The following is a 121,330-nucleotide window of genomic DNA, read 5'->3' as shown; positions in this document are numbered from 1 at the left end:
TTCTCGTTCCTCTGATAGTCATGTGGCTGACTCCTTTTCACTACAACTAGGGTCAAATTTGAGGTCTTCCTTGGCTTTTATCTAAAAAACGGCCTCACTCTCTCTCTACCTGATTGGTGTGGCTCAGTGGTTGAGTGTCAACCTATGAACTAGGAGGTAGGTCATGGTTTGATTCCCAGTCAGGGCATATGCCCAGGTTGAAGGCTTGATCCCCAGTGTGTGGCGTGCAGGAGGCAGCTGATCTCTTCATGGGTATTTCTATCCCTTTCTCCCTCTGAAATTAATAAAAAAATCTTTAAATAAATAAAATACTGCCTCTCCTAGTTACTTTCACATCACCTCTTAAGTCTTCACAGTACTTTTCAGTATTTGAAATTATCTTTTTGTGGGTATAAACTTCTCTCTCGATTAGAATATGAGCTCCAGAAGAGTAGGGAACCTTGTCTGTTGTCCACTGTTCTACCCAGTGCCTAGAACAGTCTGAGGCACATGTTAGGGACTTGGTGAATATTGACCAAATGAATGAATCTGTTACAGTTGCAGATTTGAGAGTCATTAAGATGAAAGTGGATATGATTAAAATAAGGCTGTTTATAATAGTGGTTCTTTATCCCAGCTGTATACTGGAATTAGCAAGTTTTTTTATTTTTTTTCTTTATTTTTTTTTTCTTTATTGATTAAGGTGTCACATATTTGTTGTCCTCATCCCCCCATTCCCATCCCCCACCCCTCCCCACGGATGCCCCCACCCCCCTGTTGTCCTTAACCATTGGTTAGGCTTGTATGCATGAACACAAGTCCTTTGGTTGATCTCTCCCCGCTACCCCCACCCTCCCGACCCTCCCTCTGAGGCCCTACAGTCCAATCGATGCCTCCTTGTTTCTGGGTCTGTTCTTGTTCATCAGTCTATGTTCATCATTTCCCCTAGATGAGTGAGATCATGTGTTACTAGAAATATACTTATAAGAACCGAATGTGTGACGAGCAATAATAGTTATGCTGACAGGCAAATGAATCAGTCTGTAGTAAGTTTCTTTCTGGACCAACAGTTCTTTTGAGACCCAATTTCAATGTCCACCAGTTCCTTATGTGTACATGTTGGCACTGACTTTTTAGCTCTGGATGGTGGATAAATGGTGGTAATGCAGGTCCAACTCCCTCTGGTTTGGTCTCGCCTGGACCCAGGGGCGCGGCTTCACCCGGACTAAGGGGCACGCGGCCTCACCCGGACCTGGGACCCAGCATCACCCGGGCCCCGGGGCACGCACGGCCTCACCCGGTCCTGGGATCCAGCCTCACTCGGGCCCAGGGGCGCGTGGCCTCACCCGGACCCAGGGGCGCGTGGCCTCACCCGGACCCAGGGGCGCGCAGCCTCACCCGGACCAGGGGCGCGCGGCCTCACCCAGACCAAGGGCGCGTGGCCTCACCCAGACCCAGGGGCACGTAGCCTTGCCCTGACCCAGGGTGGAATTAGCAAGTTTTTAAAGACAAGGATATCTGAGTTTCACTCCAAAACGATGAAGAAAATGATGAAGTCTGTGATCAAGTAAATGGTGGTTCCTAGATTTCAGATCTGATTCCAAAGTCTAGACTTTTTTTCTTTTTTCTTGAGGGTGGACATAATTGGTTGGGATTGGTGTGGCAGGTCCTACTGGCAAAGGGAAACTGAAGCCTCCGGTAAACAAGGAGGAACTAAAGCAGTTTGGAAGGATAAATAGGGCCTGCCAAAGAAATGGCCCTGAGCCGGGTAGAAAGTAGGCATAGGAGAAGAGAGAGCAGAGTGTGGTTGGTCTTGACTACAGCCTAATTATCTCCTCTGAGAGAGTGGTGGGGGATTGGGCAAGTAAATAAGAGGAAGTAGTCCAAGAGCCATGCTTACAGGATTTTCTCCTATTTTCCCTTCAGCAGTCCTTCCCCCACCCCGCTCTGGGGGCAGAAGCTTTACTCTAGCTTTGTTAGTAAGTTCTGGTTATAGACAAGGGCTTGGTTTAGGGAGGCAGGCCGGTCATCCAGAATAGCTTTGGTTCTGTCCTCCGTGTCCCTTCAACCCAGCGTGAGGAGACCTGTGTTTCAGTGAAGCCTCTGATGAAGGGAACAGCATAGGTAAAAAGTGGCATTCATTTATTCATCGAGGGTAAGTATAGACATTTTCTCAGGGGAGCCTGAGAAGCATCTTCATGGAAGTGAGGGCTAGGCCCAAAGAACGGACCTATTTGGAGGTTTTGGCAAGGATCTAAAGCTGTTTCCTGATTTTTGGTGTCCAAGGCCCTGTGGCCTGTGACTTTGGTTTTAGTGGTTTAGGGGAACAGGAGGTGAAGGCAGAGGTGAGGTAACGGGTAAACCTTTTCTGGGCCCTCAACTTCTCCTGTTGGTCTGATGAGGCACTGGACTTTGCAACAAACAAGGGGCTCAGCCGTGCAAGTCGAAAGTCTCGGATATTTAACTCTTCTAGCTTCTCATTCTCTTTTCTGAACCTTGTAGGCTCTGCCTTCTCCTTGGTCGGAGGTGACTCAGATACAAAGAGAACCTTGTTTTTCAGCTTGTGTTCGATCCAGGGATCAATTGAGGCCAAAATAGTGAGTGTTTCTTGTAGCTGCATTGAAATAAAGGCTCTGTGGCTGGCTCACTTCAGGCTAAGGCTAGGTGGGAGTGGAGGGGGTTACCCATGGGAGGGGGAGCTCTAGCCACAGGGCACTATGGCCCCAAGGAATGAGGTCAAGGGACAGTGTGTGAGGACTTATTCCCCTCTCCTCCCTCCTGACAAAGCAAGTAGTGAAGATAGATGGGAAAGGCTTGGAGGAGGGGTTAGAAGAGGAAGAGGAGAGTAGGAATGCCTTACACTCTTCTTTACAGACTGGCTGTTTTCTGTATCTAGCATGTCCAGGAGCAAGTGGAACACTTGTGGGCTGCGGATCCCCAGGACGCCCTGGTAGAGGCAGAAGGAGAGTGCCTAAGTAATCAGCCCCAGGAAGATTCCCTTGTCAATTCTAGTCCCCTTGTGATGGCTCTGTGGCCTGGAGAGTGGGAGATAATGACTTTCCAGCTGAGGTATCCCTTTCCTTGCCTTTTGGGGCCACTGCATTAGGTTCCATTGCACATTATTCACCAGGAAGAGTTCAGAAAGTTTCTCTAATATCTAATTCTCTTACATCCATCTTCTGTCCCTTATCCCTTAACCCACTGTCCTCTAATCCTGAAGAAAAGGTTACTCTGAACTCCTGGTAGGGCTGGAATCTATATATATAAAATCCTAATATGCAAATAGACAGAACAGTGGAACAACCAACAACCAGTCACTGTGATGTGCACTGACCACCAGGGGCAGCAGGTGGCAAAGCATGGCAGGATGGTGGAGCAGGTGAGTGGGGCTGCCAGACCTAGGCAGGGTGCTGGTTGCTATCATCGGGGTGAGCCTCTGGTGGTTACTGAAAATTCTTTGCTCCCGTGCACTGTGGCCCCACTCACACCCGGTGCCAGAGCCGCTGCTCGCACCTGCTGCCAGCGCCAGTCCTGATGGCTCAGGGCCGTCAGCGGGTGTGAGCTGTGGCTGCCGGCCCCGATCGCCCCTGAGGGCTTCTCCACCCCTCCCTGCTCCTGAAGGGCGATTGGGGCAGCAGCCACTGCTCACACCTGCTGACAGCACCGGCCCTGCTTGCACCCGCTGCTGGTGCTGGCCCCAGTTGCTCCACGCTGTGAGTGGGTGCAAGCAGGGCTGGTGCTGTCAGTGCGTGGGGTCAGCAGTGGCGGCGGCGGGAGTGGGGCTGCAGGCAGAAGGGTACAGGGGGCCGCGGCAGGAAGGGCCCGGCAGGGGCACAGAGGATGGGCCAAGACCCACCCTTGTTCCCACTGCAGCCTCACGGCCCACTGTTCCTTTCAAGGTGCACAAATTCGTGCACTGGGCCCCTAGTTGTAAAATAAACAAGTGAACAACCCGGAACTTTACAGCCTTTTTTCCCTTTCAGTAACTGCTCAGTTGCCTATTGCCCTTGCCATCAACACATCTGATCAAAGAAGCAAAACTGGCCTTACCAAAGAGATGACTGCTTCCTGGCGTGAAGCGGCTTGTGGGTTCATTAGTTGCCTGTGTAGAAGGGAGAAAGTGTGTTGTGGTTCAGTTAAGCAGGAAGGGAAGAAGGCTGATAGTTTCTTGTTATAGCCCAGAGTGAGTTGAGCATAAGGCTGATGAGTGATGCTAATTTCATTAATTTTTTCCTCTTGTTTCTTGGGTCAGAAGAGGCTGGGAGGGGAAAAGGAGATACTGAGGAGGTGCTGAGTGACAAATATATCTGTTCAGAACTTTACCTTTTACAAGTCCCATTCATGTCCTCATCTTAATTTGAGCTTTATAGCAAGCCTGAGTGGTAGGTATAATCCTACCACTTTTTATAGTAGAAGGAAAGTCCAGGGGTCAAAAAGTGACTTGGCCAGGGGCAACGGCAAGTGAGAGCTGAGAACTGGCAGCAAGTTCTTAGCTCTCTCTGCTCCTCTGCCCCATTCCCACCTCCTAGGATTTGGCCCTGGCAGCTCCCAGTCTAAGCCACTCACTCCTCCACCAAGTTCATCATCATGGGCTTCATCTTGAGCTCTTCCACAGTTTCTGCCACAGCCTGCCTCATAGCCTGAAGAGGGATTAAGATGGGACAAGAGAGAAGGAATGCTGGGGTGCACCCTTAAGTGCTTCACAAACCTTTGTTGAATGCTTAGTTTGTTGCATATACCTTCCCTGAGGGAAGGTCTGGTGGGGAAAGCAGACAGGTGAGTAGGCAGTTACATTACTGTGATAAGTGTTACAACTAAACTAAGGGTAGGGTGCACATAGGAAGGTCTCCTAACTTAGTCTGGGCACCAGGGAGATTTCCTGGAGGAGGTGATGCCTTAACTGAAACCTGAAGGGTGAGTGGGTGTTAACCAGGCAGAGGGCTGGGGAAGGGTGATTTTCTAGGTGTGGGTGCGGGGGAGGACATGTATAAAAGCCTGGAGGCAAGAGAGAGAGCACAGAGTGTTTAGAGAACAGAAAATAGTTCAGTTTATCAAGGTGACTACACTGTGACTCTTCAACATGGGACACTCTGAGTAGTTACACTGGGATCACAGGTATAAATCAGGGTAGGGTCATCCTAAGCATAGTTGGTGTGTGGTTCTGAGGAGTTGAGTGGTTGAGGTGAAGCTGGAGGCGTAAGCAGGCTGGGCGGTGAAGGACAGTAAACCATTCTGAGGGCAGTGGGGAGCTATTGAAAAGTTTTATGCACAGGTAAGGCACAACCTGATTTACATTTTAGGAAAATGTCTTTAGATAAAAGTTGTGTGACTAGTTTTGTATAAGCTGTTGTAAAGGTAAAAGCAATGGAACATTGGAGGGCAGAGCTGATGTTCTTTGTGGTGATTTGGGAAGGCTTCCCATAGGAGGTGGTGCTTAGCCTGGTCTTGAAGGAGCTGTCATATTTGAGTAGGCAGAAGGAGACAGGAGTTACTTACCAGTGTGACCTTGCAGAGGGGAGAGGGATGACTGGGGCATTTTGTCTGAGCAAAGGCAAGGTGGCTTGAAAATGGGCTGCATTAGGGAAATGGAGTGGGTTAGAGTGAATGTGATTCTTTGCGGGGCAGTGTGGTGGGAACCAAGACAGGGGAGGTCTGAGAAGGGAGAGAGACAGCTTTGGGCTGCCTGGGCTCTGGAGCTTTGGTCTCACGAGGAAGGGTTCATTGAATATCTTCCTCCTGAGTAGCTCAAATGTGAGTCCCTCCAGTTCCTGTGCCTGGATCTGTTCCAGCCCGATGGTCTTGAGCATCTGGGTGGCCTCAAAGCGGTGCTGAGGGCAGGGGTGGGGAGCCATGAAGGATAGACTCCCTCTCATCCATCCCCCAACCCTGTCCTAGTGCTGGAGAAGGAAGGGTACTAGGCAGCCCTAGACTCACCTCAAGGACACAAGAAGAGCACAGCTGGTCTAGGACGGCCCTGATGACCTCGGCTGAGTGTACACGCATAATCTTGACCAGCATCCTAAGTGTCTATGGGGGGTAGGCAGGGTGGGTGGGGTCCAAGAAGCATCTGGATGGCCAGGCCGACTTGAGGGCTGAGTCTAGAACTTGTGAGGAATAGGTGGGGCCCTGCCTCTTGAGTGTGCACATACATAAATGAATACAAATCAGATGTGCACAGACTCATGTATATGCCGGTCCACATGACCCCATACCCATGCATACACATTCACACACAGAGGACCTGCAGTACTCCCTGCTGAAGCTATTTTGCCCTGGGATGAGGATGACAGGGTCCAGACCCCCATGGAAGTCAGCACTAGCCTCTGTTTCCCCCGTCCTTCCCAGGGATCCAGCCTCCTGCCCCGCACACCTTCATCCTCTGGGACATGGACCCGTGGCATAGGCACTGCAGCAAGAAGTCTCGGGCTGTGTTGCTGCAGGGTCTCAGGAAACCCAAACACAGGGCTGCCTCCAAGGCTGCTTCATTCGGTGACTTCAGCATCAGCATCTGCAGCACAGATGCCAGCATCCCTTCATCCCCGATTTGAGTCCTCTGAGAGGAAGACAGGAGGTGAAATGGGCCGGGACTATGTTCTCAGCCAGGCTTTGTTAAGAGGGCAATTCTTTGCTGCTTCCAGACCATTCTCCCTAAAATGAATCTCATGTTATCAGATTATTTTATCCACTTCTTGTTTTTGCTGTCATCTACTTGCTCCTAGGTCACATCCTATCATTTCTCTATGACTTTATCTTCTGAATGGGTCAGTGTTACTCTCTTAACACTTCTGCTGTCTAATTCCCAGCATTTAAAAATATATACATGTCACTGATCCAGCTCCTCCCCTCCAATAACCTTGTACTCCACTCTATGTCAGCTACTAATTCCCACAAAGACTTTATCATTACTTATTACTACAATTTCTACACTTCACGGTTCCCATTCTGACCATCACCACCTATCTTTCCAGCTCACCTCTTGATGTTAACAGTTGGACTCCACAAGGACTAATCATCATTAAGCGCGATTTCATTGCTCCTCACCTTCATCCCTCTTTACGCAGCTTAAATTCTATGGTCCTGCTATAATTACTTCCTGCCTCAACTCCTTTACCTTATCTTGGTTCATGGTATTCGACTCTCTACTTGCTCTGTGCCTGTACTTCCTGGAGAAAGACACAGTCACAATGATTGATCTTGCTTTAGACGTTTGAACACAAACCTCATGTAGATTCCTAATGCTGCCTACTGATCACACTGCTTTTCTCCAGGCAATTCTCTTTCCCACCCTCTACTTCACACCCTTTCCTCTGGTACCTCTAACGCTTTCTTCCTCCATTTCCACTCAGCTAATGACCTTGCTTCCTACTTTACTGAGCAAGTACAAGTTCCAGAGATACCACCACTTTTATCCAACTTCCCACCTGTCCCCATAGTTTCTTCCTTTCCACTTGTACTGTAGACCAAACCACCTTATCTCCAGTCAGTCTGTCCATCTGTGTGTTAGAGATCTCATTTCTTCTCACCTACTCGAGAACATTGCCGCACAACTCTTCCCACTCTCTTCAAATTGACCAGTTTTCTAACTAATGAATTATTACCCCTCAGACTAGAAACATGTTATTTTTCTTTTTCTAGAATCCACCCCTGGTGCCACCTACAATCCTTTCCAGCAAAACTTGGAAAGTGGTCTGTTCTTGCTATACACAGGGGGGCAAAAGTAGGTTGTAACTGGTAGGTGGCTACGCCAGTGCTTCTATTCAGGAAACTCCACAGGACAATGCCTTCCCATCAAAATCAGGAGCTAGGTTACCTTCTCCCTGACCTAACCTCCAGCCAACACCATCAATTACCTTGCCCTACCTTGCCTCAATTACTGATCTCCTCCCAATCACCTTGTCTTTGGGGATAGCAGCCCAGAAGTTCAGAGCTACTCGTAGTCCCCTCAGAGTATCCATCCTTTGCTCCTCATTTGGCTCCTTCAACTGCTTGATGAGAGCCTGGATCACATCCTTATTCAGGCAACCTAGACAGGGAGGGTCCTGAGGTCAGGGCAGAGCCTCGGGTTGCTCCTCTCTGTCAGGATCCATTGGACACCACTGTGCCCTAAAGACATAAATTCCAAGTACTAGGTCCCAAGATGTTGCCCATCTTTCCAGGACACCAGAGCAGCTGGCTGAGCGCAAGCACAATTCCAATCTCCCTTTTCACTTCACCTCTCTCTCTCTGCCCAACAGTACCTAGGAGAGTTCCCAGACACTGCCCAGTGCTATGTTAGTACCGGCATATACTGCACTACCCTTCTGTCCTTACCCAGATGGGAGAGTGGCTGCGCTGCCTCACCTCTCTCAACTCCCCAGCCAGGGAGAGGATATACTTACCCAGGATGGCCAGGGTTCTATAGGCCTCATACTTCACTCTCTCTGGACCAGTTTCGACCTGATTTAAGAGGCAGGTGGTGGAAACAGGCTATAAGGTGATGGGATGTCAGAGCTTTAAGAATCTCAGCTTAATCTCATTTTATAAATGAGGAAACTGAGGCCTAGAGAGTGACCTGTCTGTACTCAAAACAGAGTACAGCCAGGAAGGTGCAATGGAAGGAACGCAACTTGGAGTAAGACTTGTTCAAATACCTATCTGGGATCTATGCGCCATGTGGCCTTGGGCAAGTCACTTGGCCTCTCCGAGTTTCCATTTTCTCATTAGGAAAATGCAGATACTACCACCTATTCCTAGTATTGTAAGATTTAAATAAGATTATGTAGAAGGATGCACGCTCTCCATAATAAATGGGCATATAAATATGAGGCATTGATTCAGTTAAGGGAGAGAATGAACTCAGTCTCAGTTCTTTCTTAGTTTTTCAGTTGAGTGTCTTCTTAGACAAAAGGACTCTTCAGATCCCACCTCCCCCATCCTTTTAGATCAAGCTGCCCTTTAAAGGGCATGAGCTGGCGTATGCTGCACCCTAGTGGCTCTCTTTGCTAGATCTGACCCACCATCCTTGTGGCCTTGTCTGTGCCCATGTCCTACACACCTCATGCCCTGCTCCCTCCTCTCCTGAACTCGGTGCAGCCCCAGACTTACCACCTGCAATAGTGCCTCTATGATAGACTCGTCACTGATGCCCAGACACCCCAGAGCCTGCAGGAAGAGGAGTAGAGGACAGGGAAGAGACCTTGGATACCACCCCAGGGGTTACCATTCTCTGTACACAACTGGATTTGGTTCTTGGAACAGCACCCAACCCCCACCTCAAGCATCTTTCTCCTCTTCAACTCAGCCAACTCCTACCTCCACCCTTGCAACTTCTCACCTGTGCTGCATAGTATTGCTCATCCTCTCTGGGAGATTTCAGGCTTTTTGTGAGTTCCTGCCCTTCCAAAGGAGCCAGTGGAAAGGAGGGAAGGAATAAATATAGCTGTAAAACTTCAAACTGAAAGAAGCTCATCCAATCCAATCCCTTTTCCTCCTTGTTCTCGATGATGGGATTGAGGGCTGAAGGACGGTGTGAGCTCAAGGTAAGGGCATCCACAGGAAGGGAGTCTCTCTATCCTCCCTCCCACCATGGTCCCTAACCTTTAATCTTTGCCACTTTAAGGGGTCCTCCATAGGGTGTAAAGTCTTGGGTTCCTTCGGATATTTTGTAGTCAACTTGATCATGGGGAGATGGACTTTTTGGATGGCACTTCCCTCTTTGAAGTGGTATCTGTGTGAGAGATGGCACAGACAGCCTTGGTCCCTGGTTCCCGCCCCACTTCACACATTTTCCTCTACTCCTGGTCCTCAGCCAGAGGACGACAGATGAGCCTCCTTCTACCCTGAGGTCTTCTCTGGGATCTGTAGGCCCACTTGCTCCACTCCCTGCCCCACCACACCCTTTCGTTCTCTCTCCTAGAAGGTGCACATGGTGTGGAGCAGAGCAGTCAATCACACCTAGGTTGATCTCTCATTTTCTGCAACATCTTCTGGGCCATCCGTTCCTGCTGATGATCATACAGGGTGTGCCAGTGTGTGTACAGCTCAGGCTTCTCGAAGTAGCAGTATGGTGCCGCGTTTGGCTTGGCTGGGTGCTGCCTCCAGCACTCTGGACTTGGGGGGAACTCTTCCTTTGGTGTCTGGGAGAACAGGGTGGATGGCAGAGCAGTTGCAGATTTAGTAAACAGCAATCAAATAACAGGATATTCAGTTAAACTTGGATTTCAGGTAATGAATGCTATATACTGAATATATGTATGTGTGTGTGTGCGCACGTGTGTGTGTGTGCGTGTGTGTGTGTGTGTGTGTGTGTATACTAGTACAGTGGTCGGCAAACCGCGGCTCGCGAGCCACATGCGGCTCTTTGGCCCCTTGAGTGTGGTGCTTCCACAAAATACCATGTGCGGGCGTGCACTACAGTGAGATTGAAACTTCGTGGCCCATGCGCAGAAGTCGGTTTTCTGCCTGGGCAAGTCTATTTTGAAGAAGTGGCGTTAGAACACTCAAGGGGCCAAAGAGCTGCATGTGGCTCGCGAGCCGCTGTTTGCCGACTACTGCACTAGTGTGTGTGTGTGTGTGTGTGTGTGTGTGTGTACACACACACAAGAGGCTCAGTGCATGAAATTTGTGCACTCAGGGGGTGTGGGGGGGGGCAGGTCCCTCATCCTGGACTGCGAGAGGGTGCAGGCCAGGCCGAGGAATCCTACTGGTGCACCATCGGTGCCGGGGAGGGATGCGGGAGGTTGGCCAGCCCGAGAGGGACTGCGGCCCATCTTGCTCGGTCCCAGTCAGCCGGACCCCAGCAGCAAGCTAACCTATCTGTCGGAGTGTCCCCCCACCCCGGGTGGTCAGTGCACGTCATAGCAAGTGGTTGAGTGGCCTTAGCATATCATTAGCATATTAAGCTTTGATTGGTTGAATGGCTGACTGGTTGACAGGACACTTAGCATATTAGGCTTTTATTATATAGGATATATACTGTGTATATTATGTGTGTGTGTGTGTATGTATATATATATATGTGTGTGTGTGTATATATCCTAATATATATATATATATATATATATATATATCCTAGTGTGTGTGTGTGTGTATGTATACATACACTATATACATACACTAGCTCTCTTCTGCTTGCCTCATCTGGCCGCCCCCCCCCCCCCCATCACTGCTTGTAGCTTGCACCCCGCCCTCCACTGCTTGTAGCTCTCTGCCACTAGTAGCTCACGCCCCGCCCAGCCCACCCCGAGAGCCGCTGCTCATTTGGTCGTTACGGTGTTAGGACCACTGGCTTTTTACACACACACACACACACACACACACACATTTCATTGTTTATGTGAAATTCAATTTAGTTGGGTGCTCTGTGTTTTATGAGGATCTCTGTATTAATTAATAAAAATGACTCATCATTCAGCACTGATTGCGTAGCCTAGGCCTTGCAGATGGCACCTCACAACAGTTCCATGAAGGGTGCTGGGCAAGGGTTGGTCTGTGACAGAGGAGGCTTCTGAGGCTCATAGAAGGAAAGTGATGTATCCAAGAATTACTAACAAATTCTTCTCTGCCCTCGTTACTCAGCCCAGCTCAGAGATGGGACCAGAGGAAGTTCTCAACCTTGGCTGCGTATTGGAATTATTCAAGGGAACTTTAACGTGCCCAAGGGAGAGTGCTAGGGTTCTGTGAACCGACTTTAAAGGGAAGGGACAGTCTGCTGCCCCTCCTACTTAACAAAGCTCCCAGGGTGGCAGAAGTTAGGGGTCTTACCTGGTGGCAGGACAAAGGGAGGTAAACAGGTACTGAGGCCTTTTTGAGTTCTGTGGGACAAATGAGACAGCAGTCACAAAGGTGGGTTAAGGAATCATCCATGCAGGCATTCATTTATTCAGCACTTAGTGAACAGGAGTACTCGGCACCAGGGAGGTAAATAAGGTCTCATTCCTGTCCTCAAGGGGCTCATGGTTTCCCGATACTTTGCTGCTCAAAATGTGGTCTGTGGAACAGCAGGATTGCCATAGCCCGGGAGTTTCTCAGAAATGCAGACTCTCAGGCTCCACCCCAGGCCTCACAAATCAGGATCTTCATTTTAACAAGACTTATATGTACTTTGAAGTTTGAGGAACTCTGGTCTAGCAGAGTGGTTCTCAACCTGGCTGCATATTGGAATTATTTGAGGTTTGGCCCTACATAGGACTAATAGAATCAGAACAGATTCTCTGAGGAAGGGGCCCAGGTATTAGAGGAAACTCCCCAGAGGATTCTAATGTGCAGCTAATGGTGGAAACCATTGGTCCTGGCCAGTGTTTTTCAAACTGGAGTGTGCATTAGAATCACCTGGAGAGTTTGTTCGAGCAATTCCCTAGAGCCGTGGTCGGCAAACTGCAGCTCGCAAGCCACATGCGGTTCTTTGGCCCCTTGAGTGTGGCTCTTCCACAAAATACCACAGCCTGGGCGAGTCTATTTTAGAATAAGTTTAAGTTTAAAAAATTTGGCTCTCAAAAGAAATTTCAATCGTTGTACTGTTGATATTTGGCTCTGGTGACTAATGAGTTTGCTGACCACTCGCCTAAGAGGATCGATTCAGCCTGAGAATTTGCATTTCTAATGAGATGCTGATACTGCTGGTCCTGGGACCACACTTTGAGAGCCACTGGACCAGCTGGTGAGACAGACTGTTATTAGTGATTAACAAAGGGAAACAAATGTGAAGACAGGTGATAGCACAGGTGGTACAGATGAGGGACCCTTAACCTGGCTCAGTACTAGTTTACCCAGAGACTCTGCACAAGCTGAGTCTTCAGTCCAAGTAGGAGTTAGCCAGTGATGGCGAACCTATGACACGCATATCAGCACTGACACGCGTAGCCATTTCTGATGACACGCGGCCGCATGCCGAGGATGAAACATTTACTGCTCCTGAGGATGAAACATTTGCGACTAGAGTCTTGGAGTTAGTTTTTTCCTCAAAGTGACACACTACCCGAGTGATGCTCAGTTTTTTGGTGAAGTTTGACACACCAAGCTCAAAAGGTTGCCCATCACTGAATCGTTAGCCAGATAGATAAAGGGAGGAGCATTAGGCTCGGGAACAACTTGTGCAAAGACCTGCAGGTGTGAGTGTTAGGTAGAGAGCCAGGGTGCAGGTGTGGGAGCAGACCCTGGGAAACAAAAGATGTCCCACTTTAGAAGACCCTGGAGACTTACCTTGCCAGCTGTGGGGAACCATCCAAGTGTCCATGGGCTTTCCCTGACCCACCCCATGGATTTGCTGAACTCACTCAGACCCTTGCCAGGGAGGGGAGCCAGGGGGCTTTCCTTTTCAGGCCCTTGCCCCTGATTCTGTTCCTCTCCATTCCAGCCTCACCTTTGGTCCTGTTTGGATATTCCAGCCATGGGTACTCGAACATTGACCTGGCGATTTCAAAGAAATCGACTGATTTTTCGTAGGCCATCTTTTTATTCTCCTGGTGGGGCCAGAGGGCAGGGTGGTGGTGGTAGAAGAATACAGGGCTTTTGGGGATGTGGAGACACAGCTCAGGGAGACCTGTCTTCTGCACAAAAGGAACTAGTGAGATGTCTGGGCTTCTGGAAATGGAAGTTTCCAAGTGCTGAGCAACCAGGTCTCCTAGGTAACTAGAATGCTCCAGTTCCATTCTTCAAAAAAAAAATTATTGATTGATTTTGAGAGAGAGAGAGAGAGAGAGAGAGAGAGAGAGAGAGAGAGAGAGGGAGAAAGAGAAACATCGATTTGTTGTTCCACTTACTAGTATTTATGCATTCATTGGTTGACTCTGGTATGTGCCCTGACTGGGGATTGAACCTGCAACCCTTGCACATCGGGACAATGCTCCAACCAAGTGAGCTACCCAGCCAGGGCTCTAGTTCCCTTCTTTAGCCCCAGCCCTGGCATCTACTGGCGTATGGATTGAGCTAGTCATTTTACCTCTGGGAACTTCAGTGTCCTCATCTAAAAAGCGGGAAAGTCATGTCTGTCTAGCTAACTAGAGGGGCTATGGTGAGGCATAAATTCAAAGAGATAGTCAAAGGGTTTGGTGAAGTGTCAAGCTCACATAAACCGGTGTTGGGAGCAGAGGTTCTTCTTGGGATTAGTCGTCAGGAAAATGGCAGGGAGCTTTTCAAAGCTCCCTCTTAAACACACACCTCCCTCCTTGGTAGCAAGAGACTGAACTAACTCTAGGCTAAGACCATTCATACCCCTACTTTTGCATATGCTGTTTTAAATCTTTTAAACTCTACTTAAATGTTATCATTAAAAAATATATAATATATATATATTGATTTCAGAGAGGAAGAGAGAGGGAGAGAGAGATAGAAACATCAATGCTGAGAGGACCATTGATGGGCTGCCTCCTGCATGCCCCACACTGGGGACCGAGTCCACAACCCAGGCATGTGCCTCCAACTGGAATTGAATCCGGGACCCTCAGTCTGCAGGCCGACGCTCTATCCACTGAGCCAAACCAGCTAGGGCTTAAATGTTATCTCTTAAAGTCTCTTTTCTCCCTGAGGCACCCTTCCTCACCCCATTTAGGTGTAATCCTTCCTACCCCACAATATGACCACAACCTTTTGTAGTGGTGCTTCCCTTCAAAGGGTTTGTCTTACGTTTTCTCTGTTCATGGGTCTTTTCATCTTCCTCACTAGACTGTAAGTACAGATTGTGGCTGGTAGCTCCTTCACCCCTCTATTCTGTTCTTGACCCCCACCCCCAATGCCTAGCACAGTGCTTGGCACACAGCAGGCAGCTCACTGTAGCAAGAGAATATGGGCCACTAAACCATCAGACTTGACATCTCTAGGTAACTGACATCTGATGTGCTGCACTGAGAAAGACAGCATCACTCTGGTAATTTGGCCAAAAATTAAACCTGAGTTTAATTAGGGGGAAACAATCAGGCAAATGCAAATGAAATATTCTACAAAAATCTTATCTGAGCTTCCCCAAAATATCAATGTTCTTAAAGACAGAGAAAGTCTGGTAAAGGACACTGAAAAGACATGGCAGCTAAATTCACTATGTGGACATAACTGTATCCTAGATTTAAAAAATAGCTGTAGGGGAGAAACCAAGATGGCGCCATAGGTTAAACACCTAACCCGCAGCCGGGCACAACAATTTCAAAAATACAACTAGAGGTCAGAACGGTCATCGTCCAGAACCACAGGAAAGCTGGCGGACTGAAATGCCCACAGCTGGGGAGAAGGAGAAGGCCACGGGGACAGTCGGGGGAGCCGCAAAAGCCTGAGGTATGGAGAAACGGACGGAGACACGAGCACGCGCGCCTGCGGGGAGGATGGAGCCGGAGAGGAAGGGGCGGCTGACGGCCTGGCCGGCGTTCACTGGCAGGAAGGAGATAAAGGCTCCGGATTGCGCTGAGCGCCGGCTCCGACTGCACTGAACCCCGCTCCGGGCGAAACCCTGGGAAGCCAGGCGCAGGCTGGGGGAATGAATCTGGGCTGTGGGGCGCAGGCACAGAGGAGCGGCGGAAGGCAGAGCTCCAGAGGCGCGCGCAGGAAAGGGCGCAAAGGACGGACTGTTGCCTGCGCCACTGAACTGCCCTAGCGGGAAGGAGACAAGGGCTCCGGACCGGGCTGAACCCCAGTTACGACTGCACTGAACCCCAGTTCCGGGCGAAACCCTGGGAAGCCAGGCACATGCTGGGGGAATGAATTTGGCCTGTGGGGCAGAGGCACAGAGGAGCGGCGGCTCCAGAGGCGCACACGGGAGGGCGCGCAGAGGAGGGACTGTTGCCTGCGCCACTGAACGGCCCTGCTGGGAAGGAGACAAAGGCGCCAGACTGCGCTGAGACCCAGTTCCAACTACATTGAAACCCAGTTCCAGGCAGCGGGCGAAACTCCAGGGCGCGTTTCTCTCAGAGGTGTTTGCAAGGAATACAGAGGGACACAGACACAGGAGCCTCATGTCTCCTGCACAGCAACTCTTCCTATATAGACAAAGAGGGTCCTCATGGACAATTGGCCTGGAGGACAATTCCTCCTAGTGACACCAACAACAATCAAGACTTAACTGTAGATACTCACTCAGTTTCGCAACTGCGCCGCCCCCGCAGGCCGCCCGGCCCGGGGCACTGGGGACGCCGCGGCGGCAGCGGCGCCCGGAGCCCGGCGGCCGCCCAGCGCCCATCCCCACCGCGAGGCCCCCGCGCGCCTGGTTCCGCGGGCCGCGCGCTCCGCACACCGGACGGAGGCCCGGGCGCCCTCTCCGTGCACCTCCCGGCGCCACTAGACCTCAGTAGAGTTGACTGAATTCAAGGGATTAAGAAGAACAAATTGGGGAATTCGAAAAAGATGACGGCGGAGGTGAAGGCTGATGTGTTGCCTCACATGGCAGTTTCGGAAATACAACTGGAACATGGACTAGTGAGGGTGGCGACTGCTGCTCGCGTCTCCCCAGACCGGGCGGCTGCTCCTCTCAGTCAGCACCGCAGCCGGGGCCATGGGCTCGTGGGCGCCGCAGCAGCTGCTGTGGCGGCGGCCGCGGACTCGGCGCAGCGGCTCTCTGTGAAGGAAGAGACCATCTTTCTGCAGGAGGGGCGCATCCGCGCCACCGACCTGGCCGAACTGCGCAGTGAGATCCTCGAGGCCCCGGAGGCTGCCAACACCGATTTGGAGGATTCTTAGGAGTTCTCATCTTACATTCAAGCCCTTTAAGCCATTTTGACAGAGGAGAATCAAGAAGGCGGCTAAGTTAAACAAAGGAACTGCGAACTCCACCGCGCACAGCAATTTCAGGGGCACGAATGGAGGACAGAGCCTCTGCCATCCAGAACTACAGGAGAGATGGCTGAATGGTAGATTTATAGCTAAGAGGGAAGAGGAAACCAGCGAAATCGGAGGGGATGAGGTGTGGAGGCGCGTGGGTATGGTTGGTGGCGGGGGAAAGGGGCTTTTGTTCCAAACCTAGGGGAGATTAGCTCTCCATCACACTGAAATCCAGCTTCTGGGGACCCGTGGGAGACCCAGATGCCTGCGGGGAGAGGCGGGACTCTTGCGGAGGTGCCAAGCGCCCCTGGGTCTGGGGGAGGCCGCGCTCCCCTGGGTCCGAGTGAGGCCAGGGGTCCATAGATCCAGGTGAGGCCTCGCGCATCTAGTCCCGGGTGAGCCCAAGTGGCCCTGGGTCTGGGAGAGGCCAAACATCCCTGGGTCCAGGTGAGACCATGTGTCCCTGGATCGGGTGAGGCCTCGTGAACCTAGGCCCGGGTGAGCCCAAGTGGCCCTGGGTCTGGGAGAGGCCAAGCGTCCCTGGGTCCGGGTGAGACCATGTGTCCCTGGATCCGGGTGAGGCCTCGTGCACCTAGGCCCGGGTGAGCCCAAGTGGCCCTGGGTCTGGGAGAGGCCAAGCATCCCTGTGTCCGGGTGAGACCATGTGTCCCTGGATCCAGATGAGGCCTCGTGCACCTAGGCCCGGGTGAGCCCAAGTGGCCCTGGGTCTGGGAGAGGCCAATCGTCCCTGGGTCCGGGTGAGACCATGTGTCCCTGGATCCGGGTGAGGCCTCGAGCACCTAGGCCCGGGTGAGGCCACGTGCCCCTGGGTCTGGAAAAGACCAAGCGCCCCTGGGTCCAGGTGAGACCATGTGTCCCTGGATCCGGGTGAGGCCTCGTGCACCTAGGCCCGGGTGAGCCCAAGTGGCCCTGGGTCTGGGAGAGGCCAAGCGTCCCTGGGTCCGGGTGAGACCATGCGTCCCTGGATCCGGATGAGGCCTCGTGCACCTAGGCCCGGGTGAGCCCAAGTGGCCCTGGGTCAGGGAGAGGCCAAGCGTCCCTGGGTCCGGGTGAGACCATGTGTCCCTGGATCCGGGTGAGGCCTCGTGCATCTAGGCCCGGGTGAGCCCAAGTGGCCCTGGGTCTGGGAGAGGCCAAGCGTCCCTGGGTCCGGGTGAGACCATGCGTCCCTGGATCCGGATGAGGCCTCGTGCACCTAGGCCCGGGTGAGCCCAAGTGGCCCTGGGTCTGGGAGAGGCCAAGTGTCCCTGGGTCCGGGTGAGACCATGCGTCCCTGGATCCAGGTGAGGCCTCGTGCACCTAGGCCCGGGTGAGCCCAAGTGGCCCTGGGTCTGGGAGAGGCCAAGCGTCCCTGTGTCCGGGTGAGACCATGTGTCCCTGGATCCGGTTGAGGCCTCGTGCACCTAGGCCCGGGTGAGCCCAAGTGGCCCTGGGTCTGGGAGAGGCCAAGCGTCCCTGGGTCCGGGTGAGACCATGTGTCCCTGGATCCAGATGAGGCCTCGTGCACCTAGGCCCGGGTGAGCCCAAGTGGCCCTGGGTCTGGGAGAGGCCAAGCGTCCCTGGGTCCGGGTGCGACCATGTGTCCCTGGATCCGGATGAGGCCTCGTGCACCTAGGTCCGGGTGAGCCCAAGTGGCCCTGGGTCTGGGAGAGGCCAAGCGTCCCTGGGTCCGGGTGCGACCATGTGTCCCTGGATCCAGATGAGGCCTCGTGCACCTAGGTCCGGGTGAGCCCAAGTGGCCCTGGGTCTGGGAGAGGCCAAGCGTCCCTGTGTCCGGGTGAGACCATGTGTCCCTGGATCCGGGTGAGGCCTCGTGCACCTAGGCCCGGGTGAGCCCAAGTGGCCCTGGGTCTGGGAGAGGCCAAGCGTCCCTGGGTCTGGGTGCGACCATGTGTCCCTGGACCCAGATGAGGCCTCGTGCACCTAGGTCCGGGGGAGCCCAAGTGGCCCTGGGTCTGGGAGAGGCCAAGCGTCCCTGGGTCCGGGTGCGACCATGTGTCCCTGGATCCAGATGAGGCCTCGTGCACCTAGGTCCGGGTGAGCCCAAGTGGCCCTGGGTCTGGGAGAGGCCAAGCGTCCCTGTGCCCGGGTGAGACCATGTGTCCCTGGATCCGGGTGAGGCCTCGTGCACCTAGGCCCGGGTGAGCCCAAGTGGCCCTGGGTCTGGGAGAGGCCAAGCGTCCCTGTGTCCGGGTGCGACCATGTGTCCCTGGATCCAGATGAGGCCTCGTGCACCTAGGTCCGGGTGAGCCCAAGTGGCCCTGGGTCTGGGAGAGGCCAAGTGTCCCTGGGTCCGGGTGCGACCATGTGTCCCTGGATCCAGATGAGGCCTCGTGCACCTAGGTCCGGGTGAGCCCAAGTGGCCCTGGGTCTGGGAGAGGCCAAGCGTCCCTGGGTCCGGGTGCGACCATGTGTCCCTGGATCCAGATGAGGCCTCGTGCACCTAGGCCCGGGTGAGCCCAAGTGGCCCTGGGTCTGGGAGAGGCCAAGTGTCCCTGGGTCCGGGTGAAGCCAGAGCCTGGGTCCGGGTGAGGCAGTGTGCCCCTGGATCCATCCGGGTGAGGCTGGGTCCCAGGCCCGGGTGAGACCACGCGCCCCTTGGGTATGGGTGAGGCCACGTGCCCCTTAGTCCGGGTGACGCCGTGCCCCTGGGTTCGGCCGAGACCAAACCAGAGGGAGTCGGACCTCCGTTACCGCCATTTGTCCACCATCCAGAGCTGGGGGGTCAGTGCTGACATGTACACATAAGGAACTACTGGACATTGAAATTGAGTCTCAAAAGAACTGTTGGTCCAGGGGGAAGCTCGCTACAGACTGATTCATTTGCCTGTCAGCATAACTATTATTGCTCGTCTCACATTCAGTGCTTATTAGTATATATCTAGTGACATATGATCTCGCTCATCTAGGGGAAATGATGAACAACATAGACTGAGGAACAAGAACAGAACCAGAAGCAAGGAGGCATCGATCGGACTATCGGGCCTCAGAGGGAGGATAGGGGAGGGTAGGGGGAGGGTGGGGGGGAGGGGGAGAGTTCAACCAAAGGACCTGTATGCATGCATATAAGCCTATCCAACGGTTAAGTTCAACAGGGGATTGGGGCATGCGTGGGGCGAGGGGTGGGATGGGAATGGGGGGATGAGGACAAATATGTGACACCTTAATCAATAAAGAAATTAAAAAAAAAAATAAAAATAAAAAATAAAAAATAGCTGTAAAAGACATTGGGACAATTGGGGGGCTTTGATCATGGCCTGTGGTTTAGAAAATAGTATTGTGTCGATGTTAGGTTTCCTGAGTGTGAAATATGTACTGAAACTTTTAGGGGTGAAGTGATATCACATCTGCAACTTACTCTCAAATTTGGAAAAAATGTATTATATCAACTATACACACACACACACACACACACACACACACGCATATAGACAAAGCAAATATGGTAAAATGTTACCATTCAAATCTAGATGAAGGTTAATGGGTGTATTCTTGCACATTTTTGTAGGTTTGAAGTTTTACAAATTAAGGATTGAAAAAAAAAGCATGGGCTTTGACATTAGACCTCATGAGTTTAAATGTCCCCCTCCCCTCCCTTTTTTATTTTATTTCTTTTACTTTGGGGCTTTGGGCAAGTTGTTTCCTTCTCTTACCAAGGATTTTCCCAACTGTAAACATGGTTAATAATACTGCCTCCCCCATAGGGTTGTGGGGATGAGGGATGATGAATGTAAGGGGCTGGCAACGCCCAGCACACAGTGAGTGCTCAGCTCCGCTCCCTATAATTACAAAGATTTATATTGTCAATATAGGTTCACATGAAGGGGCACATAGATGGGAGAGTTGGAGTACTCCCACCTCTTTACTTACTCCCTTTATTTGAAAGAGCTGAGGTGTTGGGATTGCCATTAAAATCTACTCCAGGAGCAGGAGTGTGTAGAGGAGCCCTCACTGGGGATGAGGAATAGAGTAGCCCAGGGTAGAAGGGGAAGGTCTGAGGAAATGGAGGTGCTGTGGCAGGGAGTGAAATAAATTCTTGGGGACTTGGGGGTGGGGATGTAGTGCCTCTAGTTTCCCCCTAGGGTAGATGAGCCACTAGTTACTTTACCTGCTCTGTCCTGCCCAGGCCCCTCCTCAGAGAGCTCATGCTCCCAGCCCTGCTCACTGAGCAAGGCCATCACCCCCAAATCTAGGGAGGACACCAGATGTGTGCGCCCCTGCGTGCTTAATGCTCATGAGGAAGGAGGGTCCCCGAGGAGGAAATCATGCCAGGAGCCAGCTTCGTAATTGTCTTGGAAATTTTAATAGAAAGCTGATTTCTCACTTTTGAGTGAGCCTATCCTAGTGAGGGGCCGAGATTGGAGCTCTGGCCGTGGGACATGACCACAGAAGCCCAGTTTGTCCCCTTCTTCGCCTCCAGAGGCATGCTGGCCAGAGGCACGCCGACTTCCTTCCTGATTGCAGAGCCATGCCTGAGCCGAGGCGCCTGCAGCTCAAAGGCCAGAGATTTTCTGTGCACAAGGCAGAGCCCCAGGAGCTCCTGGGGGCTTTGGTGGGAGGCTTTTATAACTGCCACTGCGTGGGGGGAAGCAGGGCCTCCCAGGAGGGTGGGAGCGGGGGTTGGGGAGAAGCAATAGGAAAGTTGTATAAGTTCTGGGTTCGAGGCGCCTTTCATCTTCTAGCTCATCTCCAAAGCGTTGATAATCTCCCGCACCCATCTCTTCTCTGGGTTGGCACACACCTGACGGTTCTTTCGGGTGATTAAGCTGCGGGAGAGGGGAGGAGAGGAGAGAGAGACGTGGTCAGCGCTGGGACAGCCAGTTTTAGGAAGGACACGGATTGAGGCACAAGAGGAGATGATGAAGGTACTGGGTGGGTCATTTTTGGAGCGCCGTAAGGTTTTATCTGTGGCTTTCCTTTCCTGTTGTTTCAAAAGGGCTCCAAGCCAGAAGCAGAGTTGTGTGCGTGGTAATTCTCACACACAGGTACGCCACCTGGAGAGCAAAGGGGATACAAGCCGGAGCAGCCCAGGGTTGAGCTGGGCAACCACTAGCCTTTCGTCAGCACTTCCTCTGTTTCGGACCCTGTGCTGGGGGCTCCGGATGCAGAGACACAGAGGCGTTCTCTGGGAACTGGGTCGTGGCTGAGCAAGAGGGAGACTGGAGGTGGTAAAACAAACCCGGGAGGGGCCTGGGCATTAGTATCTTTTCAAAGCTCCTCAGGTGATTAGAATGTCACCCAAGGTATGAGCTGTGAGGTAGAGGAAGGAGCTATAAATGTTGGACTGGATTAATTATACGAGATCCACTTACTCATTCCCTAACTATGTCCCTTGAAAGGGCCCTGAACAACATGAGTGGACCTACAGCAGTGGTCGGCAAACCGCGACTCGCGAGCCACATGCGGCTCTTTGGCCCCTTGAGTGTGGCTCTTCCACAAAAAAACCACGTGAGGGCGCGCACGTACAGTGCGATTGAAACTTCGTGGCCCATGCGCAGAAGTCGGTTTTCGGCCTGGGCGAGTCTAATATGGCAGAAGCCATATTCTGGGCTCTTGCACCTCCTAGTGTTTATTTTCTTATTTGGGGTGGTAAGAGAGCTTCAGACCCAGACCCCGCTCTTGTTAAGCTGGTTGTCATACAGGAAATCCTGCTGGCTTACCATCATCTGCTCTCCTCTGCCCCATTGGCCTGTGGCCAGGAAGTCAAAAGGTCAGGAAACCAACATCTGGGGTCAGGGTTGCTCAGGCCCCCATTTCCTCCTCCTCCCTGTAGAATGGGACACTGGAGAATAGCCCCTCCTCGCCAAGACTTCTCTCCCTCCCCCCATATTGGGGACCCTCCACTTGCCTGACTTCCCACCTACCTCTTTTCCTGCCCCGTCTCGTGGGAGCCTCCACCCTCACCTGTCCCTTGAGAATTACTCCAAGTTGCTGCCTTCCTTTTCTGTGTGCTCTCCCAAGTCTCTGGCCCTGGGTCTAGATCAGGCATCCTCAAACTACGGCCTGTGGGCCACATGCGGGTGTTTTTGCCGTTTTGTTTTTTTACTTCAAAATAAGATATGTGCAGTGTGCATAGGAATTTGTTCATAGTTTTTTTTAAACTATATTCCAGCCCTCCAACGGTCTGAGGGACAGTGAACTGGCCCCCTGTTTAAAAAGTTTGAGGACCCCTGATCTAGATAATGCATGTAAGACATTTGACACACAGTAGGCACTTCCTAGGTAGTAGGGATTATTAGATTTTTTTTTCAAATGTATTAGCTTGCAGATTTAAAGGAGAATCTCATTTTATTATTTCTCCACCAATCAATCAAGTTGTGTGTGTTTTTTACACAAGTGACTACAACTAGGACCCTGGCTTCTGACCTCTCCTTAGTTCCTCTGAGGTGGATTGGATAGGTTGTGAGATATGGGCAACTGTGAAGTTCTTAACTGGAAAGTGATGACCAAATTGATCTCCATGTAAGATCATTGCAGATGATGTTCAAGTAAAAGTCACCTCTGTAAAGATCGGAGACTAGCCTAGTGCATCAGAGTGCGGAAGATCCTCCTAGAACGCCCTGGCTGACCCTTTTCATGATAGCCGGGGAAGCTGAAGCTGGAGCTGGAGGAGCCATGGCTATTTGAACAGCTAAAGGATGGGCTGCAGTGGATGATGGGGCACCCTCTAGAGGGCTCCTGGGGGGATAGGTTCTGCACCCCTCTGGAGGGTTCCATGGGACTGAGACTCACACGACTGCTGGCATGGAGCACTTGCTGCTGGTATAGAAATACTCCTGGAGGTGGGCACGGGGCAGTGGGCGGGAGATGTAGGCAAAGCAGCAGGGTGTGGTGTCCGAGGCATCTGGGAGAAGGAAGGAAGAGACCCTTGTATTCATTGCCAGTGCACACTGGGTACTTTATATGATTTATCTTAAATAGGTTATTGTCCTCCTTTGGCTGAAACTGAGGCTCAGAGAGGTAAAGTCACTTTGCCATGGACGCACAGTGACAGAGTGGTATTCCAGCAGGGGACCGAGAGTGGTATTCCTCAGTCACCTAATCCTAGTGCCTAGCTTGTATCCTTCTCTCTGCACCATCACCCTCATGCCTTTGGCTCTCGGGACTTGCTGGGGCTCCTCCTGACTTGTGTTGGGACCTCTGCCCTTATCTTGTCCTCCTAGGATCCTCAGTGGGTTCAGAACTTGTTTTCTTTGAGACCTAGCGGGGGCTGGGGAGAGGCTCCCAAAACTCAGACTGGAGATGCATAGTGGACGGTAGGAGCCGTGGCTGAGGCATTGTAAGAAGGGCCATAACAGAGAAGGAGGAGTTTTTGTTGGTCAATTAATTCAGAACGACCCTGGGAAATGTCAGTTGCCATTTCCCAGCAGAGTAGGAGTGTTTAAGAGCCAAACAGAACTGAGTTTGAATACCAGAGTCCCCACTTCCTAGCTGTGTGAACCTGGCCAGTTACTTAACCTCTCTGGGCCTCCCCCTGTTTCCCCATCTGTAAGTCAGCTGCTGAAAGAATAGTTGTGAGCCCGGCCGGCGTGGGTGAGTGGTTGAGCATCAACCTGTGAACCAGGAGTTCATGGTTCGATTCCCGGTCAGGGCACATGCCTAGGTTGCGGGCTCAATTCCCAGTGTGGGGTGTACAGGAGGCAGCTGATCAATTATTCTCTCTCATCACTGATGTTTCTATCTCCCTCTCTCTTCCTCTCTGAAATCAATAAAAATATATTTTTAAAAAGAATAGTTGTATTAAGTAAGATAATATATGTAAAGCAATCAGCATAATACTTGACACATAGTAGGTATTTAATTAGCTTTCATTATTCTTTCTCAAGCCCCATTTTATCATATCTATGAAATGGGGGAAAATATGACTGTCTCAGGAAGGTTTTATTACGTGCTTATAAGTTTCTTAGAAACCTTGCTGGTGTTAGGCAGGCATGAGTCATATTTTTAGGTCAGCTTGAGCTGCCCCTGCCTACTAATACCCCCAGCGTCAGTCCACACTCAGTGAGTGCCTGCAAGCTTGGGGTGTAGACCCTGAAAACACAGAAGAGTTAATCAGAGGGTCCCTGCCATGAAGTGGCTCAGAGATCCATCAGGGGCCCCTGGGCATCAGAGAAAAGCAGTAAGTAAGCATGTAAATCATAGGGTCCAGGCAGTATAAATGCAAGGTCTGGGCTAGCCTGAGGGCTGACTCAGGTGGTCAGGACTGGGACTTACATGGGGAGGCCGATGCAGGAGCGCAGAAGGCGGCTGCGGCGAGGAGCACAGCGAAGGCAGCTGCGTGGACCTTCATGGCACCTGTGGGTAGAGGCTGTGGGAGATCCTGTGCTGTCTTAGGATCCTTTGCAGGGATTCTCTGCAGCTCGGGCTGGCCCTTTATAAGTCAGGCCAGTAGAGGGGGCGCCCGCAAGGGGAGTTTCCAAAATAGTAGCCAGGCATTGGCTGACATCATAAGTGAAATAGCATTGAACGGAAAAGAAAACTGAAATAGCCTCCAGACACTTGAGGCTGTCGGTTTCCCTCTCCTTCCCCGTTTCTCTCTTCCTCTCCTTCTCCCTAACCCTGTCCTTTCCCTTCTCCCCCGTCCCTCCCACTCCCCCTCTCTTCCTCTCCTCACCAACCTCAGATCCAAAGTGAGCGCATGGTTTCCCCTTTGCCCTCCAGCAGGGCTAGCACAAGCGCTGGGGATAGAAAAACCTCTTCCTCTGCTGGCATCCTCAGCTTCACCTTCCAGGGCTGGGTTCCCCAGAGGCCAGTCAGGAGGCTGCTTCCCTAAGGGCAGGAGGGGGGGCGGTTAGGACAGGGGTCCGAAACAACTGGGTGTTTATTTGGTTGCTTTCAAAGGGCTGTATCTTCTCTCTCATCCTCAGAAGGATGCTATTTGAGATATGAGATGTGTTATTGAGAAGGGGAGGGGTCCTCTGACATATAGTCCCCGAGGATGGTGATTGAGGCAGTGGATCAGAACTGGGCATTGGCGACCTTTTCATCAGATATGAGTTGGAGTGGGTAATGGCTGCAGGGTCACCTCCATTTACTGGTTGAGTGATCCTTAGGAAATTTGCTTAATGTCTTTAAGCTTACAAGCTTGTTGAGAGAGAGAGAGAGAGAGAGAGAGAGAGAGAGAGAGAGAGAGAGAGAGAGACCGTGATTATTAGCCCTTAACTGAAGGCTTAGTCTTTGCTAGTCACTATTCTAAGGGCTTCGCATGTGTTAACTCATTTACTATTATTATCCCCATGTTCCAGTTTTTCAGATGAGGATCAGTAAATGCTGGGATCCCATCTCATTTCTTTTTTAAAACAAATATTTTTATTGATTTCAGAGAGAAAGGGAGAGGGAGAGAGAGATAGAAACATCAGTGATGAAAGAGAATCTTTGATCAGCTGCCTCCTGCACACTCCACACTGGGGATGGAGTCTGCAACCCAGGCATGTGCCCTGACCAGGAGTGGAACCATGAACTCCTGGTTTATAGGTCGATGCTCAACCACAGAGCCATGCCGGCTGGGCCTCATCTCATTTCTAAGACAAAAAAGGCCAGAGACTATTTTTTGTCCCCACAGAAAGCTGCAAAGGGATTTAGGGATCATTTTGTTCATGTTCTTCCATTGCAGAGGAGGGAACGGAGGCCCAGAGCGTGGAAGTGACTTGCTAAAGAACACACAGCAAATGAATGATGAGATCAGACCCTGGGCACCTTAGCTCCCGCTTCAGTGCTCTAGCTGCCAAATACTGCTCGCCATGAAAAGGTTCACGTTGGGGACATCCTTGAACTGAACCCATGTGGTGGTCTTGATTAGAGCCAGGGTTCTAACCCATTCCAAAGAACTGGATACAGTAAATCGTTATCAATTCCTATTTGGATAATTCAGAATTAGTGACAAATTGGCCTGAGCTGGGCTGAAGTTGACCTCTGAATGATCTCAGCAAAAAGTGTCTATTGACAGTGACAAAAGCAAACAAATTCTAAAAAAATAAAAAATGTAACTTAGAAAAGAGTGTAATGTTATCCCAAGAACACTCTCTTGCTAGTTACTGTCACAGAGATAGTGGCGGCTGGGGTGACTGAATCACCCAGAAAGGGCAGACCTTGTGCTCTTCCTGCCTCACAGGCAGGATGGTTTCGAGTCTCAATTTGCAGAAGTGGGAACAGCCTCAGGTGTGGTCATTAGAGTCCTCAAGGTCACAGCTGTAAAGGTGCCTCTGATGACCAGGCATAAGCTCCTTCCACTGACTCACATCAGTCGGGCATTGAACAGTGATTATGTCCATTTTAGTTGCCAGGTACTATTCTAAGGTTGTCACAAGCAGTGGTCGGCAAACTCATTAGTCAACAGAGCCAAATATCAACAGTACAACGATTGAAATTTCTATTGAGAGCCAAATTTTTTAAACTTAAACTTCTAATGCCACTTCTTCAAAATAGACTCGCCCAGGCCGTGGTATTTTGTGGAAGAGCCACACTCAAGGGGCCAAAGAGCCACATGTGGCTCGAGAGCCGCCGTTTGCCGACCACTGGTTACAAGGCTCCTCTCATTCCTTCCTCATTAAGCAATTGACAGTAGAAACGCAATTTTGGAAGACATGGCCATCTCATTTAAAGAAGTAAATTGCAAACACTTCAGAAACATTCATCCATCCAAAGAATAATGTTCTGCTTATTTGTTTATTTTTTTAATTGATTTCAGAGAGGAAGGAAGAAGAGAGAGAGGGATAGAAACATCAATGATGAGAGGATCATTGATCAGCTGCCTCCTGCACACCCCACACTGGGGATTGAGCCCACAACCCGGTCATGTGCTCTCACTAGGAATGGAACCATGACCTCCTGGTTCATAGGTCTACCCTCAACCACGGAGCCATGCTGGCCAGGCATGCCTGTTTTAATTGTTTCCTTCACAAAACCCCCATAGTTCCCAAATACGTGGGCGGCTGTGTGGCACGCTAAGAGCAGGGGTTTTGGTGTTTCTCCCATTTACTAACCACGTGGCCGTGGGCAAGTTACTTAATCTCTCTGGCTTCAGTTTCCTCATTTATAAATCGGGGATAATAATAGTGACAACTCAGAGCTAATAAACACACTCCTGCTTGTAAGCTCCTAGTACAGTGCCTGATGCATGTTAAGTACTTAATAATATTAGCTATTATGATCATGTTATTATTGACAGTAAGAAAATGTCAGTCCCTTTAAGGATATTCTATACTTTAGGCTTTTCAGTAATCTAGATAAGACCCCAGTTAATAGTGATGAGTGACCTCTAATTTATTTTTAAGTGACCTTTATTTATGTATAATCGAATGGGTCAGTCGAGGCTTCGGGAGGTTAAGTGGCTTGCTTAAGGTCCCATAGCCTAAAGTGGTAGATGGAACTCAACATTGAACCCAAGTCTGGGTCCGTGGATTTTCTGTCACACTGCATTTTTTAAAGAGAAATCTTAAAAATTTCGCTGAGGTTCAGTTTTTCCATGTGAGCTCCATTCCTGTTTCCTTTCCTTGCTCTTAGTTTCTCTCTTTAAGGAAGAAAGGAAAGTTTTTTCTTGGGTACCAAATACGCTGAGTGGGAACACTAGCTGAGGAGGAGGTGAAGGAAGCAACGCACAGATGAACCAACATGATCCTTATCCGTGTGTGTGTGTGTGTGTGTGTGTGTGTGTGTGTGTGTGTGTGTAAGTGGTAGTGAGAATGGGGGTAAGGTAGGGTGGTGGGGTTGCTGAGCAGAAATAGGCAATGGGTACATACATCAGGAGTATTCTTCCTTTTTGGTGGTTCCAATGGATTGGGGGGGGCGGGCAGAGGAGGGAAAAGAACCTAATTGTAATCCTATTTCTGCCACTCACTTTCTCCTGTGCCAAATTCTCTGGCTCTAATGTACTGATTCCACGAGGAAGTCAAGGAGCCTGCGTAAATTTACCAGTGTGGTACCTGGTACAGGTCGGTGTTCAATGAATGACAACTATCGTCATAATTCGCCCAGCATTTTATGATCCTGAGAACTAGGGACCTGTCCAGCCAGTATGCTTGGTCTAGGTCACTCATTCATTTCTTAATCACTCCACTAAGTTTCTTTTTCTTCTTCTTTTTTTTAAAAAATATATTTTTATTTATTTCAGAGAGGAAGGAAGAGGGAGAGATAGAAACATCAATGATGAGTTTGATTGGCTGCCTCTTGCACGCCCCCCATTGGGGATCGAGCCCACAACCCAGGCATATGCCCTTGACCAAGATTGAACCTTCGACCCTTCAGTCCTCAGAGCAACGCTCTATCCACTGAGCCAAGCCGGCTAGGGCCACCAAGTTTCTTCCTCTGTAAGGGTAATGGAGTCCTTTAAGAATCTGATGAAAGTTGTGAATACTTTCCACAAATATGTGGACACAGACACAGACACAGGTATAATTTTGCATGTGAGAGATTCATAGACCCTGCGGGCTCATTGATGGGCTTCTCGAGTTCAGAGGTCCGGTTCTCACCCGCCTTCTTACCTCTTGCACCCCTTTTCCCAGCAGATTTCTCACTAAAGCCAGACGGCAAAGCAATTCCTCCAGCCTCGTGCAGCCCCGCCCCTGCTCTCCTGGCCCAGCCTTCCCTTTTCCTCTTCCATTCCCTCTTCCTAAGCTAAACTGGCTGCCTGCCCAGCCTCCCACGGTGACATCAGGAAACCAGAGCCAGCGGAGAAAGTGAAACCTCATTCCAGCTGGATTCCAAAGCTTTGCTTGGAACCGGAGTTCCCCCTATGACTGTGTGGGAGGAGCTTTGGCCTGTTGGCTATTAAAAAAAATAAATATATAGCCCAAAGCATGGAAAGTCCCTGCATCCTCTACAATCCCATCTGGGCCCCAAGAGAAAAAGGTCATTTCTTCCCAGTGGGCCCTCCCACCTCTGCACATCGGAGAATTGCTCCCAGTGTCCTTTCTTCACTATGGCTCACCAGTGTCAATATTTCTCACTTGAGCCAGTGATCGGCGGTCTCACCTTGTTTCTATGGGCCCTGCTTGGGTAGGTGCTCCGTTAGTGCTGCTGGAGGGTCTGCAGGAGGCAGCAGTGCGGAGGTGCAAGCCAAGCCGAGGCCTCCCAGTGGGCTCTGGGGACTCGCCCAGGTGGAGGCAAAATTCAAACCTCTATCCAGGACTCTGCCACCTGCCCTTGCCTTTGGGTCCTGCTCTGGCTTATTCTTTCTGTGTTAGTCTACTTGGTACCCCCCTCCCCTCCCCATCTCCTCATGTGCATTCACTAGGTTGGAGGTACTAACCATGGCAACTATTTTCATCCTTCCAACCACATGCAGGCTGGAGGGGTGCAGCTTAGCCCCCCCAGTCTTCTCACCTTCACCACACGGGACAGTGGCTGTGCACATCTGCTTGTTTTCTGTAGCTGGCGACCACACATGGCGTGTTTGTTGATGTGTTCACTGGGTTACCGGAGGGGCCCACCGCAAGGTGCCTTGGGGGGCGCTGGGCAGGCCTGGGAGCGAGGCCCAGGGGGAAGCATCAGTTCTTCCAAAGTTGCGGGGTGACAGATGATTTCAGGTCCTACTCCTTTCCTCCTGACCCTTCGGCGTCTGAGCTTCGTTTCTGTTCTCCTCTGCATGCTTGTCAGAAGGCCCGCCTTTCTCTGTGCGGACTCCCTTCCGCTGTCCCAGCCGCCGGGACAAAGCGTGTGAAGAGGGGCAGACGTGGGGTTGAAATCAGACAGATCACTGACCCTCTGTTTGTCTTTGGGCAGATTATTAACTATTCTGCACCTGGACTTCCTTTCTGGAAATGGGGCCACGGTGACTGTGCTCCTCGGACACCTCAGAGGATTAAATGGGCCGTCAGTAAACTACCCAGCACCCTTCCTGGTACAAGGAGATGCTGGGAAACAATTCCTTCCCTTCCTTCCCCGGATGTCCAGTCTCCAGCATGTCTTCCCTCCAGGTCGTCCCCCTCCCCGTGGAGGTGTCAGCTCAGCTCAGTGTTAAAAGACATGGGGGCGGGCGAGGGGGAGGCTGACAGTGACTTCGCATTAGCTGTTCGGCACCACGTTGGACACTCCAGGCACTGCTTCTCTTATTAGGAAGAAAACTCGTAGGAAATGGTGATGACTCAGGCCTGTCCTGAGCTCTTCCGCCCTCTGGGCAGCAAGCTTCAGAGACTTGGCCCCGTGTCCTGTCCTTCACTGTATTTCTCTGTCTCTGAGCCTGGCCGTGGAGTGAGACATGGTCCCTTCTTCCTCTCTTCCGGCTGTCCCTGCAGGCCGGCACACAGGCCCTTTTTCAAAGAGTTTCACAGACACCCCTGGCCCGGTAGCTAAGTTGGTCAGAGCATTGTTCCGGTATGCCAAGGTTGCGGGTTCGATCCCCAGTCAGGGCACATACAATAATCAACCAACGAATGCACAAATAAGTGGAAAACAAATCACTCTCTCTCCCCCTTCTTCTCTCTCTAAAATCAATCAATAAAAATTGAAAAGGTTTCACAGACAGGCTCACAAAGGAAGTGACAAGTTTCAGAATCACAGGATTCTTGTGGCTGTGCCCTGGATTCTGACCCTTTTCTGAGCTAGTCCTGGGAAACTCCTTGGCTTCCTGCCCATTGCATACATTCTTGGGGATGGGGTGCCCTAGGATTTTTGCTTCCCCTATGCTGGGTCCCCTACCCCCCTCCACCTGTCTCCCTCAGCATTTAGGCCTGCAGAGCATTTGGGAAGTCACCTTAGGGAATTTCCTCAAAATGGGGTTTGGAAATTCTATGCCTTAGTCATGTCTTCTTTTTAAAAAAATATATTTTTATTGATTTTCAGAGAGGAAGGGAGAGGGAGAGAGGTATAGAAATATCAATGATGAAAAAGAATCATTGATTGGCTGCCTCCTGCAAGCCCCCTATTGAGGTTCAACCCCAAAACTCAGGCATGTGCTCTCTAGGAATGGAACCATGACCTCCTGGTTCATGGATTCACACTCAACCATTGAGCAACACTGGCCAGGCATTAGTCATTTCTTATAGAGACAGCTTTGGGCAGTGAAAAGAGCAAGGGGTTGGAAATGAGAAGTCCAAGTTCAGGTCCAAATATAGTTGTGGGTTTTGGCAAACCGCTTGCCCTTGGTGGGCCTTAGTTTCCTCAGTTAGGAAATGGAGTTTTGACAATGCTTTTGAGGCCTTTCTCCGTGAAAAGATATAAAACTGAAGGACTTCTAGCACACGGAAGGAGATTTTGGGTGTAGGTGTCCTGTTGCCCCTAAAATCCATTCACATCACTTCTCCTCCAGGTAAGGCTGAGGGATTGCCATCGTCATCCCTTATTCTCCCCCTGTCTTTCCAAGGCCTGGGCTTGCCGGACAGCTTAGTTCATGAAGTCCTTTCCATGGGCAGTACTGCAGTCATCCAGTTGCCCACTGCTCAATCTTTTCATGCTTCTGCTCCTCCCATTCCTCCACTCATCCACTCACTGATCTACTCATTCATCATTTGTATCATCTAAAATTCTTTGTTTACAGGCACAGAAAACAACTTTGGCTAACTTAAACAGGATGGTAATGTCCTGGAGGTAATGTGAGTAGCTCACAGAATGGATAGGGCATTGGAGAACCTGACTTGGAAAAAGGATGGGTGAGAAACCAGGGAAGCTCTGGGTGTTTTGGCAGCAGGTACTACTTGATACCTTGGGGGAGAAGTGATTCCACAAAAGGATGTTAAGGTGATAATTGATGGGATGGATGTTGTATAGAAAAACAAACAAATAAATAAATTAAACCAATAGTCTACTCACCCATCAACCCATCTATCCATTCATCCATCCATCCATCCAGTCATCATCTATCCATCCACCCATCCATTCATCCATCCATCCATTCATCCATCCATCCATCCACCCACCCACTCATCCATCCAGCTGTTAGTTCAGGATTAGGCACCAGAAACCCCTCTAGTCTCTGTTCTTCTCTAGCATTGGGCAAGTTCTTACCTATAAAATGGGAAGAATGAATATGAGAATCCCTGCCTTATTTAACTCAGAGAACTGCTGTGGAGGTGAAATGAGTTAGTGGATGTGAAGGCACTTTCCAAGCACAAAGAAAGAGAACTGTTTTCACTGTGCTTACTTCTCTTTCTACTGTGGCTGATGATAAGATCCAAGGCTCATGTGCTACTCTCATTTCTGTCACGCCCTCACTGCCCACCCCCCAGCGGTAACCATGGAGAGGAACTGTTGAGTTTTTCAGTTCCTTGGGCTGGAGGATGAATGTCCAGGGTTATCACTGCTACCCACCTCCGAGAAGTGGGCCCCACGTAGGCTGGAAATAGCTGGAAACGTGCCTGTGTGGGAGCAGGTCCTGGCTTCCTGTGTAAAGGAATGAAATGACGAGAGGAAGCCCTAAACCATGTGGGTGTCCCAACTATGTTCAGTTTACAGTAGGGAAGGAGCTGGGGTCTCCAAGTTGTGGCCAGGTCAACAGAGGAGACAACAGCTGAAATCAGAGGGCTAGGCATATATTGTCTGGAAGGATTGGCCCTGGACGTACAGGGTTCCAGGCCATGACCCTGGGTGAGGCACGTCAACTCTCCGAACCTGTCTTCTCACCGGTGAAATAGGTGTGTAGGCTGCAGGAAGCAGCCTGTTGGTAGGGCTGGCCCATCTTTGTCACTTGTTCTAGGATGAATGTCTGGACCAGGCACGGGCCTGCCTGTCTGCCTGTCAGCTAGTCTTTTTCCAGCCAAAGGTTTTATCCTTATACGAAAAGCACTCCTTTGCTGCCTTTCATTGTTGGTGGGCTAACCATTGCTGCAACTTCCATGGAGGGCAGTTTGGTAAAACCTATTAAATTTTAAAAGCACATTTTACTTAATAAGCACTAGAAATCCTACTTCTGGGGCTTTATCTTATATAGATAGTCACACGTGTACAATATGATAGATACAAGATAATTAATCATTTGTAATAATGAAGATCAGAGACAGCCTAATTGTCCACCAATAAGGGGCTGATTAAATAATTCTGGCACTTCCATATAATGGAATGTCAGGCAGCCACTAAAAGATTAAGGCAGCTGCCTCCATGCAAATATGGAATGATCTCTGAGACATAAGAAGTTAGAAGGGGCAGGGGACAGCCCTGGCCAGTGTGGTTCAGTGGGTTGGGCCCCATCCCATGCACGGAAAAGTTGACGGTTTGATTCCTAGTCAGGGCACGTGCCCCAGTTGTGGGCTTGATCTCCAATAGGGGATGTGCAAGAGACAGCCGATTGATGTTTCGCTCTCCCTTCCCCTTCCTCTCTCTCTCAAAACAAAGCTGGCGGGGGGGGGGGGGGGGGCGGGGTTGGGGAGGGTGACAAGGGACAGAATGGCTTATGTAGGATACTACATGCGTGTGGGGGAAGAAAGAAAGCAGACTCATCTATGCTTGTCAATCCATAGATTCTCTTTGGAGGCACATAAGAAACGGGTAACAGTTCCCTTCTCTCCCATCAGGAAGGGTAATGGGAGGGAATCCTGGGGGCGGGGGTAGGAGGGAGACCTCTATTTCATTGTGTATCATTTTGCATCTTTAGAATTTCTTATCATGTGCATGTCGGAGGGTGTACGGAGAGTAGCCCATGTGTTTATAGAAAGTCATATGAGAGGCCCGAGCCAGTTTGGCTCAGTGGCTAGAGCGTCAGCCTGCAGACTGAAGGGTCCTGGGTTTGATTCCGGTCAAGGGCACATACCAGCTGTGGTCGGGCACATGCGGGAGGCAACCAATCGATGTGTCTCTCTCACATTAATGTTTCTGTCTCTCCCCTCCTTTCTACTCGCTCTAAAAATAAATGGGAAACTATCCTCCAGTGAGGATTAACGACAACAACAAAAAAGTCATCTGGCAGGATGTGCCCAGATGTCCGGGGAAAATCCCCGTGGAATTTCAGTCCCAGTTTCAGAGCCTCTTTTTTCCCTCCGTCCCGTGAGGGATCTAGGTCCTCTCAGTGGGGTTCTCCGAGGTGGGGTCACTGACCCAGTGGCTCATCGTTACTCCAGCCCCTTCATCCAACCCTTCATCCCCTCAGGGAACGGGGCTTTTAGAATCACATTTGGACACGGAACACACAGCCGTACGTACGTGCTGTAAGAAGGGTGACATGTGTTCCCCCGGGGCAGGAGGAATAGGCCGTTATCTCCCCCGATAGCCGGTGTCGGGTAATGGAAACAGCCCGGGCTTTGGACTTGCACAAGCTGTGGTTCAAATTTCTGCTTCTGCTGTTTAAGCTGTGACAGCTCAAGAAACTATGATCTTGCTGGACAGGTTTCCTCATTTCTAAAATGTTGACGACTGCTGAACTAAGGTTACTGGGAAGGACAGGTGAGGTCATTGTACACAATGCTTGGCACATAGCCGGTGCTCAGTAAATGCTTGCAGGTGTACACATGCGTGCATTGTCACTGAAGTCAGCTCGGTCTGCTGGGGCCCTTTATCGTGAAGGAGGGAAGAAACAGTAGTGGCTGGAACTGGGTCCAGTTCAGCAAACACTGGTGGTCCCTCCACTTGCCCTGGCACAGGGCCTGCCCTCCCGTGGTGCCTGTTGAGTAGGTGGTCTGGCAAAGCCTCAAGTTTGCAGCTGCCTCTCAGTAGCTATGAGATCGGAAGACAGTGTGGTCTGCCCCCAGGGGACAGGACTTGGCACTGGTGTTCACCGTGGGGCCTGCTGGGAAGAGGCTGACTTGGGAGGGAGCAGATATTCTGGAGGCTGCTCCAGGAGGATGGGGCATTGGACCAGTAGGGATCCTGGGAGCAGCCTCCCCCAGCATCAGGGGTTCTGACATCCTGGCTCCACAGATGACCCTGCAGCCCACTGGCCTTCCCTGCCCCATGGGAATTGTTCTGAAAACAGGTTTGCCTCCCAGCTGCATAGCTCCGTCTATGTGGAAAGCGCGGGTGCTGAGAGTAAGGCAGACCTGGGTTTGAGTTCTTGCCTGGCTGTTGATTTGCTCAGTGGCTCTGTTATTTACCTTTGCTGAGCCTGGGCTTCCTTGTGTGTCAAACGGGGTTAATAATATTATCTACTGTGCACTGTGAGGATTCTAAGAAGTGTATCAGGCATTGCAAAAATGTTGTTTTAGGAGAGCTGGCTAAAGTTGAGCTGGTTGGTCTAAACGAGGCAAAAATCTTAGGGAAGGACTTATTACTCTTTAGTTTAGGCAGGAATATGCTTACTGGGCGTGTTTGATTATAAAAGGGGAGAACCCGTACCTCATCCCACCCCCACCTATATTGCCTGGAGAGGGCTAAGCTATTCTGCATAAGAAAGAAATGGGGTGGGGCGTTGTTCATGGTCAGCGTGAGTGTGTAAGGGGTTGTGAGGGAGAAGGGGGGAGATGTGCAGCGGTCCCAGTTCCTGGGAAGAGAGTCCGGCCGGGGAGAGATTAATTTCTCCTGGCAGGGAATGGCCAGTGGGTCTTTAAGGCAGGGATCTCTATGGCTAATATCCAATTCCAAGTTCTCACCTGAGTTATTCTGTGCTAGATTCAGGACCTACCTTATGCCCAAATTCCCAGTAAACATCTGCAACACCCAATAGCTTGTGTCAGGGCTGTTTGGGGGGGAAGAAGGAATGAGGGCCCTGACCCGTGTGGGGTGAGCAGCATGTGAAGAAAGAGAATTCAGGGAAGCAGGGAATTGGAGGAAGAGGTGCCCGGTCACAACAGGAGCCTTCAGGTCTCCTTGGGGGTGTGGCTGGGGTGAAACGCTTGACGGCTTGCAGTATCTGAGACGGGGGGATGGAAAGATTTTTTTGGGATATTCTGGTGAGGCTCCGGACAACCCCGTATCAGAGAATGCCAAGTGGGTGGCTTAATGAGGATGGAGGGCATGCTGAGAATCAGGTGCATGAGAACTGAGTGGGGCAGAGGCAGCAAGTGAGGGACCATGGGCCCTGACCACACCCAGAGAACGCAGCCTGAATCCTCCCGTCCCTCCCCCCACATCCCCCCAGGCAAGCTAGTGAGCCACACCTCAATGCAACAACAACTGAAGTCAGCAGGAGGAGAACCGTGTCCCCACCCCACGCATCCTGAAGCCACCGTGGGAGGTAAGAAACAGCCCTGACAGAGCGTCTAACCTTCACATGGGCCATTAATGTTTACCCCAAGCGCCCCTGCTTTATTCCAGAGGAGATGGGTTCCCTGTGCTTCCTCTACTGTTAGTGGGAGGTATTCCAGTGTGAGGTCAGTTACTGAAAATAAAGAGAACAACTTTTTTTTGGGTATAGCTAAGTGGTAACATGTACTTTTTTGACACCGACACATGATTAATGATTAAGAACCACTTCCCACATTGTCCCCCAGCCACAAACCACCCTCGCGTATTGCAGACACCGGGGCTGCTCTCCAGCCTCAGCGCTGCAGACACTCAGACCACCAGCACTTCTCTCTGGCAAAGCCTTGTTGGTGCTTCTGAAAACAGGAGGGACTCCTGACAGCCAGGACCCTCCTTTTATGTCCTGCAGCTGCCCTCTGATGGTGCCACTCTCTTCAGGAAACTTAATTTCCCCCCAAGCACCAGGCTGGAGATACTCAGAGAGTAGTTTTGTTTTTCTAAAAAAATAAAAAAGAAAAGGAAAGAAAGAAAGCCCAGCTGGTGTGGCTCAGTGGTTGGGTGTTGACCTATGAATCAGGAGGTCACAGTTAGATTCCTGGTCAGGGCACATGCCTGGGAAGCAAGCTCAGTCCCCAGTAGGGGGTGTGTAGAAAGCAGACGATCAATGATTCTCTCTCATCATTGATGTTTCTCTCTCTCTCTCTCTCTCTCTCTCTCTCTCTCTCTCTCTCTCTGAAATCAATAAAATATATATACGGGAAGGAAGGAAAAGAAATATAGAGGCTGGAGTCTGCCTGACAGTGAGGTGGGCCTGGACCTGGGAGGATGGGTGCCAGGTTGGATGGACTTTCTCTTCACTGTTCTATAGAAGTTGTCCTTCCCCCCCTCTCTGTTAAATGGGGGATAATGTTAGACTATGGTTCCTTCAAGGCTTGTTGGGAAGATGAAGTGAGATGACATAAAGAATGTAATAGCTCCTGGCACAGGTAGGCACTCAGTACATACAGCTGTTATTATTTTGATTATTGTCTTCCTCCCTCTTTACTTTTGGTTTCCCTCTCTCTCTTTTTTTCTCTATTACCTCCACTTTCTCCATCGGTGAAAAGGCGAATGACAGTATCATTAAGAATCTCTACTGTGAGGACACAGGAACTTTCCAGTTGGGAATAAGGGGCTGGTCATAGGGCTTGTCATGATCCCCCCCCCCCCCCCCCCCCGCCCCCCACAATTTGGGCAGCCAAGCCAACGCAGTGTGGACTTTCTACCCCATCACTTCCTGCTCCTTGAAAACCAGCTCCACCACTTACTAGCTGTCTGACCCTGAGCCCTTTTCCTATATACTACATCCTACATAAGTGGCTGGGATAATTACTTGGCATATTCTATGTCAGAGGCCAAGCAGAATGCTTGGCACATGGCAAATGCTCAATACATGTAGCTACTTAAGCTAAATGGACGAAGGCCAACAAGCTAAGAGTCATTCTTGACTTTCCTTCCTCTCACACCTTTCTCAGATTGGGGTCCCCCAGAAGCAGACCATGAGATAAAGATTTGAGTGCAAGTAGTTTACTGGGAGGTGTTCCCTGAAAGGTCCAGGAGGGAAACAGACATGAAACATAAAAGGGAAGGAAGCCGCTGCAGGGTTCCTTAGTGGGCAGATTACCATTGTAATGGGGCAACCCTGCTGGGCCCCCTGGGAGACTGTGTAGAGCAGTCTCAGAGTAGCCAACTCCCCTCCCCTGCCCCCCAAGAGGAGGAGGTGGGGGGTAAAGGGGTGGTGGTGGTGGTGAAGAGAAGCTGAGTGATTTGCCCACCAATGATTGCTTGTAGGAGTCCAGAGCTTAGCTGGAGAGGAGAAGGCCTCCACCCTCTCTCACCCCCTTCCCTACCCCACTGGCAGTAAGGCAAGAACAGAAGCCACAGGCTGCTCCTCAAGCCCAGGAGGGCAGCAGCTAGAGGTCTCACTGTTACTCAACCTCAGGGTTGGGTCAGGGGAGTCTGGTCAGACCAGAGTCACAGGGAAGCCACAGTGGAAAGAGTGGTTGGTTCCATATCTGCTCTTGTGTCAGCTCCCGGTGCAGCTGCCCCTCTGTCCTTCTGGCAATGCAGAGGGCCACCGTTCACTCTGCTGCTGGTCAGGACTGTGACACTTGGCTTCCTTCTCTTTCAGGAGGATCCTGCTACTTCCACCTGGGCTTTTAAATTTTGGTTGCAAGTGGCAGAAATCTAATTTAAATGAGCTTGATCAAAAAGGAAACTTAATGACTCATGTAACTGGGAAGGGTAAGAAGTTCCAGGCTTCAGGTCTGGCTTGATCCAGAGGCTCAAACCATGCCATCGGGGGTTTCTTACACTCAACTTTTCACCTCTGCTCCTTGTGTATATTGCCCAATGTTCTTCTGAAAATGCCGGGCTTCCTTTATTCAGACGTGGGAGAAAGGAAGAAAGCTGCAGGCTGTTCAGTTCTTCCATCATTCTAGCTCAGCCACCCCAGTAAAGAGCAAGCTTCTTTATCCAGTGTTCACTACCAACTTTAGGGAGGCACTTGGTCTGGCCCTTGGTGGAGATTTGGTGGGTTGTGTATCCACCTCTTGGACCAATCTCTGCAGTTCCATGTGGGAAGGGCCCTGGAGACAGACAACGCTTTCAGGACCACATTATGGTCAGACACAAAACTGTCCATGTTCACTGTGAGGGTGAATGTGAGGCAGGCACCCTGCCCTCTACTACGCTGACTCTATATCCCATAACACTGTCAGCAAGGATACAGGGATGTATCAGACTTCTCTGAAAAATCTGGGGAGATGTTGGATGATTTAAATCACAGCAATGCAAACAATATTAGATGTCTCTGGTCTTACATGTCTTCTGTCTCCCTGTCGCTTATAATTTCTTTCAGCTGATCAGTTTCTGTCCAGGTTGCCTGATCCTTTTTCTTGTTCTGCAGCCATCTCTCCTCTTTTCTCTGCTTTCCTCTCTCTCAACTTTCTGTCCACTTTGTATGCGGAAGAGTTTCGTTTTCGCTTTTGTTTATTTTCTCCCTTAGGCCCATGTACTAAAAGTCCCATCTTCTATTCACTCTTTGACTTTTCAAGATATTTTCCTAAATAAAAGCACTTTCTTTTTTAAAAAAAATGTGTTTTTATTGATTTTAGAGAGAGGAAAGGAGAGGGAGAGAGGGATAGAAACATCAGTGATGAGAGAGAATTATTGACCAGCTGCCTCCTGCACGCCCTCTACTGGTTGAGCCTGCAACCCAGGCATGTGCCCTGACCTGGAATCGAAAAGTGACCTCCTGGTTCATAGGTCAATGCTCAACCACTGAGTCACACGGGCGGCAAGCAATTCCTTTTTAAAGAACAACTCTGGTGCTAGCTGTTAGGATAACTGGTGTTTTCATCTTACTCTATCACCTTGAGAATAGGTTAGCCCTGGGCCAGAAACTGGATCAATGGGAATTCTGTGGGCAGACTTCTTGTGATTTAATGAAATTCACTGGGGAGAAGGAGCTGGCTGCATTTTAATTTATCATGTGTCTCAACTACAGCAGCTCCAGATAGGGGAGCTGGCTGAGTTTCAACTCTGATTGTATCTAAATGGGAGATCTATTTGTCAGGTAACAGACAATGTGCTAGTAACACAACTGAAGTTTAAATGATACCCATCTTGATGATGAAGGTTATTACATTTCTCAACACCTGAATGATCTGCAAATGTAATATGGAGGTGACATCATGGAAGACCTTGTTGTACGTTTTCATTATAGACATAATCCCTGTGGAGAGTCAATGTCACAGGCAAATACAAGGTATGGTATGAGGGGCAATGAGAGTCACTCTGCCCTGCCCCTACTCAGCTAGATTTGCCGATTTCCACCTGCAGGCTCAGTTGCTCCTTGGTGAGCAAGTCAAGGCTGGGAGGCCTTGGACCTTGGATTCAATGCCCTGTCACTGGTCCCTGGGCCCCAAATTATTCAGCTTGCTCCCAGTACCATATTTGGCACATGAAAGGTACACATAAGTAGCTATGATTACCACTCTCCGTGTTCTCCTTTTCCTTGCCATGGGTTCCAGTTAAAAGGACATGGCTCCTACTTTGGCCTTGGCTTTGAGTTCGTATTACTCATTCTCCAGTGTTCTGGAAGGACCAAGATCCTGTCCTGCCCTGGATTCCCAGCCCAAGTCTTCCCCTGGTGTCTCCCCATTCATCGACCAAGGGCGTATACCATTTTGCAGGACTGGGCTTCTGGTCCCATTGTAGTTACAAGATCCTAGTTTTTGAGTGGTTTCCAAAACTTCCTTAAAGACCAAGAACTGGCCTTGCTCTTGACACTGCTTTCCAGGAGTTTAGACCCCAGATTCTAAGTGCTCCCCAGGCAGATGTGCCTGGTATTGCTGGCCTGTCTGGCTTTGGGTATCTTCTTTTCCAAAATTCTGTGGGCTGTACTCAGTGGGGCCCCTGGAGTTCGCTATTTGCCTGAGCAAAGACTCAGCTTTGTCAGTCTCTAGACAGCATCCTTTGGCAGCCCAACAGCACTCACCTCGCAGGGCAGGGGATAATAGGTAGGATGGGATGAGGACTAGTTCTGTGACCTTCCTCATAACTTCCTGCCTGAGAATTGGCTGAAAACCATCAGCTCTCGTGTGTAATTCTCATTATCCCCCCCACTCCCCTCTCCTCCTTTGTGGTGAAGTCATTGAAGACTCCTGAGGATAACAATAACTCAAATAGTGGTTAGTAAAAACAACAGTCGAAATTTATTGAGCTTTAATTGACTGTGTGGCAGGCATTATGCTAAGTGCTTTAAATGAATTCTCTCAACAACAGCTGTATGGTGGGGGTACAATTTCTAGTTTCATTGTACTGGCAAGGGCACTGGGGCACAGTGAGGTTGATCAAATTGCCTGCGGTCACGTAGAGCTGGAGTTCTAATAGACAGTGTGCCAGGTATACTTGACCTTATTTAAGCCTTACATCAGCTCTCCTGAGAATAGACATGGGTATTATTCTTCCTGTTCTACAGATGTGGTGACTTAAAAACATATGTTAGTTCTTCGATGTTACCTCCATCAGGAGATGGAGACTATGTCCTCGGTGCTTGGACCTGGGCAGACCTCTATGACTCTCTCGACAGAGGGATGCGAAGTACATAGAGGCTAGATTAGAAAAGGTTATGCAGCTTCTTGCTGTTCTTTTAGTTGTTTATTTAACCTTCACCCAAGGATATTTTTTTCCATTGATTTTCACAGTGAAAGGGAGGGAAGAAAGGGGAGAGAGACATTGATGTGAGGCATGTGGATTGGTTACCTCCCATATACCCCCCTGGTCAGGGTCCAGGGATCAACCCAGGAACATGCCCTTGACCAGGAATTGAACCCGGGCCCTTCAGTACATGAGCCGACACTCTCACCAGTGAGTCAGCATTTTAGCCAATCCTATGGCCATTTCAAACTGCAAATTTTCATGTCTGCAGTAGATGGTGATCTGATCTTAGTTTAGTTCTTTAAATTTTAGCTGCAAGCTGCTTTCAGTTTTCCCCAAGTATGTATGTTTTAGGGATGTCAGGACTAGAAAATTGGCCTAAGTTTATAGAAAGAATTTTGGATTCCCTTCTGCTGATTTTTAAAAAAATTTTGGAGTTTTCTTGCTCTCTCTCCAGTAGCCACTATTTCTCCAGAAAGGCCACAAACTTTCTTATTAGCATTTTAGTCAATCCTGTGGCATCCTTCACAGCAACTACAGTTGACCTTAGGCCACTGCCACAAAAATTAGGAACTCACTCTATCCCTGATGTTTGCTCCAATTTTCAGCGCCCCTAAAAAACCTGTCTGCTTTTGTAAGTCTCTCGTCCTCTCAATTATTTTAAAAATTTGTTTATAGCTTTTATTCTTTTTTTAAAATATATTTTATTGATTTTTTACAGAGAGGAAGGGAGAGGGACAGAGAGTTAGAAACATCAATGAGAGAGAAACATCGATCAGCTGCCTCCTGCACACCCCCCACTGGGGATGTGCCCGCAACCAAGGTACATGCCCTTGACTGTAATCGAACCCTGGACCCTTCAGTCCACAGGCTGACGCTCTATCCACCGAGCCAGACTGGTCAGGGCTATAGCTTTTATTCTTGATCTTGCCATTAATATGGTTCCTTTCCTATCAGCTTCTTTTCCTCTGTTATAGTCGGCAATGTGAGAACTGAAGACTGTCATCTAGCCTTTACCAGTGAAAACCTGCTGGCCTCAAGCATCCTTTCTCTGAGAGGGGGGCCATCAGTGCTGAATCTCCACTGTGAGCCAGGCACCGTACTGGGCACTTTACATCTGTTAGCTGGTGTGATTCTCCTAATAACCTGCAGTCCTGGGTTTTTTGGTTTCCATTTTATAGCAAAGAAAACTGAAGCTAACACACAAACATGCTCTAAATCCTCACATCTTTAAAAATCTTCCCTTGAACCTGTGCCTGACTCTTGTCCTAAATTTTGCTTTTCTTCACAAAAACAGTTTTTAGAAGAGTTGTCTGTGTAGAGTCCTAGGCCCCACTTCCACAGCTCCCATTCTGTCTCCCACCCCCTTGCTTGGGTTTCTATCACTACTTCCCACTGAGACCTCTCCTCAAAGTCACGGATGACCTTTCTGGGTCAAATTCAGTGGCCATTTCTGGATCAAGGAACACAGCCCAGTAGGGTCGAAAGCATGTAGCACCGGCCCCCTGTGGAGGGACAAGGGCAGGAAAAACACTGGTTGATGTGTCATTGTACAAGTTAAAGCGCTTTTGGCACAGGTAACAGAAACCAAGGTCTGCGAACTCTGGCTAATGTAAACAAAAAGGGGGATACCCAGATTTCCATGGATGGATGAATAGATAAAATGGAATGATATTAAATTTTAAAAAGAAACAAAATTCTGACTCATGCAGTAACATGGATGAATCTTAAAGACATAGGCTAAATGAAATAAGCCAGTCACAAAAAGACAAATACTATACGATTCAACTTATATGCGGTAACTAGAGTAGTTGAGTTCAGAGAGAAAGAAAGCAGAATAATGGTGACTAGGGGCTGGGGGAGGGAGGCGTGGGGTATTATTGTTTAATGGGTACAGAGTTTCAGTTTGGGAAGATGGAAAAGTTCTGGGAGATGGATAGCGGTGATGGTTGCACAACACTGTGACTGTACTTAATCCTACTGAATTGTACACTTACAACTGTATAAAGTGGCATGTATACTTTACCAGACACAAACCAGAATTAATCTAAGCCAACAAAAAAGTTATTCCAGAGGTGTTAAATGCCACCATGGCCCTTTAGGGATGAAAAACACACCAAAAACAAAAGAATGGGACGAATGCTGGGGCATCTCATGGAACTGAGAGACTAGCTAAACTTCCAAGCCTTTGTGGGGGACAGGAAATGCAGCAGCTCCAGGGACTTCAGTACAAGAGTTCATAGACTTCTTCCCTTGGGATACTGCTCCAACAGCAACCTTATGTGCTTCTCTGGTCCAGATTTCATCTCTCTGAGAGGGGTTCTGATTGGCTAGCTGGGGGCTTCAGTTGGGGTGGGGTGACAGGCTCACGTATTACCACTGGAGGCCACTAGGAGGAGTTATGGGTCAATTTACCAGAATCCAAATCATTGGCTAGTTTTCAGAATGATCACTTTACCTGCATTTGTTTCTGTTAATTACATATATTTAATTGCCTGATTTTTGTTTTGTCTCCACAACAGCATTTTGGGGGAATGTTGACTTTTTTTCTGAGTCAGCTTCCAGCTGTTGAGCTGGAGGCAGAAAGGCAGCAAGAAGGGGATATTGAGTATGTATGTCAGGCCTTGGTGCCGTGTAAATTCTCCAGCTCCCAACCTTGACAAAAGGCTCAGAATGTGTTTTTTCTCTCTCTTTATTGATTAAGGTATTACATATGTGTCCTTATCCCCCCATGGTCCTCCCCTCCCCCACTCATGCCCTCACCCCCCTGGTGTCTGTGTCCATTGGTTAGGCTTATATGCATGCATATAAGTCCTTTGGTTGATCTCTCCCCTTTACCCCCACCCTCCCCTACCTTTCCTTTGAGGTTTGACAGTCTGATCGATGCTTCTCTGTCTCTGGATCTGTTTTTGTCCATTAGTTTATGTTGTTCATTATATTCCACAAATGAGTGAGGTCATGTGATATTTATCTTTCTCTGACTGGCTTATTTTGCTTAGCATAATGCTCTCCAGTCCCATCCGTGCTGTTGCAAATGATAAGAATTCTTTTTTTTTTTTTTTACTGCAGTGTAGTATTCCATTGTGTAGATGTACCACATCAGAATGTTGATAAGCTACTAAAACAACTAGATTAAGTTTCTCCCACCCTAGCAAAAAGGAAGCCAGGAATGAAGTTAGGATTAAAGGAAATTTTCTTTATTGAATGGTTGAGTTTTGGACCAAGATTTTTACCCTTAACCTACTCTAATGCCCCTTTCCTGTCCCGAAAAGCTTAGTGTAGGAGCTAGAGAGTCTCACCTCTTCTTTTGTTTCGACATTCTCTGTATCCATGCCACCTGAGGGGAGACGAAATCTTAGGGAGCTGGCAAAACCTCAGCAAAAGTGTCAAAGATCAGCCCTGGGCTGGCATCTCAGTTGATTGGAGCATCGTCCTATGCACTAAAAGTTTGTGGGTTCAATTCCTGGTCAGAGCACATACCTAGCTTGTGGCTGGATGTCACTGTTGTTTTTTTCTCTTTCTCCCCTTTCCTCTCTAAAAATCAATAAACATATTTCAGGTGATGATTGAAGAAAAAAAAAAAAAAAGACAAAGATCATTAGCAAGTGATATTTCCACCCTGGCCTGCTAGGAAAAAGTTATTCCTTTTGTTTCCTGAGAGTTTTTGTAAATGTTTATTTAAGCCAAAGCCAAACTGATGACATATGCAGGGACACAAGATCTCAAATGTTCCCAAAAATTATGTTTTAAAAGAAAAAAAAAAAAGAGGGTGGGGGGAAGAGATCTAGAAATAGGATAAGGATGGACAAGAAAAGTCAAGAGCTCTGTGGAGCTCTGAATGAGTCAGAGGCCGGAGATGGTCAGGCTGGTTGGGAGCTGGATGCAGTGATGAGAATGGCTGTTGTATTGGTGTTAGGTGAGAGACTGTGAGCAAGGAGAAAGATGTGGTACGCGTTTTTCTGTGTATTAAGAATGTATGCCTGCTCACCTCTCTTAACTTTGGCATTTCCTCCAGAGATGGAGAAACTATTCAAAATACTTGTATTTTTTTGGATCACTGGCTCATTTCTCTGAATGTGACTGTCAATCAAACCACAAGACTGCCCTCGTTTTTCATAGGGTCACACCTTTCTTTCCTGAACCTGGGCTCCCACCGGGCTTGACTGTCATGAGGAGTTGAGGAGCTGGGCCAGGCCTTTCTATGATCTGATGGATTTAACTTGGGGCAACTTCCTAGGGGGGAGCAAAGGCAGGTTGGGATCCCTGATGTAATCTTGGACCCATTCTTTGTTGGGATTGGTGCAGATCTCTCGGTTCTTTTTGGTGACGAGGCTGCAGAGACAAAGTTAGACTGTCATGGGCCATAGTGGAGAGTGGGGTCCAGTCCACAATCCCCCACTTCTAGCTTACACGGGGCTAACCTAGGCCTCCCCCATCTAGGCCACATCAGAGGGCCTCCCTCTCTAGCCTCTAGACTTCATCAACCCTACTTGTAGCCCCTTCCCCACCCAGCCTAGACCCTCAGGCTTGGGTTTCATGATGAGCACTATTTATTGGGTCACACAGCTATAAGTAGCAAAATCAAGAATTAAACCCAGGCCTGTCCTGTGAGATTCAAAGCCCCTAACCACTACTCTCCTCCTTCTAGTATGGAGACTTATTGGTTTTGTGCATTCAATCCAGTCCCTGGTTCCCCTTCCTTTCCCACAGAATTATCTGTAGAGAAGTACTTACATGACTGCTGGCAGGTAACAGTTGAAGGCCTTTCTGTATCCCACCACCCGTTTCCTTGGTAACACTTTCTCCTCATACTGGTACTTCAGGCAGCAGCTGGCGGAAAGGTTCACCGCCACAGGACTTCCTGAGGGAATCACATTGAAAGCTGAGCCCAGGAGGCAGAGAGGGAGCCCATGACCTCCATCTCCCGTCCACTGCACTTCACTCCTTTGATGGCAAAGCCATCTCTTAGCAGGGACTGAGCACAGCTGGTGGCAAGGCTTGGAACAGCTCAAGCGCACCATTTGGCTGACTCATGTTTTAGGTGAGCCATTTTCTCTTTCTCGAAGCCTGAACTCATCGCACGGGCCTGCTGGACCTCCCGGAGGGCATTGTTATCCCACCATATGCACCTCTGCATTCAGTGGCTCTCATGTCCTTGGCTCTCAAAACAAAGTGTAGACCAGGGCATCCTGAGAGCGTGTGGGCAGATTATGTGGTGTGCACGACCCTTGCTCCTCCAAATATTTACACAGGCAGAGTCGGGCTCGACTGCAAGCCAAGGGCAGCCTAGGGAGAAAAGGGCTGGGGCAGCGGAAGGCAGGTATGTGGAAGGACTGAGTGATTGGTCCCTTCCCTGTCACCAGGTCCTCGTAAATGATGGCAGAAGCAGGGGTAAAGCAAGGCAAAACACATCTTGTTCTCCATAGTTCCCAACGTTCTCTAGCTCCAGACCTTTTAACCCCTCTCCTCTTTCCCACAGACTTCATTCAGATCTAGGCTGGGGGTGGGGATGGGGGACATGAAACCCCAAGTGGCACACTTGGGTGGGCATCCCATTGGGACTCCTTTCAGCTGCCATGACAGTCCCAGCAGCCTGTGCCAGGAAGGGCTGTCTAGGTTCAGACTCCTCATTTCTGAGCTTAGCCCCAAACTTCGCTCAGCCTACCCACCCAACACCCTTTGTCTGCTCTCCCAGAGAGCAGGCTGTTCTCATCCACTTGCCTTGCGCCTGCCTCTTCATCACATAGATTTACTGTTGTCTCTTCGGTTACTTCCTTGGCTCCTCTTCCTAAAGGCTCAACCCTTGGACTTCTGACTTAACCTTGACCCAGCTTCCCGGAACTGCCCAACCCCAGCAGGATTTGGATCACAGCCCAGCTACTTACAAAGGGGAAAGGTTTTTTTTTTTTTGTTTTTTTAAATATATTTTATTGATTTTTTACAGAGAGGAAGAGAGAGGGACAGAGAGTCAGAAACATCGACGAGAGAGAAACATCGATCAGCTGCCTCCTGCACACCTCCTACTGGGGATGTGCCCGCAACCAAGGTACATGCCCTCGACCGGAATCGAACCTGGGACCCTTCAGTCCGCAGGCCGACGCTCTATCCACTGAGCCAAACCAGCCAGGGCCAAAGGGGAGAGTTTTAAGATAGCGGCTGAGCCCTAATGGCTCAGTGGATAGAGCGTCAGACTGTGGGCTGAAGGGTCCCAGATTCGATTCTGGTCAAGGGCATGCACCTTGGTTGCTGGCACATCCCCAGTAGGGGGTGTGCAGGAGGCAGCTGATCGATGTTTCTCTCTCATCGATGTTTCTAACTCTATCCCGCTCCCTTCCTCTCTGTAAAAAAAAAAATAAAAAAAAAAAAAAAAATCATATATAAAAAAAAAAAAAGATAGCGGCTGAGCATGCAGGAGGGGGAGAGGCCCAAGGGATGATGACAGAGATCTCACAGCGCTCTTGGGGTCCCCTCGCTGCCAGCTGCCCGGTCCCCTTGCTCATCGCTGCCCTATAGGGGCAGGTGGACTCACTTGGCTGGCCTTGGAAAGCAGAAGCAGTGGTGAGGCTGAGGATGAGGAGGAAGAGGGCAGCCACGAAGACCTTCATCCTCTCAGTGGGGCCGTTCAGCCTCAGGAGACAGCTGAGTGGAGATGTCCTTCTTGCTGCTGGCCGTTCCCTCTCCTACCACTTAGCGCTCTGAACTCTGACCACTTCAGAGCAGGTGGAGGCGGAGAAACAGGCTTTCCCCAGTGTTTGCTGAAAGGGAGGGAAGTGGGCGGGGCCTGGTGCAAAGTTGAATTCAGTCAGATTTGAATTCAGGTTGAGGAAAGAACAGAGAAAGGGAGTATGTGGCAAACGTGTGCTGTGTATCAGCCACCTTGCATATCCTAGTTTACTTAATCCTCACAGTTGTTCATTTTTGTTGAAAATATAAGAAATGACATGGAATGAAAACAAAGTAGGCAGCTGACAAAAATTGCTTTTTCCCTTTTGTGTTTTAGGACCCCAGGTGTTATTCCATACTGGTACATCCCAGATGCCCGCCTAAATTTAAGCGAAGAGCAAGAGTGGATGTACTGTTTTTTTTCTGCATAGAGCCTTCTGCTACGGGGGCTGGGATGTGTGGGAGCAGGGACCACGCTAAGGAATGGGTAAGTGGAGAAGGGCGTGTCCAGATGAGGACCTGTCAGCAGTGGGCGTTAATCCGGGTCCTCTGTGATGGTAGCAAGAACACGAGCTCCCTGAAGAGTGGAGAGAGGAAGCCTCTGGCCCCCTCCGCATCTCAGGCAAGACAGGATGGGGTACCTGAATGTGGGGAGTCACAGTAGGTCTTCAGGTTCTCACTGAGTGGGTCCTTCAGACTGGGCATTTCTTCAGTAATCCAAAGCTGGCCCTTGAGGACCAATGGAATACTCCTAAATATAGCTACCGTATTTCACGCTATGGAATGTTCTCAGTAAATAACCACTTTTTAAAAGAATACCTTTTCTCCTTTTGTTGTGTTGACAGTCATAGGTTTCAGTTAGGGTTTATTTTTTCTCCTCTCTGACTGGCACTCACACATTTGCTGATTCCCAACTTATTTGGCGGGGATGGATGGCTGTCCCGGGAGTCTCTCAGTATCAAAGGCGGTCTCTTCTCTTCTGACAGATGAGGAGCTCCTTATCGAAGGGCCGTTCATGGAAGTGCTGCAAGGCCGGAGGAACACAGCGCTGAGTGACTACTGAGCCAGAGCGGGCATCCTCCCACAGAAACGGAGAGTTCATCGGCCTTCACGAGAGCGCAGCTGGACTTTAAAGAGGAAAGTGATGTTACACGTGCACCAAGTTACAGACTGCCCTGTTTCTTGGAGGGAAATCTACAAGATACAGACTCAACTTTCTTCTTGTCGTTCAATAAACTCCCCTTTTCAAATGACCACGATGTAAACATGCCCGAGTCACTCAGAAAACCTAGAGGGAACCTTCCTCGTAAACCGAGTTTACTCAAGTCACAAACGTAAATGGAGGAAACTGTTCTCCGGAGCAGGCCTCCTGCTCAAGCTTCCGAGTGAGCGGCCAGAAGCCGTTTCCACGGCAGAGCGGGTACACAGCCACGGGAAAAGGAGAGGCTGGAAGCCAGAATGAACAGGGAGCGGAGCCCAAGGAGTGAGGACGGCTCCGTGAAAGCGCCGGGGCAGGACGGCCAGGCGCCTGGTCCGAATTCTGTCAGACCCGGTGACTTCCCACGGGTGGCGGCGCCAGGTGCGCCCTTTGTCCAAGGGGGCGTGGCGCCGCCGCGCACGTGGCGCCGCCGCGCACGTGGCGCCGCCGCGCACGTGGCGCCGCCGCGCACGTGGCGCCGCCGCGCACGTGGCGCCGCCGCGCACGTGGCGCCGCCGCGCACGTGGCGCCGCCGCGCACGTGGCGCCGCCGCGCACGTGGCGCCGCCGCGCACGTGGCGCCGCCGCGCACGTGGCGCCGCCGCGCACGTGGCGCCGCCGCGCACGTGGCGCCGCCCAGCAGCCGACTGGCCCCTCAGAGGTTCTACTGGCGCAGGAGCAGCCTAGCAGACAGGCCGCCCCTCTCCATCCCGCCCATTAGCCCGCGGTAGCACCCCCAGCTCCTCCCACACCCCCGCACCCAGCACGTGGGGCGCCACGGGGCTACCGGGCTGGGACCGAAGTGGGTACAAGGACCAGGAGTGGGAGGTGGATTAGGCCTCTGAGGGCCGTGAGGAAGGTGAGGAGGAGGACGGACAGCCGCCATCATTCCGAGGCGGTGGGAGACGCGGACACCGCCCGTTACCGCAGGGAAAGCAGCTCCGGAGCCACAGCGCCTGTAGCAGCGCGGGGGCACCCATCCGCCCGGTGGCTGCAGGCCCCTCCCCGCCGCCTCTAACCTCCCGCACGCTCAGACCCCCCCACACACACACCTCCCCCCACAGAGGGGACATCAAGTGACAAACACCGGATTTACTGGAGGGAAGAGGCGCATTGTTCGAAATGGGGGTTGCACTGCGGAGTTCGTATGCCGCGTGTGGCTCGCTCCTCTCGCCCCGCAGCCCTCGCATTTCCTCTTCGCACTGTGCCAGGGCCGTGTCCCGGGGCAGGGCAGGCTTTGCACAGGTGGGCAGTGCACTCCTTCTCCCCTTGTGCTGGTTTGGGTTTGGGGATGAAAACGCTTGTTTTGCAGACCTCTCTGCATTCCTAACGTGGTTTCTTTTAGATTTTTATTCTACATCTGTTCCTTAAAAGGGACTTGAGGATTTTGACAGGTTGTACCCCCCCCCTTCTCTCTCTCTCTCTCTCTCTCTCTCTCTCTCTCTCTCACTCTCTCTCTCTCTCTCACACTCATACTCACACACACACACACACACACACACACACACACGAGCTCCTCTTTGTGCTCAGTTTGGGTTATGTCAGTGTAAGAAACATGCAAACATATAGAGAATTTTTAAAAATATATTTTATTGATTTTTTACAGAGAGGAAGAGAGAGGGATAGAGAGTTAGAAACATCCATGAGAGAGAAACATGGATCAGCTGCCTCCTGCACACCCCCCACTGGGGATGTGCCTGCAACCAAGGTACATGCCCTTGATCGGAATCGAACCTGGGACCCGTCAGTCCCTTAGGCCGACGCTCTATCCACTGAGCCAAACCGGTTTCGGCTCTATAGAGAATTTTTGTGAGTTTGAGCCAAACTGACAGTTGCTGGGAGGCAAAAATCTCAGTGTATTGAGAAAATTCTCCAGAGAAGGGCAGTTTTGCACCCCCCCTCCCTTCTTCTCTGAAATTAATAAAAAATTTATTTTAAAAAAATGACTAGAAGGACAATGAAATGGTAAAAGAATTCAGAAATAATAGGGACTGAAGGTTAGTAGAAAATAGCTTAAAGATCAATAGACAAAGTGTCCACATTGAGCATTAGTAGATTTGATTTGACAGTAAATTCTACCACTCTAACTTCTTGCGCAAAAGTTTATGTCACCCAAAGTGAAGTGAGGCCATTTACTGTCTTTATCCCATTGGTATAAACATTGGTGTTTGCTGCAGAAATATTACTGTTTGATTAAAGTACGTTTCCCAGACTCTGCCAGGAATAGAATGTCCAGTTATTTGCAGGTACATGTTACCTTTTAAATATTATTTTTTGAACATATGGTAAAGTATATAAAATATAAAAATTTACAATTTTAACCTTTTTTTTCTTGGAGCTCTGACCTTGTACCCTGTGCACACAGTGACCTAGACCTGCTAAATATATAAAGGGTGAGGCAAAAGTAGGTTTACAGTTGTTTGTATGGAAAATAATTCAATAAAATCTGTGTTTTGAGGACTCACAACTGTAAACCTACTTTTGCCATACCCTGCATTCCTTTGTTACCTGAGTGAAGGGAAAATAGACCTGGTAGGGGGACTATCAAGGTGCTTAGACCAGAGTCATCAGGTAAAGGGGAGTGTGATCAAAGCTATAAGAACAGTCACAATGCTGTTAAGTTCAGAGGAAGAACAGAAGGTATACTTTAGACAAAACTGGTCAAATTTTAACCATTTTCAACTGTACAGTTAGGCCATTCACATATTGCACAACCTTAACCACAGCCTACCCATGGAACTCTTTTCTTCTTGCAAAACTGAAACTCTGTACTCAACAGTAACTCTCCATTTCTCTCTCCCCCAACCCCTGGCCACCACCATTCTACTTTGGTCTCTGAATTTGCCTACTTTAAGTACTTCATATTAATGGAATCATACAGTGCTTATCCTTTTGTTATTGGCTTATCTCATTTATCATAATGTAGGGTATAGACCTCTCTTCATTGTTCATCCATGTTGTAGCATGTGTCTAAATTTATGACCTTTTAAAGGTCAGAATAATGAATAATATTCCATTGTATGTGTATATCCCATTTTTAAAAATCCCTTTATTTGTTGATGCAAACTTGGGTTGCTTTCACCTATATAATAAAACCCTAATATGCAAATTGACCAAATGGTGGAATGACCAGTCACTATGACACAGACTGACTAGCAGGGGGCAGACACTCAATGCAGGAGCTGCCCCCTGGTGGTCAGTACGCTCCCACACAGGGAGCGCCGCTCAGCCAGAAGCCAGGCTCATGGCAGGCGAGAACATTGGCGGGAGCCTCTTCTGCCTCCATTGCAGGCAGGTGGTAAGGAGTGAGGGGTCCTGGACTGCGAGAACCGGGGACTGCAAGAACCTGGGACTGCAAGAGGGATGTCTAACTGCCGGCTTACATTTTTGTTTGATCCCCAGGGAGACTTGGGCCTAAGCTGGCAGGTGGACATCCCGCAACGGATCCTGGACTGTGAGAGGGCACAGGCCAGGCTGAGGGACCCTCCCCTCCATCCTCCCTGCAGGAATTTTGTGCATCGGGCCTCTAGTTAGGAATAATGCTGCTACTAGCATGGTCGTACATATGTCTCTTCATGTACCTGTTTTCAGTTCTTTGGGGTGTATATCCAGAAGTAAAATTGCTAGATCATATTGTATTACTTTTTTAAAACCTGAAAGATTCTACATTTCAGAATATATATAGCCCCAATGTTTTGGTTAAGCAATTGTAGATTTGCATTTTGCTAATTAGGCAAACACAGCTAAACTTTTAGCTCTTTTCTTATATAGTTATTTGTGAATTATATTTAATGAGGCATGTGCATACACTTCAATATGCTTGATAATGGTATGTGTGGGGCTTGCAAAATCAAATCTTAAAGGGACTTGTTTTTTCTATAAGTTTCCTAACTAGCTTATATCCTAACTCCACCTCTTTTTTTTTTTTAATTTTTATTGATTTCAGAGAGTAAGGGAGAGGGGGAGAGAGAGAGAGGGAAACATCAGTGATGAGAGAGAATCATTGCTCAGCTGCCCCCTGCATTACTCCCTCCCCCCACAGGGGGGTGATGTTTCTCTCTCTCCCTTTCCCTTCCTCTCTGAAATCTATAAAAGAAAAAGAAAATAAAAAGAAATCCTAGGAGAGGGAAGAACATATGTAAAGGCCCTGAGGCAAAAATGAGGATAGTGCATCTGAAGTAACAAAATAAGATCAGTGTGGCTGGAACACCAAGACAAGAGAGAGGGTGGGGCAGAAGAAACCTCAGGAAACAGGGAGGGCCCCAGTTATGGGGCATCTGGCAGGACATGTTGAAAGGGTTTTGGAATTCATTCTAGGTATAATGGGAAGCTCTTGGAAGATTTTCAAATGAAGAATGGAGGGGATGGGGAAGAATGGAAGAGACAAGACCAAGTGGAGCATATTGTCATCAGGGTGAGAGATGAGGAGGACTTCTACCCATGTGCGTTTTTCCATGTCTGCAGGTAAAGTTTGTGTGTAGGAAGCTATTTGCAGTTACTTTGACTCTTTAATGAGTATTAGTTCAGTAGAAAAATACATTTAAAAATTAATTTCTTATAAGCCTTTTGCTTGACCCATATTGTCCTGTTTATAAACCTAACAAAACGTAAAAGGTCCTTGATTAATGCTTAATCAAGTGACATAGACTGCTCTTAAGCAGTCAGTCCCATTTACAACTTTGTTGATTAAACCCTTTAAGCTGTGCTTTTCAGTAATTTAATATGTTGAAATTTAAAAACTATTGTTAGGTCTGATCAAATAATTGAATCAACACCCCCTTCCCCTGGGAGCTGACCTTTTGACCACATCACAACCAACATTCCCTTTCGCTAAGACCACATTCCACTTGCTAAGACCATTATCCTTCCCCTCTGGGCCTCTCCCAGAGAATTCTCCACCCGGAAAAATCCCACCTAGAGTCCTTTAAAATCTCTGACTCCCTGTCCCTGGGGACTGATACATATTTTGGGGCTCAGCCCATCTGGTTTTCTAGATGATCTAATAAGTTTATAATCCTTTACCCTTTTTGGCCTTGTGCGTTCCTCCTTCGGCAACCCCAACATATTCTACATGTCCAGTTTAACACTTAGAATATTCCAAAGTACTTCACTCCTGTAAATATAATAAAATAAATTTATAAATATGAAAAACTCAGGTGTTCGCTTTGGCAGCACATATACTAAAATTGGAACGATACACATATTAGCATGGCCCCTGCGCAAGGATGACACATAAATTTGTGAAGCATCCTATATTTAAAAATAAAAAAAAAACAAACAAAAAAACTCAGGTAGTGTTAAACACTCCAATATTCTGTTAACTTAGCCAAATTCTCATATCTTTCAGCTCAAAATCACAAGTATAAAATAAATTATTTAATTACATGTTTTATATTGAAATCACAAGGATAATCTGTGATTTCAGAGAGTAAGGGAGAGGGAGAGAGTATAAAAGTATATTATAAATGCTTTAAATCGCAAATCATATAGATGATTACAAATTTATTCCTCATTTTTGCATGTGAGTATTAATAGTCTATGCTTCATGTCTATGTTTAATTGTTTAATATCTATGTTTAATTGTTTAATCATGTCCTTTATCTTCATATCTATGTTTAATTGTTTAATCATGTCCTTTCTGAGGCTTCCCCACTAGGGTGCAGTGTTATTATTTTAAAGAAGTGGAGATTGCTGGGCCAGGTGTTTATGGGGCCTACCAGATCACCATCCAGCAGCAGGGGTTGCTTATTGGTCAGGGGGGACTTGAGATGTGGCCTGTGGACTTCCAGGGTGATTCCTCTCCGTTGTGACTGGGCACTCGGAGCTCTAACTTGAGAGTCACGTTGACAACAGAGACCTGAAGTTCACTTCTTTTAAAAAGGGTTGTTATCTTCTATGTTCTACTTATACCCTTGAATGATTATTTTTAAAAAATGTATTTTTATTGATTTCAGAGACGAAGGGAGAGGAAGAGAGAGAGAAACGTCAATGATGAGAGGGAATCATTGATTGGCTGCCTCCTGCACACCCCACACTGGGGATCGAGCCCACAACCCAGGCATGTGCCCTTGACCAGAATCGAACCTGGGACCCTTCGGTCAGCAGGCCAACACTCTGTCCACTTAGCCAAACCGGCTAGGGCTGGAATAATTCTTCTGTGTGACTTGTGTGGACAGAAGCCAGAACCTTCACTGAGAATGTAGCAAACATTCCTCGTTGCTAGGCTAGATTTTTTCATTTCTTGAGTGGTTTAGGCATTTACATTACCTTCCTCCCTCCATCAGTCCTTCAGATGTTTCTATAATTCTTCTCTCTGATCTGTGTGGATGAAATTTTGCCTTTCCTACTGGGGTTATGACTGACTGACTTCTGCAATTTCTTTCTGCATACTTTTAAAATTTTTTTATTAAATTGATTGGGGTGGCATTGGTCAACATGAACATATAGGTTTCATGTGTGGGTTTCCATGTTACAAGATCTGTATATTCTTTCTGCATACTTGAACTCTGAATTTTCATGGTCTTCCTGACACCTGATTGGATTCTGTGTTCCTGCCAAACCCTCGTTCAGTTCTGAGACACGTTGTGAGATGATAGCTAGACTCGGGTGGTGGTGGAAGAGCCGAAGCGGATGGATTTGAGAGAGATTTTGGCAGAGCTGATAGGATTTGTTGATGGATTGGATGGGAGGTGGGGGAGGGGTGGGGAGATGAGGGAGAGAGGTCTTAAGGATGATTTCCTGTCTGCAGCTTGAGCAGCTTAGAGAATGGGGATTCTATTTCCTGAGAAGGGTGGCTCAGAGAAGGAGCACAGACACAGCAGTTATAGTTCCTCATTCACAGGACACCCAATATCTGCTCAGCTTCTCTCAGAACCAAGAAGCACCCCCTCCCCTGCCCCCATAACGAAGGGCAGCGGCAGTGAGCCGCCCGTGTTCTCCGATGTCTGGAACGTGACCTGTGAAGCCTGCAGTGGCTCGCCCCCAGCTGGGAAGAAGTGCTCTTCAAGACCGAGATGTCTGCTCGTTCTGACTTTGGTTTTTCCCATTCCAATTAGTATTGCTTTTGCTAATTTAGATTTTAGCGAATGTTCCTGGTTCCATCTCCCAGTATTCTATGACATTTACCTATTTTCTCTTTGAATTTCTTCTGTTAAGTCATTTCTAAAGAGCTATAGCCTGTAGCAATTACTCAAACAATGTCAGTGAATGTTATTGTTCAAATAACATACTATTCACACCTCCTAGCAAATTGAAATCACCAATTTAAGGACTGACTCTGCTTCCAAAACTTTCTTCAAGCATCACTTACATGATTTGTGTAACATGTGCTATAAGCACAAACTCACTCACATTTGTTTAGCAGCAGAAAGGGCCCTGAACTCACACTTGTCCTATGGCAAGGGCTTCAAGCTGATGGGCCGTGACCACTTCTCTCCCACATGCTCCTGTCCTGATTCCCCAAAAGGCCAATCTTCACTTTGAACTTCACGTGTCAAATGTGTGCGGCTCTTGCTCTTGATGTCAGTGGGTTACTTTAAATCGGTATCATCTCTATGTGGATTGTTAAGCTTCAATTCCTTCAGGAGAATTATAACACTTTTTCTCAGTTTCTCAACTGAATTTTCTTGGGATTTGGAAAAACATACAATTTTCTAAGGAAGGCTGAGAAGGAATTCCCACATGGAAATACTGGTGGATGCCCAGGTTGGGCGCTGCTCCCTCACAGATCTCTCAGTGGGCGGGGCGGGGGGGGGCAGGTAGTCGGGGGGAGCAGGGGGATACTGGGAAGTGGGGGTTGCTGTGCCCAGAAGAGCAGAGCCTGGCCTATGCAGCAGGAATGCTAGACTTTTCCTTGTTTCTGTTCGTGAAAGCTGTGTGACTCCAGACAGGACACTCAGCTTTCTGAACCTGTGTTCTTAAAGTGCCAAATAGTATTGGTAGGACTCGTACTGTGCATACTGACTTATATACCCATGCTTGTTTTGTGCAATAAAGGCCTTATTACCCCCATGTCACAGACAAAGAAGCAGAGGCTCAGGAAGCCTAACTGAGGCGTGGCAGGCCACATCTGGGGGTCTCTGGGAGCTGAAGTGTCGGTTCCTGCCCACCACTGCATTACGCATGCCGACTGAATGGGTGGCACAGAGCAGGCTGTTGATGTATATTTGTTGAGTGAATTCAGTTAGAACCTATATCTTTCTGACTGTAAAGCCAGTTATTTCTTCGTTTTGTTTTGCTGTTCTCTGGAGAGAAAAAAGATTCCACTTACTAAGTCTCTAGGCCTGGTATTCGGCTTGCTTCCTGACCCTCCAGGGAAGGATCGGTGACCCCATCTGCTGATGAGAGGTCATGCAATGATAATGGAGCTATGGGAAAGCGTTCAGGAGCTCTTTGGGTGGTTGCAGTCAGAATCCCTGGTAAATTGCTCTCATTCCTGGACCAGCAGGGATGTCCCGTGCGAGGCCCTGGACCCAGCATTTTCCCTTCTCTGAATTTGGTTGAAATTCAACTCAGGAGAGTTGAGATTCAGGAAATCGCCCACCCCCCGGGACTCCTGGCTGTGTCACTTTCTCCCCCGATGCACCAGCCCCCTGCAGAGAGGCAACCTCGCCTGTTTAGGGTGGAAAGGCCTTGAGCCAGAGGTCAGGCCTCTCTCAGAGTTGCCTGCTGCTCCCTCATCTTGTGTCCCAGGGGTATTTATTCCTACCTGCTAGGAGCAGCTCTGAGCCATATTCACAACTGGACAGATCTTGCAGGGAAAGGAGAGAGGGCGCACAGGGCCCTGAGACCCATGTGCCCCCTCAGGCCAGGCCGACAGCGGCTGGGTGTGGCCCAGCAGTGGGGGCTCCTGGGACCTGGGACGTGTACCCCTGTCTAAAGGGACAGCGCTCACCACCTTAGTTCCAGTCAAAGGCTATCTCGTGTGGAAACTCAGGCACAGGTCTGCTTGGTCTTCCATATTTGCAAAATAAATAGACAATATAGATTTTTTAACGTCTCCAATTTTTTAAAGGTTGGCAACCAATTCAAATATTGTAAAGCCCAGTCTAAGCCAGGAAGACAGCTTGACCCTTTGCGGTTTCTCTCTCCCAGCCCAGGCTTACATGCGGCTTCTGTGTAGCCCCAGGAGGTGGCTGAGCAGATAGCCTGGCCGGCTCTGGATCAGCTTCTCTCTGCTGGGTACCCAAGGGCCCGGAGGCTCTGTGCAGAGGCAGGCCGGTTTTCCTCTCCCCAGAGGAGGGAGAAATGAGTCCTGCCCAGAGTGGGGAGAGGCCCCCAGTAGAGGTGTTGTTTCCGAGTGCTGACCCAGGCTACCATTTCTGGACCACCCACACCTCCTCTCCGCACCAGCGCCTCTTGCCGTTGTGTTCTCCTTGTTCAGAAGAATGAAAGAGTGAGGAGAGTCAGGCTGACCCTCATCCTTCTGGGTTGAAGGCCCCTGAATTCTCTGTCTCCTTGAGGTCTAGGCTCTGAGCCTCCTTTACACTGTAAGAGGTCGCTGGTCAGGAAGTCACAAGATAGAAAAATCCACGATTGCATGATAGTTGTGTTTCTTGAGAATTGTGACTGCTGACATATCCAAAATGTTAGAACTGAGTCCGTTTATTCAAAGAAGAGTGGAAGGCAGAGAATGACCCTAGGTTCCGCATTTGGCTTGCACCTGGAGGGGGGTCGTGGGGGACAGTGGGCTTTGCGGTGCAAACTGCCCTCCACTCCTGCCCCTGCCTGGGGAGCCTGGTTAAGCCTCCTCGGTGAGCCCGTCCTCAGGTGTGGACCACCTGAGGCCTGGGCCAGTGTCTCAGGCTCAGCAGCTCCAGGGCCCAACAGGATAGGAAGGTGGATTCAGGCCTGATGGGGACTAGGAGTAGGGAGAAGGATCCACAGGGGATCCTGGGATGGATGGGCCTCACCAGTCAGGATTGGACTGGAATCCCTCACCTAGGCTGAGTTGAAGGCCCCTGCCCCTTGCCCAGCACGGGGAGTTTGGTCAGATCCTTAGCAACCAAGGAAGGTGCACAGGGCTCTCTGCTCAGTCAGGACTGCTTTGGGGCCTGGGGCTGCGGGATGAGTTCCTTCTGGGTCAAGCTGGGGGAGCCAGAGGCAGGGCCGTAAGGCTGTGCCCTGTGGTTTGGCCAGGACAGGTTGCAGGTGTTTTCATCTCTTCCTTTCCCTGGAGGTGACTAAGGGGCAGCACCACTGGCAAGCTCCTGGGGCATCATTCACAGTGCGGCCCCTGGAACACAATTCCATAGAATACAGTTGTGTCTTGTCACCTTCCAGTTTGGGCTGCAGGGTCCCTGCACGGTGACACAATGGTTTCGTGACTGGCTCCTGGTTTTCCTGGGGTGCAGGGGGTTCCTGGAATGTGCTAACACGGAAAGGAGTTGGTCACCCTCCTGGGAAGTTGGGCAGATGTGTCTGTCTGCCACCTCTACTCCCACCAAGTTCAGATTAAGCAATTGTGGGATTTCCCCCCAATATTTTTTCATTGTGGTAAAAGGCACATAATATAAAACTTACCATTATAATCATGTTTAAGTGTACAGTTCAGTGGTATTAAATACATTCGTATATTGTGCAATCATCATCATCCATCCACAGAACTTTTTTCATCTTGCAAACTGAAACTAGACCTATTAAACATAACTCCCCACTCCTCCCAGCCATTGGAAATCACCATTCTACTTTCTGTCGCTATGAAATTGACTGTTCGAGGTACATCACATAAAAGTGGAATGATGCATTATTTGTCTTTTAGTGACTGACTTGTTTCACTCAGTATAATGTCCTCAAGGCTCACCCATTTTGCAGCATATGTCATAATTTCTTTACTTTTAAAGACTGAATAATATTCCATTGTATACCTATTTTGCCTGTCCAGTCATCTAGATGGACACTTGGGATGCTTCTACATTTTAGTTAGCTATTGTGAATAGTGCTGCTATGAACAGGGATGTACAAATATTTATCGGAGACCATGTTTTCAGTTCTTTTGGGTATATACTGAGAAGTGGGATTGCTGGATCATATGGTAAATCTATTTTTAATTTTTTAAGGAACTGTCACACTTTTTGTAGCAGCTGCACCATTTTACAGTGCACAACAGTTCCAATTTCTCCACATCCTTGCCAACCCTTGTTATTTTTTGTTTTTGTTTTGGTAGTAATACTATACTAATGGGTGTGAAGTGGTATCTCATTGTGGTTTTGATTTAAGCATCTGTGTTTTTATCAGTTTTATATAATGGGGTTCCAAGCAAGTTTGTTTGCAAAGAATATGTTCTTCCACCAAAAAGAAAAATTTAAACCTCTGTGTTAATGGGAACAGCAGTTATTTGAGCTAGACAGAGGCACTGCTTTTAGTCCTGAAATCCACCACTTACGAGGTATAGTGACATTTGAGTAATATAATTAAGCTGTTAAACTTACACATGTGGTTACTGAAAGGAATGTGTAATATAAATGATCTAAGTGAGTGCAATCTTCCTGATGTGTCCATATTGAGACCTTCCTCAGGGCAGATGTTCATTCATTCAGTGGATATTAATTGAGCTTTTACTGTATGCTAGGCACTTTCTAGGCCCTGGGGATACAGAGACAAGAAGGCAAGATCCCTGCTCTTTCCATGCTCAAATTTTAGTGAGAAAGACAGACAAACAGGGTAGTAGAAGATGGAGGTAAAAGCTAGGAGGAAAATGAACAGGGATGATGTGATAGAGAATGCCTGAGGGTTGGGTGGAAGTTGCTTAATAAGCTGGTCAGGAGAGCCCATTGGGAGAGGGTATCATTTCATCTGGAACCTGCTGGTTGAGAAGAAACCAGACTCAGACAGATCAGGGGGGAGTGTATCTGGGTAGAGGGAACAGCAAGGGCAGAGATCAATGGGCTTGGTGCATTTGAAGAACAGACAGAAGAGTGGGTGCCTGGAGAGAAGGGAGTGAGGGTCAGAGTGATCAGAGATGAGGTCCCTTGTCCAGGTTTTTTGAGTCTGGTGACAACGGTTTGCATCCCATTTCACTGTCTCACTCACATGGGCACTGCAGGTAGCGACAAAGCAAGCCAGTGTGGCTGTATTCCAGTGGGGCCCTGGGTAGCTCTATCCTGGACAGTAGGTGGGTGGATTGAACATGAACTCTTGTCAGTTGCTTTAAGGAAAAACAAAGAAGAAAAGTCCATGGATTCCTTTCATGTTATACTTCACTCTTCCTCTCTAGGTGAACAGAGAGAGGCTGCGTTGCCTTTCTCCCAACAAATTAAGAGCATGTAGGGAGAGAAATTGACACCTAGATGGATGCCTCTGATGGCTGTCTTTCTCCTCCCTGCAGACGTGGGCTACTGTGTGTGTACAGGAGGGGCAGGGTGGCCCCCACAGGCCTTTGTACCCTCGGCTAGCAGAACATCAGATGTGGGGATGTGGGAGACACACATGGACAGGAGGATGGAAGAAGATGACTCAATCAAAGTTACTGATGACACTGAGCATCTGTCTTCCAAGCTTTGGTCTTTTGTAGGCAACAGGCACCCTCCTTCTGAGCTTCAGTCTTGCTCTACTTCCCCAATTCAAAGGAGAGGGCTGGAGTGGGGGAGGGGGACTTGGGGAAGATTAAGGTTCAAATTTTGCTTTTGATTTTGCACACTGGCACATACAACAATGATGCTGGTTCACAACAGATTGCACAGTTTCCTGAATTTCACTATTTTCCTGACTGATCCCAGGGTACTTTTGTTAAGAGCCAAAGATCAGATAGTTTGTTGATAGCTCTTTCCAGCCCACCCTTCCTCAGATGTTCGTGCTGCCAGAGAGGGAAGTGGGTCTCTCCAGCCTGACTTGCCCTAGCTGTACCCATGCTGATTTGCAGTGGACACTTCCTTTTTTTATTTTTTTTATTGATTTCAGAGAGGAAAGGAGAGGGAGAAAGAGATAGAAACATCAATGATGAGAGAGAATAATTGGTTGGCTGCCTTTTGCACATCCCCCACTGGGGATCGAGCCCCCATCCTGGGCGTGTGCCCTTAACCAGAATCACACCTGGGACCCTTCAGTTCACAGGCTGAAGCTCTATCCACTGAGCCAAACCAGCTAGGCCTGGACACTTCCTTTTTAAAGTGCCAACAAAGGGTTTCTTACCAAGAATTGCTTAGGTAGAGAATCTGACCACTCAGATTATAGAATCTGTCTTCTTTCCCCCTCCCTTTTTTGGGAAGCTGGTTGTTTGTCTTCAATATTCTATAATGGAAAGCTAAAAATACACTTTAAAATTCAGCTATACACTAGAAGGAAAGCAAGAATATAGTATAAACAACATTTGGGAGAGAGATCGCTCAGAGGGAGAAGGGAAAGGGGACATATTGTAGAGGGACACGTCGGGTGGAGGGCACAGGGATGTCTGTCATGTTACTCTTCTCAAACCCACATTTTATGTCTACTGAATATTAAGTATAAGACTATAAAAATCAGGTTATAGAAAAGAACATTTAGTATGATCCCATTTTTTGTTTAACTGTATCCTATATAATAATAGGCTAATATGCAAATCGACCGAACAGCGGAACAACCAGTTGCTATGACACTCACTGATCACCAGTGCACAAATGTCATGCACCAGGCCTCTAGTGTATAGCTGAATCTTAAACAGTATATTTTTAGCTTTGTGTTTTTGAAAAATATATATATACTAGAGACCTGGCCTGTGGGATTGGGCCGAAACTGGCTCTCCGACATCCCGCAAGGGGTCCCAGATTGCTAGAGGGTGCAGGCCAGGCTGAGAGACCCCACCGGTGCACTATTGGGGCTGGGGAGGGACGCGGGAGGTTGGCCAGCTGGTGAGGGGCCATGGGAGGGCTCCAGGGAATGTCCGGCCCATCTCGCTCAGTCCCGATTGGCTGGACCTTAGCAGCAAGGTAATCTATCGGCCCCCTGGTCGTCAGTGCACATTATAGTGAGCAGTTGAGCGGCCTTAGCATATTATGCTTTGATTGGTTGAATGGCCAACTGGTCAACCGTATACTTAGCATATTATGCTTTTATTATATAGTATATATAATTATTATTATGTGTATTCTTCCATAGATTTTTTTTCCCTTTTAACAATATGCTTATGGGATTCACCTGTGTTACTGTGTGTAGCTGTAGTATACTTGCTTTCACTCTTGCTGATATTTCAGTGTATGACTACACCACAATTTATTTTTAATTTGCCCCCTTTTATGCTTGCTATGAGCATTCTTATGCATGGTTCCTGGTGTACATGTGATTGGTATCTGTAGGATGTATGGAAGAGAAGGTTACCTCTGCTCACCTTTATTCTGCAGTCTTCCCAAGCAATGGGACCAATTCATACTCCCAGCAGCAAACTGTGTGTGTGAGTTGTTCCATACCCTCTCTAATATTAGTACTTCTCAAATTTAGTATTTAATTAGATGTGGAGGGAGCAATCCAGGACAGTAGGAGGGAGGTAAGTGTAGTTTGATGAATTTTGACCATCACCACAGTGAAAATTTAGAATATTTTCATTACTCCAAAAAAAAAAAAAAAAAAAGGTACCCTTGTTCCCCCTTTTCAGTAAGCACCCTCCCTCATCCCCAGTTCTTTGCAACCATTGATTAGATTTCTTTCCTTATAGTTTCACCTTTTCCATAATATTATGTGAGTAGAATAACTCTGGGTTCCTGATGAACTCCTGGACCCAGGCATCACTGGGGTTGGCACACACCAGCCAACCTCATTTAGTTTGGAAGCTAAATGAGGATTAAGGACCTAGTCTTCATTCTTAAGTAAGCTGAATTTATGAACGTGCATACATATGCGTGCTAGAATAATTTGCTTTGGTGTTTATTTAAATGGTGGATTTCCCTCGTGCATGTAAGTTCGCACTTGTTTTTAATACTTTGCTGCTTTTTCAATGTATGAGCATCATTTCATAGGCATAAAGCCTGGTGTTGTTGGAACAGCACTTATTCTTTCTCTTTCCTTCCCTTAGATGCCCCTAATCATCCTATCTCTTTCCTTCCAACCAATGAAACGGATTTATCAGGGAAAATAAAAAACAAAGGAATAACCAGAAGTCCAATATTTACTAAAGAAAACAAAAACAATCTTTATTATTCTGGCAATTTTAACAGAGCAAAGGGCTTATACAAACTCAATAAGCATCTGTTGATAGGCTTGGTCCCATGCCTACCCAGAGACAGGAGCACAATCATTCACCATCACCCTGAACATGAGGCACCCGCTATATGATTGGGAAAGGAATTGGGGATAAGAGGGTGTTATAATGATTTCTCAGAGAAATCGTTAAAAAAGAACATCAAAGGAATAAAACGATTTACATAGCTTAGTAAATTAAAGAAAGCTTTCAGAATGTGGTTAGTGGAGGGGGGAAGGACTCAGAGGACAGGGAACTTCTGGGGCTGCAGGGACATTCCCCTAGTCAGCATCCCTGCTGCCCATTGGGAAACTGACCCCCTGGGGAATCTCCTTCAAGTTGTTGATGTATTCCTGAACCCAGGCATCGCTGGGATTGGCACAGATTTGCCGGCCCCTTGTGGTGATAAAGCTGTGGAGAAGGCAGAAGTATTATATAGAGGATGAGTAAGGACATGCTTGACCACCTGTGGACTCTTCATCTTCATCCCTCTGGGCAGCTCAGGGCTAGTCCATCCTATCAAGGAAGCATCCCCCAACCCTCAGGGACGTTTTGGTCTTTCTCTGAGTGATTTATGGAAATAACCTAAAGCCACCTCTTTTCTGCTGTCTCTTTCTCTCCTCTCTCCCCTCTACTTTTGGGCACACCTTCCCTGGCTCCCTGAAGGCCCCATTTCACCTCAGTAAACAGCCACAGGGGTCTCTCCCTTTGTCTTGTGTGCACTAAAGGCCCCCAGAGGGCGGGGCTTTCTCAGGATGCTCCTTATCCATCCGCTGGTGCACTTGTGAACCCCTCCCCACTCCGACACCTGTGTTCTCTGTCATCCCAGGGATGGGCAAGGGGACTGACACTTACACAACACCATTTAGGGGGCACTTGTCGCTGGTCTTAATATAGTCAGCCACAACTTTGCGGGGGATCTTCCGGGGCGTGTAGGTCATGCAGCAGATGAGTGGGGGGTCAAGGCGTTCTGTGGGGAAACAAGGACAACAAGGAGTTGCTCAGGAGCGCCGGCAAGCCTGAGAGGTTCGGGAAGAAATAGAGAGAGAGACAGCTCAGCGAAAGGGAAACTGGATATAACCTGGCTTTTTTGTTTGTTTCTCATTCATTTCCTTAGTCTTGTCTTTGGTTTGTCTCTTCTTTTTGGTCTCTAACTTACTCTATAGGGAATCAAATTCTACCCTCTCTTCCTAAATCTCTTTGGGGGAAATTTCTTTTCTAATCCATCCAATCATGAAATAGCTGAGTGACAGGAGGGACAATTCTTACAACTCTTGGGAATAGCTAAGGTGATTCTAAAACTTACCAGCTCCCATAGGATCGTAAGTAGACGTAGATTCTGCCTCATGCTAATAACCCAATAAGTGAGACTTCAATGATCGCACCCAAAAAGTAACATCAAATCCTGCCACCCAGATCAATAGACTCCATTTGAACCCTCTAGGAGAAAACAGCAGTGTTATCTTGGAACCCCAGTCGAAGTTCTCTAAGTTCACTTGGGGGTTCTCAGGCCAGAAGACTTGGAAGATGTGGTCTGACTTCTGGCCAGAGTGTGGGGAGCAACTGTTGTTAAAGAAAAGTGGACAACAAACTCACCTTCCTCTTGGGCGTAGAGGACCCTGGCGCAGAGGATGACCAGGATGGTAGCTTCAAGGAACTTCATGATGCTGGGCTAGGCAGAGGAGTGTAGGCAGAACTGAGACGGAGCTTTGGAAATCACTGCTGCTGGCCTCCTTCTGGGAACTGCACTATCTTCCCTCCTTTTATAGGCGGCCCGGGGCAGCGGGAACTTAGGAATTGGAGGTGCCTAAGCAAGAAATTTTACGTAGAGTGGTATCACGTGGGTTGTGCAACCAGGGTTTCCTGAGGTTACTAATGTGATTGGGATGCTTATGAGGAAGTTGTTTCTCCAGATGGGTTACCAGGAATTGGCACCATCCAGGGGTCATGCTTAGCTGTTTCCTTTTCAAGTGACAGATCTCTCTGAAGTGCCGGGTCACCGCCTCCTTCCATAGAGCAGTGCTCTGGTGCACTTCCACAATTGTTCTGTCCATTTAAATGTGACATGAATAATAATGCCACTGAGTCTCAGGCAGCATAAGCCAAGGGAGCCGCACTGTAGATGGAAAATACAGAATTGGGATCCTGGAGGTACAAGAATGGTAAAAGTAAGAATTAACCTTCTAGTAATTGTCTGTTTATCAAACATTCACCATACACTGAGTGACCAGAATATTATGATCTCTGAACGCATAATAATCTGGCCACTCAGTGTATTTGTATCTCAAATGGGTACCAGAAGTATTCTAGACTTTTGCTGGAGATCAACCACCTATTTGCCCTGAGCTTTCTATCAGCTAGTGCAAAGGGGAAAACTGATCAGGTGCATGATTTATAGTATCTTTGATATCAAATAAATGAGGTATTTAAGAGAAGTACACTGAGTGGCCAGATTATTATGTGTTCAGGGATCGTAGTAATCTGGCCACTCAGTGTATATGTACAATGATATCTAGATATAACACTGGATGTGGTCAGCAGTCTTAAAAATCTCCATACTCTTTGAACTGGAACCTCTATTTCTCATAATCTGTCCTATGGAAATGACCTCACAAATGTGGAACATATTAGGGACAGTGTTGTTTGGTGCAGTTTATGATCAAATAATTGACAGCAAACTACACATTTCACAGTGTTGGAATGATAAAGTTAACCCACTGATGGACCCTTAGTCAGCCTCTTAAACAGATAGCGACATGACAGTACTTGATTTTTAATATTCAGTATTAACAATCAAGATGCAAAATTTTATATGCAATTTTATTTCAAAAATCCTGGGAAGAGAAAAAAGAAACCAGAAAGAATTAAAGCCCCCTATCTATGACCATCTTCTCCACACCCCATGTCCCATGGGTTATCTCTCTTCCACAAGGAAGAGAGGAAAAGTACTGACATTACACAACGGTAGGAACACTGGCTGTTAGCATCACTGCAATCAACACATTTATGACAGGTCTGGAGAGAGGTAAGCGAGGCAGTGTGGTGTCTGCCCTAACTGTGAGGAACTGGAAATCAGCCCGAGAAAAGCCAGCTCCACTTCTTCCACCCCCTGAGGGGACCAGCAGAAAGTTGATGTCACTGCTCAGGGCCTCAAAGTAGGGCACAGAGGGAACCAAGAAGCTAAACATTTCTTGGTTACCTTGAATTTATGTTTTGAATCTCCGCCCTTGTCTGGCTCTCTCTTCAGGGAATAGAGCTGTTGGAACAGTTGGCCCTTGTTCCATCTCTTTGGGGGAACTTCATCTGGTCCACGGGTGGTTCTGAAAATCACTTGAAGGGAGGATCCGAGGGGAAGCTGCCATTTGGCTCATCGTAGGAACCAGTGGGACCTGGCATTTGCCCTCCTGTCTTTCATGTCCAGAGATGAGGATACATAAATGTCATTGGGAAACAGCCCAGGATATTTTGAAACCTTCTGTGAAGTTCTTTGCTTTTACTTAGGGAATCTCAAGCCATAGGACTTACATGATATGGTTCAGACATCCCAGAGCGTTGGGACACAACTCTAAAAGGAAGCAAGGATGAGGGTTGAGAGAATCTTGGGATACAGATAAGACTTGTGCACTGAGGGCCGTGGCGAGGAGATGTTAACAAAAGCAGCCTTTGAAACTTCAACGATATTGGGCAGGCTGAGGAGTGTGGGCAAAGCCAAGGTGGGACTGGACCCTCGCTGCTGCCTACATCCATTCCATGTCCCAACCCATGTCCTGCCTATTTATAGGCAACTCTAGACCGTGAGGAACAGGAGGCTGGGGATGGTGTCATGTCACAAGGTGCACATGCTGAGGTATCTCGATCACATGGAGGTTCCGGGTACACAAGAATAGCCCAGTTGCTCACTTGCTGGGGCAGATTGTGTGGGAATATTTTGGACAGTGAGAGGAGGTCAGATGATGTTAGTGTCAGCTGTAAGGTCATGGAGAGATCTACAGGTTAGTGATTCCTTCCACAGGGCAGATAGGACACTTGCTACAGGTCTTCTGACCATCTAGGGTGACATCTGTGATGATGCCACAGCATCCTGGGCACACAAGTCACACTTAAACCACACCCTGGGTGAAAGAGACCGTAACATCACGTTGGTTGGAGCTTCGAAGGAAATGACTAACCAGTGAGGGGGATGCCAGTAGTTGTTATCACCAGGGTACCAAGCTTAGCTGGTTCCTTCGACCATTGACAGATCCATCTATGAACGGTACCATTCCCCTTTCCCTTCCACAGAGCACAGACTTATGTTCTTCTCAGGTGTGACATAGGTCATGATGTCACAAAGGTTTAAGTAGCCTGAGCCATGTTTGATCCAGACCCAGATGGGCAGAATGGAATTGGGGAAGCTTGGGGTACAGGCATGACAGGAGTGATGGGGTCAGCTTTTTTTAAATCGCTATTTCCTTCATCTGACATTCACAAGGCCCTACAATATGCCATCACTGGGTTCAACAGTAGGGAAAGGAAATAAACATGCATTCGATATGGACTATCTATATGGATTAGAAGCCTTACATGGCCTTATTTTTTGACCCAGAAAGTCTATAGCTCAGAAAATAGACTTTTTCTATATTGGGGAAATAACATCATTTGTGGAGAAAGTTTTATGCATATAAATGTTTGGTACAGTTTAAAACAATAAAAAATTGGAACCAGTCCAAATGTGTGTGCTGCAATAATGCATGATAACATTAATGCACTAAGATGATTGAATAAATTAGGCAGCTCTTAAAAATACTGGAATGATTTGGAAAAGTCTTATAATGTCAAGTATAAATAAGAAAAATACTAAATTTTTTCCATATTGTGACTACAATAATGCCTCCCTTTCAACTCTCAGTAAAAAGAGAGAGAAGAAGGGAGAGAGAGAAATATCTATTGGTTGCCTCCTGTACATGCCCTAACCAGGGATTGAACCCTGCAACCTGGGCATGTGCCCTGACCAGGAATCGAACCAGCAACCTTTTGGTGTACTGGATGATACTCCAACCAACTGAGCCACCTGGCCAGGGCTGGGAGAATGTTCTTAATAGTCATATCTGAGGTGAGGCTTGGGGGGTAGAGTTAGCAAATAAAAATAGAGTATGAATAATCTTTTTAGTAAAAGTATGTCCCATGCAATATTTGGGACATATTAGTGTAAAAATTATTTGTTGTGTATCTGAAATTCAAATTTAATTGGGAATCCTGTATTTTATTGCAGGTGTGAATACCCCTTATATAGCCTGTCTATTTCCTGTGGGAGATGGAGTTCACGTTAGAATCATTGAGAGAGTTAAAAAAATTCCCAATACCAGGACCTCACTCCAAAGTTACCACTTTAATTAGAGTTAGGCGGGGCGGAGCATCAGTGATTTAAAAACTCCCGAGGTGATGTCAATGCACAGAACCACTGTTGGGGTGAGTCGTAGGCTGTTTGGGGCCAGCCTTAAGAGTTTCAGAGGCAATACAACTCCCTTTCAGCTTTTCAGAGCTTCTGGTCTGTTTTTGGTCAATTCTACTGGATGGTTAATTAGAATCCAAAAATCTGTCAGCCAGGGTCACTCCTAGAATTGGGTTTCAGAAAGCCTCTCAAGCTCACCTCTGGGAGCTCTAGTCATCCCTTTCACTGCCACATCCCTGTCCATTTCACTGACTTCTGCCTCCACACTGCCCTCTGCTGATGAAACAGTGCCACAGCATGGAGGTCACCACAATTGGCTCCCTGCGTCTGCCTGCATCCCAACCATGCCTTCACAAGGAACGTGACTGTTCATCTTGTTCACAAGATAAATATTTAAAAGAAGGGGGCGAGGATCAGGACCCCTTCCTAGTCTCCCATCTCCCCATTTCTGCTTATACAAACATTAGCTTGGAGTGGAGAACTCTGCTTTTCCAGATTACTGATTCTCCACCAGATGGGTTTGCAGGCAGTGAGTAGAAAGGGACTCATAAACTTTTTTTCCTTCTCTGCTAACAGAGGAGCCAACTTCAAAGTAAGCTAATCTCTTAACAGGTTTTACGGATTTATGCTAGAAGGAACCAGTCTCCCAACATCTTGAATTTCCCCTTTTTGATGCAACCGTGGCTGGCAGCTGGCCTTGGTAAGAATCTATAACAGGCCATGGCGGGTAACCAGCTGCTGTGCTAGCTAGAGGTGTCCTCACTGACTTTCTTCCTCACCTCCTGCCCCAGCCAAGTGCATTTTTCAGGCTCTGTATCAGTTAGGGTGGTTTGAGTTTTAGTATCAGAAAAGCTGACTCAATGTGGCATAAACAATAAAGGGAACTCTTTGCTCACATAACGGAAACTTCAAGAAGTAGCATTAGCTTCAGTAGCAAGAGCTTGATCGGTGAGCCTTAAGTATCACTAGAAACCGTGATCTTTCTGAATCTCTGATCTCCCTTCAATTGGTCCTTCATCCTGTGACATCAACTGTGAAGTGAATCACTTGATTTTACAAACTACCCTCTTGAGACCCCTCAGTGGGTTTCTACAGGAGGTCATGACCTTCCCTCCACAAAGGAGGAACCCACTAGGGTTCTATCATCGGCCTGTCTATCTGGCCTGAACTTGATTTGTTTTACTCCCACCACAGGGAGTGAGTAGTTTCCCATGGGTCAGGTGACCCCGTGGGAGGTAGCTGGGCTTGAGCCTTCTTCCCAGTGGCACTGCACATGGATCGGGGAATCCTGTGTTCCTCCTTGCCTAGGGAAAACCTAGTTTATATCAGTTGTGGCCGCATAATTACTAATAGTATCCCCTTTGCCTCTCAAAAATGGGCTCATCCTACCAATAGACCGCTGCCTGGAGGGACTCTGCCAGCAGGAGCTGGTGGGGTGGTCTCAGGGCTGCTGTCCACAGAGATCCCTGGCTGTGTGGGCAAAGGGTGCTGAATCCAGTCTGCACTTGACTTGTAAATCCTTGCACCTCGCACAGGGCTGGGTGCTCCAAGAAGATGTCTTTTCTTAAAGTGCTCAGGCTAACAAATATGTGATAATGTAGATATTGGTATGATGGTTGATACACATATGAAATAGGTTATACATATTTTACATACATAGTTCCACATGAATATTATCTATATGTACTTCATCCTGTTCAGTGGTTTCATATTTATTATGTGGCTATACTATGATGTTTTAAACTGTTCCTATTTTGATGAATTTGTTCCTCTTTCATTGCTTTGACAAGCAAGGCTACAAAGAATATCCATGTGCCTATACCTTTGTGTCTTTAGGTAAAGTTTCTTGAACTACATTCCTAGAAATAAGGTAGCTAGATTGAAGAGTATGTAAATTTAAAAATTGCTAAGAACCTGTCTTTGCCCAGCCGGTGTGGCTCAGTGGTTGACCGTAAACCTAGGAACTAGGGAGTCACGGTTTGATTCCTGGTCAGGGCACAAGCCTGGGTGGTGGGCTTGATCCCCAATAGGGGGTGTGCAGGAGGCAGCTGATCTATAATTCTCTCTTATCATTGATGTTTCTATCTAGCTCTCCCCCTCCCTTCCTCTCTGATAGCAATAAAAATATATTTTAAAAGAAAAGAAAAGAAATTGTGTCTTGCTCTTCAAGACTAGGTACATAATAGTCTATAAAATAATCATTGTTTTGAAAAATAATGTTTTATTTTTAACTTTTGGGAATATACAGGTATTATTGTCATTTCCTTTCTACTCACTTCCCCTTCTCAGATTTTCCTAAACTTTGCCCCCCATCATTTTTTTCCCAACCAGAGATCCTGACTTTGTCACAAAACAAAGCCAATAAAATTACTATTGATGATTCTATAACAGTGGTTGGCAAACTTATTAGTCAACAGAGCCAAATATCAACAGTACAACGATTGAAATTTCTTTTGAGAGCCAAATTTTTTAAACTTAAACTTCTTCTAACGCCACTTCTTCAAAATAGACTCTCCCAGGCCGTGGTATTTTATGGAAGAGCCACACTCAAGGGGCCAAAGAGCCGCATGTGGCTCGCGAGCCGCAGTTTGCCGACCACGATTCTATAACATTTTGATAGAATAAAACAATTAAGAATGGTTTATTTTTTTAAATTCCATTATTTCACACAATTGAATCAGAAGTGGTCATTAACATTCTATAAATAATTGCTGGTTGATGGTTTTGGAACAATTGCCCTGAGAAGAACAAGCTAAATATAACCACTCACCTACACACTGAGTATGTGTCAACCACTTTGTGATCAGAGCGCCTGAGGAGGGATGATGTTGTGAGGTCTCTCCCAGTAAGCAGGCAAGAACATAAGGAAATACATTATAAAAAAAAAACAAAGAAAGAAAAAACGGCGCCTGCCAGCTGCAGTAAGGCAGAGGGAGAGCGTGACCGTGGCTCCCCAGTGCCTCTGTCCCCAGAGTTCCCCAGCAGGCCTGGCCCCTAGGCCAAGGCTGTGAGATCAGCAGGTGAATCTCTCTGATGGAAAATCTGGGCGCTTTCCATCAGAGAGATGGTGGTGCCTGTTGGCTTGCCTCTGCGCTGGGCCCGGACAAAGCCCGTTGGTTGTCAAAGCCAGATGTTTGGGGAGCTTGTCTCTCAGGTGCCTGATGTGGGGCACCCACCCTTCTCTCCCCAGGGAGAAGCTCTGGGTTTGCGATGCCCTCGTGATTATGGATTATGGAACTGTGTCTCAGCCTCTCCTAACCACCTCAGTGTGGCTTTTCTCTTGTTTGCAGATGCAAAGCACCGGCTCCGCCGGTTTCCAGGGTTTTGTGGGGGTTTTTTGGTGGTGGTGTTTTTTTTCTGAGGAAATTGTTCCGCATGCAGCTGTAGATCCGGTGTGTCCGTGGGAGGAGGTAAATTCAGGCTCTTTTTACTAATATGTGGCCATCTTGGACTGCCTCCTCTCTCATTTTTGCTCTAACCTTAGCTTTGGTTTCCATCTTAACCCTGCAGGGAATGCTGATAAATGAATAGTTGCCTCTTGTTCCAGTTCTATTTGGGAAACTTAATCTGGTCTGGGAAGAGGTTTTTCCTGCAAGAGACTGTGTAAATCACTTACAAAGTGGCAATGAGGTGAGTTTATTACTGAGCTGATCCCTGGGAAGCAGGTGAAGCTGGATTCTGCCTCTTGTTGAAAACCCACTCAATTTAACCATTCCCCAAGTAAGACGTGCCCCTCCCCTGCCTTCCAGGTGTTTAGAACAGAAAGCTAAAACTCCTTCGGCAAGAAGAGCTCCCTGAACGATAGCCCAGGGAAGTTTGAAAACCTTTGAAGAAGTTCTCGATTTCACTTGGGTGCCCCTATCTATAGGGCTTTGGTGATATGGTCTTACCCAGTGGTCGGCAAACTCATTAGTCAACAGAGCCCAATATCAACAGTACAACGATTGAAGTTTTTCTTGAGAGCCAAATTTTTAAAACTTCTTCTAACGCCACTTCTTCAAAATAGACTCGCCCAGGCCGTGGTATTTTGTGGAAGAGCTACACTCAAGGGGCCAACGAGCCGGATGTGGCTCGCGAGCCGTGGTTTGCCGACCATGGGTCTGACCCGAGCCAGAAAGTGGGGGACAGCAGCAAATGGCAGCAGGAGGACGCTAGTCAGAGGAAGCCTGGGAACAGAGGGCCATGGTGAGGAGGACAGTGAGGGCCCACGACTCGCTGATGCCAGCCTCCTCCTGGGGTCCACGCTATGTCCCCGGAACCCCAGGGAGATGGAAACTGGGGGTGTTGCGAAAGGAAGTTTTGAAGTGTAGTGGTGCCTGTTGCTTGTACATGCAAGAGGGGTCTTGGGTAACCACAGGGCTCAGGGTATTGGCAATAATAGTTCCAAGTACTCACTTGTCTGGGCTGTTTAATGGGGAAGTGGTTTCCACAGCAAGAGGAGGTGAGAAGTTGATGTCACCCTGGGACAACACTTAGCTGGTTTCTTCTCACTAGAGCTCTCTAGTCATAGTTTCCCTCAGCAGAGCTGAAACTTCTCTGTTATTCCACAGCTGTTCGAACCGCATACATGTGACATGTGCAATGATGCCATGAGTCCTGAGCAGCACAACCCAACTGAAACCACATCCAGGGACAGAGCTGTGTTGGCAGAGCCTGGGCTTCAGGAGTCAGGAGTGCAGGCAGCCTTTCAGGCACCTGCTCATTCAGGAGAGATCCAACACGGGCCCCGGTATACACAAAGGGCACGGAGACGTGTTAGATATGGGTGCTCATGTGCATAAGGAACCTGAAGATACTCTTAGCCTTTGACCAAGATAATCCCTGTTTAGGACTCTATTTCCTAATTAACTTCAAATATGGGAGAAAGGTTTATGCATAAGAATATTTGGTCCCCAACACATTGATGGCAATTTAAATTTAGACCCAGTTTAAATCATCTACAACATGGAAATGGTGAAGAAAATGATGGCATCTTGACTTGGTTGACTATTAGCGAGCCTTTACAGACAATACAACAACATGGGGAGGGCTTATGTTATAAGTTTAAAAAAAATCCAAGCTGCATATTGGCTTATTTTATTTTTGTTTATTTATTTATTTGCATATTTTTAGGTGTTGCTGATACAGTATTTTAAAATTATTTATTTTTAATTGAATTTATTGGGGTGACATTGGTTAATAAAATTATATAGGTTTCAGGTGTATAATTCAATAATACATCATTTATATATTGTGTTGGTATGTTCACCACCCAAAGTCATATCTCCTTCCGTCACCATTTATCCCCCCCTTACTCTCTTCTACGTCCCCCACCCTCCCTTTCCCTCCGTTAACCACCATACTTTTTTCTGTATCTATGAATTAATTTTTGCTTAATCCCTCACCTTTTTCACCTGTCCCTCCACCCCTCCCCTCTAACAGCTGTCAGTCTGTTTTCTCTGTCAATGAGTGTGTTTCTAATAAAAATTAGCTGCTGCTGCTTCTTTTTTTTTTTACTATTCCCTTTTTTGTTCTCTTTCATCATTCAGGTTTGTTCACATTATAATAATAGGCATGAAGGGGAAAAATAATTATGTTTTTCAAAGCTCAACCTGTCCAAAGTATCATACACGAAATCATGCCATCATCTCTTAGGGGAAAAACATTAAAAAATGACAGTGATCTTAAGGTTAAAATTAAGACCAATTCCAAGTAAGCCGTATGTAAGGTTTAAGTGCACATAGTGTTTTCATGGCAATGATTTTTACAGAAATGCAGGCGTGATGCATATGATTTAAATATTCAAATCCTTTAAGGTTTCTGCATGAGCACTTAAATAAAAACTGCCACATTGGCATCGTTTCCGTGGCTTTCAATTTCCCGTTTGATCTCAGAAGTGTACGAGCGATCTTTGCCCTGAGCCACTTCCATGATCGCCATGTCCTTCCGTAGGGTCTTCTCTCCGGCAGCTCTGCTCTCCGGGCCCATGTACAGTCTCCCAGCTTCAGCCACCTGGAGGCCACAGTGGGAGCACAGTGGGTAATGCTTGCTGGAGGAGGAGAAAAGACAACAGGCCACCTTATCAGAGGCCAGGGTGGGGGGTGGGGTGGGGAGGAGGGTCGGCAGCCCACGTGGCTGCTGAGCTGGTGATGCCACACCCCACGGAAGCCACGCCCCTCCCACCCCCCAAATTAGCTTCTTTTAATCAGGGCCCATCCAGTGTCTGGGGATGTGGTCAAGTCCATAAAATATTTTTTTATTCTGGTCCCAGGAAAGAAGGAGAATAGAAATAGGAAGTGGGATGTGTCCTCTCTCATCTACCCCTTTGGCCACCTAATGTTAAAGGACTTCCCATTCTTCCTTAATATGGGCAAACTCAGTAATGATGACTCATTATTTCGAGAATTCTTCCGTTTCTCCCGTCCCCAGCCTTCTGCTTGTATGAAGTGGTTAGGTGGTGCTGTGGCGGGGCCAGTCCTACCCTCATTGGTATGTCCGGACCAGCATCTATTCTACATCCTTTCTGATGCCAGAAACCCATAGTTCTTGGAGAAGCCACTCTTCCCCATAATCCTCGGACTTTAAGTTTGTATGAAATTCATCCAACCCACAATCCAGGAATGTGCCTTGATTCGCTTAAGCAAATCAGTGAAACCCATCCCCACAGCCGAAGTGATGGGCTAGGAATTGGGATTCTGACCTTAAGTCAGTCAAATCCAAGAGAACCTAGTGATGTTTTTCAATGGGGCACAGCCTCTCTGTTCCCTGAAGAAAATGAACAAGGATTCATGGAGCCCTGGAAGGTATGGGAAGCCCCTGGCATTCTCACATGGAAGGGAGTCAGAAAGAGAAGAAAACAGGGCCTGTGGGCCTTACCTGTACCCTTCAGTCTTGGAGCCACAGGTTCATGTATTCAAGCCTCTTTGAGTTAAGTTTGTTTGCTCGTTTTCCTCCTTGAAACTTTAACATCCTGAGAAATAGAGTCCTGTATCTGTGTTGAGATACAGGGTCTGTTAAAAGTAATAGCTCAGCCCTACCTGGTTTGGCTCAGTGGATAGAGCATCAGCCTGCAGACTGAAGGGCCCGGGTTCAATTCCAGTCAAGAGCACATGCCTGGGTTTCGGGCTCCATCCCCAGTGGGGGGCATGCAGGAGGCAGCCAATCAATGATTCTCTCTCATCATTGATGTTTCTATTTCTCCCTCCTTCTCTCTTCCTCTCTGAAATTAAAAAAAAAAAAAAAAGTAACAGCCCAGACTGAAGTGTGGGAGTGGCTGATCAAAAAAAGGAGGAGGGAATTTGGTGAGCATCTTGTTAAATGGAAGTGGGTTTTAAACTTTGTTGTGCATGGGAATTACCTGGAGATTTGTTAAAACCCAGATTGCTGTGCTCCCCTTCCAGAGGAGGGCTCGGAATCCGCATTTCTAATGAGTTCTCAGGCTCTGCTCGATGCTCTTGCTGTGGTCTGGGCACCACCTTGGTGAATCTCTCACATGATGTTGCTGCTGCTGGTTGAACTGTGGTCTGTCGTGTGGGGGGTGCTAAAGCCCTGTGCCAAATACTAAGGCTGCAACATTAAAGAATTTGATAGGTAAGATTCTGTATGTTGGAATATAATAGCTACTTCTTGTATCCACCAGGAAGGTGGAGGCTACACTGAAATGGGCTCATCTGAAATCCGGAAAGGAAAAACAGCTTTGCCAAGGAAGGCCTTCCCAACCTGTTGACGGTTGCCAGTCATCTGGAGTCTAGAAAGGCTACATATGCAGAAATTTCTACTGCAAGCTAAAGGTAGGGCAAGCAGAGTGGGAGGTGAGAGACGTAGCGGCGGGGGGGGGGGGGGGCCGGGTGGGGGGGCAGGTGGGGAGGGGGTGTGTGACAACAGAGTCCAACTATGGCCCTAACTCCCCCTCCTGCCCTCTCAAAGGAAATATTTGTCTGCCCTTCTTGTGAAGGTACATAAATATTTCTGCTGGGCCCTAGCCGGTTTGGCTTAGATGTTAGCGCATTGGCTGAAGGGTCTCAGGTTCTATTCCAGTCAAGGCCACATACCTTAGTTGCAGGCTTGATCCCAGGCCCTAGTTGGGGCCTGTGTGGGAGGCAACCAGATGATGTGTCTCTCTCACATTGATGTTTCTCTCTCTGTCTCTCCCCTTCCCTTCCATTCTCACTCTAAAATCAGTGGAAAAAATATCCACGGGTGAGGATTATCACTTCTGCACAGTGCCCCACCTGTGCAGGGGCCAAGATGGAAGCGGAGGTCTCTCACCAGAGGCCTTGGAGGTAGGGGTGTAGGGATGATTGTAGTATTGAGGCCTATGCTAGGAAGCACACATTCCCAACCCCAGTTAAAATACAAGATGTATAATTGGACAAGTTCTTTGTTTCTGGTTGGTTAGCCCATAGAATTGACAGAAACAAAACCCAGAAACCTGCTATTATTAGAAGGGTGTTGCATTGCCAACGAAACCACAAGACCAGCCCAAAATGGCCACTGATTGCTCAACACCGCGGGCAAACCCCAGGCTCTTACCTCACGTGGACAGGAGGTGGGCAGCCCCCAGAGAAGGGCTCTTCCCTAGCACATGCATGTGTCCATGGTGGGCATTCCCCTGGGAGGTCAACCAGGAGGATGACTAAGGATCGCAGTCACACGTCAGATTGTCAGATTCCGAAAGCCTCTCGACACTGCTTAAGGATGCAATCCCCGTTCTCCCTTTTCCTCCCAGGGGTCTTTGTTCTGTTACTCTGTTCACAACACTTGTATTTAAGGAATGTTGAGCTGGTTAAGCTTCTCATTTGGCTTTGGATTGCTGGACCTTGAGAAACAGTTTAGTGTAAATGAGCAGGTTTTGTTTGTTCCACGGTGCTGGAAGTCAACAGAAAATGGGGACACCTTCACTGTTTCTTTGGAGACCAAGGCTGTGTGGATGGTGATGGTGTTAGGGGAATGGGGCCCTCATAACGGGAGGGGATTGTAAAATGTTGCCTGGGAGGACCCTCTGTGTGTATGTGTATGATGTGAAAGTCTTGGCCAAAAGGACTCCTCCGTTGCATTCTCCTTATTATATAAAAGCCATTATGGCATACAGAGTGTTCTGACTGGCCAAGCTTTGGCTTCTCTGTGTCAGCTCAGACTCCCAACCAGAAGATGGTTCCGATGGGTAGAACATCACCCATCAAAGCATGGGGTAAGATGAGACCAGAGGAGTAAGCAATACATGCTCACTGAAAAATAAATAAAACTAAAGAAAGGTGCAGAAAATACAAAGGAAAAGTACCCATTCCTAAAAACATATGTTAATCCCATTTCCTCTAAGAAATCAGTTAGCTAATGGAAATGTATCTTTCCAAATATTTGCCTTTGCAAATATATATGTAGATATGGCTTTAAAAATACAATAATAGCATTTTATGCACACACTTTTGTAGCATATATGTAGAGTGTGTACACATATATTAGATGTAGACATATATACCTTTTGTACATACTATTATGGACACTTGTCATAGGTATAAATGTGTGTTATCCTTCTTACTGACTGCAAAGTATTCCATTGGTGGGCATCTCAACCCTCTACTGCCTTAACCCTTCACTGATGGATGTTTGCATTTGCTTGCTGTTTATAAAGCATGCTGCAAAGAATATCCTTGTGCCTATATATTCCTATCCTTTGATAATGTTGCTACAAAATAGATTCCTAGAGATGGAAACAGGGCCAATGATATCTATGTCAGATAGAATGTGCATTTTAATGTTTGCTTAACAGGAGTGTCTAATTGTACTCTAAAGAGTTTGGCCACTACAATTCTAGACTAACTTGGGGTATTAAAATTAGATTATTTTAAACAAAATGAAATAATCATGGTTCATAAAAATTAATATGTGTTTGTTTTCCCACAAGTCTTTTGGATTTCTCCTTCTTTGGCAAAAAGGACCCTAACTCAGTGTATATTTCTTATGACTCGGGCAGTCCATCTGTTAAATAACTCAGCTTTCTCAGTAAACATAGAAACAGAACCCTGCTTCACATGTAGACTGGCTAGCTTTCCCTTTCACATTAGCCATTTATTGTGTGGAGCATGGATTGAAATAAAATAAGGTACACTGTACCTGTTACCATATGCAGATATGCACCGCATTTGAAAGAGTGGTAAATCCTGTTTGACTATTTCCGTGATTCTCAGCTGTTAACATGCACGAGGAAAGCCCGATAAGCTTGGTAGGAATACACATTTTCAGGTCCATTTAAACATTCTGATATGAGTGGTTTAAATGATCATTGTTCATGAAACAGAGTGTGGGATCTTATAGGGAAGGTGGGGAGGGTAGGTGCGTGGGAGGTAATCAACCAAAGACCTTGTATGCAAATATGCATAACCCTTGGACACAGATAATAGGGTGGAGAAGACTTGGGGCAGGCGGCAGGGGTGGGCTGGAGTGGGTCAATGGGGGGAAAAGGGAACATATGTACTACTTTCAACAATAAAGATAAAAAAACACACTCATTGCTTGTGATTTGAATATAGGTAGATTGCATTTGGGAAATGACTTGGCTACTGGTTAAGATCATAGTGTGTAGTTATAGCAAAGTCTAGTTCAGTAATCAGTTGTGCCATTTGCTGTGTGATCTTGGCCAAGTTGCTTAACTTCTCTGAGCCCTAGCCCCAGTTTACTCTTCTGTCAGTAAGCTATATTATCTCAATGTGAAGCTTGAATAGACTCTGCAATGAAAGTGCTGAGCCTAGAGTAAGTCTCAAATATGTTAGTCATTGTTATTAAGAAAGTTTGATTTATCATAACTACGTACTGTGAATACCCTTCTTAGTGGTATCCATTCGAGTGTGAATTCTCCTAGAGCATGTACAGTATGAATTAATTTATAAAATATTCATAATTTCAATGTTCCGGAAACGTGGCTTCAGTGTCAAGCAGAGTGTCTCTGTGGTAGCCCCCTTCCATCTCTCCCAATTTCCCTCCGTTTCCCATCTTCCTATTCTTTGCCTATTATTCCTTTCAACCAGTGGTTCTGATTTGCCAGATAAAGAAAACCAAACTCAGTGCCAGTTTACTTTAAAAGAGCATCTTTATTATTTCTCCAGGCTGAACACAGCACCGAGCAGAAACGTTTAATACATACATGTCAGTCTGGTGGCTTTGGCACCACCTCTGCCCAGAACAAACTGATGACAGTCACTCAATTGTTACCAATCACAGTGCAAGTGAAGGGGGAGGGGAGGGTGGTGAAGAAGGTATCCTGAGATCTCTTGGAGCAAATAGTCCCAAACACAACATGACATTAAAAATAAATTACAAAAATTAAATAGTATAAATAAGCTGAAATTTAAGTTAGGAAGAGTCCTAGCGTGTGGGTGTTGGCAACAGCCAGCCCACAGGAGAGGTAGCTGTGGAGGTGACGGGGGCGTTCCAAGGCTCCAGCCCCTGCCTCCTGTTGGTCCACTGAGGTCACTGGGTTCCTCGAAGCTGCCAGGCCACTCAGGCATTCAGCTCCAGGTCAGCAACGTATTCCTGGACCCAGTCCTCACTGGGGTTGGCACAGACCTGCCGGCCTCTTTTGGTTTGGAAGCTGTGGAGAGGAATGGAAGGGTTACACATTGGGGAGTCCAGCAGGGGAACCCTGGGCCCGCCTTGGCCCTCCACCCCACTCTGTGCTGGGCAGCTCAGGGCCTCCTCATTCTCTCAGGGAGCCTCCACCTATCTCAGTTCACAGAGCGGTTCTCACTGGCTCAGGGAGCCCCTCAGAGGATCCTGCTGCAGCCTCCTCCTTCCCCTCCCTGCCCTGACTCTGAATGCCCCTGGCCAGGTCAGGCCACGCCTCAGAGACCTGGGCCCTGCACAGTGGATAGGACCTCCTGGAGGACGGGGCCCTTCTGTGCCCCTGGGCACTGCCCCCACTCCACATCCTCTCTATCGCCCCAGGGATGGGCAGGAAGACTGGCACTTACATGACACCAGGCTGGGAACACTGGCTGCTGGTCTCAAAATAGTCGACGATGAATTTACGTGGAATCTGCCGAGGCGCATAGGTGAAGCAGCAGGCGGTCGGGGTGTCAGCACCAACTGTAGAGGAAGGGACAGAATGAGCCTGCGTCACAGCTCAGGCGAAAAGGCAAGATCTGAGAGCTAATCCCTGAGAGGGTGAGGAAGACAGCCTTGCTCAGGGCGTGGGCCTGGGAGACAAGGTCACTAGAAAGCTCTGGGCATTTTTGCTTAGAAAAATCCCTGTCTCTGTCCTTGCTTCTGAATGTACCCTCTTTCTCTTTGAGTCTTCATTGTGGGCACTGTCTTTCCTTTTGTGATCCAGACATCCAAGCAGACTGTTCTCTAATCTCATCTCCCTTCAGGCCATTTTGTCTGATCAAGAAGCCATACCCCAGCAAGAGAGAAACCTTGGACATAGCTCCTATGACATCCAAGGAAAGAGCTCTTGGGGGACCTAGAATGAGTTAGTTGCAGAATAACACCACCGGGAGGTAACGAGACTTGGATTCTGTCTCTGGTGAACTCGCTTGCTTAGGTCTCTACTTTGCCATCTGTAAGATGGGACTATTGCTCTCCTACCCCACGCTGGCTCTCAGATATGGGGACTAGACTAGTTAACACCCCTTTCATGAAAATACAAGTCTTACAGAAAAAAAAGCAAAGATTCTTTATGGCCCTTTAAGAGGTTCTGTTTTTCCTCTGAGGCTCTCAAGACCTCAAAAAAAGATGTTTGTGGTCTGACCATGGCCAGAGAGCAGGGATACCCACGGCAACAGCACAGACTCACCTGGTACAGAGAAGACCTGGCTGCAGAGGGCCATGGTGCAGAGGAGGACGGCCAGGGCAGCCCCGGAGACCTTCATGATGCCGAGCAGGTGGACTGTGGGCTCGCTTGTCAGGAGAGCAGAGACGGGAGCAGGCACTCGCTGCTGGCTGCGTCCTTCTGCTTTGTGAAGCCATCTCCCCTGCGCTTTATAGGCAGCCCTGTGGATGGGGAAATGGAATCCGGGGGTGAGGTGGGAAATTTTTAAGCATAGGCTGAGTGTTGCACAACTCAGGGTCCTGGGTGACCACAGGGGTTCAGGATATCTAAGAATAGCTTCTCTGAGCTGTAAGTCTGAGCCCACAACTCATGACTTGTTCTGGTTTCTTATGAGGAAATGGTTTCCCCCGAGAGCAGGAGGAGAGAAGAGTGTCTTCACGCCGGGCTATTCTTAGCTGGTCCCTTTCCATAGAAGCTATACATGAACTCTCCAGCCCCGTGCAACCCACAGGGCTGAAACGTCTGTGCTTCCTCATGCTCAACCACTCAGATGGGGTAGATGTGATGATGTTGTGGAGGGTGGCACAGCCTCGTTTGCATGCAAAAAACTGAAGTAAGGAGTCCCTGCTAGAGGACTAGGAAAGATGAGGTCATGGTTCTGCCGTTTGTCCACTCATCTAAGAGTCATTGAATGACTAGGGTCAGTGGGTTAAATACTAGTTGAGGATCGTAAAGAAACATTAGATGTGGGTGTTAATATGTCAGGAGCCTAAAAATATTTATACCTGGTAACTTGAAGAACACATTTCTAGGAAAGAGTTCTAAAGAAACCAACCCAAATATGGAAGCATCTTCAAACATGAACATATATCTGACCCATCATCATTTATAGCTACAAAATAAGGAGACCCAAATGTTCCTCTATCAGAAATGATAAAGTAAAATATGACATATCCACTGGCTTGTTTATTATTAAGCCCTTAATCTGAATGGAGTGTAGTAGAATAATATCAGTTACAAAAATGTAAGATGAGCCCTGGCTGGTTTAGCTCAGTGGAAAGAGCATAGGCCTGTGGACTAAAGGGTCCTGGGTTCAATTCCAGTCAAAGGCACATGCCCAGGGTTGCAGGCTCGATTCCCGGTGTGGAGCGTGCAAGAGGCAGGTGATCAATGATTCTCTCTCATCACTGATGTTTCTATCTCTCTCTCCCTCTCCCTTCCTCTCTGAAATAAACAAAAATATATTTTAAAATATAAGATGGGGGAGGGGAGAAATGTAAGATGAAAAATTATACAAATTGTACAAGATGAAGAATTATACAAGTATATACACTCATATGACAAATATTGTAACCATATACATGCATATGCTAGGCATAGAAAAAATAAAAAGCATTGGATTTAAATGTCCCAATGCTGCAATAGTACTTATATATATGTATGAAAGATCTATGGATGAATATTTTTCTTATTTTTCCCATTTTTCTGCAGTTTCCTCATTTAAAAAATATATTTTTTTATTGATTTCAGAGAGGAAGGGAGAGGGAGAGAGAGATAAAAACATCAGTGATGAAAGAGAATCATTGATCAGCTGCCTCCTGCAGGCCCCACACTGGGGACTGAGCCCACAACCCAGGCATGTGCCCTGACTGGGAATTGAACCGTGATCTCCTGCCTCATAGATCGACACTCAACCACTGAGCCACGCCAGCTGGGCATCGTCTCAGTTTTTTAACGTGAACATATTTTACCTTCCTAGTCGGCTCACAAATTTACAAACACATTTTGTTTTAAAATATATTTTATTGATTTTATTACAGAGAAGAAGAGAGAGGGATAGAGAGTTTAGAAACATCGATGATAGAGAAACATCGATCAGCTGCCTCTTGCACATCCCCCACTGGGGATGTGCCCGCAACCAAGGTACATGCCCTTGACCGGAATCGAACCTGGGACCTTTCAGTCCGCAGGCCGACGCTCTATCTATTGAGCCAAACCGGTTTCGGCCAAACACATTTTGTTTTAAAGCATTTACAGCAACACTGGTTGGAAAGTAGGTTGTTGTTGATTGTTTAATTTTAATTTGAGAGAAATATGCCAAGTTTCTGTCCAATGGCTTTTGCTAAAACGAAGTCTTGATTTCCATGTCTCCGAACTATTTTAAGGAACATGTACAATATTTACATAAATAATGCCAAATTTAAAGCAGTTTTCTTATTCTTTTTGATTCATGTCAGTGGTGTAAAAGGGCCTACTTTTTCAGTCAGGTCTGTACGGTTTTTCCTTCTCCATTCTTTATTATTTTATTGTTACATAATAAAAAGGCATAAATGACATTGTATAGTGAGAAACAGATTTAGTTCTTCTTGATGGTCTTTGTCCTCTAGATGCCCCTGGTCTACTGGAAGGCAGGTAGAACATATATAAACAGGTAAGCACAGCACTTAGAAGAAAGTGCTAAGATTCCTGGGGCGGAAATAAATGAAAGGAGGAAGAAGCAGTGACCTCCCTGGGGAGGGCTGAGGAAGGCTTCTTGAAAGGGATGGACTTTTGGTTGGGTCCTGAAAGCGACACAGGATTTGAACATACACGATGGGGTAGGCAGGGGTCCAGCTGATGCAGTCACAGGTGGAAAATTGCTGGCTCAGAAGGAGAGAGCCGACAGTGTGGCTGCACACTGGTGGAGCAAATATGGACAATGGAGCTAAATTGGGGCCATTTCAGAGGGCTTAGAATTCCCCCCAAAGGGGCTAGAACAACGGAGGAAACGTACATAAGCAAAGTGAGACCACCCCTTAGGAATTCTGTCCCTCCTGTGTCTGTAGAGTTCCTTCTCTGAAAACGTTGGCTGTGTTTCTATCCCATCCCGGTGATTGCTAATGCCGGTCCTGAGGGAGGTGAAGCAAAGACGAGATCAGGACAACGGCCGGCTTCACTGAGGCTTGAGCATCCAGGTGTCATCCCTTGTTACTGTCAGTTCCGGAAAACTGAGTCTATCGCTTGTTTCATAGGAAACTCTCAATCACAGATAGTGCGTCCTCCTCACCCCACCTCCTCTGCCCAGTTGATACCCTCAATTGATATTCTGAATTGTGTTCCCTCCTTTACTTCTTGGGGGAAACCCCCTTCATACTTGTGATTCAGTATGTGAGAGCTGGCTTCTATGAGTTGGGCAGGGCAAGAAAAAGGAAATGGAAAGTGCTGAATCAGCCACTTTCTGATAATGGACTCTATCATCTACTCCATGATTACAGCACTTACCACGTTGCATTATATGCATTATTTATGTAATTTTCTCTTCAAAAAATTTAGACCGTCCTGTTGACTTCAAACCAAATTTATACCATGTCTCATTAGTGGATTTAAACCAAATCCTAGCACATGATAATTATAACATGATGAATTTTCTGACATAGTATCTATTTCTTATAATTTTGTTTATTTTAATAAAGGTGATTTATTGAATATAAAATTCTGTCTTAGTAATTATATGTGTAAGATTTTTCCCTATCAGTCCTAAAACCAGGAAATAGCCCTTTGTCATATATATATATTTTTTTACTCAAATTGGAAAATAACATACTTGTATGCAAAGTGTGTACTTACTCTGCATGTGTTGATTGAATAATGTGAGGGAGCCTTAGGATGGTTGAATTGGTTGTGAAGGGTCTTAGAAATTTCTAGGTGGAAAACTGATGTTCCCATGTGAAATGATTAGCCCAGGATCACACAGATAGAATTGGTCAGTTTTATATTTCACTGTCTGCATCATTTAGCAATGTATCCCCAGTGATAACCACAACGCCTGGCACATAGTGGAGCTTAATAAAAATTTGGTGAACAAATGTACAAATCGCTGATTTAATTAACAGTATGTGTTATGTCCTAGTCCCACTATGGAGTTGAAATACTAACAAGAAGGAAAGGTCAGAAAAGCCATGGAGGCAAGGTCTTGATCTTTGGGGATCAACCAAGGTCTCTTAGGCAGTGGTGGCAGAAAGTAGCCAGCCGCCAACACGGTGGATCCTCAGCACGGAGGGGCTTGATTTGTGCCCTAGATTCCTGGCTCATTCCAGCCTCTTTGAGGCCCCCTCTCAGTCCAGCAGAGCACCCCAGCCTTGAGTACAGGGAATTCTGGCTGAGCAATTCATGTTCTGCAACATCACTGCTTGTCCTCATTGCTTCCCAAGCCCTGGCCCTGCTGGATTGGTTCCCTTGCTGTTTCTGGCCCTGCAGTTGCACTTCCCCGGGTGTCAATCTCAGTTCTCTCCCTGTGACACTGGGGGCTCCATGGATGGGTTCACTAATATTGATGCTCCTGTTTGGTCCAGCTCAGCCTCCTTTTTTCAGGTGTGGCCCGGAGTCAGGTGGCAGCAGGCGTGGCTCCACCTTTCTTGTAGGTAGAAACAATGCCCTGGGCCCCTTTCTAGCATCCTAGAGGGACAGTGTCTCTATGCAGCCCCCTCCCTCTGCTTTTCTATCTTGAGTCCTTGTCATGCTCCTCTGGCCATTTTTTTTGTGTGTGTGTACAATAGATCAAGGCATATATCTGGGCATTGGATTAGATCCTTCTCCCTGTTCCTACTTCTCCTCTGCATTCTCTACTCAGTAAAAGGCATTCCCTCCTACCTAGTTCCCAAGCCAGAAACCTGGGAGTCACTTTGGGCTAGTACCACCCCCTTTTACCTCCTTCACCTACAATGGTCCCCCCCCCTCCTTATCTGTGGTTTCACTTTCCTTGGTTTCAGTTACTCATGGTCAATCATGTTCCAAAATATTAAATGAAAAATTTAATGACAAAAAATTCATAAGTTTTAAACTGTACACTGCCCTGCTCCATCCCACTGGGGATGTGAATCCACGCCATATACACTGCTGCCATTAGTCACTTGGTAGCCATCTCAGTTATCAGAATGATTGTTGGTATCAGTGTGCTTGTGTTCAACTAACACTTATTTTGCTTAGTGTTGGTTCCAAAGTGCAAGAGTAATGACGCTGGCATTTGGGATAAGCAAAAGAGAAGCTGTGAAGTGCTTCCTTTAAGTGAAAAAGTATGCATGTAGTGTAGGCAAAATCATACAGGGGCTGGCAAAAGGAGGTTTACAGTTGTGAGGACATGAAACACAGTTTATTCTTATATTATGTACTAGAGGCCCAGTGCATGGATTCGTGCACTGGTGAGGTCCCTTGACCTGCCTGTGGGGATCAGGCTGAAACCGTCTCTCTGACATCCCCCAAGGGGTCCCGGATTGTGAGAGGGTGCAGGCCAGGCTGAGGGACCCCACCGGTGCCTGATCGGGGCCGGGGAGGAACTGCGGGAGGGCTCCAGGGCATGTCCAGCTCATCTTGCCCAGTCCCAATTGGTGGGACCCCAGCAGCGAGCTAACCTACCAGTTGGAGCATCTGTCCCCTGGTGGTCAGTGCACCTCATAGCGACTGGTCCAACAGTTGAACGAAAGATCAGACACTTAGCATATTAGGCTTTTATTATATAGGATTTATCCATATGAACAACTAGACTAAGTATATGTAGGGTAGTATTGCCTGAGGCTTTAGGCATCCATTGTGGGACTTGGAATATGTCCCATGAGATAAGGAGGGGACTACTGTATTCATTCACCGACTCTATTGGATTTTGAAATTAAGTGTATCTGCTTCTCACCATCCCCACGGCCACAGTCTTAGGTCAGCCCTCCTCATTTCTCCCCATGACAGCTATGAGAGTGTCCTGTCAACTGGGTTTTCTTCCAGTTTGCCTCTCAAAGCTGTCCCATCATCACACAGCATCCGAAGTGACTTTGCTAACGTGCAAATCAGTCTCTGGCTCTCTCTGTTGAAAATCCTTCAAATACTCTGAGTTGTTTCCAGCATGAAACGGAAGCTTCTTCATGACCTGACCTCTGCCTCCCTCTTTGGCCACATCTCTTGCCACCTTCAAACTTCCTGGAAATCAAGACTCAGCCCTCCGAATGCCATGCAATTCCTTAAAAGTGCAGGTCTCTTTTCTGCGTTTTAGGAATGAGGTGTCAACTTGGCACAGCACAATTTCCCCTTCTTGTAAATCACAGGGCAGAGTGAGTAATACAAATATGGGTATGACAGCTGCAGAGATAATATTTGAAACAAATAAGGAAAACCACTATCTAATTCCCTTAACTTTCTAAGGAAAAGAGAGAAAGCCATGGATTCCACTGTTTAAAAGACATGTAATATGTAAAACTGAAAGACATTTTACATCATAATTATAAAATTTTGGCTATTATGCTTTTTAAAAAAATATGTATTTTTATTGATTTCAGAGAGGAAGGGAGAGAGAGATAGAAACATCAATGATGAGAAAGAATCGTTGATCAGCTGCCTCCCGCATGCCCCTCCCTGGGGATTGAGCTTAGACATGTGCCCAGACTGGGAATTGAACTATGACCTCCTGGTTCATAGGTCAACACTCAACCACTGAACCACTGTGGCCAGGCAGGTGTTAAGCTTTGAACATAAATTTGTAATAAGCACATTTTCCTTTTCTGATTTACTTATACTCTGGAGCCAGACCTCTTTTGGGTCATTTCCAAATCTATCATGATTAGCTGTGTGTTCTTCCGTAGATTACTTACCTGTCTGTGCTTCAGTTTCCTAAAGTGTGACAGGAGAAAATACTAATAGGACCATATACATTAGCATCTATAAGAGAATTAGAACATTGTTGGCTCATAAGTACTATGTATTAGTTACTATTATCATTACTACTGAATATTTTAATTAATCTATTTTATACATTTTTAAAAGTGCAGGCCTCTTGTTCTTTGCCTGAATACCGGCCCTCCCCCCGCCTTCTTTTCCTGGCTAATTATCCTTCAAGTTTCAGCCCAATATATAATAGAGAAAAGTTAGAACAATCTTAATGGACTGACCTAAGTAACATAATGGTTAAAGATAAATTTTGGCATAAAATTTTGGTATATCCATGCAATGAAATCTCATGCATGCTAATTTGGAATCACTCCAAGTTGACACCTCATTCCTAAAAAGCAAAAAAAAAAAAAAAAAAAAAAAAAGAGACCTGCATTTTTAAGGAATTACATGGCATTCAGAGGGCTGAGTCTTGATTTCCAGGAATTTAAGTTTTTAATGACAGGGAAGAATATAAAGTAACAATATTAAAATATATTAGCTCAAGAAAGACTATTAAGTATCATTCATAAAATGCAAAACTACATACAGAATGTTGGGTAATTTTTGCTTTCTTATGATTGGCTATATTTTCTAAATTTTGTACAGTTATGTGTATTTGCTATTGAAAACAAAGCAAACTAATAAAAATTTTTACATGACATTTTGGGGAAGCCTTTTTTAACACTTCACCACTTTCCAAGTGGGAGGGGGTGTAAAGTGCTTGCTTGTGCCTGATATGGGGCCTGTCACATAGCAGGTCCTCAATAAAGTGCTACTAATTTATTTTCCTCTCTTGCTGGATGTTCCAGCCTGAAAAGAGCTAGAAACAGGCATAAAAGCATTGTTTGAAGGAAGTAAGATGCTTCATAAAGAATACTGAAGGTTTTTTTGAACCTGTCACTACCTTCCACGCTTGACCGCACAAGAGCAGGCTGTGGTGGGTGTCGAAGGCCCTTTCCACTTTAAGAAGAGTGGGGCTGGCTGGCTGAGGGGTGGAGTGTGGCCGCCCTGATGAATTGCTTCAACTAGTTACTCTCCTCCAGACACCATCTTGAGCCCTGCACTTTGGATAATGGTGTCCTTGTTTCTACAACCCCATTCCCCCCAAGTGACTTGGCAACCATATTGGCAAAACCAAAGAATGTACTTCTTCTTGGTTTATTATGTTGGCAAAATGACCATGTATTATATCTTGCTATGGACTTCCAGTCTCATGAGTTGCTTGCAGGGGATTCTCTAGTTCTAGGCATTCCACCTCCTTGTGACTAGTGCTCTTGGCCCCAGCACTCAGTGGTCTCCCCAACACTCATGCATCTCAGCACTGTCTTTCTAGGAGAACACAGATCGTCAAGATTGTCACCTCTGTTTCCTGCTCCTCAGCAGCTTTGCAGTCTCTTCTGAGAAGCTGATACTTTCAGAGGTTCCCTACCTGTGCCATCTCAGAGGGTCACACCTGTACAGGAAGTTGGTCCTTTATGGACCTGTGGTCCTACCACACACCCTGTGTGACCTTGATCCAGTCTTTTAACTGCTTTAGGTTTTGTTATCTAGATTGGTATCTGATAAGACCATGGACATGGATATGCTGGGGGAAATGAAAAGTACTAGGCCCTTTGAAAGGTCCTATTTCTGCTGGGGTTGCCAGTCCTGCCTGCAGCTAACAGAGACTGGGAGGACAAGTGACAGAACTGATGTGAAAGTGCCCAGAATAGAGCTATGAGCACAGTGCCAGTTAAGGTTACAGAAGGAGAAAGCTCTATGTTCCCATAAGTGAGGGGAAGTGAAAGGTTTCCCTGCAAGAAGAGAGTGGGTGACCCACTGAATGCATTTGGAGCTCCCTGGAGCCATGATCGACTCCTGCTATCATTTCTCACACCCCTGAGCTGTGGAAAGAGTGAGTTCTAAAATAGTATCCCTTAAATAACACCACTGGGTATGTGGGTTGAGGGCAGGCAGGGGAAGAAGGGGAATTATCACCCCATCAGGGCTGGGGAATCACATTTTGAGTAGAATGCCCACTTCATTCTTACTTCACTTAGATAAATGGAGTTCACATCCTGAGTCCATGTTACCTATCACACCCCCTCCCATTAAAACTGGTAGTTTGGGCTGCCTCTGGACATTTATTAAACAAGTATTTATTGAACACCTATTGAGTACACAGAGATAGGCATAACACATATTCTGCACCAAGGAGCTCACTCTCCAGTGGGGGAGGCGATCAAACAGATGTTTCAGGTGATATGATGGTGCTAGCTCAGGAGCTGTAGGAGCACAGAGGGAAGTGCCGAATTCAGTTGGAGGAGAGGTCAGGGAAGGCTCTCTAGAGAAGATGAGCACTTTCCTGTTGTGTATCCAAGAGGCATTTGCTATCATTCTCTATCACCTATTGCTTAGAAATGGCCTCAATGGATAAATCTTGGTGGCCATATTGATTTAGCTAAACATATTAATACAAGCCCTTAGTGCTCTTGGTGTTGAATTTCTCTGGTGTGAACACAACATTATTGTTGGGACCTTCATGAACAAAACATTTTTCCTCCATGAGCCAAAGGTTAAATCAAGGCTAAGAAGCAAAAGTCAACAAACTCATTGTGTGGCTCCATGCTGACTCATCACCCATTCTTATCTATCATCATTCTCCTAATGCCCCAGAGCAGGTATCTTCAAGCTCCCTCCACAGCTTGAAGATCAGCACACCCCACTCACTTAGACAGAGGTCTCCACAGCAAGCGCTCCTCCTCGGCACACAGTGGGATTTAGACTTGGTTTGGAACTACGCGTCTACAGCCGAGGGAAGCTCTGACATTTTGTTTCTTCCTCTGATGTGACACTTACTGTATTCCATCTCATGGGATAGTTATTTCTGTCACTGTCAACACCATCACTAGACTAAGAGCTCTTTGAGGGGAGGGATGGAACTTCATTCGGCTCTGCCTTCCCTGACAAAAAGCAGATGACTTCTAAACTGGGTTGAATGGAAATGGAAAGGATAACAAAGTCTGTGTAGATCCCAGGGAACACAAGACACACCCTCTTTCCCTTAAAGTAATGTCCTTGATACACGAAGATGGAACCCCACCAGTCAGGAGAGACCATGAGAGATTCTGGCATATGTGATATGAGAGATTACCGAACATTCGAGCTGGGTGTAGGGGTCTTGGTAAAGATCAGAACATTTGAAGGAAGACTTGCACAAAGAAAAGGGTGAGGACGGAAAACGTGGAGGAAAGAGGTACAGTGTGTATGTGTGTGCGTTGTGGTGTGTGTAGGCGATGGTGGAGGCAGTGATGCGAGGTCGATGACATTGTGCTTTATTTAGTGACCCTGAAGTACCCCAAGATGCTGCTCTGCCCTCCACCTATCCCATACCTCTACAGCACCCAGGGGGCCTGGTTTCCTGTTTTCACTCTTCATTCTTCTGTCTCAGAACAGAGGCAGGTAGCAAATGTGGAGCTGGGGTGAGCAGGTGGGCCAGAGTGGTTGGAAGGTAAATAGAGATATTGATACAGTCGTCCTAATTCCCCTCTGCATGTACTACTGTATTCCTGGACTTTGTGAACTTCACCTAATCACCTTCAGATCAGCTTCAGGCCTCAGGACTGCAGCCCTCCCAGAAAGCACCTGGAGGACCAGGCAGGGCTTTATATGAACAAAAGGAACTCCGTGTGGATGGCTGGGAAACACCACATGCTTAGATTACATGTTCTATCCATAACATGATAAATTCGTTGCTGGGGACATCCAATCCCATTTATATATTAGAGGAACATTCTTTATTTTTTCTTTTTCAGTTTCAGTTGACATTCAATATTATTTCATATTAATTTCATATGTACAGCATAGTGGTTAGACATATGTATGTGTGTGTGTATATATATATATACACATATGTCTAATTATATATACTTATACATATAATTTACAAAAGTAAAAAAAGATGAAGGGATTAAAAAGTACAAATTGGCAGTTACAAATCAGTCGCGGGGATGTAAAGTATAGCATGGAGAATTAGTCAATACTGTAATAACTATACATGTCTCAAGTGGGTCCTAGACTTATTGGGGTGATCACTTCGTAAGTTATGGAGGAACATTCTTTATCTGGGTTTTCCAAACTTGACTCTTACTTATTTCTTTCCTTTTCTCTTATGGGTCCAAGTGAACATACTGGAACCTTTGCTTCTTTTTCCTTCTGTCCCCTCTTTGTTCTAGGACAGACTGATCCAAACTCCTGTCCTGAATTCAGCCCTAATAAGATGGTTCTTTGTGTATACCATAGTCCCTGATCGACAATAACTTCTCCCTTTGTGTTCACATTCAATATTTGGGACAACAGAGCGAAAAGTAAGTGGATTTTTGAGTCAGAAGAATCTCATTTCAATCTTGGCACTGACACTTAAGATTGTGGCCTTGAAATTATCAGTGAACTCTCCTCTGTTCTTCGATCTTTATTGCCTCCGGGAATAATCACACCCCTGCCCAGGGTCAAGGTAGGTTTTGATGTTATGTGTATAAGGCAGCTTGCCCAGTGTCTGCCACGTTGTGCCTGTTCAATAAATAGGTCAGTGTCCTGCTGGGCCCTCTGCGCATTCAATGCTGGACTCATAAGGTCACTCAGCCCTGCAGGGGGTCCAAGAATCTGACATGGAGTTCTAGTTCCCCTTTCCTTTTTGGGGCCAAGCTTATGGCAACTCTGGAAGGACTGACATGAAGCTTCTGGAGGTGACAACCACCAAGAACAGCATGGTTGTCTTGTCTACAAGTCCCTTCTCGCAGGTGTGAATGCTGCACCCTTCCTCTTGGGTTTACAATTCTCTCCTTGGTCTTGGTCACTGCCGTTGGTGTACCACTTCCCTCGAGGGTGCAGCTCACTTCTCCCCTCCCCCTCCCCCTTCTTTCCACCATGATGACATCGCCCCGGGGGAAGAGAAGCTGTGCAGAGCTCCTCACTCTCAGCTAGCTTCAGTTTCCTTCTCGGCACCATGACATCATCTCTACCCTGGAAATTCCACTTGCCCTCCCGTGCTCCCACCTCTGTCTCAGTCCTCAGAGTTCCTATAAAGAGGGGATCCCAGCTCAGCATCAGCACAGAACACGGTCGGGTTCTGAAGCTTCTGGGCTCTTCAGTCTCACCTCCAGGACAGCCTCTTCTCTGCCGAGACCATGAAGCTCTGTGTGACTGTCCTCTCTCTCCTCGTGCTCGCGGCTGCCTTCTGCTCTCCAGCGCTCTCAGCACCAAGTAAGTCTGTTATTCCAGCTCCTGCTTCTAGAGCCCACTTTTCTAGTTGGGGCTGGTCCAACAGTGGCATCTGGGGATGGGACAAAGGGGAGATTTTTAAGTAATCTGCTGTTAAATGTAGTGTCTACTAGACATCCGGTAATATTCAAGTTTCTGTTTTCTTAAGAAACAGTAACCAGTAGACTTGTTCAAGAAAGTCCCCATCTCTCTCTGTGTCTTGGTTTCTCATCTGTTAAATGGAGTTAGATGTTTGCTCTGAGACCCAGTCCAGCTCCATTATCTTCTCTGAGGATACTATGTTCAGAAAAAGGCTCCTACTCAGGGTGGATGGGATTAGACAAGGTACCATATTTGGGCTCAAATAGCTCCACAGAGATGCCCCTTGAATATTCATAACTAAAAGCCGAAGGAGCAGAGTCTTGTAGAGCTTTGATCTCACCTCTCCTTCCTTTCCAGTGGGTTCCGACCCTCCCACGGCCTGCTGCTTCTCCTACATCCTGCGGAAACTTCCTCGGGACTTTGTGATGGATTACTATGAGACCAGCAGCCTTTGCTCCCAGCCCGGTGTGGTGTGAGTATCAACTTCTGGCCTTCTCTGGAAAGCAAGGGCAGGGCAGGGAGAGGATAAAACAGGAGGCAGACAGGTCTGAGGGCTGAAGCCCTCCCAGAAAGGAATAAGGAATAAGGAATAAGGTCTTATTCCTGTTGAGTCTGGAGAGGGCAGGGAGGGAATCAAGGGACAAGATTCAGGGGGAGGACATTTCTGGGGAGGAAATTAGCCAGATGCTAGAAAACTAGGGAAAGTAAAAAATGTCACAGGAATGTGGGCTGATTCTTAAACCATACTTAGAAAAACACATAGTAAAGTTATTTCTAGGGGCACTAGGGAATGAATGGGAAGATATCGTCATGTTGATTATAAAACTCATTGGTTCCTAATCTGGGAACCAAATTAGCTGAGGCCACAACTAAATCCAGGTTGGAAGTTGCAAGGAGTCTGCTTCCAGAGCCACCCCAGAAGGGTCTTTCTACCCACTAGAGCTGTCCAGCATGAACTGTGGTCAGGCAGAGGGAGATATCTACCACAGACAAGGTCCCATTCGGTTCTAATCTATCCATTCCTCCTTCCACAGATTTCAAACCAAAAGGGGGAGACAGATCTGCGCCAACCCCAGTGAGCCCTGGGTCCAGGAGTACATTAATGATCTGGAACTGAACTGAGCCGCTCCAGGCAGAGGGGCAAGTCTCCAGGGAAGGTCACCTGAGCCTGATGCTTCTCCGTGAGACCCACCTTCTCCACCTCCACTACTTCTCTCAGTAGTCCCTGTTCCACCTCTCAATTTAATCTTTATTATGTGTTGTTATTATATTTTGTATTCTTTTCATAATTTATGTTGGTTTTGCCAAAGGACACATGTCCCCCATGGGGATGGTCCACCATCATTTTCTCTGCTATTGCGGATACATGGGTAATGCAATTGATTCCATATGTTTTCATAATAAAACTTAAAAAATATATGCAGATAGTTTCTTTGTGTTTTAATTTGGTCTGGTGCAAAGGGAATTGCCTGGTGTTATTAATAGGGACAAACTACCATTTCCAAACACTATAGGAATGAGCAATTACTGAGGACTTCATATGGGCTAAATGCTCTAAAGACATGATCTCACTTAATACTTTCACCAAGGATTTTAACACCCTTATGAATTTGGGACTCTTACCTCCAACTTCACAGATAAAAAACAGAGGCACAGAGGTAATGTGACTTGCTAAGGCTTGTAGGACTGTTTGGAGAGCACTATGAGGGGATGATCCAAAAGGACAGCTGTGATGCTAAGGGTTATCATCTCAACATCTGATAGAGAAGTAAACAGCAGCAGCAGTATGATATAGAGGCAAGACCAGATAGTTCAGAGTTATAAAAATGGGCCTCCATCATTATTAGCATATCACTAAGAAAGTCATCTTGCCTTACTGGGTCTCAATTTTTACACCTGTAAAGTGGGGGCAATATTATCCACTTGGAAGGACTATTATGAGGTTATTAGAGGCCTAATGCTCTACAGCAGCGGTTCTTAACCTGTGGGTCGAAACCCACAGGTTGAGAACCGCTAGCAAGGTCGCCTAAGACCATCGGAAAACACAGATACTTACATTACGATTCATAACAGTAGCAAAAATTACAGTTATGAAGTAGCAACAAAAATAATTATATGGTTGGGGGTCACCACAACTTGAGGAACTGTATCAAAGGGTCGCAGCATTAGAAAGGTTGAGAACCACTGCCCTAAGGGGTCCCGGATTGCGAGAGGGCGGTTCTCGGTTGACGACCCTGGAATTGGGCTCCCTCTCTGGTTCTGGGTGTGTTACCCGAGAACCGCAGTTGCCAAGTCACTGCAGCACAGCAGCTCCTGCATGGACCGTCTGCCCCCTGGTGGTCAGTGGGCGTCATAGCTATTGATTGGAGCATCTGCCCCCTGGTGGTCATTGCGCATCATAGCTACCAGTTGAATGGTTGGACAGTTGATCGGTAGGATGATTGCTTAGGCTTTTATATATGTAGATTGTAAAGCACCCATCACAGGGTCTGGCATCGGGAAAATTCTCTCTTTCCCACTCCGAGCCTAGCTTCTTCACTTACAGTGGGCATTGTGTCTGTCTTCCTGGTGCCATGATGTGGATTAGATTAGTTAGTGGATCAGCAGCTCTCTAAACCCAAAGCCAAGGTGGAATGTTATCATGAGGACAGAAGAAGAAGTCAGATTTGGTTCTGGAGCATGAGGGGAGTAACCTTCAACAACCCTTCAATAAGAACTATTACATGAGTCGGAACAGAGCTCTGAGATTGAATTACGTGCACCAACAAGCTTTGATCGACAAAACACAGAATTGTAGTCTATTAAAGCTGGAAGGAACCTCTCAAATGGTCTCATCCAACCCCCTCATACTATAAAAACTGAGGGCCAAGGACTGAGAAGAGAGAGTTGCCAAAGGCCACCCAGCAAATGGGTGACAGAGCAGAACTCCAGCCAGTACCACGTCCCAGGTGAGTCCCCTTTTCTGTGCTCCCTGTGACATGCCTCTGTGGTGCCAAAAAGGACAACTCACTGTGAAAGGAGGGTAAAGAGGGCAACCTTGTAAAACATTTGAGAGTTTTTAGTCCAATGCAAAAGCAGAACTGGGACTCTACCTCTCTGGGGCCAAACACACACAATTCCCTTCTTTGCCCAGCCATCCACATCCCAGAGCCCCACTAGAAACCTCCTTTAGATTCCACAGAGACTGAGAGAAGGAGGTTGGGGGCAGAGCTGATCCGAAATGGTGTGAGAAGAGGCTAGCAAACAAAGAGCCTGACTGGTCTTGGCTTCTGCTTTCCATCTGCCTAGATCCGAGCTATTCCATATATTAATCACTAGCCATAAGTGGCTATTTACATGTCAATTAAATTTATAATTCAGTTGCACTAGTCATATTTCACATACTCCCTGGCCACATGTGGCTAGTAGCTGGCTCCCTGCTGGACAGCAAAAATATAGAACATTTCCATCATGGCAGAAAGTCCCATTGAATGGCACTGTCCTAGGGCCTAAAGGGAATGAATGGAGGAAGTTGGGGTGGCTAAGTTAAGTATTTTGAGAGGGAGAGATTATCCTAGATTATCTGTTTGGGCCCTAAATGTAGTCATAAGTGTCCTTAAATGAGGGGGCAGAGAAAGATTTGATGACAGAAGGCAAGAAGGCAGTGTGACAATTGAAGCAAGATGCTACGCTGCTGGCTTTGAAGATGGAGGAAGAGGCCAGGAGCCAAGAAATGTAAGAATGCAGCGGGAAAAGCCAAGGAAATGGTCTCTCCCCTAAAGCCAAAGAGGGGAAGCAGTCCTGTTGACACCTTGATTTCAGCTCAGTGGAACAGATTTTGGATTTCTGACCTCCAGAACTTAAAGAGAATCAAATGTGTGCTGTTTTAGAACATCAAGTTTGTAGTAATTTTTTTTTACAGCAGCAATAGGAAGTTAATACAATCACCAACTAAAGAGTCACTGGCAGTGGCTCCCTCCAGCTCGATGTGGAAGGTGATGGAACATTGTAGAAAGTGAGACAAAATATCCTGAAAGAGAAACCCAGGATGAAGTGGACACATTCCAAGATGATGTACTATAATGGGATGAGACATCTCAAGAGGAGGGTCGGCATTGGCAGCTGAAAATGAATACTGAGGCTTTATGAAGGGCACAAAACCCATCGGCCAGGTTAAGGGGAAGCCTGCCTCTTCTTGAGACTCCCGTGACCCTCTGAGGATGGAGGTGGGGCGACCTTGAATTCCTATCTGGAAGATTGCATCCTCTCGTTTGTCATAGGAAGACTAGAGCAGAGCTGTGGCCTGTTTCTGGCTTTATTATTAGAGAGGGGGCAGTGGAATCCTTTTCCTCGACACCTCCCTGCCCCTGAGCAAATTATAAGGGGGGAACAATCCCCCAGAAGCTGCAGGAGACCTGGTTACTCTCCTGAAGAAATGCTTCACCCGGGAATCATAAACAAAAGCATGGAGTCCTCTGGGTGGGGCAATGTGGGACTTCACCTGTTGCACAATATGAGACTTTGTTTTTTTCCTTTGTCTTCTTTTCATAAAACTTCCTTTTCTTACCCTGAGGCCAGGGAGCTGGTGTATCCTTACTTGACTTTTCACTTGAGGTTTCTCTGGGTTTCTGGGAGGAGGCCAGAGCCAGGACAGGGGCAGAGGCTACTGTTGGTGGAGCAGCTGCTGGAAGTCAGGCCTGTGTTTTTCTCTTGCAGTGTCTGCCTCCCCAAGTCCTCTTTCCCTATAGGAGGGAGTCTGTTTCCTTATGCTCTGGTTTATGCAAACTCTTGTCCTCTCCCTAGCTCAGCCCCATCCAGAATCTTCATGAACAATCCCATGCCAGGCATCTTCCTCCCAGGAGTCCAGGAGCTGAGCAAGCAGAAGCAGGGACCAAGGATGCAGGTTGAGCTGGGGATGATGAAAGGAACCACAGTTCTTCCTGATGGCTGAGCTCAGCGGCCACATGGCTGACCTGAGCTCCTTTCCATACTCACCCTTCCCAGACCCAAGGGACTGGTCCTCTCTCTCTCTCTCTCTTTTCTAGTTGTTTCCACCTGTGCTCCCTTCTTAACACCTATTCTATTGGGTTCCACGGAGTCTAAGCAGACTGAAAATGGGAAAAGGTAGAGAAATTGAGAAAAAATTGTGACTGCACTTTTATACTTTTTAAATAGTGTGGACAGAAAGGGGGCCACATATTAAAGCTGACAAGTGCCAGGGAGGCCTGCGTGACGGGCCTTACAAACTCAGAGGCTGAAAGTAACCACATAGGAGGATGGTCTGAACATTAAAATTCCTAACTCAGAGTGGGTCATGGCTGGTGGTCACATCCTAGGCCTGTAGCTTCCTTGGAAAAGATTAATCTTCACCTTTAAGTGAGCCTGTCGATTGTCTTAGTACAACGAAGACAATAGACCTTGGAAATGTCAGAGTGATTATCTTTTCCAGACTCCTCTAAGGCACAATCACACAACCAGAGCACGAGAGCACATTTGTTAGCTTACTGCCCAAAAGCCATCTCTCTGTGCTATAAATGTGAACTATCCTGTACCCACCGTTTTGCTTTTTATCTAATCTCAGAGATTTCCCCGCTTTGCTTTCTCCTGCCCCCTTAATCTACTACCAGTGAATTTCATGTAATACTCCTTACAGCTCCTCCTTTTATTCCTAATGTATAAAATAAGCTGCAAAACTGCCATTCTCAGGAGCATTTTCTCAATCTGTTGAGATTCTGCTTCCCGGCAGTGGGCATCAGTTTGGCTCAAATGGAGTGATAAAAATTATCTACAGGAGGCTGGCCAGCAGGGCTCAGTGGTTGAGTGTTGACCTATGGACAAGGAGGTCATGGTTCGACTCCCAGTCAGGCCATATGCTCGGGTTACGGGTTTGATCCCCAGTGTAGGGCAAGCAGGAGGTAGCTGATCAATGATTCTCTCATCAGTGATGTTTCTATTTCTCTCCCTCTCCTTTCCTCTCTGAACTCAATAAAAATATATTTTTTAAATTATCTACAGATGTAGACGTTTCTTACGTTGACAGTAGTTTCATTTGAGATATTTGATAATTGCGTAACATAAATTTATTTAAAGAAAAGAGAACGTTACTATATTTTTTTTCCCCTTAGGGAAAGACAGGCTTGATACTAACAGGATGGTGGGGAACTCCTCCCCACCCCCAATAGTTTTGCTATCATGCACTCAATGGTCTTTAAATTAATAATTTTTGAATAGGTAGCAGTAGATATTGTGTAAAATTTCAAAACATATCCAACAAAAGATAAACCTCCTTCCTAGCTCTACACCCAAGTATCTAGTTCTCTTCTCTGGAAGCAATGAAGGCTGCTACCGTTCTTTTATGAGTCCATTCAGAGATTCCATAACCTTTTAAAAGTGTCAGGAAATGGAACAACAAAAGCCAAACTAAGGAATGCCCAAAAACCATCAGGGCCTTAGGTTTCTAGCCTTTATCCTAAGGGTGCTTTAAACCTCTCCTTTTGAATGTCTACATTTACAAAGTTCTTGCTAATTGTACTCTGGGACAAATTTAATTCTGACATTAGGTTCCTCAAGCATTGCAAAATACTACCTTCTCTTCCCTTTACTCAACTTCTCATGGCTTCTCCATCTACCACCTAATGTCTAAGAAGGTCTAGCCCTAGCAGAGAGGCTTGGACCTGACAGTCGGAGTAGTAGGGCAGGATCAGAACCTGTACTCCCAACAGTTAGCACAGTGAGCTGGGTTCGAGGAGGAACTTGCTCTAATACTTGGTGCTGTGAGCAGGATTCAGAAGCAGGTGCGGTTTTGAGGAGCGAGTGCTCCCACACATACCAAACACATGAAAAAAATGCAAAAAAAAAAAAAGTCACCTTTTGAAGATGATGTTAATTAAGTGATAGTGGTCCTGTCACTTGTGGAGAGGGATTAGGGAGTCCTCCCCTTGCCCACGGTGCTCTGGAGGGTTCTTCTGCAAGTTCGTTGGGGCTGTCCACCTTGGCCCCACTCACTCACCAAGGCCATGCTACTCAGCAGTCTGGCATCTGGCCAGACACCTCGGATTTGCATTTGGGCTTGCTCTTTGTTGTGCTCTGTGCTGGTTGGGCAATGGATCTCCACCCTATACTGCAGCGGTTCTCAACCTGTGGGTCGTGACCCCTTTGGGGATCGAATGACCCTTTCACAGGGGTTGCCTCAGACCGTCTGAAAACACAAATATTTACATTATGATTCATTAACAGTAGCAAAATTACCGTTATGAAGTAGCAACGAAAATAATTTTATGGTTGGGGGCAACCCCACATGAGGAACTGTATTAAAGGGTCGCGGCATTAGGAAGGTTGAGAACCACTGCTGTCCTGGGATGGCATGTCTTCTTCAGGTACTCTGGCCTCTCCTTTAGACTGAGGGGTCCTGGGTGCTGTACCCTTTGAGCATCCAAAGAGTCTGAGATGCTGGGTGTGAGCTAACTACCTGGCATGGCCGGTGTGGGCCCTCCTCTCTTGGCTCGCTTGGTGTTCCTGTGCTCTTAGAGTACCCTATCCAGGCCTCCCCATAGGTGCTCATGAGGTGCTTGTCCCAGATCTGACCACCAAGGACAAAGCAGGCTTCTCTTCATTCCTATAGTCACTGGAGTTTTACCTCTATACACCCTTCTCTGAAATTCTGTAATTAGGATAAGAAAGAGGGTGGGCTTCTTACTCAGGCCCCTGTGCAACTGTTAACAGGGTTTTCCTGTAGTTCAGCTCATTGTAGCTCACCCACACAGGCCTCTCTCTAGGGACCTCTCAGTATGGAGCAGGGTAGGCTCAGAGACCGCCAGCCATCAAGAGTGGACCCTGTCTCTCAGTCCCCAAGGGCCCTGCCAGCTTGTGATCTTTGAACATCCATCTCCTCAGATGAGCGACCTTACTACCCACTTTTGTGATTAGGGGGTGGTCCTCATTCCACCCCTACTTAGGGATCTCAGCCCTGGGATGGCTCCAAAGCACAACCCGTTCACCATCTCTCCCAGAAGCACATTGAATCCCTGGAACGGGACCTCCAGGAGGCACCAGATGGAATAACACCTAGCTTTGTAGAGTAAGCTCTTACTCTGCAATTCTAAGTTATACACAGAAAATTATTTTCTTTGGCCACTTTTTCTAATGACACCAGGGACACCAGGGCCAAGTTGTGATGTAGCAATGAACTCTACTGTTTGAATTTGCATCTATAAGAAAACATACCCTATTTAGAGAGAGGTCAGTTATGAAATAGGACAAAGTAACTAGGTCATGTTACACATTTATAGTTCTACTGCCCCACCCCACACTCCTCTCTGGTGACACTGAGGGTATAAATTGGGGCTGGGCTCAGGGTGTGCATTCACATCAAAGGCCAACATGAAGACAGGCACAGTCTTTGTTCTGGTGGCTTTCATCATCTTGGGGATGGACATGGCCTTCGCTTGGAGACTTCCTCATGGAGGTAACGGTGCTGAGGGAGTCCTACCTGATAGCAGAGGAGGCTCAGAGCCCAGCTTCCTACCTGGGATGGTGTGGCACAGAAACAGGCTGCAGAGTGGAGATTTGGCATTGATCAGACCCACTTTCTTTAACCGTCAGGAGTGATCACCCTGCGTTTCTAATTCTTCTTCTTTTTTTCAATCCTCACCTGAAAATATGCTTATTGATGAGAGAGAGAGAGAGAGAGAGAGAGAGAGAGAGAGAGAGAGAGAGAGAGAGAGAGAGGCAAGGTGAGAGTGGATATCCATTGGATGCCTACCATATGTGACCTGAGAAGGGATTGAACCTGCAAACTTTCAGTATATGGGGCGATGCTCCAACCAACTGATTCACACCAGCCAAGGCCCCATTCTTCTTATCAGATCAGGTTGGGCCTTAATAAAAATTGGGGCTCTCTCTAGATGTGCCTTGGATGTAGGGCTCCAACAGGGAGTAGCCCAGGGATGAACATGGGGTATGAGTGAGGTAGGAAGATGGATGTCTGGGATCAGAGATTTCTCTAATATCTTCTAAGGTGGAAAGAAGAGGCTTATGACAGAGCAGGATTCGTGCCTGCGGGACCGGGCAGGCTTTGCAGCAGGGAGAACATTCTCCTAAGGGCCTGACTGTGAAAATGGGGGCTTCGGTGTGAGGGTGGAGCTGCCGAGGCTGAGGGAGGGGTCCAGGAGTACAAGGGAAGAATGGAAGAGGTGGGAGTCCTGCCAGCAGTGAGCCCGTCGACCACTTAACAGCAGTTTTCATACCTGGTTAGTGACTATTCCAGATTCCATAAACACCATTTTATGTTACAGGGAGAAATAGACCTGGATTCTGCCCCAAGGTGCCCAAAGGAACCGTTGGGATTTGTGATAACAGCTGCTCAGGAGATGACTCATGTCCCAGGGGAATGAAATGCTGCAGAAATGGATGTGGCCATGTATGCCTACGTGCTATCCATGTGGTGAGTCTAAATCAGTCAAGAGCTGACAAGGGTGTTAACTACTCCCCAGTGGACTTTCCTGGGGCCGATGGATGTTCACATGTCCACTGCACACAGAAGTCTGGGTAACTCCAAGAGAAAGAGACTGGAAGTGAACGGCAGAAGGACACCTGGCTGCATTATCTAAGACCCTCTCCTCGAAGAGAAGCCCTATCCCTGTCTCTGTCCCTGGGGGCTCTCTGTTGAGACAAGTAACCATGGTCCTAGATGCACAGGTCATTACTGACCCAGGGTTTGTCACCCTCCTTCCCCTTCCCCACCAAGGGGGCTTAACTCTTCCTAGAAAATGGGTGATCCTGGGAGGCAGAGGGAAAGGAAAGACAACCCCAATTATGGAGTATCTCCTGTGTCAGTCATGCATTGTGCTGAATTTGGGATAAAAAGATAAACACAGCTAGCTCAGGGACAGAACTATGTAAATAATTACAAGCTAGGGCAGTGGTCGGCAAACTCATTAGTCAACAGAGCCAAATATCAACAGTACAACAATTGAAATTTCTTTTGAGAGCCAAATTTTTTAAACTTAAACTTCTTCTAACTCCACTTCTTCAAAATAGCCTCGCCCAGGCCATGGTATTTTGTAGAAGAGCCACACTCAAGGGGCCAAAGAGCCGCATGTGGCTCGCGAACCGCAGTTTGCTGACCACGGACCCAGGGTGACCACAGCTTTGTACAAATTTCTACTAAAGTCTGTGGAAGCACAGGGAAGAGTTGTTGGTTTTGCCTGGGTGGGTGGATCAGTGGGGGTTGGAAAGGTTGTCAGAGAGTAGAGAACACTTAAAGGAGAGCTTAGAGGAGGCATAAAGTTTGCCACAGTCAGGAAGGGCAGTACAGATGATGGGGAAATGCGGGCCCTGTGCTGGAGATGGGAAAGTGGATGAGATTGCGCTCAGTAGAAGTTCATCTCAGTAGAGGATCATCCAAGCCAGGGTCCAGAAAGGAATGTTTCAGGGGGAAATAGACCTGGATTCTTCCCCAAGGTGCCCGAAGGAGCCGTTGGGATTTGTGCTGACAGCTGCTCAGGAGATGACTCATGTCCCAGGGGAATGAAATGCTACAGCAATGGATGTGGCCGACAATGCCAACCTGCTGACCATAGGGTGAGTCTAAATCAGTCAAGAGCTGACAAGGGTGTTAACTGCTCCCCAGTGGACTTTCCTGGGGCCGATGGATGTTCACATGTCCACTGCACACAGAAGTCTGGGTAACTCCAAGAGAAAGAGACTGGAAGTGAACGGCAGAAGGACACCTGGCTGCATTATCTAAGACCCTCTCCTCGAAGAGAAGCCCTATCCCTGTCTCTGTCCCTGGGGGCTCTCTGTTGAGACAAGTAACCATGGTCCTAGATGCACAGGTCATTACTGACCCAGGGTTTGTCACCCTCCTTCCCCTTCCCCACCAAGGGGGCTTAACTCTTCCTAGAAAATGGGTGATCCTGGGAGGCAGAGGGAAAGGAAAGACAACCCCAATTATGGAGTATCTCCTGTGTCAGTCATGCATTGTGCTGAATTTGGGATAAAAAGATAAACACAGCTAGCTCAGGGACAGAACTATGTAAATAATTACAACCTAGGGCAGTGGTCGGCAAACTCATTAGTCAACAGAGCCAAATATCAACAGTACAACAATTGAAATTTCTTTTGAGAGCCAAATTTTTTAAACTTAAACTTCTTCTAACTCCACTTCTTCAAAATAGCCTCGCCCAGGCCATGGTATTTTGTAGAAGAGCCACACTCAAGGGGCCAAAGAGCCGCATGTGGCTCGCGAACCGCAGTTTGCTGACCACGGACCCAGGGTGACCACAGCTTTGTACAAATTTCTACTAAAGTCTGTGGAAGCACAGGGAAGAGTTGTTGGTTTTGCCTGGGTGGGTGGATCAGTGGGGGTTGGAAAGGTTGTCAGAGAGTAGAGAACACTTAAAGGAGAGCTTAGAGGAGGCATAAAGTTTGCCACAGTCAGGAAGGGCAGTACAGATGATGGGGAAATGCGGGCCCTGTGCTGGAGATGGGAAAGTGGATGAGATTGCGCTCAGTAGAAGTTCATCTCAGTAGAGGATCATCCAAGCCAGGGTCCAGAAAGGAATGTTTCAGGGGGAAATAGACCTGGATTCTTCCCCAAGGTGCCCGAAGGAGCCGTTGGGATTTGTGCTGACAGCTGCTCAGGAGATGACTCATGTCCCAGGGGAATGAAATGCTACAGCAATGGATGTGGCCGACAATGCCAACCTGCTGACCATAGGGTGAGTCTAAATCAGTCAAGAGCTGACAAGGGTGTTAACTGCTCCCCAGTGGACTTTCCTGGGGCCGATGGATGTTCACATGTCCACTGCACACAGAAGTCTGGGTAACTCCAAGAGAAAGAGACTGGAAGTGAACGGCAGAAGGACACCTGGCTGCATTATCTAAGACCCTCTCCTCGAAGAGAAGCCCTATCCCTGTCTCTGTCCCTGGGGGCTCTCTGTTGAGACAAGTAACCATGGTCCTAGATGCACAGGTCATTACTGACCCAGGGTTTGTCACCCTCCTTCCCCTTCCCCACCAAGGGGGCTTAACTCTTCCTAGAAAATGGGTGATCCTGGGAGGCAGAGGGAAAGGAAAGACAACCCCAGTTATGGAGTATCTCCTGTGTCAGTCATGCATTGTGCTGAATTTGGGATAAAAAGATAAACACAGCTAGCTCAGGGACAGAACTATGTAAATAATTACAACCTAGGGCAGTGGTCGGCAAACTCATTAGTCAACAGAGCCAAATATCAACAGTACAACAATTGAAATTTCTTTTGAGAGCCAAATTTTTTAAACTTAAACTTCTTCTAACTCCACTTCTTCAAAATAGCCTCGCCCAGGCCATGGTATTTTGTAGAAGAGCCACACTCAAGGGGCCAAAGAGCCGCATGTGGCTCGCGAACCGCAGTTTGCTGACCACGGACCCAGGGTGACCACAGCTTTGTACAAATTTCTACTAAAGTCTGTGGAAGCACAGGGAAGAGTTGTTGGTTTTGCCTGGGTGGGTGGATCAGTGGGGGTTGGAAAGGTTGTCAGAGAGTAGAGAACACTTAAAGGAGAGCTTAGAGGAGGCATAAAGTTTGCCACAGTCAGGAAGGGCAGTACAGATGATGGGGAAATGCGGGCCCTGTGCTGGAGATGGGAAAGTGGATGAGATTGCGCTCAGTAGAAGTTCATCTCAGTAGAGGATCATCCAAGCCAGGGTCCAGAAAGGAATGTTTCAGGGGGAAATAGACCTGGATTCTTCCCCAAGGTGCCCGAAGGAGCCGTTGGGATTTGTGCTGACAGCTGCTCAGGAGATGACTCATGTCCCAGGGGAATGAAATGCTACAGCAATGGATGTGGCCGACAATGCCAACCTGCTGACCATAGGGTGAGTCTAAATCAGTCAAGAGCTGACAAGGGTGTTAACTGCTCCCCAGTGGACTTTCCTGGGGCCGATGGATGTTCACATGTCCACTGCACACAGAAGTCTGGGTAACTCCAAGAGAAAGAGACTGGAAGTGAACGGCAGAAGGACACCTGGCTGCATTATCTAAGACCCTCTCCTCGAAGAGAAGCCCTATCCCTGTCTCTGTCCCTGGGGGCTCTCTGTTGAGACAAGTAACCATGGTCCTAGATGCACAGGTCATTACTGACCCAGGGTTTGTCACCCTCCTTCCCCTTCCCCACCAAGGGGGCTTAACTCTTCCTAGAAAATGGGTGATCCTGGGAGGCAGAGGGAAAGGAAAGACAACCCCAATTATGGAGTATCTCCTGTGTCAGTCATGCATTGTGCTGAATTTGGGATAAAAAGATAAACACAGCTAGCTCAGGGACAGAACTATGTAAATAATTACAACCTAGGGCAGTGGTCGGCAAACTCATTAGTCAACAGAGCCAAATATCAACAGTACAACAATTGAAATTTCTTTTGAGAGCCAAATTTTTTAAACTTAAACTTCTTCTAACTCCACTTCTTCAAAATAGCCTCGCCCAGGCCATGGTATTTTGTAGAAGAGCCACACTCAAGGGGCCAAAGAGCCGCATGTGGCTCGCGAACCGCAGTTTGCTGACCACGGACCCAGGGTGACCACAGCTTTGTACAAATTTCTACTAAAGTCTGTGGAAGCACAGGGAAGAGTTGTTGGTTTTGCCTGGGTGGGTGGATCAGTGGGGGTTGGAAAGGTTGTCAGAGAGTAGAGAACACTTAAAGGAGAGCTTAGAGGAGGCATAAAGTTTGCCACAGTCAGGAAGGGCAGTACAGATGATGGGGAAATGCGGGCCCTGTGCTGGAGATGGGAAAGTGGATGAGATTGCGCTCAGTAGAAGTTCATCTCAGTAGAGGATCATCCAAGCCAGGGTCCAGAAAGGAATGTTTCAGGGGGAAATAGACCTGGATTCTTCCCCAAGGTGCCCGAAGGAGCCGTTGGGATTTGTGCTGACAGCTGCTCAGGAGATGACTCATGTCCCAGGGGAATGAAATGCTACAGCAATGGATGTGGCCGACAATGCCAACCTGCTGACCATAGGGTGAGTCTAAATCAGTCAAGAGCTGACAAGGGTGTTAACTGCTCCCCAGTGGACTTTCCTGGGGCCGATGGATGTTCACATGTCCACTGCACACAGAAGTCTGGGTAACTCCAAGAGAAAGAGACTGGAAGTGAACGGCAGAAGGACACCTGGCTGCATTATCTAAGACCCTCTCCTCGAAGAGAAGCCCTATCCCTGTCTCTGTCCCTGGGGGCTCTCTGTTGAGACAAGTAACCATGGTCCTAGATGCACAGGTCATTACTGACCCAGGGTTTGTCACCCTCCTTCCCCTTCCCCACCAAGGGGGCTTAACTCTTCCTAGAAAATGGGTGATCCTGGGAGGCAGAGGGAAAGGAAAGACAACCCCAATTATGGAGTATCTCCTGTGTCAGTCATGCATTGTGCTGAATTTGGGATAAAAAGATAAACACAGCTAGCTCAGGGACAGAACTATGTAAATAATTACAACCTAGGGCAGTGGTCGGCAAACTCATTAGTCAACAGAGCCAAATATCAACAGTACAACAATTGAAATTTCTTTTGAGAGCCAAATTTTTTAAACTTAAACTTCTTCTAACTCCACTTCTTCAAAATAGCCTCGCCCAGGCCATGGTATTTTGTAGAAGAGCCACACTCAAGGGGCCAAAGAGCCGCATGTGGCTCGCGAACCGCAGTTTGCTGACCACGGACCCAGGGTGACCACAGCTTTGTACAAATTTCTACTAAAGTCTGTGGAAGCACAGGGAAGAGTTGTTGGTTTTGCCTGGGTGGGTGGATCAGTGGGGGTTGGAAAGGTTGTCAGAGAGTAGAGAACACTTAAAGGAGAGCTTAGAGGAGGCATAAAGTTTGCCACAGTCAGGAAGGGCAGTACAGATGATGGGGAAATGCGGGCCCTGTGCTGGAGATGGGAAAGTGGATGAGATTGCGCTCAGTAGAAGTTCATCTCAGTAGAGGATCATCCAAGCCAGGGTCCAGAAAGGAATGTTTCAGGGGGAAATAGACCTGGATTCTTCCCCAAGGTGCCCGAAGGAGCCGTTGGGATTTGTGCTGACAGCTGCTCAGGAGATGACTCATGTCCCAGGGGAATGAAATGCTACAGCAATGGATGTGGCCGACAATGCCAACCTGCTGACCATAGGGTGAGTCTAAATCAGTCAAGAGCTGACAAGGGTGTTAACTGCTCCCCAGTGGACTTTCCTGGGGCCGATGGATGTTCACATGTCCACTGCACACAGAAGTCTGGGTAACTCCAAGAGAAAGAGACTGGAAGTGAACGGCAGAAGGACACCTGGCTGCATTATCTAAGACCCTCTCCTCGAAGAGAAGCCCTATCCCTGTCTCTGTCCCTGGGGGCTCTCTGTTGAGACAAGTAACCATGGTCCTAGATGCACAGGTCATTACTGACCCAGGGTTTGTCACCCTCCTTCCCCTTCCCCACCAAGGGGGCTTAACTCTTCCTAGAAAATGGGTGATCCTGGGAGGCAGAGGGAAAGGAAAGACAACCCCAGTTATGGAGTATCTCCTGTGTCAGTCATGCATTGTGCTGAATTTGGGATAAAAAGATAAACACAGCTAGCTCAGGGACAGAACTATGTAAATAATTACAACCTAGGGCAGTGGTCGGCAAACTCATTAGTCAACAGAGCCAAATATCAACAGTACAACAATTGAAATTTCTTTTGAGAGCCAAATTTTTTAAACTTAAACTTCTTCTAACTCCACTTCTTCAAAATAGCCTCGCCCAGGCCATGGTATTTTGTAGAAGAGCCACACTCAAGGGGCCAAAGAGCCGCATGTGGCTCGCGAACCGCAGTTTGCTGACCACGGACCCAGGGTGACCACAGCTTTGTACAAATTTCTACTAAAGTCTGTGGAAGCACAGGGAAGAGTTGTTGGTTTTGCCTGGGTGGGTGGATCAGTGGGGGTTGGAAAGGTTGTCAGAGAGTAGAGAACACTTAAAGGAGAGCTTAGAGGAGGCATAAAGTTTGCCACAGTCAGGAAGGGCAGTACAGATGATGGGGAAATGCGGGCCCTGTGCTGGAGATGGGAAAGTGGATGAGATTGCGCTCAGTAGAAGTTCATCTCAGTAGAGGATCATCCAAGCCAGGGTCCAGAAAGGAATGTTTCAGGGGGAAATAGACCTGGATTCTTCCCCAAGGTGCCCGAAGGAGCCGTTGGGATTTGTGCTGACAGCTGCTCAGGAGATGACTCATGTCCCAGGGGAATGAAATGCTACAGCAATGGATGTGGCCGACAATGCCAACCTGCTGACCATAGGGTGAGTCTAAATCAGTCAAGAGCTGACAAGGGTGTTAACTGCTCCCCAGTGGACTTTCCTGGGGCCGATGGATGTTCACATGTCCACTGCACACAGAAGTCTGGGTAACTCCAAGAGAAAGAGACTGGAAGTGAACGGCAGAAGGACACCTGGCTGCATTATCTAAGACCCTCTCCTCGAAGAGAAGCCCTATCCCTGTCTCTGTCCCTGGGGGCTCTCTGTTGAGACAAGTAACCATGGTCCTAGATGCACAGGTCATTACTGACCCAGGGTTTGTCACCCTCCTTCCCCTTCCCCACCAAGGGGGCTTAACTCTTCCTAGAAAATGGGTGATCCTGGGAGGCAGAGGGAAAGGAAAGACAACCCCAGTTATGGAGTATCTCCTGTGTCAGTCATGCATTGTGCTGAATTTGGGATAAAAAGATAAACACAGCTAGCTCAGGGACAGAACTATGTAAATAATTACAACCTAGGGCAGTGGTCGGCAAACTCATTAGTCAACAGAGCCAAATATCAACAGTACAACAATTGAAATTTCTTTTGAGAGCCAAATTTTTTAAACTTAAACTTCTTCTAACTCCACTTCTTCAAAATAGCCTCGCCCAGGCCATGGTATTTTGTAGAAGAGCCACACTCAAGGGGCCAAAGAGCCGCATGTGGCTCGCGAACCGCAGTTTGCTGACCACGGACCCAGGGTGACCACAGCTTTGTACAAATTTCTACTAAAGTCTGTGGAAGCACAGGGAAGAGTTGTTGGTTTTGCCTGGGTGGGTGGATCAGTGGGGGTTGGAAAGGTTGTCAGAGAGTAGAGAACACTTAAAGGAGAGCTTAGAGGAGGCATAAAGTTTGCCACAGTCAGGAAGGGCAGTACAGATGATGGGGAAATGCGGGCCCTGTGCTGGAGATGGGAAAGTGGATGAGATTGCGCTCAGTAGAAGTTCATCTCAGTAGAGGATCATCCAAGCCAGGGTCCAGAAAGGAATGTTTCAGGGGGAAATAGACCTGGATTCTTCCCCAAGGTGCCCGAAGGAGCCGTTGGGATTTGTGCTGACAGCTGCTCAGGAGATGACTCATGTCCCAGGGGAATGAAATGCTACAGCAATGGATGTGGCCGACAATGCCAACCTGCTGACCATAGGGTGAGTCTAAATCAGTCAAGAGCTGACAATGGTGTTAACTGCTCCCCAGTGGACTTTCCTGGGGCCGATGGATGTTCACATGTCCACTGCACACAGAAGTCTGGGTAACTCCAAGAGAAAGAGACTGGAAGTGAACGGCAGAAGGACACCTGGCTGCATTATCTAAGACCCTCTCCTCGAAGAGAAGCCCTATCCCTGTCTCTGTCCCTGGGGGCTCTCTGTTGAGACAAGTAACCATGGTCCTAGATGCACAGGTCATTACTGACCCAGGGTTTGTCACCCTCCTTCCCCTTCCCCACCAAGGGGGCTTAACTCTTCCTAGAAAATGGGTGATCCTGGGAGGCAGAGGGAAAGGAAAGACAACCCCAATTATGGAGTATCTCCTGTGTCAGTCATGCATTGTGCTGAATTTGGGATAAAAAGATAAACACAGCTAGCTCAGGGACAGAACTATGTAAATAATTACAACCTAGGGCAGTGGTCGGCAAACTCATTAGTCAACAGAGCCAAATATCAACAGTACAACAATTGAAATTTCTTTTGAGAGCCAAATTTTTTAAACTTAAACTTCTTCTAACTCCACTTCTTCAAAATAGCCTCGCCCAGGCCATGGTATTTTGTAGAAGAGCCACACTCAAGGGGCCAAAGAGCCGCATGTGGCTCGCGAACCGCAGTTTGCTGACCACGGACCCAGGGTGACCACAGCTTTGTACAAATTTCTACTAAAGTCTGTGGAAGCACAGGGAAGAGTTGTTGGTTTTGCCTGGGTGGGTGGATCAGTGGGGGTTGGAAAGGTTGTCAGAGAGTAGAGAACACTTAAAGGAGAGCTTAGAGGAGGCATAAAGTTTGCCACAGTCAGGAAGGGCAGTACAGATGATGGGGAAATGCGGGCCCTGTGCTGGAGATGGGAAAGTGGATGAGATTGCGCTCAGTAGAAGTTCATCTCAGTAGAGGATCATCCAAGCCAGGGTCCAGAAAGGAATGTTTCAGGGGGAAATAGACCTGGATTCTTCCCCAAGGTGCCCGAAGGAGCCGTTGGGATTTGTGCTGACAGCTGCTCAGGAGATGACTCATGTCCCAGGGGAATGAAATGCTACAGCAATGGATGTGGCCGACAATGCCAACCTGCTGACCATAGGGTGAGTCTAAATCAGTCAAGAGCTGACAAGGGTGTTAACTACTCCCCAGTGGACTTTCCTGGGGCCGATGGATGTTCACATGTCCACTGCACACAGAAGTCTGGGTAACTCCAAGAGAAAGAGACTGGAAGTGAACGGCAGAAGGACACCTGGCTGCATTATCTAAGACCCTCTCCTCGAAGAGAAGCCCTATCCCTGTCTCTGTCCCTGGGGGCTCTCTGTTGAGACAAGTAACCATGGTCCTAGATGCACAGGTCATTACTGACCCAGGGTTTGTCACCCTCCTTCCCCTTCCCCACCAAGGGGGCTTAACTCTTCCTAGAAAATGGGTGATCCTGGGAGGCAGAGGGAAAGGAAAGACAACCCCAATTATGGAGTATCTCCTGTGTCAGTCATGCATTGTGCTGAATTTGGGATAAAAAGATAAACACAGCTAGCTCAGGGACAGAACTATGTAAATAATTACAACCTAAGAGGACCAAGATGGCGGCATAGGGCGGACGCCTGATTGTTGCCTACCACAACAATTTCGAAACTACAACTGGAAAACAGAGCAGACACCATCCAGAACCACCGGAGGGCTGGCTGAGCAGATGCTCTACAACTAGAATAAAAGAGAGGGGTACGCGGGATGATGCTGATGTCGAAGAGCCAAAGATCACACTTTTAGAACTACAGCTCTGGCGACACAATGGCGGCCTGGAACGTGCTCGGCGCGGTTCCCACGGCGGTCTCCGGCTGAGGGGACGGCTCCGCTCGCTGCTGAGCACAGACAGACGGGCCCCTGGGAGACAGGGAGTGGGAGACTCTGCGCTTGCTGACCTCCAAGTCCTTCAAGAATCTCAACGCCCCGGAAGCGGCCAGGTGCGCACGCCCGGCGACCGGCCGCCGCTGCAGACCCGAGCACCGTCGCAGCGACAACCGGACCAGCCCGCCGCTGTGCACCAGGCACACAGGAGCTTCGCCGAGCCGCCGCCCAGCGAGTTCCGCAGCAGCCGCCCCGGAGCTTTGAGAAAATGGCCGGAGGAATTGCTGAGAGGGAATTGACCGACAGGAATTGGGACCAAGAAGACAAAGACCATTTTTCGACAGAGGAGAATCAAGAAGACGGCTAAGAAGCCCCAGGTGCGGAGAGGGAGCGGGATCGGGGGCTCGGGGAGCAGACGGGAGGGGTCCCGGACGCTGCCCAGAAATCGCGGCCGCCAAGGAAAGTTCCGACTCCATACTCATTCAGTTTCGCAACTGCGCCGCCCCCGCAGGCCGCCCGGCCTGGGGCGGCAGCGCCCGGAGCCCGGCGGCCGCCCAGCGCCCGTCCCCGCCGCGCAGCCCCTGCGCGCCTGGTTCCGCGGGCCACACGCCCCGCACACCGGACGGAGGCCCGGGCGCCCTCTCCGTGCAGCTCCCGGCGGCGCTAGACTGCAGTAGAGAATGGTAGATTTACAGCTAAGAGGGAAGAGGAAACCAGCGAAATCGGAGGGGATGAGGTGTGGAGGCGCGTGGGTCTGACTGGTGGCGGGGGAAAGGGGCTTTTGTTCCAAACCTAGGGGAGATTAGCTCTCCATCACCCTGAAATCCAGCTTCTGGGGACCCGCGGGAGACCCAGATGCCTGCGGGGAGAGGCGGGACTCTTGCGGAGGTGCGCCCAGCAATCAGTGTTTGCTGCACTGGAGTGCGGAATGAGGGGACTTAGAAACGTGGAAGGCAGAAGGACCAGACTCGCAGCCATGGCGGCTCGCCGCACCATGGCCTGTTGGCGCCCTGAGACCCCGCCCTGCCCTGGGACCCGCCCCACCCTGGGACCCGCCCCACACGTTTTGAAGACCCGCCCCGCAAGTCTTGCAGGCGCACCTGCGCTCCAAGTAACGGCTTATGCATGTGGGTGGCCTGCCTTCTGGCAGCGGACCAGATGAACTGCTGTTCTAGTTGGACTGCTCCAGGGCCACTCAGACAGGAGGAGGAAACTACAGTTTTTGCTGTAAGGCACTAGCTGATCTACACCCCATTGGAGACCCAGAAACGAGGGCATCTAGTGGTCTGTGGGAGATGACACCAGATTTCAACCACGCGCATAAGTGATACATTCAGTGAGCCCCAAAGCCTTGCTGCACCAAGACCCGGCCCATAAACGTGTCTCCCGCACAGCAACTCTTCCTTTATAGATAAAGAGAGCCCTCCCAGTGACACCAACAACAATCAAGACTTAACTATACAAAGGAGGACCAAGATGGAGGCATAGGGCGGAAGCCTGATTGTTGCCTACCACAACAACTTTGAGACTACGACAGGAGAGCAGAGCAGACACCATCCAAGACCACCATAGGGCTGGCTGAGTGGATGCTCTACAACTAGAATAAAAGAGGGGTAAGCGGGATGATGCTGATGCCGGTGACCCAAAGACTACACTTTAAGAACTACGGCTCAGGCGACACAACGGCGGCCTGGAACGTGCTCGGCGCAGTTCCCCCGGCGGTCTCCGGCTGCCGAGCACGGACAGACGAGCCCCTATGAGACTTCGGGTGGGAGACTCTGCGCTTGCTGACCTCCGAGTCCGTCAAGAATCTCAACACCCCGGAAGCGGCCAGGTGCGCATGCTCGGCGACCGACCACCGCTGCGGACCCAAGGGCCGACGCAGCGACGCCGGACCGGCCCGCCGACATGCACCGGGCGCACCGGAGCTTCGCCGAGCCGCCGCCCAACGAGTTCTGCAGCAGCCGTCCTGGAGCTCTGGAAGGATGGCCAGGGGAATTGCTGAGGGGGGGTTGACTGGCAGGAATTGGGATCGGGAAGACGGGGCCCCGCTGGGACCCGGGTGCGGGCGGGGTTGCGCGCCTCTGGGCTCGGGTGTGGTCACATGCCTCTGGGTATAGGTGAGGCCTCATGTCCCTGGGTCTGGGTGAGGCCACGTGCCCCTGGGTCCAGGTGAGGCTGGATTCCGGGTCCGGGTGAGGCCATGTGCCCCTGGACCCAGATGAAGCTGGGTCCCGTGCCTGGGTGAGGCCAAGCGCTCCTGGGTCTGGGGGAGGCAGCGCTCCCCTGGGTCCGAGTGAAGCCAGGTGTCCCTAGTTCCAGTTGAGGCCTCACGCACCTAGGCCTGGGTGAGGTCACGTGCCCCTGGGTCTGGGAGAGGCCAAGCGTCCCTGGGTCCAGGCGAGACCATGTGTCCCTGGATCCAGGTGAGGTCACGTGCCCCTGGGTCTGGGAGAGGCCAAGCGTCCCTGGGTCCGGGTGAGACCAAGTGTCCCTGGATCCAGGTGAGACCTCGTGCACCTAGGCCCGGGTGAGGCCACGTGCCCCTGGGTCGGGGAGAGGCCAAGCATCCCTGGGTCCGGGTGAGACCATGTGTCCCTGGATCCAGGTGAGGCCTCGTGCACCTAGGCCCGGGTGAGGCCACGTGCCCCTGGGTCTGGGAGAGGCCAAGCGTCCCTGGGTCTGGGTGAGACCATGTGTCCCTGGATCCGGGTGAGGCCTCGTGCACCAAGGCCCGGGTGAGGCCACGTGCCCCTGGGTCTGGGAGAGGCCAAGCGTCCCTGGGTCTGGGTGAGACCATGTGTCCCTGGATCCGGGTGAGGCCTCGAGCACCTAGGCCCGGGTGAGGCCACGTGCCCCTGGGTCTGGGAGAGGCCAATCGTCCCTGGGTCCGGGTGAGACCATGTGTCCCTGGATCCGGGTGAGGCCTCGTGCACCTAGGCCTGGGTGAGGCCACGTGCCCCTGGGTCTGGGAGAGGCCAAGCGTCCCTGGGTCCGGGTGAGACCTTGGGTCCCCGGATCCGGGTGAGGCCTCGTGCACCTAGGTCCAGGTGAGGCCACGTGCCCCTGGGTCTGGGAGAGGCCACGCACCCCTGGGTCCGGGCGAGACCATGTGTCCCTGGATCCGGGTGAGGCCTCATGCACCTAGGCCCGGGTGAGGCCACGTGCCCCTGGGTCGGGGAGAGGCCAAGCGTCCCTGGGTCCGGGTGAGACCATGTGTCCCTGGATCCAGGTGAGGCCTCGTGCACCTAGGCCCGGGTGAGGCCACGTGCCCCTGGGTCTGGGAGTGGCCAAGCATCCCTGGGTCCGGGTGAGACCATGTGTCCCTGGATCCGGGTGAGGCCTTGTGCACCTAGGCCCGGGTGAGGCCACGTGCCCCTGGGTCTGGGAGAGGCCAAGCGTCCCTGGGTACGGGTGAAGCTGGATCCTGGGTCCGGGTGAGGCAGTGTGCCCCTGGATCCATCCGGGTGAGGCTGGGTCCCAGGCCCGGGTGAGGCCACGCGCCCCTTGGGTATGGGTGAGGCCACGTACCCCTTAGTCCGGGGAACGCCGTGCCCCTGGGTCCGGCCGAGACCAAACCAGAGGGAGTCGGACCTCCGTTACCACCATTTGTCCACCATCCAGAGCTGAGGGGTCAGTGCTGACATGTACACATAAGGAACTGCTGGATATTGAAATTGGGTCTCAAAAGAACTGTTGGTCCAGGGGGAAGCTCGCTATAGACTGATTCATTTGCCTGTCAGCATAACTATTATTGCTCGTCTCACATTCAGTTCTTATAAGTATATATCTAGTGACATATGATCTCGCTCATCTAGGGGAAATGATGAACAACATAGATTGAGGAACAAGAACAGAACCAGAAGCAAGGAGGCATAGATCGGACTATCGGGCCTCAGAGGGAGGATAGGGGAGGGTGTGGGGAGGGGGAGAGTTCAACCAAAGGACTTGTGTGCATGCATATGAGCCTACCCAACGGTTAAGTTCAACAGGGGGGGGGGTTGGGGCATGCGTGGGGAGAGGGGTGGGATGGGAATGGGGGGATGAGGACAAATATGTGACACCTTAATCAATAAAGAAATTAAAAAAATAAAAATAAATAAAATAAAATAATAATTACAACCTAGGGCAGTGGTCGGCAAACTCATTAGTCAACAGAGCCAAATATCAACAGTACAACAATTGAAATTTCTTTTGAGAGCCAAATTTTTTAAACTTAAACTTCTTCTAACTCCACTTCTTCAAAATAGCCTCGCCCAGGCCATGGTATTTTGTAGAAGAGCCACACTCAAGGGGCCAAAGAGCTGCATGTGGCTCGCGAACCGCAGTTTGCTGACCACGGACCCAGGGTGACCACAGCTTTGTACAAATTTCTACTAAAGTCTGTGGAAGCACAGGGAAGAGTTGTTGGTTTTGCCTGGGTGGGTGGATCAGTGGGGGTTGGAAAGGTTGTCAGAGAGTAGAGAACACTTAAAGGAGAGCTTAGAGGAGGCATAAAGTTTGCCACAGTCAGGAAGGGCAGTACAGATGATGGGGAAATGCGGGCCCTGTGCTGGAGATGGGAAAGTGGATGAGATTGTGCTCAGTAGAAGTTCATCTCAGTAGAGGATCATCCAAGCCAGGGTCCAGAAAGGAATGTTTCAGGGGGAAATAGACCTGGATTCTTCCCCAAGGTGCCCGAAGGAGCCGTTGGGATTTGTGTTAACAGCTGCTCAGGAGATGACTCATGTCCCAGGGGAATGAAATGCTACAGCAATGGATGTGGCCGAGAATGCCAACCTGCTGACCATAGGGTGAGTGTAAATCAGTCAAGAGCTGACAAGGGTGTTAACTACTGTCAAAGGGTTTGGTAGACTGCTTGGGTTTTCTGAGCAGAGGAAATGTCATGACCAAATATATATTTTAAAAGGATGATGTTGATATCTATGTTGATGACCTTGAGGAAGAGGAATGGGAGGTGGGATCATACCGGGAGACCAGCCCCAAAAGATTTCTCATGAATCCAATGCTTGGCATAACAACACTGTTTAACAAATCATTCCTGGCAGGTGTCTATTTTTTGACATGCAGTCCCAGAAGATGAAGATCTAAAGTGATGGAGTGGCCAATTCTAAAGAGTTTGTGTACAAAATAAATCTTACCTGTGGCATTATTGAGACTGTGTCATTCTTCCCCTTTCGACATTCTTTCTAGTGGACCCTCGGTGGATAAACAGAACAGACTGTGTGCCCTGTACCAAGTCCATGAATACAGGCACTCAGGATAGATGAGAGGCAAGGTGTGCCAGCTGGTTTCTTTCCTCCTTCCATGTCCATGTCTCTAAACAGGGCAAAGGGCATGACAATATTTTCTCAAGCATTCTGTGAATATGATTTTGGTCAAGAAAAAAAATGACCTTTGAGCACATAGCAGGCCTATGGTAGCAGCCTTTCTTAGGGCAAGACTCAGAAGGAGTAGGAGCAGAAGCACCTATGGAGATACCCTATTCTAAGGCAATACACTAACATGTAGCAGAACTGGAAGCCTACTACTAGGAGAGGAAACATGGCCCTTGGGATGTGGGGCTTTGAGTGTCATAGGCTGGGAAGTACCAGCTACTGCCCTGGAGTGACTAGGAGTTAGAATAAGTTGGGACATAGGCTCTGTGGGTGGGTCTTTGACTCAGAGTTTTCCTGAGTCAGAGGATAAGCCTCGGTCTCCCAAAGAAGCCCTGACAAAAACGATGGTCTGGGCTGACCCTCCAAGCTCCATCTCCCAGCGCTCTCTGTTCACTTTTCCACCTCGACTGCCCCACTTGGCCTTCTGCCATGGTCTGCCATGCCTGCTTGTCCTTGCCACCTAGCACATCTTATAACCCCAGTGCCCATGGCCTCACCAGCCTGTGCATTGGAATGAGGGCATATTAGCTTTGATATCTTCTTTTACTGGCTGGTCATCCGCATCCCAAATCCCACCGTGCTTCTGTCTCTCTTGGTCATTCATGGGGGTTCATGAGCACACCCATAACATGTTCTCAAACAATTTCACCTATTATCTGCCATTCTGAATGCCAAGGTAGGACCTTCCCCTGCAAAGATACTTGAGGATGGCATCCTACAATGTCCACTTATGTTTCTGCCCTTTAGTTAGTCCTGAACCCTATAGAGGTTCTGTAGACATACAGTCTTGTCAGACTCTGTGGTCACGCAGATTTTGGAGCCATATGTTAGGGGAGGATACATAACACTCACCATGCACAGGCCCTTTCACACGTAGTAGCTCACTTGACACTCACCACAATTCTATAATATCATCTCAGTAGCAGAATTTTTCATAAAGTTTACAGATAAAGAGTCAGAGGGTCCAAGTAGCTAAATGACTTGCCCAATATTACACTCTTTTAAAAAATATATAGTTTTATTCATTTCAGAGAGAGGAGGGGCGAGGGAGAGAGAGAGATAGAAACATCAATGCTGAGAGAGAACCATTGATTGGCTGCCTCCCGCATGCCCCCCACTGGGGATTGAGCCCACAACCTGGGCAAGTGCCCCATATAGGAATCAAACCATGACTACCTGGTTCATAGGTTGATGCTCAACCACTGAGCAAAACCAGCCAAGCCCAATGTAAAACTCTTACTGAGAAGAGGGGCCAGTCTTCTCCTCCATGTCTGCTTGGCTTTTAGGTAAATGCTCTATGCCTTGCACCATGCTGACCTTCTCTCCCAAAGAGGGAAGATGTTCAGTGGCAGGGCTCTCCTGGTCAGGTGTTACAGTCTCCATAGAAAGACACGTATGGATTATCTATGCTTCATATTTAACACCAGGACAGGGAGGGTGGAGCAGAAGGGCATTGACTGGGTCTTTTCTCTTTCCACACCATCATCTGCAATGGGCTCTATAAGCTTTAAAGTAAAATT

The 121,330-nt window shown here is 48.2% G+C and overlaps 7 protein-coding genes and 1 non-coding gene across 9 annotated transcripts; 3 read left to right on the top strand and 5 right to left on the bottom strand.

The window, feature by feature from the left end:
- Positions 1-2,118: 2,118 nt before the first annotated feature.
- On the bottom strand, positions 2,119-13,499 carry HEATR9 (HEAT repeat containing 9). Of its 2 annotated transcripts, XM_054709528.1 has the most exons (15): positions 13,319-13,499; positions 11,722-11,771; positions 9,913-10,094; positions 9,556-9,685; positions 9,293-9,349; positions 9,064-9,120; positions 8,358-8,415; positions 7,872-8,002; positions 6,350-6,532; positions 5,914-6,006; positions 5,688-5,807; positions 4,546-4,619; positions 4,030-4,081; positions 2,840-2,926; positions 2,119-2,593 (listed from the first exon to the last, which is right to left on the bottom strand). In XM_054709528.1, exons 1-15 carry the CDS (start codon positions 13,404-13,406, stop codon positions 2,234-2,236), a joined length of 1,722 nt encoding a protein of 573 aa, XP_054565503.1. In that variant the 5' UTR covers positions 13,407-13,499; the 3' UTR covers positions 2,119-2,233. The 2 variants fall into 2 exon arrangements, with proteins under 2 accessions (XP_054565503.1, XP_054565504.1); XM_054709529.1 differs by lacking the exons at positions 7,872-8,002; positions 8,358-8,415; positions 9,064-9,120; positions 9,293-9,349.
- A 7,537-nt stretch (positions 13,500-21,036) lies between these two features.
- CCL5 (C-C motif chemokine ligand 5) lies at positions 21,037-25,048 on the bottom strand. Its single transcript, XM_008153654.3, has 3 exons — positions 24,934-25,048; positions 23,452-23,563; positions 21,037-21,485 (listed from the first exon to the last, which is right to left on the bottom strand). Exons 1-3 carry the CDS (start codon positions 25,007-25,009, stop codon positions 21,398-21,400), a joined length of 276 nt encoding a protein of 91 aa, XP_008151876.1. The 5' UTR covers positions 25,010-25,048; the 3' UTR covers positions 21,037-21,397.
- A 21,112-nt stretch (positions 25,049-46,160) lies between these two features.
- Positions 46,161-48,641, bottom strand: CCL16 (C-C motif chemokine ligand 16). The gene is made up of 3 exons (XM_028128563.2): positions 48,491-48,641; positions 46,696-46,822; positions 46,161-46,293 (listed from the first exon to the last, which is right to left on the bottom strand). Exons 1-3 carry the CDS (start codon positions 48,564-48,566, stop codon positions 46,161-46,163), a joined length of 336 nt encoding a protein of 111 aa, XP_027984364.2. The 5' UTR covers positions 48,567-48,641.
- A 6,336-nt stretch (positions 48,642-54,977) lies between these two features.
- LOC114227158 (U6 spliceosomal RNA) lies at positions 54,978-55,081 on the top strand. The gene has a single exon (XR_003613254.1). It is a non-coding gene; the product is annotated as a U6 spliceosomal RNA (small nuclear RNA).
- A 9,812-nt stretch (positions 55,082-64,893) lies between these two features.
- On the bottom strand, positions 64,894-66,722 carry LOC103297150 (C-C motif chemokine 3-like). The gene is made up of 3 exons (XM_008153832.3): positions 66,563-66,722; positions 65,822-65,936; positions 64,894-65,377 (listed from the first exon to the last, which is right to left on the bottom strand). The coding sequence occupies exons 1-3, from the start codon at positions 66,627-66,629 to the stop codon at positions 65,248-65,250; spliced, it is 312 nt and encodes a 103-aa protein (XP_008152054.2). The 5' UTR covers positions 66,630-66,722; the 3' UTR covers positions 64,894-65,247.
- Positions 66,723-81,443: 14,721 nt separating this feature from the next.
- LOC103297028 (C-C motif chemokine 3-like) lies at positions 81,444-83,318 on the bottom strand. The gene is made up of 3 exons (XM_008153653.3): positions 83,167-83,318; positions 82,343-82,457; positions 81,444-81,963 (listed from the first exon to the last, which is right to left on the bottom strand). The coding sequence occupies exons 1-3, from the start codon at positions 83,240-83,242 to the stop codon at positions 81,873-81,875; spliced, it is 282 nt and encodes a 93-aa protein (XP_008151875.1). The 5' UTR covers positions 83,243-83,318; the 3' UTR covers positions 81,444-81,872.
- Positions 83,319-94,859: 11,541 nt separating this feature from the next.
- On the top strand, positions 94,860-96,561 carry LOC103297026 (C-C motif chemokine 4). The gene is made up of 3 exons (XM_008153651.3): positions 94,860-95,052; positions 95,509-95,623; positions 96,186-96,561. Exons 1-3 carry the CDS (start codon positions 94,977-94,979, stop codon positions 96,271-96,273), a joined length of 279 nt encoding a protein of 92 aa, XP_008151873.2. The 5' UTR covers positions 94,860-94,976; the 3' UTR covers positions 96,274-96,561.
- A 6,885-nt stretch (positions 96,562-103,446) lies between these two features.
- Positions 103,447-119,581, top strand: LOC114227125 (latent-transforming growth factor beta-binding protein 4-like). The gene is made up of 12 exons (XM_054709427.1): positions 103,447-103,594; positions 104,424-104,572; positions 105,592-105,711; positions 106,731-106,850; positions 107,870-107,989; positions 109,009-109,128; positions 110,148-110,267; positions 111,287-111,406; positions 112,426-112,545; positions 113,565-113,684; positions 119,106-119,225; positions 119,481-119,581. The coding sequence occupies exons 1-12, from the start codon at positions 103,510-103,512 to the stop codon at positions 119,493-119,495; spliced, it is 1,329 nt and encodes a 442-aa protein (XP_054565402.1). The 5' UTR covers positions 103,447-103,509; the 3' UTR covers positions 119,496-119,581.
- The last annotated feature ends 1,749 nt before the right edge of the window (positions 119,582-121,330 follow it).

This window comes from Eptesicus fuscus, chromosome 20, assembly GCF_027574615.1.
Source record: "Eptesicus fuscus isolate TK198812 chromosome 20, DD_ASM_mEF_20220401, whole genome shotgun sequence".
Classification (NCBI taxonomy): Eukaryota; Metazoa; Chordata; class Mammalia; order Chiroptera; family Vespertilionidae; genus Eptesicus; species Eptesicus fuscus.
Note: the sequence above shows the minus strand (reverse complement) of the source record. Positions and strands in the feature narration are given on the sequence as shown.

Bases quoted from the DNA above. Each gene is read 5' to 3' on its own strand.
- HEATR9 (XM_054709528.1), bottom strand. From the start codon at position 13,406: ATGGCCTACGAAAAATCAGTCGATTTCTTTGAAATCGCCAGGTCAATG. The intron at 8,416-9,063 runs GTAAGTCTGGGG...CTCTTAAATCAG, and splicing joins TAGAGGCACTATTGCAGGTG to GTCGAAACTGGTCCAGAGAG. The intron at 2,594-2,839 runs GTAAGGCATTCC...ATTTCAATGCAG, and splicing joins GCCAGTCTGTAAAGAAGAGT to CTACAAGAAACACTCACTAT.
- CCL5 (XM_008153654.3), bottom strand. From the start codon at position 25,009: ATGAAGGTCCACGCAGCTGCCTTCGCTGTGCTCCTCGCCGCAGCCGCC. The intron at 23,564-24,933 runs GTAAGTCCCAGT...TCCTTCTCCCAG, and splicing joins TCCTGCATCGGCCTCCCCAT to ATGCCTCGGACACCACACCC. The intron at 21,486-23,451 runs GTGAGTCTCAGT...CCTCTCCCGCAG, and splicing joins TGCTCCATGCCAGCAGTCGT to CTTAATCACCCGAAAGAACC.
- CCL16 (XM_028128563.2), bottom strand. From the start codon at position 48,566: ATGAAGGTCTTCGTGGCTGCCCTCTTCCTCCTCATCCTCAGCCTCACC. The intron at 46,823-48,490 runs GTGAGTCCACCT...TGATTCCCTCAG, and splicing joins TGCTTTCCAAGGCCAGCCAA to GAAGTCCTGTGGCGGTGAAC. The intron at 46,294-46,695 runs GTAAGTACTTCT...TTGTCTCTGCAG, and splicing joins TGTTACCTGCCAGCAGTCAT to CCTCGTCACCAAAAAGAACC.
- LOC103297150 (XM_008153832.3), bottom strand. From the start codon at position 66,629: ATGAAGTTCCTTGAAGCTACCATCCTGGTCATCCTCTGCGCCAGGGTC. The intron at 65,937-66,562 runs GTGAGTTTGTTG...GTTTCCCCACAG, and splicing joins CCTCTACGCCCAAGAGGAAG to AACGCCTTGACCCCCCACTC. The intron at 65,378-65,821 runs GTAAGTGTCAGT...CCTTCTCCACAG, and splicing joins TGCCCCCTAAATGGTGTTGT to CTTTATCACCACAAGGGGCC.
- LOC103297028 (XM_008153653.3), bottom strand. From the start codon at position 83,242: ATGAAGGTCTCCGGGGCTGCCCTGGCCGTCCTCCTCTGCACCATGGCC. The intron at 82,458-83,166 runs GTGAGTCTGTGC...CTTCCTCTACAG, and splicing joins CCAGGTCTTCTCTGTACCAG to TTGGTGCTGACACCCCGACC. The intron at 81,964-82,342 runs GTAAGTGCCAGT...TCCTCTCCACAG, and splicing joins TGTTCCCAGCCTGGTGTCAT to CTTCCAAACCAAAAGAGGCC.
- LOC103297026 (XM_008153651.3), top strand. From the start codon at position 94,977: ATGAAGCTCTGTGTGACTGTCCTCTCTCTCCTCGTGCTCGCGGCTGCC. The intron at 95,053-95,508 runs GTAAGTCTGTTA...CTTCCTTTCCAG, and splicing joins TCCAGCGCTCTCAGCACCAA to TGGGTTCCGACCCTCCCACG. The intron at 95,624-96,185 runs GTGAGTATCAAC...CTCCTTCCACAG, and splicing joins TGCTCCCAGCCCGGTGTGGT to ATTTCAAACCAAAAGGGGGA.
- LOC114227125 (XM_054709427.1), top strand. From the start codon at position 103,510: ATGAAGACAGGCACAGTCTTTGTTCTGGTGGCTTTCATCATCTTGGGG. The intron at 107,990-109,008 runs GTGAGTCTAAAT...TTCTTCCCCAAG, and splicing joins GCCAACCTGCTGACCATAGG to GTGCCCGAAGGAGCCGTTGG. The intron at 112,546-113,564 runs GTGAGTCTAAAT...TTCTTCCCCAAG, and splicing joins GCCAACCTGCTGACCATAGG to GTGCCCGAAGGAGCCGTTGG.